This window comes from Schistocerca nitens, chromosome 4 (genome assembly GCF_023898315.1).
Source record: "Schistocerca nitens isolate TAMUIC-IGC-003100 chromosome 4, iqSchNite1.1, whole genome shotgun sequence".
NCBI classification, from domain to species: Eukaryota; Metazoa; Arthropoda; class Insecta; order Orthoptera; family Acrididae; genus Schistocerca; species Schistocerca nitens.
Window position 1 is genome coordinate 114,347,663 of NC_064617.1, and position 144,179 is coordinate 114,491,841.

Sequence of the window (144,179 nt, forward strand, 5' to 3'; positions counted from 1 at the left end):
AATACTTACAGCAAGCTTGGAGCCAGTTGAGATTTATTATTTGCTTACCTATGAACATTATAATAAAAATTTTACTCACCAAGCAGTGGTAGCGGAACACACATATAAAGATATTGAAATTCGCAAGCTTTTGGACCCAGTGGCTCCTTCTTTTGGCAGAAGTGTTGAAGGGGAAGGAAGATATGCAAGAAAAGGACTGATGAGGTGTAGGAAATGGAGAAAATTCGGAAAAGTTGCTGACCGCAAGTCAGAAGAGACTTACCAGATAGACTGAGAAAGAGATGTTGATAGTTGGGGACTGCTCCTGAGAGCTTAAAGATGGAAGAGACGGTAATATGCATAACAGATATTACTGACAAAACATAGTGCACAAGCTAATAAGAATGGAAAGCTTTGTATGGTATGTGGTAGAGTTGGGGCTAGGGAAAATAGACATGTCAGAAAATAAAAGATATACAAAATTAAAAGGGAATGTAGAAAGGAATAGTTACTGAGAAGAAATGCTGAGACTGAAGAAATTAATGTAAATTAAGACCAGGTGGGTAGTGAGAACCAAGAACATGTTGTAATGCCAGGTCTCACCTGCAGAGTTGTGAGAAAATGGTGTCTGGGGTAAGAATCCAGATGGCATGTTTGGTGAAACAGGCATAGAAGTGATGACTGACATGTTATAGAGCATGATGTGCAACAGGATATAGTGTGTTGCCAGCACACACCCCCTGCCTATGTCCCCATTCATCCTCACTGATAACGTGGTGGTAGTCATGCCAACATAAAAGCTCAAACAGTGCTTACATAACAGTTGGTATATGATGTGTCGTTTCACAGGTGGCTCTCCCTTCGATAATATATATTTTGTCAGTTACAGGGTTGGTATAAGTGGTGGTAGAAAGGTGTATAGGGGAAGTCTTATGGCAAGGATGGTCACAGAGCTAGGAGACATAGGGTAGGGGAATGGGTGCAGGATGAACATAGGGTCGGACAGGGGTGTTGCAGGGATTGGGAGGGTAATGAAAGGCTATACTAAGTGTGGTGGGCAAAATGTCAGACAGAATGAATCTCATTTCAGGGCATGATTTTAGAAAGTTGTAGCCTTGCAAAGTAGCTGATCAGTACATTCCTGACCTGTATATTACTGAGTGACAAGAGGTGTAGTGCTGAGTTATTTCTGAAGGGATCAGGATTTGATGTGATGGCCCAGGAAATCTGCTTGGGAACTAGGGTAATGAGGTAATGATGTCCAGTGACGGCTGAGGTGAGAATGGTGGTGTACTGCTGTAAAGAGTCTGCTTCTCAATTAATACGTTTCCCTTGATGCCAAGGCTGTATGGGAGGGAACGCTTGACGGGGAAGGCATAGAATCTGTCAAAAGAACTGTGTGTCTGACCCTCAGTGAGTATGAGGTCAGCATCAAGGAAAGTGGCATGGGATATGAATAGAACCATGTGAAACTTAATTGGGAGAAAGTATTTTGTTCATTTCCAAGCAAAAGTTGTTTTGAAATGTCTCATCTTCCAGTTTGCTCCTTATTGCTCTCAATATAACACCCCCTGACAAAGATTCTAAGAATTTTAACAGGTCAGCCTCACCATTGAGTCCATATGGCAAATATGTCATCACTGTATCTAAACCAAATGAGGGACTGAAGGCTCTGGATCCCAGGAAAGACCCCTCCAGGTGACCCATGAAAAGGGTGATATAGGAAGGAGCTATCCTGGTTCCTATGGCCATGCCCCTGATCTGTTTGTGTGTTTGCCCCATGAAGTAGATTAAAGTGAGCAGTAAGGATGTTATAGTTTTGAAATCAGATGGGCACTGATTGAGGAATGGTCAGCAGCAGGCAGACCACATACATGGGGATGTTGGTTATGAGGAAGGCGGGGAGGTGGCATCAATGGTGACAAAGTGTTTAGTGGGAGTGGGGCATGCACAGGTTACAGATGATGGAGGAAATGGAAGTCTTTGTACTATAGGTTGCAGTTGTTGATTAACTAAGGCAGAGAGATGTTTGGTAGGTGCTTTGGAGATGGCAACTATGAAACTGCCATGATGATTGAGTTTGTGGATTTTAGGAGGAAGGTAAAAGGTGGGGGTGTGTGATTTGGGTGGGGTAAGAAGTTCTATGAATTGAGATGCTAATCCTTGTGAGGGGCCTGAGGTTGTAGCGAGTGATTGCAGGTCACTTTGTATCACAGGGGTGGGATCTTGATAGCAGATGTTGTACGTAGATGTGTCAGACAGATGGCATAGACCCTTGCTTATATATCCCCGTTGGTCAAGTACCAGGTTGGTAGATCCCTTGTCCACCTCTGCTTCTTTTGCCATGCCCATCATCTTGTAACATTCTAAACCTTCCTCTCATGACATTGTGAATCCTATCACATACTATATTCAATTCTTTCAAAAATACACTTTTGCACTGTCAAAACTAAGGTCCCACATTCTTTTTCTTGAAACCTGCTTGTCCCTAGAAGTTACCCCCAAAGGCCTATCATTGAAAGTCCCTGTTTATTGATGTAATCCTACTCTACACCAGCCCCTTCTACAGTTTAAAATATAACAATCTCTTGCACTTACCCAGCTAATCTGTGACCTATGAGGTCTGTTCAAAAAATTCAAGAACATTTGTAATTTCGCACCAATAGTGTGTTGGAGCGAAATGTGATATGCATCCCTGCACGTACCTGTGTTTAATGTGTAACTACTGGAAGCTTAAATGTTGTATGTCTCCTATTTATTGTTCAATGCCTTGTTGAGTAGAACATTGTGTCACACACTTTGTGAATTTGGAGATGGTGAAGTTAGAGAAGCAATGTGTCTGCATTAAATTTTGTGCAAAGTCAAGAAAACCTTTGCAGAGACACATCATATGACACAGGAAGTCTACAGTGATGAGTGCCTAAGCTGTACTTGGTGTTATGAATGGTTCATATGATTTAAAAATGGCCGAAAGGAAGTTAAAGGTGACCCTCATTCAGGAATCCCTTTGACGTCTACCAACGATGCTCATGCCAGGAATGTAAACAAAATTGTGAGTGCCTATCGAAGACTGGTGGTCTGAAAGATAGCAGAAGAATGTGATATTTCAGTTGGATCATGTCATGAAATCCTGACACAGCATCTTGTAATGCATCATGTGGCTGCCAAGTTCATCCTATGGCTCATGAGTCACAACCAGAAAGACCTTAGCCTCATAATCTGTGAAGAGCTTTTGGATTGATCAAATGAGAATATCTTCCTTAAGAGAATCATAACTGCTCATGTGATATGGGTTTTCACAGTGTGTTGGGGGAGGTTCTCCAAGACCAAAGGAAGCTCATCAAGACAGTCAAATGTCAAAGCCATGCTGACAGTTTTCTTTGATTTTGAAGGAGTAGTTCATCAGGAATTCATACCACAGGGTTAAATTTTTAATTGATGGTACTATCGGGATGTGTTGTAATGCCTATGCGAAAATGTGAGAAGGAAACGGCCTGAAATGTGGCGAGACAATACATTGCTCTTGCATCACAATAACACATCAACTCATTCATCTCTGTTGGTGCATAACCATTGCATAAAAAACGAAATCATTGTGCTGCCTCATCCTCCATACTCTCCACACCTGCTCCCTGTGAACTATTTTTTACTTCCAAAGTTGATTTGCAATGATAGATGAAATAAAAGAAAATTCACAGATGGCACTTTGTGCCATTCAGCAAAAGTTGTACCAAGACTATTTCCAGAAGAGGTAATGATGTTGAGAGTAATTAAAAGATAAGCACGGAAAAAAATTGTGGACAAAGTTCAGGAATTTTTTGAACAGACCTCGTATATGCTTCATCTGCCAATTTTCACTCTGCCACACTTCTTTCATTCTACAAAATCCTGCAGTTATCTGCCCCTCATGTTTCCTTGGATGATATCATCTGCCAAGCCAACTTTAGACTGCAACAATAGGCCTCATAAAGCTATCCCACCTTCTCCTGAATTACCTCAATAGCAGTGTTTCCCTTCCTGTCCCTCTCCAGTTCCCTGAAAGCCACACCATCAACCACCACTCCTCTCCTACAAACCAAGCTTGGCCAGCCTCTACCACTGCCCCCCCCCCCCCCCCCCAGAGCATGATAACTCATGATCACAAGAACTAGTCACAACAGTACGGTGTTCTCTACATGTTATCTAAGGCACTCTCCCCTCCTGAATTATCTGTATTATCCAAGGGTCTCACTTTCACCACTAAACCTGTATTTAATCTTGCCTTGGTGAAGGACCTGCTTTCCTTCACATGTAATGTCAACTGCAAGCATCACTTTGCAATCCAGTCCCAAAATCTTTCCAACAGCAAATCTGACATTGAACCCTGCCTTGAACAGTTCCAACCATGATAAAAACTTGATCAGCCACTGCTACCTCAAAATCAAATCTTCCAAGCTCTCCAAGAACTCACAATATCCATCATTGCTTCAAAACTCTTCCTCAGGTCCATACAATAAGATACTAATGTGTCCTCTGCAGAGCTCGAGGCACTTTTTTCCCTGAAAAGCAATGACTCCCATCATTATCCTCCCTGTGGATAAGGTATCTACCACTGTAGTACTTGACTGACAGGCATATGTAAGTGAGAGTCTATGTCAGCTGTTTGACACAGCAGCTATGCACAGCAGCTGTCATCAAGATCCCATCTCTGTGATACAAACTGACCTACAGACCCTCCTTACAACCTTAGGCCCCTCATAAGGACTAACATTTCAGTCCATAGAACTTCTTATCCCACCCAAACCATGCAATTTGATGTTTGACACTCTTCCTTAGATCCACAAACCCAATCATCTTGGCAGTCCCATAATTGCTGGCTTCACAGCACCCACTGAACATACACCCTGCTTAGCTGATCAACACCGGCAACCTATAGTACAAAGACGTCCCTCCTGTTTAAAAGACATCGACCACTTCCTCCATCATCTGAAATACTGTGCCTGTCCCACTCCCACTACATGCTGTGCTTGTCACCGGTGAAGCCATTTCCCTATGGGGTGTGATTCTTACTATCATTTAACAAATCCCTGAAGTGATGTAGATGATGCTGAGATGATTAATTTTTTTGTAAGATACATGGGGCCACAAATTTCAGGAAATACCTCAAAAGAGGATGACAAATGTCGAACATGTGACATCACCAGATGACGTATGTCACCACATGTGCAGGAGTTGGGCTTATTGACCCTACCTTCACTGGTATGGGGCAGTGATACATTTCAGTCTGCAAGGGTACTCTGTTTTAGTTCTTGCATCATCTAGTGTGATACAGTAGTGCCCACGGTAGTGGTAATACAAGACTATAATGAATCAGTTTACATTTACAAAACCAGAATAGCTTAGTGGAGCAATGTGGTGCAACAGTTGGATTGACAAACCCAACAGCTGCATGTGTTATGAGATGCGTCATCTGGTGATGCCACAATGAAACAAAGCAACAATCACGACAGTGCAAAATGCCATCTTATCCAAGGCCGAAAAAGCTCAACAATTTCACAGCAACATGGAGTCAATTTTTTCCAACATTTGAGGAATAGTGCATAAGGAGTTTGTTTCATCTGGTCGGACTATCAATGGACATTTTACTGTGAGGTTTTGAGGCAACTGATCGAAAATGTTTGGTTCAAATGACCAGAGCTGTAAAAAAAGAAAGACTGGTTGGTGTGCTATGACAACACACCTGTGCACACCTCACTCATTGTGAAGGCATTCCTGGCAAAAGACAACATGGCAACTGTCCCGCACCCACGCCATTCACTAGACCTGGCCCCAAGTGACTTCTACCTGTTCCTGGAGATGAAAATCACATTGCAAGTGCAACATTTTAACTTGATCGAAGACATCGAAGTGGAATCGTGCTGAGTCTTGAATGCCCTTCACCCTGTGGATTTCAAGGAGTGCTTCCAAAAATGTGAACGACCCTGGGATCATTGCATACATGCCCAAGTTGACTACTTTGAAGATGATGGAAGACATTAGGATGTAAGTATAGTTTTCCGATTTTTTCAATGAAATTCTCATATATTTTGGGTAGCACCTTGTATATGTACATGACACTATCCTTTCTTTTGAAACTATTAGTTCCTTCCTTGGGGAAAATTGAAAAGGAAGGGCAGGTTACTCAAGACCCCAGCAAGAGAGGAAACCACCTGTTGTGGGCATAATAGGTGACAAAGATGGAGTGTTAGACTTTCCACACACAGGGCGACCTAAATGGAACCCATTGCCAACACATTTTGGTAACTTTGCTTTAATTTAAAAGGAAGAAGCAGTTTGCAAATACTAGCTTTGTATGGGAACTGGAAAAACATCCCATTTTATTCAACCCCATGCTATTGCACAAGGTATTTGACAGAAAAACTGTGGGTGTGAAATAGGAAAAGATTTGATATATCGTGTATGTAGTATACCGTACATATGTTGTTTAAAATAAAATTTCTGGTACATTAGTGAGAGCACATATATGAAAAAATATGTGTCATACCTGGAGTATTCTTTTGTGTGACTATCAGTCTCTGTCTTTCTGTAAAATTACATTGTCAATGGAAACGAGCAGTGAAAACAGCGGGAAAAAGACAGAGAAGCCACAACACAGTTGTGTTGACATACGAATAATTTAATGAGCACAAACCACCATCACCGCAATTCTGTATATATAAATCTCAAGACATTTGGGCTTTCAAAATGAAACTAATGCTGTGTTATTGCAGAAGAAATCAGCTGTGCCAAATCACTGTAGTACTGTTAAGGCATTCTGTAAAAAGCTATGAATTTCAAACCTGTCTGTTGCAGCTCCTTGGCTGCTATATATCACCTGCAGTTTACATTTCTTAGGATGTATGGCTGAGTCAGGAGTTTTCTTCATTTTCTCACTGGTGTGTAATAATAACAGAGAACTACATCTTATTTTGAGCTTGAATATGTGTTCAGCATATGTAACGAAACAAAAAATTGTTCCACTGTGGCAAACAATGCTCCATTTCCTCCACACTCATACATAGCAACTGCACTTTCTCATTTCAGAGTTGCACTGTGTGCGGAATGGGTTGCCAGCTAGTCAGCAACAAGTTGTTGACTTAGATTAATCACTCCTTGTGTGAATAGCCTTATGTCTCTTAGGAAGTAAGAAGTCAGCACTGTGGCAGCTTCATTCCAGAGATAACTACGATAGAGTGAGAAGTAAAGATGGGTCAGGGGGAACAGAAATGAAGTCAATAAATCAATAGGGTAATTAAGAACTACAACAACAGTAGATGGGAGGAGGCAGGGGGGAGCAGGAACTAATGAAAAAAAAAAAAAAAAAAAGTAGGATAGGAGAGCAAAGATGAAGTTGAAAGTGATGATGACAATGAATTTTCCTTTCAACATAAATATGTAAAAAAAAAAAAACATTACTTATGTGTAATTAAAGTACTTTTAAGCCCTAGAAACTATCATTGTTTTTCAGGTTCGAGTCCCATTGCAGCACAGTTACTAATCTAAGAGTAGGTTTCAGTTGTGTTTGCCACTTATAAAAAGAGGATGATTCATGGTGAATGTTATCTACATCTACAATCTGCAAACCACAGAGAGGAGCATGGCAGAGGGCACGTCCCATTGTACTAGTTATAAGGCTTTCTTCCTGTTGCATTCATGTATGGAGCAAGGGAAGAACAATGCCTCTGTGTGTGCAGTAATTTTTGTTCTCTTATCCTCACTTATGTGAGCGATATGTACGGGGTTTTAGTATATTCCTAGAGTCATCATTTAAATCTGGATCTTGAAACTTAGTTTCTGGCAGCTGAAGCCAGACTACAAGCAGCAGCACATGATGGGAGACGCAACTGAATAGGGGTAAGGAGGAGGCTGGTGGAAAGGGGGAGGGAGGGATAGCAGGGCAGGGGCGAGGGATGATGAAATGCTGCTAGTGGGAGCCTACACAATATCCTCATCCATCCCTACACACAATCACTGTTCCCAATCCCTTGTCTTGTGGCTCACATCTGTGTAATACACATAGATGTAAGGCCTGTCCCATACATCCTCCCAACACCACAAACATCACCTATTTCATCAAAGGCAGGGCTACCTGTGAAATCAGTTATGTGATCTACAAGCTAAGCTGAAAGTGCTGTGCTGCATTCTACGTGGGCATGATTGCCAACAAGCTGTCTGTCTGCATGAATGAGCACGAGCACCAACAAACTGTGTGCAAAAAACAACTGGACCACCTATTGCTGAGCACGCTGCTGGACATGACATTCTTCATCTTAATGTCTGCTTCACAGCCTGTACCATCAGGATCCTTACTGCAACTATCTGATTGCCTTGATCCAAAGCTTTCAGTATGTCACATGATAAAAGTAAGAGTTAGGCTTCACATGATCAATGTTTTCGGACTCCCTGCTGGCTGGCATTGAGAAGGTCATTCTGTTCAAGATACCTCATTATGAAACTTCCTGGCAGATTAAAACTGTGTGCCGGACTGAGACTCGAACTCGGGACCTTTGCCTTTTGTGGGCAAGTGCTCTACCAACTGAGCTACCCAAGCATGACTCACGCCCCGTCCTCTCAGCTTTACTTCTGCCAGTACCTTGTCTCCTACCTTCCAAACTTTACAGAAGCTCTCCTGTGAACCTTGCAGAACTAGCACTCCTGAAAGAAAGGATATTGCGGAGACATGGCTTAGCCACAGCCTGGGGGATGTTTCCAGAATGAGATTTTCACTCTGCAGCGGAGTGTGCGCTGATACGAAACTTCCTGGCAGATTAAAACTGTGTGCCGGACCGAGACTCAAACTCGGGACCTTTGCCTTTCGCGGGCAAGTGCTCTACCAACTGAGCTACCCAAGCACAACTCACGCCCCGTCCTCACAGCTTTACTTCTGCCAGTGCTTTGTCTCCTACCTTCCAAACTTTACAGAAGCTCTCCTGCGAACCTTGCAGAACTAGCACACCTGAAAGAAGGGATACTGCGGAGTTTGGAACGTAGGAGACGAGGTGCTGGCAGAAGTAAAGCTGTGAGGACGGGGCGTGAGTCGTGCTTGGGTAGCTCAGTTGGTAGAGCACTTGCCCGCGAAAGGCAAAGGTCCCGAGTTCGAGTCTCGGTCCGACACACAGTATCTGCCAGGAAGTTTCATATCAGCGCGCACTCCGCTGCAGAGTGAAAATCTCATTCTGGATACCTCATTATGTTTGAGCTCAGAATATGTTCTACGATACTACAACAAATTGGTGTCAAGGATATCTGATGGTAGTTTTGTGGATCACTTCTACTACCTTTCTTGTAGATTAGTGTGACCTGTGCTTTTTTCCAAGAACTGGGCACAGTTTTTTGTTTGAGGAATCTACGATAGAAGAGGGACTAGGTCAGCTGAAAATTCAGTATAGAATCTGACAGGGATTCCGTAGGGCCTGGGAACTTCCTTCAGTTTTAACAGTTTCAGCTGCTTCTCGGTAGTAATAGTCATGTCAGCTGACAGACAGCTCAGGTTTGATTGTTATTTACTTTTATATTCAGTCTTCCCTTAATATGCAAATTTCTCTAAGCTTTTGGTTGCGTGTCTGTATAGTCTTCTCCATTCTTTTCTCAATTTGCATTAAAGAAAATATTGCATTCTAGATCATATAAAATGTCTCAGATCCACTTGGTTTTAACAGCTGCATCCATACTCAGCAAACCACCGTGAGGTGCACAGCAGAGGGTACTTCCCATTGTACCAGTTATTAGGGCTTTTTCCTGTTTAAGTCACATATGGAGCATGGGAAGAATAACTTTAAATGGCTCCATGTATGTTTAACACTTTCGCTGCGGCATTGGTGCAGGCGCGCAACTCTCCAGTGCGACTCGGCAATGTGCGAGTGCGGGCCAGTAACACTCTGAAACGGCAGGTACCACTCGGAGCTGACGCTCCTAAGCACGCCTGAGCTACAGGCTGATGTCAAGACCTTGAGAGATCTGTAGGATCATGTTCTATACCGACTTAATGATGACACCTTATATGCATTACTTCAAATAAGCTTTGACTGTATTGTGGTCATGTTTTAAAGTCTTTTTGCTGTCTGACACCTTGTAGGGGTCACAGGCGTCATTCAAATGTCGTGATTTGTTGATGTTGTTCTTGTGGTCTTCAGTTCTGAGACTGGTTTGATGCAGCTCTCCATGCTACTCTATCCTGTGCAACCTTCTACATCTCCCAGTACTTACTGCAACCTACATCCTTCTGAATCTGATTAGTGTATTCATCTCTTGGTCTCACTCTAAGATTTTTACCCTCCACACTGCCATCCAATGCTAAATTTGTGATCCCTTGATGCCTCAGAACATGTCCTACCAACCGGTCCCTTCTTCTTGTCAAGTTGTGCCACAAACTCCTCTTTCCCCAATTCTATTCAATACCTCCTCATTAGTTATGTGATCTACCCATCTAATCTTCAGCATTCTTTTGTAGCACCACATTTCAAAAGTTTCTATTCTCTTCTTGTCCAAACTATTTATCGTCCATGTTTCACTTCCATACATGGTGCCACTCCATACAAATACTTTCAGAAACGACTTCCTGACACTTGAATCTATACTCGATGTTAACAAATTTCTCTTCTTCAGAAACGCTTTCCTTGCCATTGCGAGTCTACATTTTATATCCTCTCTAGTTCCACCATCATCAGTTATTTTGCTCCCCAAATAGCAAAAATCCTTTACTACTTCAAGTGTCTCATTTCCTAATCTAATTCCCTCAGCATCACATGACTTAATTCGACTGCATTCCATTATCCTCGTTTTCCTTTTGTTGATGTTCATCTTATATCTTCCTTTCAAGGCACTGTCCATTCCGTTCAACTGCTCTTCCAAGTCCTTTGATGTCTCTGACAGAATTACAATGTCATCGGCGAACTTCAAAGTTTTTATTTCTTCTCCATGGATTTTAATACCTACTCCAAATTTTTCTTTTGTTTTGTTTACTGCTTGCTCAATGTACAGATTGAATAACATCGGGGAGATGCTACAACCCTGTCTGACTCCCATCCCAACCGCTGCTTCCCTTTCGTGCCCCTCGCCTCTTATAACTGCCATCTGGTCTCTGTACAAATTGTAAATAGCCTTTCGCTCCCTGTATTTTACCCCCGCCACCTTTAGAATTTGAAAGAGAATATTCCAGTCAACATTGTCAAAAGCTTTTTCTAAGTCTACAAATGCTAGAAAAGTAGGTTTGGCTTTCCTTAATCTATTTTCTAAGATAAGTCATAGGGTCAGTATTGCCTCACATGTTCCAACATTTCTACGGAATCCAAACTGATCTTCCCCGAGGTCGGCTTCTACCAGTTTTTCCATTCGTCTGTAAAGAATTCACATTAGTATTTTGCAGCTGTGACTTATTAAACTGATAGTTCGGTAATTTTCACATCTGTCAACACCTGCTTTCTTTGGGATTGGAATTATTATATTCTTCTTGAAGTCTGAGGGTATTTCACCTGTCTCATACATCTTGCTCACCAGATGGTAGAGTTTTGTCAGGACTGGCTCTCCCAAGGCTGTCAGTAGTTCCAATGGAATGTTGTCTACTTCCGGGGCCTTGTTTCGACTCAAGTCTTTCAGTGCTCTGTCAAACTCTTCATGCAGTATCATATCTCCCATTTCATCTTTATCTACAACCTCTTTCATTTCCATAATATTGTCCTCAAGTATATCGCCCTTGTATAGACTCTCTATATACTCCTTCCACCTTTCTGCTTTCCCTTCTTTGCTTAGAACTGGGTTTCCATCTGAGCTCTTGATATTCATACAAGTGGCCCTCCTTCCTCCAAAGGTAGGCAGTATCTATCTTACCCCTAGTGATATAAGCCTCTACATCCTTACATTTGTCCTCTAGCCACCCCTGCTTAGCCATTTTGCACTTCCTGTCGATCTCATTTTTGAGACGTTTGTATTCCTTTTTGCCTGCCTCATTTACTGCATTTTTATATTTTCTCCTTTCATCAATTAAATCCAATATTTCTTCTGTTACCCAAGGATTTCTACTAGCGCTCGTCTTTTTACTTACTTGATCCTCTGCTGCCTTCACTACTTCATCCTTCAGAGCTAACCATTCTTCTTCAACTGTATTTCTTTCCCCCATTCCTGTCAATTGTTCCCTTATGCTCTCACTGAAACTCTGTACAACCTCTGGTTTATTGATAACATAACAAGAAATACAGCTCAAACAAGCAACAAATCCACTGCATTCAGGAAAAATTTGCATTCCAAAATGCAAATTCTTAAGAAGGAAAAAAGGAAACTGGATTCATTTGAAATTATATTTACTTCAAATGCGCATTTTTAAGATTGACTTTGATAGACGTCGTCAATTTAGTAGCATGTTTCCTCCTGGTATGAGAGAATTACCTGTCTACATTTATCGTAGACGCCCAGGGGACACCCGGATGTGTAGAAATTAGTAAGCCAAACAACCCCTACGTGGAGGCTTCCCTCATGTCCCCCATCACTTCAATTGCGTTGCTATTAAAACAAATTTAGCACAACAAATTCTTTCGCAAAAAACTGAAGTGAATGCTTTACAACGCAACAATAAATAAGTCGACGTAACACAAAAGAAAACCTCATTTTCTGAGTACTCGTGAAAAAAAGTTCTAACCTTTCACGTCATAAAAAGAAACCATGCAATGTCAAAAGAAAGAAAAGTTGTCTTTGATAATCGGAATTTCCCCGATATTATCACGTTTTTGCTACTTATGCAAAATTATACAGCAGTATCCAGGTTTGTCTGGGCAGGTTGTACACTCGTATGGTGTATAATTGCGCTTGCCTTGTTCCGCACACTTCTTACACTGCTTCCTCATAACTTGCTTCTTCCCTGCAGTAGCTTCCCGCTTTTGCACAACGTGTGTTTGTTTGTGATGTTTCTTGCTCACATTTTGTGGAACGTCCATTGGTGGAAGGAAGCCCTTTTTAATGTTTATTCTATAATCGTACAACTTCATTTTATTTCCTGAGTATTTGTTGTACAGATATAGAGAATTGAAAACTAGCATGTCAATGACACGAAAGAGTAGTTTTTTCGGCCAGCGGATAGTCTTTCGTTCACATAAATAATACGATAACATCTGATCTTATTTATCAGCCCCAGACGTAAGTGAAGAATTCAAACATTTATTTTTATACCGACAATGAACTTTCTCATAACGACAAACTACAACAGAAAGCCACGGACGAAACATTGACGCTGGACAGGCGACGGACAGTGGTCAACCTCTCCAGCCACACCTTGAGCGAAGCAACCACAGCAATTCTGGCCAAGGGGATGAATTTCGCAGTCGCACCTAAGCGAGTTCCAAAAGAAGATATCATAGAATCCGTAGAGGCTTCGGTACGTCATCTGCCACAGGCCGAGGCGGAGAAGATCTGGCAGGAAACGGTCAGAGTTCTGAATAAAGCAAAGCCACCGAAGCAAAACATCAACACTGAGGAATACCATGCCATCAAGGAACTCAGGGACAACCCCCACTTAGTAGTGGTACAGGCAGATAAGGGCAACGCCACTGTAGTCTTGGACACAACTGATTACAACAAACGAATGGAAGATATTCTCGCAGAACCTATCTACAAGAAACTTCAGGGAGATCCGACGGCCAAGGTAATCAAAACGACGCAGGCACTGCTCAAGCACTCTAGAATCAACTTCGACAAGGCCAGAAGATTCATCCCGCAAGTGACACAGGCACCAAGGATATATGGTGTACCGAAGGTACACAAAACCGACTTCCCCTTAAGGCCCATAGTAAACAGTATAAATTCGCCGACCTACTACCTAGCGAAAGAACTGGCACCTAGGCTCCGACACCTAGTGCATCAAACCGAGTCCTACGTTAAGGATTCCACTCACTTCGTGTCTCTCCTAAAGGAAATGCGTGTTACGGACCAAGATCTGATGGTTAGTTTCGACGTCAAATCCCTATTCACGAATGTCCCAGTGTCAGATACTGTGAACATCCTAGAAGAACGCGTGGCACCTGATATATGTGAGCTTGTGCGCCACTGTCTGACGACCACCTATTTCAAGTGGAGAGGTCAATTTTATGAACAAACTGACGGTGTAGCTATGGGCTCACCCCTATCGCCTATCGCAGCAGAAATTTTCATGGAGGCATTTGAGAAAACAGCTCTCCAGTCCGCACCATTACGTCCAAATTGTTGGCTTCGCTATGTCGATGATACTTTCGTCATCTGGCCCCACGGAGAAGAGGAGTTACAGAACTTCCACAAGCACCTTAACCAACAGCATAGGAAAATTCAGTTTACAATGGAAACAGAGAAGAATGGGGTGCTGCCTTTTCTCGACGTGGAAGTTTATCGAAAACCTGATGGTAAAGTTGGCCACGAAGTGTACAGGAAACCAACCAATACGGACAGGTACCTTCACGCCTCCTCCCACCATCACCCCACGCAGAAGAAGTCCGCCCTGCACACGCTAACGAAGAGAGCGTACAGGATAAGCGACGAAGAACATCTGAAGACAGAACTTGAACGCCTCAGGTCCATCTTCGGAACTAATGGCTAAGGGAAGCAGATGATAGACAGCACCATGTCAACAAGGGAGAATACTAATAGGGAAGAGAAGAAGGAGGCACAGAGCATTGCGGTGTTACCATATGTACAAGGGGTCACCGAACGTATTGGCAAAATTCTACGAAAAGCCGACATCAAACCAATTTTCCGAAGCAGAAACAAAATATCAGACATGCTCGGTTCTACCAAGGATGCAGTTGACAAACTACACACAGCTGGCGTGTATGAAATTGGTTGTGCGTGTGGATTAGTCTACATAGGTGAGACGGGACGTCCGATTAGCACAAGCCTCTCGGAACATGAAAGATATATCCGCCTGAAACAACACACTAAGTCAGCAGTGGCGGAACACCGAGACGAGTGCGGGAAACCAATATTTTTTCAAGAAGCCCGCGTCCTGGCGAAACAGCCTCTCACTTTCAAAAGAAAGATTAGAGAGGCGATAGAAATAGCCAAAAGACCCGCCAACATGAATAGAGAGGACGGGTATAAGCTTCCGAGGTCTTGGCTGCCTGCAATAGCAGGGCTACGGAGCGGCGGCAGAGCCGTGGCGGCCCATGCAGACACGCGGAGAGCCGCAGTAGTGGTCGCGAGTACACAAAGCAATGGCACGCCGCAGCCGGCTTCTGGACAGCATGGAAACAGTGTGACGTCACAGCCATCACCTGTTCGCTATTCGTCCGTCTCCTCCAATGGGGTGGACTAATATAAAGACCAATAGAAAACAGCTATTTCAGCCAATGACAGATAATAAAGGAAACACCAATAAAGCATACCTTTCACCCCTCCTCCTCCTCCTTTTACAGCCAATCAAGTAACGACACGGTTTTCTCGTGCAGCTATTTAAGGAACCAAGCGTGTTCATTTAGCAGTTGACGTAAGGCCCTGATGAAGGCTAGCTGCAACGCTGGCCGAAACGTTGGCGCATTTTAAATTATGACGATGCGGTCTGATACCCTGAAGAATTTTATTGAAGAAGACAACGGCCGCGGAAGCCCACGCTTACATTTAACCAACCTGTATGGGCAGGAAATCCACGGAAACATCAAGAAGTTAGAAGCACTGCGTTTAAAAAGATGTAAACTGCTGAATGCCCTTGCTTTTTTGAAGAGATGCAGAGACACGAGTGTTGTGCCGTATTCTTTGCGGTTGACGTCTCACATAAACACGAACAAGGCGAGGAATATCTGTGTTAAAGCCAGTAAAGCATTGCTACGGGAAAGGATCCGCCACATCCGCATAAGTCTCGATGCTCATAACAGGTATTTGTGTGATCTGCACCTATTTCTGGCCGGAAAACTTCAGATGGAAGACTGGGATAAAGTCGACAGGTTAACCTTTCAGCAAGCATCAAGGACTGGCAATAGTATTACTAACCGCCAGATGAGAAAGTACGACAAACTACAACAGAAAGCCACGGACGAAACATTGACGCTGGACAGGCGACGGACAGTTGTCAACCTCTCCAGCCACACCTTGAGCGAAGCAACCACAGCAATTCTGGCCAAGGGGATGAATTTCGCAGTCGCACCTAAGCGAGTTCCAAAAGAAGATATCATAGAATCCGTAGAGGCTTCGGTACGTCATCTGCCACAGGCCGAGGCGGAGAAGATCCGGCAGGAAACGGTCAGAGTTCTGAATAAAGCAAAGCCACCGAAGCAAAACATCAACGCTGAGGAATACCATGCCATCAAGGAACTCAGGGACAACCCCCACTTAGTAGTGGTACAGGCAGATAAGGGCAACGCCACTGTAGTCTTGGACACAACTGATTACAACAAACGAATGGAAGATATTCTCGCAGAACCTATCTACAAGAAACTTCAGGGAGATCCGACGGCCAAGGTAATCAAAACGACGCAGGCACTGCTCAAGCACTCTAGAATCAACTTCGACAAGGCCAGAAGATTCATCCCGCAAGTGACACAGGCACCAAGGATATATGGTGTACCGAAGGTACACAAAACCGACTTCCCCTTAAGGCCCATAGTAAACAGTATAAATTCGCCGACCTACTACCTAGCGAAAGAACTGGCACCTAGGCTCCGACACCTAGTGCATCAAACCGAGTCCTACGTTAAGGATTCCACTCACTTCGTGTCTCTCCTAAAGGAAATGCGTGTTACGGACCAAGATCTGATGGTTAGTTTCGACGTCAAATCCCTATTCACGAATGTCCCAGTGTCAGATACTGTGAACATCCTAGAAGAACGCGTGGCACCTGATATATGTGAGCTTGTGCGCCACTGTCTGACGACCACCTATTTCAAGTGGAGAGGTCAATTTTATGAACAAACTGACGGTGTAGCTATGGGCTCACCCCTATCGCCTATCGCAGCAGAAATTTTCATGGAGGCATTTGAGAAAACAGCTCTCCAGTCCGCACCATTACGTCCAAATTGTTGGCTTCGCTATGTCGATGATACTTTCGTCATCTGGCCCCACGGAGAAGAGGAGTTACAGAACTTCCACAAGCACCTTAACCAACAGCATAGGAAAATTCAGTTTACAATGGAAACAGAGAAGAATGGGGTGCTGCCTTTTCTCGACGTGGAAGTTTATCGAAAACCTGATGGTAAAGTTGGCCACGAAGTGTACAGGAAACCAACCAATACGGACAGGTACCTTCACGCCTCCTCCCACCATCACCCCACGCAGAAGAAGTCCGCCCTGCACACGCTAACGAAGAGAGCGTACAGGATAAGCGACGAAGAACATCTGAAGACAGAACTTGAACGCCTCAGGTCCATCTTCGGAACTAATGGCTAAGGGAAGCAGATGATAGACAGCACCATGTCGACAAGGGAGAATACTAATAGGGAAGAGAAGAAGGAGGCACAGAGCATTGCAGTGTTACCATATGTACAAGGGGTCACCGAACGTATTGGCAAAATTCTACGAAAAGCCGACATCAAACCAATTTTCCGAAGCAGAAACAAAATATCAGACATGCTCGGTTCTACCAAGGATGCAGTTGACAAACTACACACAGCTGGCGTGTATGAAATTGGTTGTGCGTGTGGATTAGTCTACATAGGTGAGACGGGACGTCCGATTAGCACAAGCCTCTCGGAACATGAAAGATATATCCGCCTGAAACAACACACGAAGTCAGCAGTGGCAGAACACCGAGACGAGTGCGGGAAACCAATATTTTTTCAAGAAGCCCGCGTCCTGGCGAAACAGCCTCTCACTTTCAAAAGAAAGATTAGAGAGGCGATAGAAATAGCCAAAAGACCCGCCAACATGAATAGAGAGGACGGGTATAAGCTTCCGAGGTCTTGGCTGCCTGCAATAGCAGGGCTACGGAGCGGCGGCAGAGCCGTGGCGGCCCATGCAGACACGCGGAGAGCCGCAGTAGTGGTCGCGAGTACACAAAGCAATGGCACGCCGCAGCCGGCTTCTGGACAGCATGGAAACAGTATGACGTCACAGCCATCACCTGTTCGCTATTCGTCCGTCTCAACCAATGGGGTGGACTAATATAAAGACCAATAGAAAACAGCTATTTCAGCCAATGACAGATAATAAAGGAAACACCAATAAAGCATACCTTTCACCCCTCCTCCTCCTCCTTTTACAGCCAATCAAGTAACGACACGGTTTTCTCGTGCAGCTATTTAAGGAACCAAGCGTGTTCATTTAGCAGTTAACGTAACGCCCTGATGAAGGCTAGCTGCAACGCTGGCCGAAACGTTGGCGCATTTTAAATTATGACGATGCGGTCTGATACCCTGAAGAATTTTATTGAAGAAGACAACGGCCGCGGAAGCCTACGCTTACATTTCTCATAAGCTATTGACATCTTGTCCTAAATTGCTTGTTTTTTACTTTCGCGCAGAGCAGTGGCCATTGCACTGTACAGGCAAAGGTTTCGTGAATATTTGCTGGCACGCATCTGTCACTTGCTCCATAACACTTAGATGTTCTGTGAAAATGTAGGAAACCTCTCATCGATCCACTCATTTTCCAATCATAACTTCATTAGAATACCGCGCAATTGTCTCTCCTCTCCCAAGTTTTGCCAATACAATGTCTTCGGGGTTATATTTCCAATTTAATTTCAGAGTACCTGTGGAAAGTGTTTTTAGGTTCAACAGAGTTGTAGCTAAATGAAAAGTTATAATAATTGTCCAAGTAAATGTGATGACCAACATGCAGTTTTCTGCCATCAAATGCAAAACGACCTTTTCAGCGTGACCTTTTCTCCCCATATCTCCACTACTTCCCGTGCACACAGTGCACTTATTTATGAAACCATCTGGATTGTTGAGCATGTACATCTTAATGCCATATTTATTACGTTTCCTTTTTATGTATTCATCGTTCGTTTCGTCAACTACGAGCTGCAACACTTCGTCTGTTACCAATAATCTAAAGAAATCCATAGGAGAATTGCCAGCAGGATGAATTTGCAAAACTTCTTCCTTCGTAAATGGGTGATACTGCATATTATGTGGTTCTTTATGCCAGGACTCACCTGGATTATCTCCGTGTGACAGGTTGGGCTCTTTTTCGTCATCGATTTCCACACAATCGTCGTGATCCGTATCGACAGATTCGGAACTGTCACGAAACAGATTCGAAGGCTGTGCTTCCGTGCTATCATCACTCTGCAATTCTTCTGCAGGCTCTAAATGACAATCTCTGTGGTATGCCTCGTCCCCACTGCACAGAAAGTCACTGCCGTCTAGTACACTACGTAACTGTTCCTCTGTCAATTTAACACCTTTTCTGCTCCTTTTCACATTGGAAGGCCCAGGTGTTGGTTCGTTAGCCGCCATTACGAACAATATACGTTCAATAACTGACCACACAAGACGAAAGTTTACACACTTTGATGACAGTGAGTGCGGACGCTTATAAGCATCAGCTGCACTGGCTCATGGCTTGTTGTGACGCTTATAAGCGTCAGCCACAGCGAAAGTGTTAAACTAATCTTGTCCATGCAAGCACTCTATACATTCAATATTCCATGTCAGTTCTATCTGGTACAAGTCCCATACACTTAAGCAATTTCCTAGGATGCTTCTCTTTCTTGCCAGGAAACGCCGTAAATATATGGCTACAAGAAGACAGCAATTTCCTAGGGTGCTTCACACTATAATGTTTCTTGCCAGGAAACACCTTAGATGTACGGCTACAAGTATAGCGGTTTTTGTGCCCTTTACTTCAAGTACGAGTATGACATTAATGTATATCTGATCTAGTGACTTATGGATTTGTCAAGGTCCTTATTATTTTAGCCCTTAATTGAGTAATATTAATCTCTGAAAATGATTGAAGCAACAGATTTGTAAATGGACAGAATAAAATGGTCTGAATACCAACTAATTTCCAGCTAACCAGATAAGATTATATGAAAGATGGCACTTTTTAAGTTTAATTAAATATTTTCTTTTATTCAGTGATGCTGTTGTTACTGAATGAATGTAATTATAACAAAATCCTCGATAATGAACACATACTGATAATACAGGGAAAATTGGGTGCTATTGGGTTTATTTAGCACTAAGGCTCACAGCTTGTCTAATTTATATCCCCCCTCCCGTATTCTATGGTCTCTCTGTACATCATAGCATAGTAATGATTACATCTTGATAAACACACGGTATCAGAGAAATGAATTTAGTGGTTCCCTGGTCCCAGCGCACAATCTGCTACTGCTGATTTACCCATGTTGCCCAGATGGCAAATGTTTTCGTATTCCTTAAGACAGATGTTAATGCCTCTTTTTTGTAGTTCCTTAACACACTTGATTAACACTTTTGCCGCGACTGACGCTTATAAGCGTCACAACAAGCCATGAGCCAGTGTGGCTCATGCTCACTGTCGGATTACTCAGTCTAGTTGCAGCGTCTAAGCTAGCATCAAAACGTGTAAACTTTTTTTTTTGTGTGGTCAGTTATCAAATGTATATTGTTCGTAATGGCGGCTAATGAACCAACATCTGGACCTTCCAATGTGAAAAGGAGCAGAAAAAGTGTTAAACTGACAGAGGAACAGTTACTTAGTGTACTAGACGGCAGTGACTTTCTGTGCACTGGGGACGAGGTATACCACAGATTGTCATTTAGAGCCTGCAGAAGAATTGCAGAGTGATGATAGCATGGAAGCACAGCCTTCGAATCTGTTTCGTGACAGTTCCGAATCTGATGATACAGATCATGACGATTGTGTGGAAATCGACGACGAAAAAGAGCCCGACCTGTCACACGGAGATGATCCAGGTGAGTCCTGGCATAAAGAACCACATAATATGCAGTATCACCCATTTACGAAGGAAGAAGTTTTGCAAATTCATCCTGCTGGCAATTCTCTTATGGATTTCTTCAGATTATTGGTAACAGACGAAGTGTTGCAACTCGTAGTTGACGAAATGAACGATAATGCAGTCAACATAATGCCGAGCTAAAATACAAAAGAGGGATCTAGGATCTGTAAATGGGAACTTCTAAGTATAGGCAAATTACTAGTTTTCCTGGGTGTTTCGTTACATATGGGTAACGTTAAATATCCGCGATGACAAGACTACTGGAAGAAAGAACTGCTGTTTGAGAATAGAGGAATAGCAATGAGTATAAGCAGAGACCAGTATTTAATCATATTACGCTCTCTGCATTTTGCAAAAAATACACTTCCAGGAAACCCGAAACCAGACGACCGTTCATATAAGATATGACCTGTATTGGATTATTTTAACATGAGAATGTCTCAATTGTATTACCCAGGAAGAGATTTATCAATAGATGAATCAATGATTCTTAGGAGTGGAAGACTGTCATTTAGACAATACATAAAAAGCAAACGTAATAAATACGGCATTAAGGTATACATGGAATTCAAATTTTTCCTGAATGCAGTGGATTTGTTGCTTGTTTGAATTGTATTTTTTGTTACATTATCAAGAAATCACGAACATTTGAATTACGCCTGTGACCCCTACAGACTTTAAAACATGACCACAATACAGTCGAAGCTTATTTGAAGTAATGCAACTAAGGTGTCATCATTAAGTAGGTATAGAACATGATCCTACAGATCTCACAAGGTCTTGACATCAGCCTGTAGCTCAGGCGTGCTTAGAAGCATCGGCTACGAGTGGTACCTGCCGTTTTGGAGTGTTACCGGCCCGCACTCAAGCGTTACTGGCCCGCAATTGCACGCTGCCCGGCCGCACTGGAGAGTTGCGTGCCTGCACTGATGCCGCAGCGGAAGTGTTAATGTGCAAGGGATTTTACATACTCCTGCTGTTGCAAGCAGCAGGCATAGGTCCTTGTGCTGATATGATCTGTGACAGTTTTTATGAATTGGAGGCAAACATTCCCTCTAATTAATTCTTTTTCATTAGAAGCTCCAAGGCTTTTAGAGCGTAATGCCCTATTTATCTCTTTCTAGAGTATCCATTTCATCCGAGTAGTTCTTAACACTGCCGTCCAGTGACACCACAGTGGTGTCGTGCACGAAATAGCGGTCAACGGCCAGGGACACCACAGGGGTGTCGTGTGCATAGTATCGCTCAGTTGCCGGCGTCACCACACTGGTGTCATGAGCATAGTATCGCACAGTGGCCGGTGACAGCAGTTTAGTATCTTTTTCATTCTGTTGGTGTTTTGTTTAGCTAACAATAAGTTTTTGTTTTTATAAGTACTTGTGCACTTTCATCATGGCAGACAAAAGAGACGATACGATTATTTATGATGAATGCGCGGACGTCTTGTCTGACATTCCGGACGACTTGGCCGATTCGTAAGAAGACATTGTATATAAAAAAAATGAAAGTGAAGCAGAATCGCTGGAAGATAGTGAAATACATCCAAGAAGAATTCGGCGAATGCTACTGTTGCCAACCGATTCGGATGAATCAGACGAAGAAAACATGCTATGATTTACTGAGGACCAATAAGAGAGTTGAAGGATCTCCGTGTCCACATATATTTCCCAAAGATACACAGAGTGTCATGGATATCGTAGAATTATATATTGGGAACAATTTATTTGAATACATTAGCAACGAAACCAACAAGTATAACAATCAAAATTGCAACAGAAGGAAACTAGATAAAAGAAATGCCAGATCTGTCGACGTTACGGGACCCGAACTTAGAAAATGGTTTGGACTTGCTATCCTTATGGCAATTGTAAAAAACGATTGATGATTACTGGTCAACGAATATGTTGATAGACACACTGATGTTTCACAAAACGATGTTCTGCAACTGATTCAGACAAATGCTATAATTTTTACATTTTTCAGACATCAACAATAAACCAGATTATGCCAACCGACTTTTCAAAGTGCCATTCGTAATAGATTATTTTTCCAAAAAGTTTAAAGAAACATTTAATCTAAGTCAAAACATCTCAATTGATGAAGGAATGATACCGTGGCGTGCACAGTTAAATTTTAACGTTTACAATCCGTCGAAAATTACGAAATATGGCATACTCATTCGAATGTTGTGAGATTCGATTACGGGATTCATTTCCTCATTCAAGATATATTCCAGCACTGGTCAACCTTTAGCAAAAACAGTGATGGAAATATTGACACCTTATGGAAAGTGGCATCATCTCTACATGGATAATTATTATAACAGTGTAGAACTTGCAGAGAAGTTACTTGAAAAGAAAATTCAAGTTTGTGGAACGATACGGCAAATTAGAGGATTTCCGGAAAAATTAAAGCGCACAGAAGTCAATGTGTTTAAAGCTTGTCATCAATGGAAAGGTGACAAGCGGCCAGCAACAAGCCAAGTAATCCAAATTAGTGCTGCCGGCGCCAAGCGAATAAATTTTTACGAGACGTGCAGACAGCAAAGTGTTAAATGCCCATCCTCCAAGTACTGTGGTTCATAGTCTTTTAGTCTGGTCCACTGATGTTTTGATTATTCATCTTTTGGGCTTGGCTGTTTTATAAGCACCTGTAAACCCAAAAATGAGGAAATATAGAAATTCTAAGAGCTTTTTAAGAGTAAAGGATTGAAATTAGACGAACTACAGGACCTGAGTGCTAAATAAAACAAACAGTGCTAACTATTCCCTGTTAAAAGTTCCATATCACACGTCGGCACACCTCTGCAATCTTAGGTAGCAGTTTGATGATGTCATTAACCAACCTTTGCATAGATACGTATAAACAGTTCAGCTCGCTGGGCTTGTTGGAGACTAAGTGCTTTCTGCGTCATTATTGCCTCTGATGAGGTCTCCAGCATTGGACCACGGCCTTATCCCCATAAAACAAATATTGCCAATAACTCAAAAACTGGCCATGAAAGCCTGCATTGTATGATTGCTTCTACATCTGTCGATGACTCTCCATTCCTGCATCCTCTCTACTAAGAAATCCTTAATCCAGTCACAACTTTCACTTCATACACCATAGCTTGTACTTTTGATAATAAGCGTAGGTGTGATACTGAGTTAAATGCTTTTCGGAAAATGAGAATTACTGCATTTGCCACAGTGGATTGATCTGTTGCTTTCAGAAAATCATGTGAGAAATATGTGAGTTGGGTTTCACATGACCCATGTTTTCAGGATCCATGCTCGGTTGCATGGAGGTGGTCATTCTGTTCTGAGATCGTTACATTTCAGAATAAGTTCTAAGATCCTACAACAGACAGATGTTAAGGATACTGGACAGTAGTTTTGTATATCACAGCTGCTACCCTTCTTGTAGATGGATATCACCTGGACTTTTTTCCAAATACTGGGCATTGCTTTTTGTTTGTTGTTGTTGTTGGTGGTGGGGGGTGGGGGTGGGGGGAGGTTGTGTGTGTATCTATGACAGATTGTAGTTAAAAGAGAAGCTAACTTGGCTGCAAATTTGGTTTAAAATATGACGGATTCCATCAGTCTCCTGCTTTGTTCATTTGTAGGAGTTTCAGCTGTTTTGCAAAGCCACTGATTCTAATATCTACATCACTCATCTTTGCAGTGGTGTAACTATTAAATTGGGACAATATCCATGGATTATCCTTTGTAAACAAACATTTGAGAACATGAGTGCAGCATTTCTACTTTTGCTTTGCTACCCTCAATTTCAGTTCCTGTCTTGTCCATGAAATGTCTGGGGACCAAGTTTGCTGCAAACATCCTGGCCTCTTGTGTGATTTTTCTGGATCACTATTCCAACCCTCATACAATAAGATACCTGCAGCAGTTATTGCAAACAGTTCATTGAAAACACTTTGAACGTTATCATTTGGGCTCCATTAAAGCCATCTCGTCAGACGGCACTTAGAAGATGATGAGACCTTAGTCAGACAGATCACTCAGTGGATGTGACAGCTGTCCCAAGAATTACTTGCTGCAGGCTTTCAAGACATTGTCAAACAATTGGATCAGTCTGACATTAACGTCCTAGTACACACACTAGAGAAAAATTCTTATCTACCAGAAGTGTGCCTTGTAATGTTGAAAGTCTTATGAAGATCTCTCAATTGGTAAAAAGAGTGTCTCAGTGTTCACATCTCTGTGAGGGGACCTCCAAGTGGGAGGAGACCGTGAGAAAAAGACTGAAAAACCAGCAAATGGGTAACATTCTACGAGTCTGAGTACAGAATGTTTGGTCTGATTGTGTTATGGAAGCCACCAAATCTGGAAATAGATATGCAAATGCTTGATTTTGATAATAATGTGAATCAATTGAGTGCAATAGAAAGACTATAAGGAATTCTGGTCATATGAATATATGTAACTACAGCAGCAGAAAATGTTATAACAGGAGCACAATTTGTTATGGATAGGAAGATACAGCAGAGTGTATTACTATGAACAATCAGTAATAGGATAATGCATATCAGCACTGACAGCAAACCAACACCAATACAAGACAGTTCACACCCACATGCTGACATTACAACCAGAAGACAAAGAGGTAGAGTATAAGGATACTGAATGAGTAACTCTATACCTAAAGGAAAATTAAAGTCTAATAATCATGGGGGATTATAACATTAGAGTTAGGGAAAGAAGAGAATAATATAAGCTTGTTATTACAAAAGGAGAAGTGAGTTCTACAATAAAGGTGACCTAACAAAAATTAATAATACTGTTCACTAATCACAAGTGGTGGTGGTATACATGGAAAAAGCATGGACACACCAGAAGTTACTGACTGGATTGAATCATAACAAGAGCTTCTAAATTCAAATACTGGGTTATATGTAAGAGTGGTGATGAAAACTAGAGATCTGCTAGATGACAATCAGTTTGACTTCAGAAAAAGGTAAGGGGCCACAGAAGCACTTATAATGTTGAACTTGATAAGACAGACAGAAATCAAGTCACTTTTATAGGATTAGCCAGCTTAGAAAAAAATGATACAAGACATTCGAAATTTTTGTGACAATAGTTTAAAGCTATAGGGAAAGGTGGGTAATGCACAATAGTACAAGAACCAAGAGAGAACAACAAGAATGTAAGACCAGGAGAGGAGTACTCTGATTTAAAAAAAAAACCACCTGCAACTTGAGGCTCATTCCATTAATGGAATTATCAATCAGTATCAAACCAGACATTCTTTGATCCCCAGTACATATAAAAACATTTCCCTCTGTTCTTTCATTTATTCCTATCCGTTGCTCAGATAACAAAGAAACAACTTTTCCTTTACTTACAAAACTGCTTTTAATTTTTTCCTTGTGTGTTATCTAGAATATTATACAATTAATTTAATAATTTTCTAACTGCTGCCAGTCACTTGTAGCAACAAATCTCTTATAAAATTATTGTAGCTTGCAGTACATCCTAAGATTTATTTGTTTATTCTTTATCTATCCATTGATTGATTAATTTTATTGCAATAGTGGTGAGAGTTTTTGCTTTAGTAATTATATGGACCATGAAGCAAACTAGACGAATCCCTAGCAAACATCAGTTGGGTGAGATGTAGCTTGAGTACCACACACACTTGAAGCCAAAGTGGCATGGTGTTACACTGCTAAGATATATTAAATGTGATATATGCAAAATGCTCGACTGAGAAAGTGCTTAGGACAGTAGTCATGAGGTGGTCTATTAGTGAATAATAATTTATACTGTGAATGTTCAAAATCCAAGGCAGACTCATGTCAGCCAACAGAGGGCACTCGAGCTATGAGAGTCAATGTACTTTGGTTGAATCCAGAATTAATGTCGCACAGTCACCAGGATAAACTATGAGTGAAGTTCAGAATCTGTGTTTCTGTAAATAATACGAATGCCAAACACTAACAAAATTTTCAGGTAAATCACAAAGCCTATCTTCTGCAGAGATCAGTGAAAGCTTAGACAAAAATTCTAATGCTAGTGGCACATACAAAGAGAGGTGTGTGTGCGTGCTGTGTTCTGAGCATTAAAAATTTACTTTGATAGCACTTCTGCCTTTAGACTGTTGTGTTTACTATAACCACTTTCCTTTGGTGTATTTCGCCCTTGGACTGAAAATGTCCCGCTCACAGTAATGGACACCAATGACAGCACTTATTAAAAAATACAGTATCGGCACAGTCAATTATGCGATACTAAATTTTCAATAACGATACTGTTTTATTTAATAGCTGTCGTTCTGTGGAAACAGATTCATATGGATCCCTGTGATGCCAATACCTGAATAACCAATATCTTGTGCAATTAAAGCCAAGTTAATTGCCTTTGATTTCAAAATTTGAGGGAGAAGAGCAAAATACAAGGAAAATGAATTGTGATTTCATCTGTTGCTCTAAATGAATATTTTCCCCACCTCTTTTTCAAGGACTTACAGTACCCAAATGAAGTTCACACCATATCAACAATGCAATGGTCATAATTTCCTTTTTTTTTAATAAAAAGTTCCACTGATACATTTTTTTTACACAAATTAATGGCAAAAATACATTTTATTAAAATTACAAATCATTTGAAAAGGGGAAGCAATAAACAGAAGTCACAAGTTAATGCAGGAGTCTTTTTAAAAATCTAAGTACCAATTAAGCCAGTTATAATGTTTCTGTTGAAACACAGTCAGCAAGTCAGCCACAGACTGACAAGATATTAATTTTTACTAAATTCATATATTTAGTCAACTTAAATTGCACATTTCTTGATCACTACACATTTATTTTTGAAATGCACTAACTTATAACATTACAGTGAAGCTTTAGATTTAATGGACATAATTTATCAGTTTCAAGTGAAAAACAATATTTTTGAATTGAAATCTTCATTACATTCCATTAAAAACAGTGCACAATTTTGTTGGCAACCCTGCACATGTGTATCTTGTGTAATGGAAGCACAATGTGCGTCCTAAATAATAAACAATGCCATGAGTAGTAAAGCTTATTGCAGGTTCTCAGTACAAATAAATCACACAAACAGCACAGTTAAACATTTACCATTTACACATTCCAGCTCATAAATAATTCCACGGGTACACACATGCAGCAATATGTCAACTTCTCAATAATAAATTAATAAAACAATTTCGAATTTCATCGTGCATTTTATAGTAAGACACCTATAAGTCTTCAATGCATAAACAATTTATTTTACACCTGATCAAACAAAATATATATAAATCAATGATGTATTTGTAGATATACATCACACATTCCATGTAAAAACGCATAAGAAAATTACAGCACAACTCAGCCATACATTTCTTTTTAGAAAATAAAAAATGTATTGCATAACATTCTGCATAAAGCACACCGGAAGGTTCTCAACAAAGATACAGCTTCAAGATCATAGTGTTTATATACAGTAAATCCTTCCCCGGGACAACCAAGAAAGGTTATTTGCACAATAAATTAAGAACATATCACAAACTATATGAGATTACACTAATAACATAAATAAAGCACAATAATCACTAATACCTCATAGCTAAAGTATTGCAATGTAATGTATCCCACAACCCAGTTGTGAAGATAGTACGTAGACTTTGATGTAATTACCTAAAATACTAACACAAACCAAAATATTGCATAGCTGTATGCACACCAACAGCACAACCAACTAGTGGGTCATTAAAACATCTAATTAAAAATGGGAAGATTTCATCATCTGCTCCAATGGGCCTTATTAATGTACCAGCAGCAATGCAGCTTGTAACAATTGATGAAAATAGATGCTGATGATTTCCTTAATAGTTGTTCGCTCACAAGACTAGACCTTTTTAAGAATATCTGCATATTAATTACGTTTAACAAGACCTGTAATAAACAACAGGACTTTCTTGACTGAATGAAATTAGTTCACTGACAATTTAATCCTAAGCATTTCAGTAACATGTGATCTCAAATATTCCAAATATAAACTGGCTGACACATGAAATATTTTTCCTTCTGTTAAAAAGTTTCAAACAACCCATCATTGAGGAAATCACTACAAATGAAAATAAATATGACAAAAAATTAACAATTTGAGCTATAAACAATTTCCTCATGGCCTGTTGCTTGAAATGGCTTATTTTAGACAGTATTAACTGAATTCCTGAATGTGAAAATTTCAGATGATGACAACTGTCTGATGATGGTATCTGTTATACACCTTGTAAAAGATGATTGAAGGGGAATGGTCTGAAAAGTTTGAAAGATTCAAGGGACTCTGCAGATACAACAACAGTGTGATTATGACAACCCCAATATACTTCTTAAACATAACATTACAATACTTGAGAACAGTATACTGGTTTACCTCAAAGATAGTAATGTTGGCCATTACTGAGATCACTTTTCTGAAATATACAACAAAAAATTAATTCTAAATTTTAACTGCATATATGAAATTGTGTCAGAAATTAAGTCCAAAGCTGCTCAGAATAATAAATAACAATTAGTCCGATAAATAACACTCTGAAGGAAAAAAAACACTTTAAATAAATATATTACCAAATCATAAATAAATACTATTTTGTATAATCTTATAACAGTACTGAATAAAATAAAGTTATGTTTGTCAAAAATTTACAGCAATGGTGTTTTGATAGACCTAGAAACAGAAGTGCGCATTCACAAACATATCTGTAAGTTTTGTTCATCAAATAGTGTGCTACAAATTATGCGCGTGGAACTGGCTTAAGATGTTTTTCTCACAGTTGGAATGTACATACAAAGGAAATATTTCTGGAGTTCAAATCTATGACAAACTGGTGAATTACTGAATGGCTTATATCTCCAAAACTGCTGCAAAAGCTTTTAGGTACACTTCTGTGAGGGACATAATAAAAAGATAGTACTATTGGCCCAAACCAGGAGACAGATGCACAGTAACACAAACAAACTTTAGCTGCACAACATATTGCATTCCACAATACCTATCCCCAGTCACAACTTAGCCCTTACAGAAGTGCTTATCCAAGCTTAGCATACATCTAAGCCAGCCTTCTGTTCCAGATGTAGCCTGCTACCCACAAATGGGAGCTAATAAACAGTTCTCTGCAGCTTACTTGGACATTCTTATGAATGCCATGCTGAACCAAAGTGAGGCTTGTGGAATTTCAATCCATCCCTATACTTAATGTTTTTCTAAGAAGTAAAAATAATAAATTTTTGTGTAGCTGGGGGAAACAAATGACTACATCATCTACTGAGAATAGTATTGATGTGTGGCTGCTATACTGATCTAACATTACACCTACAGTTAATGAATTAATTTGCTTTTTTCTGCTTAAAAAAGCCAGGAACAAAATGGAAACATCTTTTAATTACACAACTGCCCTCTCCTAACACTTAAAGAACTTGGTAGTACAGGAATATAAAATGAAGTGGGGCTGTCAGCACTAACGACAAATGCCAAGAATCTCAAACAGCGTGGCCACTGCATTAAAAACAAAACCATATTAATCATACAAGTTTTAATAATTACAGCTATGACAAAGAACAAGCTGAAGTCACATTTTAAATGCACTTTTAATTTGATGGATACTGACTAGTTTGGAACTTTTGTCTTTATCTTCAAACTGACAGCTTTCATAATGAGGAATGTGTAAATGTTAAATTAGTTTTTGAAACGCCATGAAGCATCTTACAATCAGCTGAAAACTGTGGCTTCAAGAGATTTAAAATATCACTATTTACATGTTTGCATATAAAATCTATAGGCACATCCTCGTCACAAAGGAAAGAATTGATGGATCACTTGGGTGACATATTGCATTAAATAAAATGCAGCATAATATACATGGCAAGATATTTTTATAGTCTTCTACAGCTGTAGTGCAAACATTCCCACTTCAAATTTGCACACAACCCCATTACAGCTCTTTTCCCTACTCTTTGGTTGCACGAAAGCCACAAAAAAAGCATAGCTGTAAATTGACACTGCATAAATATTACAGAAATACTAACCAACCAATTTTTTTTTTTAAAAAAAGAATGTCATTTTGCTAATACTTTCCCATTTATACTGCACAGTACAGCATTAGTTCATGTTGTACACCAATGAAACCACAACACCAGCAACCTATGCACCAGGAACAATGTGTTTCATGATTTGCTTACAGCCACCTTGCTGCTTTGATTCTTGCAGCATCATGAATAACAAAACAAATGTACAACGTGAACTGATTTATGCTCATCAATGAAACTGGTGAACAAAGAAATAAAATGCTGATGACCTCTTCTTTTACATAAGCACCGAAGAATTAAAGAAGTACTGGTTACTTGTTACAACATTTGCGTATTACATATTTCGGTGATTGATACTGTCCATTAATATTATTGAGTCATGTCAGGAATTAATTAAATCCTAATTTTCTTCTACAGCACCACAATGATTAGCTGTTCAGCTCTCATTCATTTCTGGAAAAAATTAAAGAAAATACTTACAAAACAGTAAAAAATATGAAAACACTAGAATATTACATGAAAGAATGGGACAGAACTACTGGCCAGTACTTCTGTAGAAAGCAAATTTTCACTACTGCCAATACACACACAGAAAAGTATGAAAGAACAAACAGCTTTAGTTGAAAAACTGGATTTTTATTTTATTTATCCTCCACTGACGTGTTTCGCCTTATGCAAGGCATCTTCACATTTGCTGGCAAAATATGGTGTTAAGCACATAGGACATCACGTGTACACATACCCCAGCAGGAAACCATCATGGACAGAATTTGAGAAACATTGTGCAGTGTCTGATACAGAAGATGTTAAATACATGGCAAACCACACCCAAAGCACATGAAAGCCGCAGCATGTAGCTGCTCTCGTCAATTAAAAAGGCCTCGTGCAGTGTTCTTGTCAGATATGTGGTGCTGTCCACAGGCAGTAAGACAGGTTTAAACCTACATATAATGGAAAATCCAGGTTGGAACAATAACAACATTGAAAAGGATAGTTACTACTCACCATATAGTTCAGATGCTGAGTTGCAGATGGGCACAACTAAAAGACTGTCAAATAAAGCTTTTGGCCAAATAGTCCTTCATCAGAATAGACAACACACGCATGCATGTGCGCAAACGCAACACTCACTCACTCTCTCTCTCTCTCTCTCTCTCTCTCTCTCTCTCTCTCTCTCTCTCTCTCTCTCTCTCACACACACACACACACACACACACACACACGAGCACAGTCTCCGGCCATGTCAGTCAGAGACTATGGTCTCGTGTGTGTGTGTGTGTGTGTGTGTGTGTGTGTGTGTGTGTGTGTGTGTGTTTTCTAATGATGGTTCGTTGGTTTGGAGTGAAAGTGACTAAATTGCATGGTCATCAGTCCCTACATCTACATCCATACTCCACAAGCCACCTGACGGTGTGTGGCGGAGGGTACCTTGAGTACCTCTTTCGGTTCTCCCTTCTATTCCAGTCTTGTATTGTTCGTGGAAAGGAGGATTGTCAGTATGCCTCTGTGTGGGCTCTAATCTCTCTGATTTTATCCTTATGGTCTCTTAGCGAGATATACGTAGGAGGGAGCAATATACTGCTTGTCTCTTCGGTGAAGGTATGTTGTCGAAACTTTAACAAAAGCCTGTACCGAGCTACTGAGCGTCTCTTCTGCAGAGTCTTCCACTGGAGTTTATCTATCATCTCTGTAATGCTTTCGCGATTACTAAATGATCCTGTAACGAAGCGCGCTGCTCTCCGTTGGATCTTCTCTATCTCTTTTATCAACCCTATCTGGTACGGATCCCACACTGCTGAGCAGTATTCAAGCAGTGGGCGAACAAGAGTACTGTAACCTACTTCCTTTGTTTTCAGATTGCATTTCCTTAGGATTCTTCCAATGAATTTCAGTCTGGCATCTGCTTTACCAACGACCAACTTTATATCATTCTATTTTAAATCACTCCTAATGCGTACTCCCAGATAACTTATTGAATTAACCGCTTCCAGTTGCTGACCTGCTATTTTGTAGCTAAATGATAAGGGATCTATCTTACTATGTATTCGCAGCACATTACACTTGTCTAAATTGAGATTCAATTGCCATTCCCTGCACCATGCGTCAATTCGTTGCAAATCCTCCTGCATTTTAGTACAATTTTCCATTGTTACAGCCTCTCGATACACCACAGCATCACCTGCAAAAAGCCTCAGTGATCTTCCGATGTCATCCACAAGGTCATTTATGTATATTGTGAATAGCAACGGTCCTATGACACTCCCCTGCGGCACACCTGAAATCACTCTTACTTCGGAAGACTTCTCTCCATTGAGAATGACATGCTGCGTTCTGTTATCTAGGAACTCTTCAATCCAATCACACAATTGGTCTGATAGTCCATATGCTCTTACTTTGTTCATTAAACGACTGTGGGCAACTGTATCAAACGCCTTGCGGAAGTCAAGAAACACGGCATCTACCTGGGAACCCGTGTCTATGGCCCTCTGAGTCTCGTGGACGAATAACGCAAACTGGGTTTCACACGACCGTCTTTTTCGAAACCCATGGTGATTCCTACAGAGTAGATTTCTAGTCTCCAGAAAAGACATTGTACTCTAACATAATACGTGTTACAAAATTCTACAACTGATCGACGTTAGAGATATAGGTCTATAGTTCTGCACATCTGTTCGACGTACCCTCTTGAAAACGGGAATGACCTGTGCCCTTTTCCAATCCTCTGGAACACTACGCTCTTCTAGAGACCTACGGTACACCGCTGCAAGAAGGAGGGCAAGTTCCTTCGCGTACTCTGTGTAAAATCGAACTGGTATCCCAGCAAGTCCAGCAGCCTTTCCTGTTTTGAGCGATTTTAATTGTTTCTCTATCCCTCTGTCGTCTATTTGTATATCTACCATTTTGTCATCTGTACGACAATCATCCGTTAAGTGGCAAACCAGTAGTGGTTATCACAGGAAGGAGGCGAAAGACAAAGCCTGGAACTCCTAAGTGTAACTAAAATAATAAAAAAACACAGAAAAAAAACCCAGAAAAAGACAGCACAGACAAGTCATTAAAGGATCATTCATGACAAGGCATTAAAACCAAGAACCACGTCAGTCCTCTTGGAAGATAGCTGTGGCAGTGATGTGGCTCTGTTGCTGTTCCCGTGTAGTGATTTGCGAAGATTGAGGGGGGGGGGGGGGGGGGGGGCACTTAGCAGCGATTAAGTAGTGTGTCGGACTGAGACTCTAATTTGGGACCTTTGCCTTTCGCGGGCAAGTGGTCTACGAACTGAGCTACCCAAGCACGACCCGTCCTCACAGCTTCAATTCTGCCAGTACCTCGTCACCTACCTTCCAAACTTCACAGTTTTAATCTTCCAGGAAGTTTCATATCAGCGAACACTCCACTGCAGAGTGAAAAGCTCTTTCTAGTGATTACGTACTTCATAAAGAAAGGTATGAAAGCGAAGAACATTCATGTCGATTTCCAGGCTACACTGGGGGACTTTGCTCCTTCATATTCAACTGTTGGCAAGTGGACAAATGACAAATGGTTGGGAGAGCTTAGATGATGATCTGCACAGTGGTAGGCCAAGCTGTGTCACTACTCCAGAAATCATTGCAAAAGTGCCCAAAATAGTCACAGAGGAGTGCCGATTAAAAAGTGCGTCAAATTGCTCATGCTTGCCAGATGTCATCTGAAAGCGTATATCACAGTTTAACTGAAGAATTAGAAATGAAACAGGCCAGGAGGAAACTCAATTTCACGATGGGATCAAGGCACTGGAACATCGCTGGACCAAGTGCATTAATCTATAAGAAGACTATATTGGAAAATAAAGTTTCAGTGATGCAAGTTATTTCTTTATTCCATTCCGAGAATGTTTCAACCACCCTTGTATTGATGTGGAAAGGGTAGAGGCCAGGCTCTGCCACCAAGCAAGGGCTGCCAAGGGTCCTTGAGGGGGTCGGGGGCAGCAGGGGAGGGATGCCCCACCAACCTCTCAGGCGGTCAATGACGCCAAAAAGCCTTACCTTGAAGGGATGAATAGCAACCACCTTTGTGGGCAAAACCTATCAGCAGATCAGCCACTTTGGCATTGTCTGCTAGCATCAGAGGGCCTGCTTGGCCAAAAGCTTTGTCTGGCAGTCTTCTAGTTGTGCCTATCTGCGACTCAGCATCTCCACTATAAGGTGAGTCGCAACTGTCCCTTTTCAATATTCTCATTATTCAAGCCTACATAGATGTACCACATAGTAAATATGTAGGAGGTGCAGTTCCTCACGCTACCGGCTGTGTAATGGCAGCACTGAAATTTCTGTTTCCTGGAGAGAAGTACTGGCTCTCAAAATTTTATAAATATTACATAAAGATATCTGGCATGAAATAGCTATTAAAAAAAATAAACCTTTTCTGTTGATAGCAAATATTAAAAACTTATGACTACCGAAGGCATACATCAGTATCATTCAGCATAATTTGACAAGCCATTTACAGTTTAATTATATGTCATTATTACAGTTTCACTTTAGACAACATGATATTGCAATGGAAGATAATTTAATGTAGAAACAGCAACATTTCATTCATCATTCAAATAAATACTTTTAATAATACATCTGTAAAATTAGTCTGACACAACAGAAATTATATTATGTGCATTTCAAATCAGGTTATCATCATATTAATGTGCAAATGATTTATGACCTCTAACTGTGCTCTTGTTGTTGTGGTCTTCAGTCCTGAGATTGGTTTGATGCAGCTCTCCATGCTACTCTATCCTGTGCAAGCTGCTTCATCTCCCAGTACGTACTGCAGCCTACATCCTTCTGAATCTGCTTAGTGTATTCATCTCTTGGTCTCCCTCTACGATTTTTACCCTCCACGCTGCCCTCCAGTACTAAATTTGTGATCCCTTGATGCCTCAAAACATGTCCTACCAACCGATCCCTTCTTCTAGTCAAGTTGTGCCACAAGCTCCTCTTCTCCACAATTCTATTCAATACCTTCTCATTAGTTATGTGATCTACCCATCTAATCTTCAGCATTCTTCTGTAGCACCACATTTTGAAAGCTTCTATTCTCTTCTTGTCCAAACTATTTATCGTACATGTTTCACTTCCATAGATGGCTACACTCCATACAAATACTTTCAGAAATGACTTCCTGAAATTTAAATCTATACTCGATGTTAACAAATTTCTCTTCTTCAGAAACGCTTTCCTTGCCATTGCCAGTCTACATTTTATATTCTCTCTACTTCGACCGTCATCAGTTATTTTTCTCCCCAAATAGCAAAACTCATTTACTACTTTAAGCGTCTCATTTCCTAATCTAATTCCCTCAGCATCACCTGACTTAATTTGACTACACTCCATTATCCTCATTTTGCTTTTGTTGATGTTCATCTTATACCCTCCTTTCAAGACACTGTCCATTCCGTTCAACTGCTCTTCCAAGTCCTTTGCTGTCTCTGACAGAATTACAATGTCATCAGCAAACCTCAAGGTTTCAATTTCTTCTCCATGGATTTTAATACCTACTCCAAACTTTTCTTTTGTTTCCTTTATTGCTTGCTGTGCTCTTACCAGCTATCTATCTGGTGAATGGCCATTGCCAAGAACTTTGGCCAAGACCACAGAGCTGACCATCCAGTGGTAGAACAAGCTGTTTAATACAACATACTCAATTACAATACTGCTTCATAGCCTGTGCCATATGGGTGCTCCTTCTCAACAACAGCTTAACTTAACTATGTATCTGGGAGTTGTCCTTGCAACACATCTTTTGTTCCCATAACCTTCAGGGCCCCGGTTGCAACTAGCTCTCTGCTCCACACTCACCTCAACCCTCCCAAAGGAAATTAACTTCACTCACCCTGCAACCACAGCATTTCCCCTGCAGTCTCGCCTTCCTCTGTTTTGTTAACCCTTCCCAACTCACTCCTCAGAGTCATTACCACGACTGATGCCCATGTTGCATTCCAATTCTGAGCATCTACTGCCTTTCTCACCCACATTCCAATCTCTCATACTTTTTGCCCCCACCCAGCCACCCTTCTTCAACCCACTCTCTCCTCCTCGACTCCTTTTTTCTTTCTGGCAAAACTGTGTTGGCAAAACTGTGTTGCCAGCACAGTATATTTAGCCAACACAATATAGTGAAGTGTGTGAGTGTGTGTGTCGTATGGGCGCGTACGTGTGCATTGAAAATGGTAGTTTTCAGGTCATCCTAAATTTTCAGTCTTGTCTATTTGTCTTTCGAGAACTCAACACCTCAACTAATTGACGAGTTGTTACCTTTGCTTCTAATTTATGTAGTGACACTCAAGAGTCTCATTAGGAAATTAACAATGTCTCAGAGCACCAAATATTATGCACTTACTGCAGTATGTTTGTAAGCATAAAATCAAAATGCTTAACACTTTATATTAACCTGCAATGATTACTATGTACATGATGCACACCATTTTACTGACCACTTTAAAACATCTGATTTTGTGTTATCAAAGTTGTTTTTTAAGGTCTAACTGCATCGATATATCCGTCTCTGTTAGGCAGGTCTGCGGTTTACATAATGTGTTCCACATCAAGAAATGATGTCCTGGGACTTCTGAGTGAGTAAAAGTTTCTGTGACTTCTGAGTGAAGAAAAGTTTCCACCTCAGACAGATGCTGCTCTGCTGAACAAGAGAGAAGGTGGTAGGGATGGGGAGAGGGAGGGGGAAGGGGATGATGACAGGATTGGGCAGGTGGCAAAGGAGGGAAAGAACAGAATGTCAAATACTCACCTCTGTAGCCACCAGCCATAACTGCTTTCTTCTTGCGCATCTCATCGTCATTAATGAGTCTTGTAAGTGGTGAACCCTGTACAACACCGCCTCCTCGAATAGCAGCTGGGTTACCACTAAGATGTGTATGATGCTGACCAGCACGAATTGGTTTTGCTGTAATAATGGAAATATTCTATATTACGATACATGAATAAAAAATTAATAAGTTCTACAGTGAATTTAAATGCTTTCAAAAGAACCACTGTTCAGGATTAATTAATCTGAAAATAAATTTCCTCATATTTCTTATAAATACAAGTAGTTATACTGCTACAGGCACATTCCTTTAATGTGAGTCTATTGATATAACAATGTTCTTAGTATTTTACTTATTCTTCAAAATGAACAAATACATAAAGAATCCAGCGCACTACAGAAGATGCAAGTGTTTGTGTTTTGTGGAACATATTCATATTTTCGTTCTTAAACACCGAACACCATTTACTTTGTTTTTAATGCACTCCAATGAGTTGCTCATACAGCACAACAAGGAGTATTAACTTTCCAAACACAAAGTTAAGGAAAGGCTTGATACAATCCATGAGTAAAGAAAGTAGATGGCATCGTATAATCCAAGCCTGTGCGGCATTTTCTACATCAGTATGTGAAAATATAAGATCTGATAAAATGACACGACAAATGAAAAATTAAGTAAGAAATCCGAGTGAGTGAAGCTGTCATGTGTGTTCCTAACACCAATGGAAACAGTCACAAGAAATCAATTATGATGTACATAATTTATCATTTAGCTTCCATTTTTATTTCCACCAGTTATGCATCAACTAAGTTATATGAACCTTCAAACGAGACATACCAATCTGGGCACTGGGTCCGCGTCTTGCCAAGTTCTTCTGACGAACGGCTTCCTTTATACGGTCAACCTCGTACTGGTACCTCTTGCGGTCCTTCATAGCACCTTCCTTAGCATCCTTCAGTGCAGATTCTAGTGCCTGCAAGTAATTAATTTATTAAGATTACTCCCACCAGCTACTAAGTGAAGCTGTAATGGCTGCATAGTCGTTCAAGTACACTGAGCAACAATACTTTATAACAAATAATTTTCTTCATGGATTTATAAAATTTGTGAAAACATTGTTTAGGTATACAGTCATTCAAACCCCATAAACGGAAAGCTGATGAGGAAAACAGACTGGATGACAGTCCCTGGAAAGAAACCTATCTATGAAATTTCTTACTGCAGATGACGATATGTTGTCCTAAATTTCACAAATATAAAATTTTTCTAAAAAAACAGCAGAAGAAGCAGAGGTCAGTCTTTGGCAACTGAAGCCGTTTTCATAATACTGTTACACTATCGTGTCATATAGTCTGAAACCAAAATATTTCGTTTAAAGTTAGCTGAAATTTAGTCATGTCAGAGGGTTTAAAATGAATAAAAAAAAACTATTTAATATGTTTGATGGTCTGTATCTCTATCAATATATATCAGTTAAGTGGTCAGAAATTACCTCAATTACTGAAGCTAATGAAACAGTCTTCTCTTCTAATCAATTAAAAAACATGAAATTAAGAAGTTCTAAACAAACTTCATTTACCTGCAGGACTGTATTTACTTAAAGTTATTCCATTACATAGAGCTTAAGGGAAGACAATGGACCAGTTACTTTGTAAATATGAGGAAGAGCCGCAATATTCCAAGGAACTACTTAACATGATGTGGCTAGCCGACTATCAGATGAATTAAAGCTAAATGACAGAACCACAATGTTGGCATTAATTTTATTCAACATAACATTTTCCCTTCATAAGGAACAAACAATATAAAAATTATCATTCAACTAAAAAGATTTTTTTCTTTCTTCAGCATTCTGCCTTTTAATTAATTTTCCAGTATTTTACAGTTTCTTCTCAAAGAAAATTGTGAGGTGCCCATTATATCTGTACACAGATTACACTTGGCTGAAAGAAGAAACAAAAGTTGTGTGAACTTGAGAAGAAACTAATAAACTGAAGAGGAGCTACACTTGGGACCCATTCTACCACAATACCTAATCGAAAGATACTAAAATGAATATACAGTACCTTAACTCTTTCCATAGTAGCACGTAGCCTCTTTTCCAATTTAGGAAGTTCACACCGCAGGTCAGCATTATCCCTCACAAGCTGCTTATGTACTTTTGTAAGTTGATCAAGATTGTTTTCAAGGAAACTGATCTTCTGTTTCTGTGCAAGTGAACCACCATCATCTTCATTGTCTTCAGCATTTGCAGACTACAGAGAAAAGAACAATATTTACTAGTCACAAAACACTAATATATGATAAATCACAGAAAGATTACATCATAGGGGCACACATAACCTGGTTCAAAATTACTAAGAAGATAGAGCAAAATGCCAGAAGATTATTTGAAGAAACCTGTCACTATGATAGCCAACTTCAAACAAATTCCTATACCACGAATCTGAATTATTTCATGAAAAAGCATATTCTAACTTTTTAACCATTTTTTTACACATGTACATAACAGCTGTAAGTATATATGCAAACATATTTTTGAAACTATCTCTCTAATTTTATACAAAATATTTGATCACAGAATTTTTAATTACTCATTGTTCTAGCACACAATGTGATGATGATGATGATGATGATAATAATAATAATAATAATAATAATAATAATAGAGCAAAAGAAAAAGTGTCTACAAATACACTAGTGCATTTTGGAACTAATTTTTCTGCAATATGTTCTGGGGACCTTTTCTGTTATCTTTCATTCCTTGTCTGAAGTTAATAATACAAATTGTCTTGGAATGTATTTAGTTTTCTATTTTTGTTTGTCAGAACACACAAGTATTTCCTTCTTATGTACAACTTGGCAGATTCTTTGCTAGGCACGCAATGCCTTTGCTTGAGCTATAATATGAAAATGGCTGATTTAATGTTTGGAGCAGCCATACGTAACATTTTTGAAATTCCCTCTCATTTGATTCTCCGATAAACTGTTTGGTGGGAGAAGAGGAGGATGAGTATAAAGCTTTTGCACTGACAGAGGAACACCCAAGCTTACATGAATTGTGAAAGATGAATTACATAGTATTAGATCAAACAAATAATGGTGCATAGTTAGATAACTATGACATTACATGTTTTCTTACAAGCTGAAATTTAGACATTAATTTTCTGAATCCTATTGTTATAGGCTTTTCTCATACGTACTTTGTTACCGTGACATGAAACAACTAGGATATTTACGCTATACAGCAGCAGGTACCTCAAAAACTAACAGCACCAAAAACTATACCTTATGAAGAGCAGATATATTTAATTTATGTGTGAACTGACAAATTAGATGGGATAGATATTTTGCATTGTTGATCAACATGGACTCATAAACCTTATATGCAATTACAAACAGAAACATACCCAATTTGATCAGTGCTTGTAAAACCTAAGAAATTTACACCTATAATGGTATTTAAATCTGACAGGAGTTCACCTGTGATGATAATTCTCAAACTGCAAGCTTCCTGAACTTCTCTTTTATCCTATGAGCCCAAAGATTTCTACAGTATAACCCCACTTTTATGTTCCAGGAATTAACATTTTCTCGCCGTTTACGACATTTTTTTATCACTCCTGTGCAGTTTCCTATGTCCACAATGTTAATGCGCACCCGATTTTGCTTCAAGAAATTCAAAATCATCCTGCGATTTACACTTCATGAAAAAATGTTTGTGGAGAAAAAACTGACATAAAATGACGATGGCATGATGTTTGTCATCAAGTAGTATTTACAAACATACATGATTAAGTTTCTTGACACCAGGGCACTCTACTCAGTGAATTTGACTGGTAAATTTGTAAAAGCTGGAACAAATCATGCCATATCTCCTGCCACTGCCGAGTGCTACTTGGCGTGGAGGCTGATGGGAGTAATTAGGTTTGGTCGAATAAAGATATTGTGACAAATCACAACCATTTCCAAACTGTCTCTACCGCATAAGTGCAGTTTTGTGATTGTTGTGATCTTCGTAACACCTTTGTCGAACCATATTTAGCACGTTTCATTGTTTGGTCATTTGTAGCGCTAGTTGACACCTTCACTCACTTTGTGCTGCTCAAACGTTTTTGGTTTAAAAACAGCACCAATTGTGTATTTTTTCATCCTGAGCAAAACACGTCAGAGAATCTATCCTCATTGTCAAGTGCAGTATTTAAGTATGTATTTTTTGTGATTTTACACAAACAATGTGCGTGATAATTTGCGTGTGTGGTTTTCTACATAACTGATGGGACACAGTTCCTGATAGCCTCAAAAGATGACTACAGTGCAAGTGATGCAGAACAACACATATGAATACACCACACAAAACACTTATGTAAATATTTGCACTTGACAATGAGAAAAAAATTCTCGAAATGTGTCATGCTAAGTATGAAAAAGTACATAACTGGTGCTGTGTTTCATTATTTCAATAATGAATGACAACTGCAGGCTTTCCAAAATGTCAATTAACATTATGAAATTAAATCCGACATTTCTGCTTCCCAGACAGTTATCAGTTCCAGTTACATCAATGGTTTTCATTCAATAAACCTTTATTAGATAAATGTACATAGGTGCAAAAATGCAAGGGGGTTATCTATACATAACTTTTACAGGTTAAAACATTTCCCACATTTTCCCCGCATCTTTTTTTTTTTTTGAAGTCCCTTGCAAAGTGTAAAAGTGGGGTTTAACTGTATTTTCGCTTGCTGTAAAATGATGAAAACTAATATCAAATAGCTGATACTGTAGCTAGTAACAGTTCCTGGTAATGCTTTGAGTAGCAGTGATTGTGGAATAATTGATGAATCATAGAACATTTCATTTGCACCACAAGTGATCACAAACATGAGACATATAAAGACACTTCATGGAACAGCAGACACACTTTCCCTGCTAGAGAAGGAGACATATAACACTAACAGTGGCTGGCAGAAAATCTGGTTAAAGGACTGTGTGAGAAAGTAAAACAGGACAATGAAAAATTCACCAATGAGAAGCACACGACCATTAAAGGTAAGATGTGGAAAGTCTAACAATATGGTATGTAGTTAATGCTACAGGACGCTAATTTATTATATACTTTGCGCACAACCGATAATCTATGCTTTCTTCTATACTTGAAAATTGCTTACTGTGATAGAAATATACCAAAGTGTATTCAGCTAGTATTTAGGTGCAGTGGTGTACAGAGTAATAAAAGGGCACAGTAGTTTGTATAAAGCTACCCAAGGAGCAGTACCCCTCCCATAGTTCTGAATTATCAGCATCAATCTGTAAGTAAGAAAGACTATTACAAGATAATTATGAGATTTTATTCCTTTATAACAGAACAAGTAGTTTATTCCCAAAGAACATAACAGCAAACTTAGCTTATAGAATCCCAGAATTCAGAAAATACATCTTTGTTAGGCTGTGTTATTCTATCAGCTTGCCGTTGCATAAAGTTAATATACTGTATTGGTGAACAGGAATGGTTATTTTTAATCACTAACAGGATCAGGACTGATTAAGTTAAAAATCTTAAATTTTTTTGGAGTATTATGAGAAGGGTAGATCACTGATCATTGTGCTTGGTCACAGAGTTTAATTCTTTGCGTGTTAGTGTCACTGTCTTTCTAATAAACTCAATAGAATGAAAAACCACTACAAGTTTCAAAGATTTTATTTTTAATTCAATGTCTAGTTTTGGGCTAAGACCCTTTTTTAAATCTACGTAATGAAGTCGAATGTGTAATGTATATTTTCTGACATCTTTGGAAATGCCATTTTTGACTTTGTTACATTGATTTAAAAATGCCTTCACCCGACACTAGTCATTGTATTAAAAATAAAATATCTGCAATTTGCACAGGTTTTTCATTCTACTGATAACAGAAGTTGCTGACTAAAGCTACTCCAGGATGCTGGAAGTTCACAAGTTTCTTATAACCTGTTCACATTCGCCACATTAAAACTTCTGTATGTTAAATGGAGACAATTACAACAGCACAGAACAAAACATGGCTGGCAAAAATATGAGGGTTGTCCATAAAGTAAATTGTGTTTCTATTTCTATCCGCGGCACTACTATAATTGCAGTTCCGAGTAAGCGCGGCAGTTAGTCTGACTCAAGGAGAAAACATGTATGTAAGTTTCAGATCGCTGCTGACTAGGTGTGCTTTGTAGTGCTTCTTTATAATGTCAGCCGTAATTGAAAATGCCGCCGTGTGTGAAATCAGATCTGCAATTCGTTTTCTAAACGCTAAGAAAGTTAAACCAATGGAAATTCATCAGCAAATCTGTGAGGTTTATGGACAAAACACTATGAGTGATTCAATGGTTAGAAGATGGGTCAGACTGATCTGTGGTTACTGACCAACCGATTCACTCAACTGAAGAGAAGATAAAGCACAACTGTAAGTTTACACTTAGTGCCCTTGCTATGGAAGTTCCGCAAATCTCACGATCATTAATTCATGAAATTGTTATTGCAAAACTGAACTTTCGAAAACTTGGCTCATGTTAGGTACCCAAAATTCTTACTGAACAACACAAAAAACAACAGATGAGCAGTGCACTTCAGTTTTTGACACGCTGCAATGAAGAAGGCAATGGTTTTCTTTCTTTGATATCACGGGGGATGAAACTTGGGTACTGTAAAACACCCCTGGGGAGGAAAAAACACCGTCAATCAATGGAATGGATGCACACTTCATCCCCAACAAAGGTTAAGCCTAAGAAAATCTTGACACCTCGAAAAGTGATGCGCACCGATTTTTTGGGACAGAAAAGGCATTTTGCTGATTGATTTCTTGCCACAAGGCCAAACAATCAATGCACATGGTTACTGCGAGACCATTAAGAAATTGCGTTGCACAATACAGAACAAGTGCCGAGGATTACTGTCAGAAGGTGGTGTTTTTTTCCATGATAATGCCCGTCCACACATGGTGAATGTGACCAAACAACTCTTATGGGAATTTCACTGGGACACATTTGATCATCCTCCATACAGCCCGGACCTTGCTCCTAGCAACTTTCATCTCTTCTTACACCTAAAATCTGTCCTTTGTGTTCAGCACTTCAATGATGATAACGAGCTGAAAGAACACGTTACCACATGGTTGAATACACAGGCGGCAACCTTCTATGAAGAAGGCATACAAAAACTTTGTGCCACGCTATGACAAGTGCCTACAAAATTTCGGAAGCACTGTAGAAAAGTAGTTTAACAGGTGTAGATTTTTGTACAATAAATCTTTTTTCTATATCTGTACATGTTTGTTTTATATAACCAAACAGAACTTACTTTGTGGACATATCTCGTAAATCAGAATAAATTATTTCTAGCAGGATAAAGAAAATGTGAACGATCCAGTAAATTTGAGTCAAGAAACCATACTTTTTGGTGAAACTGAAATAATGACATAAGTCATAAAATAAATTTTGTTTGGTTGTTTGTTTGAAGTACTATTACTATTCAATATTTATTGGGGAGAGGTAATTGCCACAGTCACACAAACATTATTTGCTATGAAATATTTGATTTTAAACAACAAAAAATCTATTTATCTAAAATCTGGTAACACTTCTAAATCTTACCTTCTTGATGCGAGCCTGCAAATCTTGCACAAACAACTTCCTCAGGTTATGCAATGTCTGCAGTTCCTTCGCTACAGTGTCCTCAAGACCTTTAAGATCTTTTCGAGCCTGCTCTCGCCGTTCATTCGTAAGACTGTAAATTTGAGAAAATCATTTAACTTGCAACAACTGCTAAGAAGATTATCTATACAACAGATTACTGCAAGGCACCACAGACAAGCAGATGAAATTTACACATTAAGTTGCTTAACAGTTTACTGTTTTATGACACTTCTTAGAATTAGGATTGTCACCGTCAAGCTATTGCAGTCACTGTTCTAATAGACTGAAAAAGACAAGTTTAATTCTCAAATAATTGTGATGATGAGACTGCTTCCCACATAATTAAATGCTACCTGCTATTACTCAAATACCTAACCATGGATAATGAAAAGGACAGATTGTTACTCGCCATACAGGGAAGGCAATGAGTCACACACAGACACAATGAGAAAGACTACTAAACATTTAAGCTTTCAGCAAATCGGCCTTCCTCTGACTTAGGCCACAGCAGCCTGAGACAGTGGCTGTGTGCGTGCACGCGCGCTAATTCTAAAGAAGGCCCTGTGGCCAAACTCTTAAATGTTTAGCAGTCATTTCATTGTGCATGTCTGCAATTCAATGCCTCCTCTATGTGGTGAGTAGGAGCCTATCCTTTTCATACTATTACTGTTATTCCGTCCTGTCCTTCCCACTGATTTAAACACAGGTAATCTGATTCATTAACTGCGTCCAAGCTGATTAAGAACAACATGAAACTTCCTGGCACATTAAAACTGTGTGCCGGACTGAGACTCAAACGGAGGACCTTTTCCTTTTGTGGCCAAGTGCTTTACCAGTTGAGCTACACAAGCACGACTTATGACCCGTCCTCACAGCCTTACTTCTGCCAGTACCTTGTCTTCTACCCTCCAGACTTCATAGAAGCTCTCCTACAACTTGCAAGACTGGCACTCCTGGAAGAAAGGATATTGTGGGGACATAGCCACAGTGCGGGGGTGTTCCCAGAATGAAATTTTCACTTTAATCTAACAAGAAGTTTCATATCAGTGCACACTCTGCTACAGAGTGAAAATTGCTTCCTGGAAGGACATGTTCTCAGTTACAGTGTCGTAACAATGATAGCCTAGAATGGTGAGGAAACTGTTGGTTTGTAAGAACTCATCAAGCTAAAAGTGGCCCCAAAAACCTGTCAAGCATTTTTACACATCTTTGAAACACATTTACATCCAATCAGATGAGCACAATTTTCACTACAAATATTCATAGAGAAAGAACAATAGACAGATTATGATTAAGGACAATTCACCAACACCAGGGGAACCAATCAAAACATATACAGAAAGAGATTTTAGGGAGCCAGTACAATGCTGTAAAACAAGCTGATCATAAAGAGTTGAGACATTCATATTTCTTAAAACACAGGGTTTTTCCTACTGACTGGTCATTTAGCATTAACAATAAATGAATGAAGAAAACATCCAAGGGTATATTACTAGCAGCAAAACAATGCAACAGAATTATTTAATGTTCCACACAATAAAGCAGAAGCAACATCAGCCAACAGTTACTGATTTGACTGATGAAGCTGTACCTAATCTACACCTGTACTCTGCAAACCCTAGTGAGGTGTACGGCAGAGGGTATGTCTCACTGTACCAATTATAAGGGTTTCTTCCTGTTCCATTCACATATGAAGTGTGGGAAGGATGATTGACTGAATGCCTCTGTGCATACAGTAATTATTCTAAGCTTATCCTCATGATCCCTATGGGAGCAATATGCAAGGAATACATTCCTGGAGCAATCATTTAAAGCCGGTTCTTATAACCTTTCTCGGGATAGTTTACATCTCTCTTCAAGGGTCTGCCAGTTAAGTTCCTTCAGTATATCTGTGACACTCTCCCACAGATCTGTATGTGTTATTTCTCATACAGTCATCAAAAGAAAATCAATGATACGTACATAAGTTCCTGCAGCTTTTGGCTCTTTTCAGTCTCTTCTTGTTTCAGTTTCTCGTAGTCCTGCTGCATCTGCTGGTGTGCTAAGGTGAACTTTTGGTTTAAGCTGTAAATGGAAAGAAGAAACTTAATTATGATGATCATATAATATTAGGTACAGATTTTTTTTTGAAATGCACTTTGGTAGTACTGTAATGATTTACTAATTTTGTTAGCATTCAATGAAAACACAAAAGCACTCTCTATAACACACAGCAGTAAAAAGCTAGTGGTACTATGGTAACATTTATGGTAACCTTTGATACCACTTTTACCTTTAACACAGTGACTCCCCCTCCCCCTCCCCCTCTTTGTTACAGTACATTTATGCAAATTTAACATAAGCCAAATATGATGATCTTATGTATTCACTTACTCCTTGAGTTCATTTATTTGTGACTGCTTTTCCATTATCTCGTCTCTCAATGTTCCAACCTGCTTCTGGTGAGCATCCCGCAGTTGGTCCATTTGAGCTTCAAGTGCAACCCTCATTTTGTTTGCTTGTTCTTTTTCTTCTGCCTTCTCCTTGCTCGATACTGCATGCATTTGCTCTGTAATTCAATACATAAACGGATAAGTACATATGATGCCAGGGAAAATATTCTGAACTCAAGGGGCCTAAAAAGTCCAGTTTTTAGCAACTTACCAGCTGCTTTCATTTTTGCACATTCCTCTCTCAATGCATCAACTTCTTCTTCAAGAGTGCGCTTCTTATTTTCAGCTTCCTGCATCGACTCCTGCAGTGTCTTCATCCTCGCTTCATGTTGAGAAATAAGCAGACGACATTCTGCCAGGTCTTTCTCGTATTCTGTTATCTGTTGCGGGGAATAGAAATAATGCAGATTAACCCCATAACATACATACTATTGGAAACTTTTACACTTTATCCACAAATATTCTATACTGTTGCAACTTATGAGTACACACAACAAACCAACCATGCTCTGATATTGAGCTTACATTTAACACGGTCAGGTCTTTCTACCTCTGTTAAATTTTAGTTTCACTTTATCCAACAACCCTTGTGGTATCATTGTCGTCGCCGTCATCATCTTTCTTGGCTGTTTTGATTTTGTAATTTAGTCATCTTCCAACGTCTGTTACTGATGCCTCTCTCTGACACACACACACACACACACACACACACACACACACACACACACACACACACACAAAGTTCTAATATTTTTATTACAGTCTGTTATGTCTTTACAATGATAACTTGTTTCATTCATATTCTGAATATGTTAGTGTCCACTATAATTGCAAAACAACCCATCAATCTTATTACTGTGCACAACCTCTGTAAGTCACTACAACGGATCAAGATGTTGAGAAATGAACAAAATCATTTATCATTGTAAAGACAAATGCAACAATAGACTGTAATAAAAGAACAGAGTAATAATTGAATTGGCACATATTTTTATCCAATTCACAAGTCAAGCTTTTGTATTTGTGTTAAGTAAATACTATTTCCAAGTGCTACACGAGTTTCCATTTACTTATTTTTGCCATTCCACTCACTGAACCTCAATGAATTTAAAGTAAATTCCCATAACCAGTCTGTTCCCACTGCATTTTTAGATGATAAAACTACAGCTGAATGCTTGGCTCTCATTTTTTTGTTTAATGTTACCATTCCAAACCGCTGTTATTGTGGTAGATGATTCACATGTTCCAATCTCAAAACAAATTTTCACAGCTAAAAAAAAGTTAATTGAGAGAAAATTGTATACTGACTCAAATACCAAGCAATTGTCACATACTCTCCTCATTTCTTGCATAATGCCCATAAGTACTGAAAAACTTCAATTTGAATTTCAAAAATTTCCTGGCAATTTTGTGTGTTTAAACTATTCAACAGAATAAATCAGGTCAGCTGCAAAAAGCCTTAGACCAATATGATGTTTGGATGTAGCATAATTTTATCATGCAATACCTTACCTTTTTGTTACAATCCATCTGATAGGTTTCTAGTCCTTGACAGCGCTGAACCAGATTTTTAACTTCAGATTTCATTTTCGAAATATACAATCGTGCAACAGTAAATTCCTCTTCTAACTTGCCATTGCTGTCTGCAGACACCTAAAAACGTATATTATGACACAGTTAATCACTTGACACAGATACCAGAGTGAATATGAAATTAAATAAAACACTGATAGACAAGATGATTCTACACTTTTACACAATGGCCCATCTCATAAGAGTAAAAACAGGTTTCACTACCTGAACCTTGGTGACCTTAGTTTACTTGTTTCTCTGATCACGACACATGCCTAAATTTGTACAACTTAATAATAAATTAAGAAGCAGTTGGCTGCTTAACACATTGTATACAACTAGGTGGAAAGTTTACTTTGCAACGCAGATCAATATTAGATCAATGCACTTGTCAAGTACATCTACAGTTGACACAACCTCTTCATTGAACTCAAACACTTTCCAGCAACAATTTCTTTGGAGGAAAGGATAAGTGGAAGCAGGAATACATCACACCTGAAAAGCAAGGTAGATGAACCAAAATTCCATACTCAAAACCTGTTTTCCAATTTCAACATAGGTTTGCAAGCAGGTGCACTGTTTGTATAAATGAGGAATTTTTTCCTCCTCCTATTTTCTAATCCAGTACTGTTTTAATCTTTGCGTGTAACCAACAAGAAGCACGCCTTTTGCACCCTATGACGTGCTGACCATAAACTTTTCAATAGACAATATTAACAAAGGAAGGTGAAGTTAAGACTATGTTTCATTTCTTCTGGCATGAGGAAATAGAATCAGATCTCAAACACAACAACAAATCAACACGAGTTGTTGAATGCTATTTGTAACAATCCAAACACTGCTGAAAAATTCATTTTTGCATTTGCTTTCAGTCTACATTCAACAAATGTGGCACCCGCACCCACCAAAGCCTTCCTGTAATTAATTCTTCAAGTAAAGTATACTATACTCTCTCTCTCTCTCTCTCTCTCTTAATATTCCTATTGTGATAGCTATTTCGCACAATATAACTGTGATTCACACAATACCATATTGCGTATCTCATCGGTGTTTTCAAGTGTTGTTACAGTTTGGTGTGCTCTTTGTGTGGAACATATTCAAGAAATTTACAAGCACATTTGACTTAGGTTGTACATTTGTTAACTGTAGCATTTGAGAAACAAGACTTCTTACAAACTGTAAAAAATAAATTACAACGGCATCAATGTTCTTTCTGTGCCTGACAGGGAATTTGAACCTTGTCTTTTTATTGATGCACAAAATGCACTAAGTACTCAAAGAATATCTACCCAAAAACTTTTCAGTCCCTGCAAGCAGTGAGGGTTGAATACAATAAAGGAGGGAAAATAACAAGAAAAAGGTGAATTTTTAGAACTAGTGTTCTTTATTCCGTCAAATATATTTACCACCACTGATGGAGGGTGTCCACAACTGTTTCACTCATTTATCACTGGCTAATGGCCTTGGGGCTGAATCCAGTCGTGTAAGCAAAGGCATTTTTGATCAACTAGATCCGCCATTTAATAAAATGGTTTATGAAAGGCTCCTACATTTCCTTTTTAAATATTTTGAACCTGTTTAACGATTATTAACTGTGTTTTTATTATTGTCTATTAAACTAATGGTGTGCATTTAGGTGCTCAGCCAACTCGTCATTCCCATTTTATTACAACAACTTGACTTAACACCAGAAAGTAAACCAGTAATCAATCACATATACAAAACATGAAAAATCATTGTTACTATTCGCAAGGTTTTTTTCCTTTATATTCCTCTATTATTTTCAATTTCCAACACTTTTCAAACCCATTGTTATTACTAATTATCTATTTTGTTTCCCTCATTTTATTATTCATTTCTAACCACCTTTCATCACCCTTCTTTTCAGTTTTTTCCTATTTTTCTCTGTCACATCAAGCTTCTTGTTTTTTCCTCACATGTATTTCTGGTCAATTTTTCTCACTTTTGCATATCCCAAACCACACTCTTTAAATTATAAGACCTCAGAAACAAAATTTAACATAACTAAATTCCATCTATACCTGCCAGCTCACTACAGTAATATAGTTTTCTTTCTGTGTAACACTGCTATTACTGTGGACAATGTGAAGCCTCATAAAGGCAAGTGTCCACGAACTGGGTTAGTATGTTACAGTTCTTGTTTGTGTGCCCATCTGCCATTTAACAACTTCGATACAAGCGAGTGACAGAGGCTTCAATGATAAAGTACCACCACCGGCCGGAACATGTCATAAGTGTGAAGCCCATAGCCCAAATTACCAGCTATGCAAATTGGACATGATAGTGTTGTATACACAGGGGGCCACCTCTCATCATGCCAGGTCCTGGATGCCTACGATGATGGATGCAATCTGGCAACGTTTGTTCTCCTCTGAGCCCCCTACACACTAATATGTCCATCATAAAGCTGTATAAATACATCCATCATAATGCTCTACACACAATCTGTATTGAAAACATGGCACAGTGCAACTCTTGTACCCAGTTCTGTCACTGCACCACTGGCTTCATGTCTTGCCTATGATGCCTCTTCAAGGGAAGCCACACCAATGATCACTTTGTTGACAAAGCCTTGATGGTCCATATGTTCTGGCACTGTCTGTCTTTAGTACTACTCTTGTTGCAAACAATCGTATTTCCTGACACAAGGTACATAAAAAGGCCTGAAGATCCTGGACAGGTGAGCAAACCATATACCTAGCTGTATGGGGCCACTGGGATCCTGCACAGTGTTGAGTACAGTCATCCAGAATCCATCAATTCCATACCTGCCCAACACTTGTGGGATCCCCATCAACGGAAGCAGCAATGTCGCAGAATCATAGTTTGCCACCTTGATAGGCCACAATCCTGCTGCTGTCTAATTTTGATAATATGCTTGTAGCCTCCTCTCCTTCCTACATAATGCCTATCACAACATCTAACAACCAACCTACAACAGCAACAAAAATGATCAATTTTTGAAAATGATCAATTTTTGAAAATGTAAAATGTAATTGGATAGACAAAAAATCTACTCATCAACGAGTGACAGGAGAACACACATATAAAAACACATTGAAATTTGCAAGCTTTTGGAGCTGATGGCTCCTCCTCCTGGCAGAAGAAAAAGGGCTGAAGGGAAAGGACTTGGCAAGGTTTATGCTTGGGGAGTGTTTGGAAAAGTCACGAAGAACCACAAATTGAGGGAGACTTACCGTCCAGTTCTGCGTGACTTTTCCGATTTCTAAACTTCACCAAGTCCTTTTTCTTCAGCCCTCTTCCTTCTGCCATAAGAAGGAGCCACTGGCTCCAAAAGCTTGCAAATTTCAATACCTTTTCATAGGGGTGTTCTCCTTCTGCCACTTGGTGAGTGTATCCCGCAAGATTAAAATTTTAATTTTGATTGAGAAACTCACTACTTAACCTTTGCTTATATATAGAATAATGATGCTGTCACTCTTATGTACTTTGTGAGATGTGTTGCTGTGGTCTTCAGTCCTGAGACTGGTTTGATGCAGCTCTCCATGCTACTCTATCCTGTGCAAGCTTCTTCATCTCCCAGTACCTACTGCAACCTACATCCTTCTGAATCTGCTTAGTGTATTCATCTCTTGGTCTCCCTATACGATTTTTACCCTCCACGCTGCCCTCCAATACTAAATTTGTGATCCCTTAATGCCTCAAAACATGTCCTACCAACCGATCCCTTCTTCTAGTCAAGTTGTGCCACAAACTTCTCTTCTCCCCAATCCTATTCAATACCTCCTCATTAGTTACGTGATCTACCCACCTTATCTTCAGCATTCTTCTGTAGCACCACAATTCGAAAGCTTCTATTCTCTTCTTATCCAAACTAGTTATCGTCCATGTTTCACTTCCATACATGGCTACACTCCATACAAATACTTTCAGAAACGACTTCCTGACATTTAAATCTATACTCGACGTTAACAAATTTCTCTTCTTCAGAAACGATTTCCTTGCCATTGCCAGTCTACATTTTATATCCTCTCTACTTCGACCATCATCAGTTATTTTACTCCCTAAATAGCAAAACTCCTTTACTACTTTAAGTGTCTCATTTCCTAATCTAATTCCCTCAGTATCACCCAATTTAATTTGACTACATTCCATTATCCTCGTTTTGCATTTGTTGATGTTCATCTTATATCCTCCTTTCAAGACACTGTCCATTCCGTTCAACTGCTCTTCCAAGTCCTTTGCTGTCTCTGACAGAATTACAATGTCATCGGCGAACCTCAAAGTTTTTACTTCTTCTCCATGAATTTTAATACCTACTCCGAATTTTTCTTTTGTTTCCTTTACTGCTTGCTCAATATACAGATTGAATAACATCGGGGAGAGGCTACAACCCTGTCTCACTCCTTTCCCAACCACTGCTTCCCTTTCGTGCCCCTCGACTCTTATAACTGCCATCTGGTTTCTGTACAAATTGTAAATAGCCTTTCGCTCCCTGTATTTTACCCCTGCCACCTTCAGAATTTGAAAGAGAGTATTCCAGTTAACATTGTCAAAAGCTTTCTCTAAGTCTACAAATGCTAGAAACGTAGGTTTGCCTTTCCTTAATCTTTCTTCTAAGATAAGTCGTAAGGTTAGTATTGCCTCACGTGTTCCAACATTTCTACGGAATCCAAACTGATCTTCCCCGAGGTCGGCTTCTACCAGTTTTTCCATTCGTCTGTAAAGAATTCACATTAGTATTTTGCAGCTGTGACTTATTAAACTGATAGTTCGGTAATTTTCACATCTGTCAACACCTGCTTTCTTTGGGATTGGAATTATTATATTCTTCTTGAAGTCTGAGGGTATTTCGCCTGTCTCATACATCTTGCTCACCAGATGGTAGAGTTTTGTCATGACTGGCTCTCCCAAGGCCATCAGTAGATCTAATGGAATGTTGTCTACTCCCGGGCCCTTGTTTCGACTCAGGTCTTTCAGTGCTCTGTCAAACTCTTCACGCAGTATCTTATCTCCCATTTCGTCTTCATCTACATCCTCTTCCATTTCCATAACATTGTCCTCAAGCACATCGCCCTTGTATAAACCCTCTATATACTCCTTCCACCTTTCTGCCTTCCCTTCTTTGCTTAGAACTGGGTTGCCATCTGAGTTCTTGATATTCATACAAGTGGTTCTCTTCTCTCCAAAGGTCTCTTTAATTTTCCTGTAGGCAGTATCTATCTTACCCCTAGTGAGACAAGCCTCTACATCCTTACATTTGTCCTCTAGCCACCCCTGCTTAGCCATTTTGCACTTCCTGTCGATCTCATTTTTGAGACGTTTGTATTCCTTTTTGCCTGCTTCATTTACTGCATTTTTATATTTTCTCCTTTCATCAATTAAATTCAATATTTCTTCTGTTACCCAAGGATTTCTATTAGCCCTCGTCTTTTTACCTACTTGATCCTCTGCTGCCTTCACTACTTCATCCCTCAGAGCTACCCATTCTTCTTCTACTGTATTTCTTTCGCCCATTCCTGTCAATTGTTCCCTTATGCTCTCCCTGAAACTCTCTACAACCTCTGGTTCTTTCAGTTTATCCAGGTCCCATCTCCTTAAATTCCCACCTTTTTGCAGTTTCTTCAGTTTCAATCTGCAGTTCATAACCAAGAGATTGTGGTCAGAATCCACATCTGCCCCTGGAAATGTCTTACAATTTAAAACCTGGTTCCTTAATCTCTGTCTTACCATTATATAATCTATCTGATACCTCTTAGTATCTCCAGGATTCTTCCAGGTATACAACCTTCTTTTATTATTCTTGAACCAAGTGTTAGCTATGATTAAGTCATGCTCCGTGCAAAATTCTACAAGGCGGCTTCCTCTTTCATTTCTTCCCCGCAATCCATATTCACCTACTACGTTTCCTTCTCTCCCTTTTCCTACTGACGAATTCCAGTCACCCATGACTATTAAATTTTCGTCTCCCTTCACTACCTGAATAATTTCTTTGATCTGGTCATACATTTCATCTATTGCTGATGTGCTGAAATGTTAATCATTTGCATATCCAAGAATTCAGTACACATCATGCCAAGCTGACACTTGTTGCACGTAGCCTTCATGGCATTGCAAATTTCATTGCCAGCAGTGTATAAGCAACATCGGTGTGCTACTTTAATACCCTTTGCAGAACAAACAAGTCAATGTGGGTGCATACGTTACATTAAGATGTCTTAATACAGGTAGATTCTACAAGAAAAAAGTAGCATGGATGTGGAAGACAGATGGTGAAAGCAAATATACTTTCACTATCTCAAGTCCTACAGGAATCAAATAACATAAGAAAATGGAGAAGAATACTCCAAACAGCAAACTGCTACTTTTAATCACTTCTAACTGCAGCAGTTCAAGAATAATTATGTTAGAATATGGAGAAGTCTTTTAGCATCCAAAGATCAGCACCACCCAAGTTTGTTGCTTTGCTTTTTTTATTTACTTTTTAGAGACAATATCCCAGTGAAATATTTTTGAGCTTCGATGTACCGGCTACGTAAATTAGCTACTCCAGTTTCATATTACCTCACCTTTCAACAGCTGGTATAAAGAAAACTTTAAAACCCAGCCAATCCACTTCTGTAACGAAATTATGTATCGTATAATCTTACATGAATAATGCTCGAACCCATATTATTTATCATCTTAGTACTGGAAGAATATCTGCCAGTTATGTATGCATCATTAGGAAATGGTAGTTACAGAGAGACAGAATGGCTGACCAATACTTATCTTCACAAGGTGAATTTCCTCGTACTACTGATAAACACACTAACCACTGAATGTGTGTTAACTGCACTGCCTTTTATACATGGATAAATACCACTTAACTGGCTGAGAGAATAACTGTCTTCCTTTGGGACACTCAGTACCTAGTTGCTCAGCATGCTCTACAGCACAAGTCAAGTGACCCAAGTGCTTGCTGCACCAAGTAGATTGTTTAGTTCCTCCCACCTAAGTAATTTCCATTAACTCTTGAGCACTTAAGTAGTTTTCATGAACTCTTGGGACTGGAACTTCCAAACAACCTCACATCCTGCCACCCTCCTGAATGCCTCCTTCAACATACCTCATCCCTTTTGGCCGATTTTCTTATTTACTCAGTATTCTACTGTTACATTTCTTCTTTTTAATCTCCGTGTGTACACATCACACTCTGTGGTTTATCCCCACCTCCTTTTCTGGTTTTCTTGTACTTCTTAGCAGCACTGTTCACACGACTCTTACTATGATGTCTTCCACTTTGTCTACAGTTCCCCTTGTTCTCAGTACTGGTGGGACCCCTCTCAATATTGAGTCTAAGTGGCCCGCCTCTCACTTCCAACCTTCCCTAACAAATTCCTCTTTCCTAATAGTTCCAGAAGACAATACTTTTGTAAAAAAGTATTTGTATGTCTCAATAGACAGTAATTACAATCTCACACCTTAAGGTAAATATTAGCTGAATTGTTTCCTCATGATTTAAAATTTTTCTCAAGTGAATTTTACTTTTTACATCATGAACTAGAAGTGCTTAACAATATAATACTAAATTCACCAACTTTAAAACAAACCTTCATATCATTATCACCTCCAATAGCAACACCAATTTCTCCTAGATCTTTCAACAGGTTGGTGAGCATTTCTGTTATGCGTTTCCTTTGGTGAGAGGACATATCTTTCAGTTGCTGGAGTTCTGATGATGTTGAGTTCAGCGCAGACTGAAAAAGAAATTATTTCAAATAGCAAGTGGTATTTTGTTACTGTATGTAGAGCATTGTACATTTCATAGTATATGTGTAATGAATTATGATAAAAATAAAATAGAAAGAAACATTCCACATGGGAAAAATATATTAAAAACAGAGATTCCACGACTTACCAAACGGGAAAGCGCTGGTAGATAGGCACAATAAAAAACACACAAACACACACACAAAATTTCGAGCTTTCGCAAGCCCCGGTTGCTTCGTCAGAAAAGAGGGAAGGCGAGGGAAAGATGAAAGGATATGGGTTTTAAGGGAGAGGGTAAGGAGTCATTCCAATCCCGGGAGCGGAAAGACTTACCTTAGGGGGAAAAAGGGACAGGTATACACTCGCGCACACACACACACACACCTATCCATCCACACATATACAGACACAAGCAGACATATTTAAATATGTGTGTGTGTGTGTGTGTGTGTGTGTGTGTGTGTGTGTGTGTGCGCGCGCGCGCGCTCGCGAGTGTATACCTGTCCTTTTTTTCCCCCTAAGGTAAGTCTTTCCGCTCCCGGCATTGGAATGACTCCTTACCCTCTCCCTTAAAACCCACATCCTTTCATCTTTTCCTCTCCTTCCCTCTTTCCTGACGAAGCAACCGGGGGTTGCGAAAGCTCGAAATTTTGTGTGAGTGTTTGTGTGTTTTTTATTGTGCCTATCTACCAGCACTTTCCCGTTTGGTAAGTCATGGAATCTCTGAAGTATGATAATATATATATATATATATATATATATATATATATATATATATATATATATATATATCACACACAGAGGTGCCCCTGCTCCAATACAATAACCAATCACTGCAAAAATGATTATGACTTGTTCTGACTGTTGCTTCAAGTAACTTTAAAGGTAATCCACGATATGTCTAACCTTGAAACAGAAATAACAGCCACCAAACTAATCATAACGTTGCTGTTTCTGTGTATAAATAAAGCTGTAAGTAGTAGATAACACAGAATTTTTCTGCTATACGCAACACTACAAAGGCAGTTATGTACTATAATTAAGGATAAAGTATATGTGCGGAAGTATGGTTTTGAATAACTATTCCTGAAATATGTGCATGTTCGTGATCTTTTGTCAGAATCTAACAGCTATTTACAGTCCATTTGAGGTACACCACAATATAAATGAGTGATTAACAATCAATCTATCTGACTGCATGAAATTTAAACATTCGTGGTTTAAGATGAAACTTAAGAAACGTAATTCTTATAGTTCTGCTGCTATTGCATTTTTAATGTCACTGTACCAGTAAGGGCAATGTACTAGAAGGCACTATTATGAAAATGGAAGAGGACATAGATGAAGAGGAAATGGGAGATATGATATTGCGTAAAGAGTTTGACAGAGCACTGAAACACCTAAGTCGAAACAAGGCCCTGGGAGTAGACTACTGATAGCTTTGGGAGAGCCAGCCATAACAAAACTCTACCATCAGGAGAGCAAGATGTATGAGACAGGGGAAATGCCCTCAGACTTCAAGAACAATATAATAATTCCAAGCCCAAAGAAAGTAAGTGTTGACAGCTGCAAAGATTACTGAACTATCAGTTTAATAAGTCCTGGTTGGGAAGGTAGTGAGACAGGGTTGTAGCCTCTCCCCAATGTTATTAAATCTGTATATTGAACAAGCAGTAAAGGAAACAAAAGAAAAGTTTGGAGTAGGTATTAAAATCCATTGAGAAGAAATAAAAACTTTGAGGTTCGCCGATGACATTGTAATTCTGCCAGAGACAGCAAAGGACTTGGAAGAGCAGTTGGATGAAATGGACAGTGTCTTGAAAGGAGGGTGTAAGATGAACATCAACAAAAGCAAAACGAGGATAATGGAATGTAGTCGAATTAAGTCAGGTGATGCTGAGGGAATTAGATTAGGAAATGAGATGCTTAAAGTAGTAAATGAGTTTTGCTATTTGGGGAGAAAAATAACTGATGACGGTCGAAGTAGAGAGAATATAAAATGTAGACTGGCAATGGCAAGGAAAGCGCTTCTGAAGAAGAAAAATTTGTTAACATCGAGTATAGATTTAAATGTCAGGAAGTCGTTTCTGAAAGTATTTGTATGGAGTGTAGCCGTCTATGGAAGTGAAACATGTACGATAAATAGTTTGGACAAGAAGAGAATAGAAGCTTTCAAAATGTGGTGCGACAGAAGAATGCTGAAGATTAGATGGGCAGATCACATAACTAATGAGGAGGTATTGAATAGAATTGGGGAGAAGAGGAGTTTGTGGCACAACTTGACTAGAAGAAGGGATTGGTTGGTAGGACGTTCTGAGGCATCAAAGGATCACCAAATTAGTATTGGAGGGCAGTGTGGAGGGTAAAACTCGTAGAGGGAGACAAAGAGATGAATACACTAAGCAGATTCAGAAGGATGTAGGCTGCAGTACGTACTGGGAGATGAAGAAGCTTGCACAGGATAGAGTAGCATGGAGAGCTTCATCAAACCAGTCTCAGGACTGAAGACCACAACAACAGCAATAGATGTGTACTGAATTGCTACAACCGAAGGCCCTTTACTGTGACTTCATAGTGGCCGCTAGCTCAAAAATACTGTGCCCAGAGGTAAGTTATTATTCCAAACTGGGATCCTCTGCCCCAATGCCAGCTGGATTGGGCTCAAAGGAACAAAGTTCTATAAGAGCCTGCAGTCTCAATTTTGAGAGAGAATGAAAGATGAGTAAAAAACAAAAAAATTACAAGAATGAATGACAAGGGGCGGGCCACTGTCAGATCAATAGCAGGGCCGCATGTGGTCTGCAGTCTGCGCAACTTTGGTCTAGAACACAAATAATCTATTTACCTGATTATAAGATGAGGTTTTTCCCAAATTTGTCATTCGAAAAACACAGGTTTTTTCTTATATTTACAGACGAGACTACTTCTGCTGAGGTAAATGTTTTTACAATGTTTAACAGATTAATACATGAGACGCCTTACATTTACAGATGTAGTTTTGGCCATAGAGCTTTTGTACAAATTTATTTTGAAGAGTTCAGAAGGGTAATGTTTAGCAAATAGTGCTTTCGTTTGAATAGGATCGAGTTTTCCCGATACGCAGAAGTGTTTGATACAGTATCGATCTTGCTAGATCAATCATGTGACATTTGACTTGTGGTGCTAGTGCAACTGATAGATACATCAGGAACTACAGTAATCTAATTTATTTTAATAATAATAAACAATTGCTTTAACTCCTCATGTGGAGCATAGGGCTGCAGCAAAGCATCACCATCTTTTTCTATCTTCTACTAGTATTTTCACTTCCTCCCATCTATTCCTTGCCTTTGAGCTTCTGCTTCAACTGATTGTCTCCACATAATTCTAGGTCTGCTTCATCTCTACTTAAAAATCTGACAATTTTGTGATGCACACAAGGAAATGTGCATTAAATTCTATCAACTCACAACCTTTTGTTGTTATTTGAATAGGTTTGCAAAAGGACCTCTTATACATATATGGATACCGCATACATATATTTATGCTGATTTTAATGTAACTGTAGCATTCAAAGGTGAAAGCCTTGTCCTTCAAACATCATTACACTATTCTGAACCAAAGACAGTATTTTACTTGGTTATGAGAAACTAATGCTTTACGAAGTGTGTTGCAAATGAAAATTCAGTAGCTGTTCACATATTAGCATACTGGAGGAAAATGTTATCAGCCTTTAATCATCTTTAGAACAATACACTGGCATTCAGATGAAACTAGAAGGAAAAGTAATACAGAATCAAAAGTTCAAACAAACAAAACAAATCTCATTAAACTGACTGCAATTATCACAAGAATAAATTATTAATGGAACAACGCATTGTGGAGACAGTACCAACAAATGGCACTTGATCGTGGGATGAGCAAAAGAAGTTCGAGAATTGGACTGAATCATGATAACTCTCTTTTATTTATGTATCACCTGCTTTAGTTTCATATGACCTGCACCCTAAAGGATATAGCCATCCATGTTTCACTGTTGCTTAAGCACAGCACTATGGAAGGCTTGGAAGGAGTGGGGGGTGGGGGTGGGGAGACAGGGTCACAAACATAGCTGAAACTGAGTGTTGAGAGGGGACTGGTGAGCAGGCAGCAAATTTCACATTGCTGCCAACCAGAGGAATCTATACTGTGTACTTTGGCTTTTTTGAATATCTACCACAGTTTGCCTGAATACATTTGTAGTCAGAATTGAACTGACTTCAAAATATGACAAATTTTCAACAATAGTATATATTTCTGCAGGATATGCTAAACATCACGATTCGTGCAGCAATACTGCCGACGGCAATGATGTGTTATTATGAAAATGATAGGGGGTGTGTCAGCTGCTGGTTCTACACAGCCAATGAGAGAGCGGCAGGCAGACGATATATTTTTATAGCGAAAGACACTGTAACATTCTCTCATCAGTATAGAAGCAAAATAAACTATGTGTTAAAAAGAATCACAACATATGCAGAAGACTTATTAATAAAAGTAGTTGCTTTCTTAGAAGAGAGAGAATTTCAAGACCGCTATTGTTAGTTCTATACACAGTTCTACTGGTGTAACTGAACTTAGGTAACATAGACGTTTAGTTTTTCCAGTAACTATAAAATTTTACCATGAGTGAGAAGTGTGGGCTCTGTTGTAGATTTGTGAGTAGTGGGGTACGGTGTGGGGTTTGTTCAAAGTATTTTCATTGGGAGGAATGTAGTGGGGGAGCCAGTGTGCATTCTAGCGAGATCCTCTCCTGGGAATGCAGAATCTGTAATAGAAGTAAGGAGCGAAAGATTTGTGCCCTTCAGGTGCAGTTACAATAAACAAAGGAGGAGGGTGAAGGATGCTGGGGAATGGGAACTGGCAGCTGGCAAAAAGGCAGTGAGGATGAGGAGGTATTCAGACAGTTGTACTTTGTGTATACGCAATAGATCTGACCAACTGTCAGAGTTGAGTGGAGAGGAGCCTGCTGTAGCTGTAGATGTAGAAAACATGCAGCAGACCTCAGCAGTTAGGAGGCCTAAGTCAGTTGCAGAATCTAACAGAAAGAAGAAGGTTCTGCTGCTAGGTAGTTTGCACGGTAGAGGTGTGGGCCAGCAGTTGCAGGAAGTGTTGGGGAGTGAGTACCAGGTCACCAGCACTGTGAAGCCTAGTGCATGTTTGGCTCATGTGACTGACAACATAGGAGAGTTACGTAAGAAGTTTGCGGAGGAGGATCGGGTAGTGATAGTGGGTGGAGCAAAAAATAGTCTTGAGAGGGACGGGGAATATGATGTAGGTGGTGACCTGGTAAAGATAGCCACTCAAACTGGTGGCACTAATGTGCATTTTGTGCAACTGTTTCAGCATCATGATCGACCTCATCTTAATGCAGCTGTTAGGCGCGTTCATATTGGTCTGGAGAAGGCACTGATGGCAGCGGGCATGGGTCACATTGCAGTGGTGCCAGTTGAGCCTATCAGTAGATCGGGTTTCAATGGGCAAGACCTGCACCTCAACAGGTATGGGAAGGGGAGGCTGGCAAAGCTTATAGGTGACAGTGTAGTGAGTGGTGGTGGGATCACTCAGAGAAAAATTCCTGTAGTAGTTGATGTTAGAGCTGCACCTTTTTTAGATTAAAGTCAGCTGATAGGTATACCTGCTTAAACGAAGTCCCTCTAACTAAGGAATCACCTTCAGAGGACATCATGTTTCCAAGTAGAGAAGGAATTAGCATATTTCATCACAATATAAGAGGTATTACAGATAAAGTTAGTGAACTGCTTATAGATTATTGGTATTTCGGAGCACCACTTAAATAATTTGACAATTCAGAGGCTTCCTTTATCAGGATACAGATTAGCTGGCTGGAGTTCCTTACGGAATGGGGTAGTGTCCATGTATGTAAAACACAGTATTCCATTTGAGTTCATAGATGTATCACGGCACTGCACTGAACAGATATTTGAATGTTGTGCAGGGGCAGTTGAATTGAGTGAAACTGAACTTCTTATTGTTGTTGTCTCTAGGTCCTCTAGCTCTGACTTCAGAGCATTTCTGCTCAAGCTAGAGAGGGTTCTTTATTCACATTATTGGAAATACCAGAAATTAGTTGTATGCGGTGACTTCAATTTTAATTTTGTTTATGATCGTGCAAGGAAAAGGATGTTGGTAGATCTCCTAAATTCATATGATCTGATGTAGACTGTATTTTTTTCAACTAGGGTGCAGGGGTACAGCAGCACAGCCATAGACAATATTTTTATTCATTCTTCATAACTAGATGGGCATTCTGTTAGTAAAAGAATGAACAGCCTTTCAGACCATGATGCACAAATTTTAACACTAAAAGACTTTTGTACTCAAACAAATGTCACATATAATTACAAATTACATAGCAAAGTTAATCCAACAGCAATAGGGAGTTTTATAAACCTCGTCAAGGAACAAGAGTGGCAGGATGTTTATAGTGCCGATAACATAGATGAGAAATTTAATGCTTTCCTTAACACATTTCTCTTGCTCTTTGAGAGTTGCTTTCCACTAGAACGTTCTGAACGGGGTACTAGCAGTAAAAAGCAGCCTGAGTGGCTGACTAGTGGGATAAGGATATCATATAAAACAAAGAGGGAATTATATCAAAATGTTAGTAGTCACAATCAAGCTACAGTGCCCATTACAAACAGTACTGCAAGGTGCTTAAAAATGTTATTAGGAAGACAAAGAGTATGTGGCACACAAATAGAATAGCTAACTGACAGGATAAAATTAAAACCACATGGTCAGTTACGAAGGAAGTGTCTGGTCAGCAGCACAAGGTCGACGATATAAAGTCAGTTCGTAGTAAAAATATTTCTGTTACTGATAAATCAGATATATGTGCAGTATTTAACAATCATTTTCTGAGCATAGCTGGCGAATTAAATAAAAATTTAGGTTCTACAGGGAATCAAATAACACTCTTGGCAAATGCCTTTCCGAAATTGTTGTCTGAAATACTCCTCTGTGATACAGACAAGGGGGAGACAGAGTCAATAACTAAATCACTGAAGACTAAGGACTCCCATGTATATGAGGGAGTGTATAGCAGAATATTAAAGTGCTGTGCAGCACATGTTAGCCCTGTGTTTAGCCATATTTATAATTTCTCCTTTAGGAATGGTCAGTTTCCTGAATGATTAAAGTACTCAGTAGTAAAGCCCATTTATAAAAAGGGAGGGATAATGTAGACAATTTTAGACCTATTTCCATGCCATCAGTGTTTGCTAAAGTTATTGAAAAGGCTGTGTATGTAAGAATAATTGATCATTTTATATCACACAATTTGCCATCAAACATACAGTTCGCCTTTAGAAGTCGTTTAACAACTGAAAATGCTATTACCTCTTCTCTGTGAGGTATTGGACAGGTTAAACAAAAAGTTTCCAAAGCTAGGCACATTTTTTGATTTAACTAATGAGTTTGATTGTGTTGTTCACAAAATATTGCTCCAGAAGTTGGACCATTGCGGAATACTGGGAGTAGCTCACAAATGGTTAACCTCTTACTTTTGCAACAGACAACAAAAGGTCATTATTCACAATGTTGAGCATGGCTGTGATGTGGGGTCTGAGTGGGGTAAAGTCAAATAGAGGTGCCCCAGGGATCAGTGCTGGAACCACCACTGTTCCTTATTTTTATAAATGATATACCCTCTAGTATTACGGATAACTCCAAAATATTACTATTTGCTGATGACACTAGTATGTTGTGTGCAATACTGGGTCAGTTTCAAATAGTGCAGTTCATGACCTAAGGTCATGGCTTGTAGAAAATAAACTAAAGCTAAATCACAAGAAGACTCACTTTTTACAGTTTCTAACACGCAATTCAACAAAACCCAACATTTTAAATTCACAGAATGGGCATATGATTAGTGAAACTGTACAGTTCAAATTTCTATGTGTTTAGATAGTTAGTAAACTGCTGTGAAAGCCCACGTTCAGGATCTTGTTCAGAGACTTAATGCTGCCATTTTAACTATTCAAACAGTATCTGAAGTAAGTGACCATTCTACACAAAAATTAGTCCACTTTACTTATTTTCATTCGCTTATGTTGTACGGTATTGTATTTTGGGGTAACTCTTCCCATTCTAAAAGGATAGTTTTGGCTTAGAAACGAGCAGTTTGGGAAATAAGTAGTGTAACTTCGCAAACCTCTCATCGACCCCTTTTCAAACGTCTGGGTATTTTGACATTGGCATATATACCAATGTCAAAATACCCAGACTTGTGAACACACACACACACACACACACACACACACACACACATTTTACTGTCATTTCTTGTTAACAATATCAGCTTATTCCGAAGAATAAGCAGCTTTCACTCAGTTAATATGCGGCAAAAATCAAACCTGCATTTGGAATTGATGTAAACAATTTGATTTTGTTTATTTTATTTCTCCTTGTATTATCAAAACTTAGACAAGCAATACATCGCATATGTTTAGAATAGGTGTAATGGTAACGTTTTAGGCACATACCTAACATCAATAAAAGTTTGTAGTTTTGATTAGCCAGAATATGTTAAAAAATGAATTTTTCTCAAGGAGCCTCTTCAAAAATGGGGGTCTTATATTCAGGATTATCTTACACTCGGATAAATACAGTAAATATAGATTGTAGCAATAAAAACGAATTTCAATTTCTAAAAAAAATATTAGCCATATAGATTGTTTATCAAATGCATCTCAATTTGCGAAGTTATAAGATCATGTCAACATGCCAGACTTCTCAATGTAGGAAGCACTGCATTGTAATAATAGTAATAATAATAATAATAATAATAATAATAAATAATGAATGATTGTTTGCAATCCAAAAAGATACCCAAATTTAATACTGACAAAGCACTTTAACTTTTTCCACAAAATAATCGTCGGTGTATCTGCAACTCTCTAACCATCCTTTTGAACATGGAGAGATTAGAGTACTTGAACGATAATCCTAACTACGTTTTTATATCAATCAATGGAATTTGGGAAAGGAGGTGAAGTTTACCTGTTTCTGCATAAGTTCTTCTGTAAGGCTTTCATATTCCTTGTTTTTCGTTTCCACTTCTTGCGACTTTTGGTCATAATTAACTGCTAATTCTTCCAGAGCTTGAAGGACTTCTTTCACTTCTTCCTTTGCACTCTCATTCTCCTGCTGGATCCGATTCATCTCTTGCTGGAGCAGTTCATAATCTCTCCTAGTTGATGCAATAAGCTGTAATGAATAAAGATATATTTGTCATGGCAATGCTATTACAAACAATGCAATGTTACTTGTTCATTTAGAGCAAATTTCAAACAATTACTGCAAATATTTGCCTCAAGATTTGTAGATATCACACTTCAGTTAACTTTCTTTAAAGTGTGGCAAACTAGAAAAGTAGTGGAGGTGGATTTCTTTATAATACCACAAAATCAACATTTAACAGCTTAGTTCAGTTTCTTGTGGTGTGAAACAGTGTTCTCTACGATAACAATGGAATTCCACATATATTCCTTATTTACATGACACCGCTAAAAATGAATGTGGTACATAGCATGGTATTTAAAACAAAAATACATTTGTTAGTCACCAATGTTTGAGAGATTTCTAAATGCAGATCTACTGGACATATGTAGATTCACTTCAGCTGATTTATAATGACATGGATACTCCATGCCAATCTTGTTGCAAGTCTCCACACTACTGAAAACGGCAGTTGTGCAATTTTTTGGAAATGCTTCACAGATGTGTAAGCATGGATGCAATTGTTTTTGAACACCCAATGAAATCCCCTCCTTAGTTCTGTTTAAGCAACATTACAGTTGGGATGTTTTGTGTTCTTCAAGATAATATATGTGGCATTAGTTAAAGTTTTAATTACCATCTTGAGAAAAAAGTTATATAGTTAATTCTCCTTTTGTTTGCAGGTACAAGTCTGCAGGTCTCGTGAAAACTGAAATTCCCACACCACAGTAACATAACACACAAGAGGGGCAGCCATTTAATAAAGTGGAGTGTCGTAACCCCATTTTTTGCATCTGAGGGGGAAAGATGCAGCAACAATTGATACTGAGACCGACGAACTGTACAGTAACAACACATTATTGTACCCAGGATTAATGAGGACACCACAGCTGTTTTAGTAAATATCACTGAAGAAAATATTCCAGCTAGCTTTATTTTTTGAGAACTATTAATTTTACCATAATTAGTTTTGGGCATAAGTGTAGCGAGGCATTCTTGTGCAAATTAGAAAAGGATATATTAAATCTAGGATGGAATGTAACAATATTATGAAAACGATAGTTGCTACTCACCATATAGCAGAGATGCTGAGTCACAGATAGGCATGACAAACAGACTGTCACAGAATAAGCTTTAGGCCAATAAGGTCTTTGTCAAAAGTGGCTGCAACTTAACTTGTATGCCATATAAATGGTTGCACAGGCAGCCCTGCTTTAATGGGATAGGTGATGTTTGTGACCTGACTGGAGTAGGTGGGTGTGGGAGGATGTATGGGACAGGTCTTGCATCAAGTTCTATTACAGGGATACGAGCCATGAGGTAAGGGGTTGGGAGCAGGGGTTGTGTAGGGATGGATGAGTGTATTGTGTAGGTTCGTTGGCCAGCAGAATACAACTGTGGGAGAGGTGGGAAGGATAGTGGGCAGGACAGTTTTCATTTCAGAGCATGACGAGAGATGATCAAAATCCTGGCAGAGAATGTAATTCAGATGCTTACGAGAGGAATGGTCCTCTACGGCCAGACGGTGAGAGTTTGGGAGGTAATGGGTGACTGGAAACATAAGGCATGAGAGATTTGTTTTTGACGAGGTTGGGAGGATAATTACGGTCTGTAAAGGCCTCAGCAAGACCCTCGGTATATTTCGAAAGGGACTGCTCGTTGCAGAGGATGAGACAACCACGGGAGGCTAGGCTGTGTGGAAGGGACTTCTTGATATGCTGCTGCTGCTGCTTACATCTATTACTTTCCCCTCTTTGGGGAAGTGTGAGGGGGAGTTTGTAGCCTTTCGGCTTTTACTCCCCTGTGAACGTGTGTGTGTGATTTTTCTATAGTTTTTTGGTGTCTGTGACTTGTGATGTTTGTTTTGAGTGAGTCTGGTACTTGCCTGAGGTAGGCGAAGAGATTTGTGTTATATGGGAAGGAACTGGATTAGGGATTGGGATTTTCTCTTCGACTTAATCGTCGAAGATCGTCATAGGGCGCTTATGCTTATCGCGGGACATGTCATACCGACCTAGGGAGTGGATGAGCACGTTACCGGATCTGGAAGAACCCTCATAGAAGGCCCTTGCCAGATCCTGGAAACGCTCTCTCAGGAGTGGGATTTCGGCTGTGGCGTGCAAGTCGTCCGTGGGGAATCCATAAGGTAGACGCAGCGCCCTTCTGAGGGTGCGGTTCTGCAGCCTCTGGAGTTTGTCCAGGTGCTGCTTTGCCGCGTATCCCCAGACAGGGCACGCATACTCCATTACCGTCCTGATCAGGGCCTGGTATAGATTTACTGCTACTGGGCAAGGAAGGGAGCTGGTTGTGTTCAGGATAGGGTATAGGATGGACATTCTGGCGCAGACCTTCCTGTGGACCTCGTCTATGTGGGGTTTCCACATAAGACGAGAGTCCAAGGTTACGCCAAGGTACTTGGCGGTTCTGCGCCAGGGGAGTTGGATTCCATTTAGGTGAAGGTGGAGGGGGGGACGTTGAGGAGGTTCGCGCCTTCCGAGCCTGCGGGTAATCAGCATTGCCTGCGTCTTCTCAGAGTTGATGGTGATGCGCCAGCGACGGGCCCATGTTTCCATGTCATCTAAAACCTTTTGTAGCCTACGGATGACCAGGTCCTTGTTCGTGTTTCTCGTGTAGAAGGCTGTATCGTCGGCGTACTGTGCAGTGTGCACCAGGGGGGCCGTTGGTGTGTCCGCAGTGTACAAACTGTACAATACGGGCCCCAGGACCGATCCCTGTGGCACCCCAGCACGAATACGCCTTCTGGTGGAGGTGGCAGTTTCTACTTTGACGGAGAAAGTCCTATTCGTGAGATAGCTCTTGATCAGCTGAACTATGCTCCCGGGAAACCCTTGTGTATACAACTTGTAGAGTAGCCCTCTATGCCATACTAAATCAAAGGCTTTGGTTACGTCTAGTAGCACTATCCCACAGTAGCCTCTGTGGTTGAAGCCCTCTGTGGCTGCTTCAACCATTCTCATGACCTGTTGTGGGGCAGAGTGGTTCTGCCGGAACCCAAATTGGAAATCCGGCAGAATTTGCTCTCTGGTAATATGTTCTTGTATGGGTCTTAGTAGGAGGCGCTCATAGATCTTGCTGAGAGTTGGCAAGAGGCTAATCGACCTGTAGTGCTGCGGGAATAGAGGGTCTTTCCCTGGTTTGTGTATCGCGACCACTTCTGCATGTTTCCAGCAAGCTGGGAAAACACGGGATCGAGTAATCTCGTTGAGGACGTTCGCGATGTGTGTGATTGCTGTAGGTGGGAGATTTTTGACTAACTGATTAGTGACACTGTTGTGCCCTGGTGCCCTTGTGCCCTTTTTGTAGGGAGGGACCTGATTACTCTTGCCACGTCCTCGGGGGCAAAAAGTATGGGTTCGTCCTCTGGGTCCTCCTCGGCATTGAGGAAGACAGTCAGTTGACGACTGACTACCTCTTCATGCTCTTCATCCTGGGGTTCAGCCGCTTGGAACTGCTTCTCTAAGGAGTCGGCGAGGGCGTTGGCCTTTCCAGCATGGCTGTAGACCAGTCCGCACTCGCCATGCAGTGGCGGCATCCTAGCGTGTCGTTTTGTAAACTGTTTGGTCGCTTGCCATAGTGTATGATCGTCTACTTTAAGAGCCGTGAGGCGGTTTTGCCATTGCTGGTTTCTGTGCTCATTGAGCGCAACCTTCAGTTCTCTCTGTAGACGATTGAGCAGCCTCTTGGTGGCCTGATTTCTGGTAATCTTCCACTCTTTTGCCACTCTGTTCTTATGTCGAATTTGAGCTAGCAAGTGTTCCGGGAGCTGTATTTGTGGCGGTGGGCCATCCCTTTGTGGAGGGGTGGCTTCTTCCGCTGCCTGCAAGATGGTGCCTGTTAAGTCTTGTAGCGCTTGTTCTACTGTTTCGGCAGTAGGTGGCGGAGCGCGAGCGATATCAGAGGCGACAGTTTCCTGGTATCGCTCCCAGTCTGTACGTTTGTACGACGTCTGGTACCGTGGGAGTGCTACCCATTCTCCCACATCGAGCTCCAGAATCACTGGGTTGTGGTCGGAGGACATTCTGTTGATTGTCCTTGCGGCCACAAACCCTGCGATCCTCCTAGTGAGAGCTATGTCTAACACGTCGGGCCTGCCTCCATTTTTTGGAAAATGTGTGGGCTCGACTGGACCCCATGTTTCGAAGTGGTGGGTGCGCGCTAGTTGTTGCAGTTTGGCGCCTGCTCTGGAGGTTACTCTAGAATTCCAATCAGGATGTTTGGCATTGAAGTCTCCCCCAATTATGAGTTTGCCTTCAATTTGCCCTAGAGCAGCTATGTCTCCCTCATCTAACTGGTCATGTGGGGGTCGGTAGACTGCAACAATTGTTAGGGGTCCAGTGGCAGTGGTTACTTCCACCGCCACTGCTTCGATTTTGTTGGTAGCTGGTAAGAATACCTGGTGGTGGTGGTGGATCCCTCTTTTTACATATATGGCCACTCCTCCGCCTTGGGTTGGCCTGTCTTTGCGGTAGGTAACGTAGTTGGGAACTGTCGCTTTTATTCCCGGTTTTAGGTGGGTTTCTCCCATCATGCATATGTCGATGGAGAACTCCTTCATGAGTTCTCTGAACTCGACCGCTTGATTAACAATGCCGTCTGCGTTAAAGACGCACATTGTCAGGCCTTGAATATTCGGTCGTCTACTCCTGATGGGGTTTTGGTGCTACTGAGGAAGTCGCAGAGGGGAGCGACTGCTGGACTGTTGCCTGAAGGGCGACGAGGATCTGTGTGTTCTGCTTCTGGGCTTCCCTGAATTCCTTCATCATTTCCATGACGAGGTTCATGGTCTTCATCATTTCCATGACGAGGTTCATGGTCTGCACCATTACGCCTAACAACTGATCCATGGGGGGGGAGTGTGTGTGGGGTTCCCTAGAGCTTCCTTCGTCATGGTGGACCTGGTCGTTGTTGCTGTGTGTTTCCCGGTGTTGTTCTCGTGATAGTGTCTGGTGTTGTGATGATTGGGCCATGCTTTCGTGGTTCCTCGAAGGAGAAACCACTTCCGCATAAGTCGCCCTCAGTGTGTCCGGCCTTGGTTTGACCCAGGCCTTGTCTGTGTGTGTTGTCGTGTTTTGTTTTCTTGTGTGTCTGGGTGGGTTTATTGTGTTTTGCTTATGTGTGTGGGGGGCGGCCTTTGCGCCCTTTGCCTGTTGTGTGTGTCTTTTGTGGACCTCACAACCTTGGTAGCCCGCTGTGTGGTTTTTGCCACACAGCGCGCACCTTATTTGTGGGTCCGTGTGCTTGAGTGTGCATGTCCTGGTGTCGTGGGCCTCGGCGCACTTCCTGCACCTTACTGGCATGGTGCAGTAGGCGGCGATATGGTTCAGGCCCTGGCACCTGAAGCACTGCACCGTCTTGTTCTTACGGCGCAGCGGTTCAGTGGTGACAGGCACAGCCAGAACCATCTTTATCTCCGTTTTGTTCTGGGGGATGTCCGGGAGTGTGGCCTGGTATAGTGGCCACTTGCTGTCGATGTTGCCCATCTGCTGGACCGCCTTGACGACGTACCCCTGGGCAGTCAAGTCTGTTTTGATTGCCTGGGGGGACACTCGCCTTGGGAGGTCTCTTATCACTATGTTCCTGTTCCGTGTTTTAGTTGTGGGGAATGTGTAGTGTGGTATGTTTTTGTTTGTAAAAAGTGTTTTGACTGTTGTGTAGTTTTCAAGTGTGTTGATATGGAACGGGTGGCAGCTATTTAAGTGGAGGTACACCAGCAATACCTCCACACCACCTGCTGCTGCTGCTGCTGCTATGCCTATCTGCGACTCAGCATCTCTGCTATATGGTGAAATGGATAGATCTACTCACCACATAGCAGAGATGTCAGGTCGCAGACAGGCACAGCAAGAAGACTACTTAACATGTAAGCTTTTGGCAAAACACACACACACACACACACACACACACACACACACACACACACACACCAAAAATCACCATCTCAGACTGCCAAGATCATGTGTGTATGAGCTGCATCTGCGTGCGCGTGTTTTATCCGTTTCAGAAGAAGGTCTTCTGGCCAAAAGCTTCCGTGTTTAGTAGTCGTTTTGCTGGGCCTACTTGCAACTCAACATCTCCACATATGGTGATGAAATTGTCATTATGCCACCCTGGAAAATCTGTTGTTTGTACAAATTTCACGCTGTTATGATCATGAGGAAAGGTTTTCATTTGTGCCTTACAGTCTTACAATACTATATTGTAATTAATAAACAAAATCCTTTACTCAAGAATGTAATGCTGTGAAGTTTGTACAAGAAATCCTCACTGCCATATCACAATGGGATCAGGCTCAAAACTAGTTACAGCAAAATAAATTATTTCTCGAAATGTGTGCCTGGTTGCAGTTTTATTTTCAGTGATATTTACAAAAGCACAACTTAATGGTTAGTGTTGCACGCAATTACAGTGACAAAGAACAAAGAGTCAGATCATCCCAGAGAAGGAAGTGAAGACCAGTCATAGATCAGTTTTCAACATTTTACATGGTATTTCAAACATGACAAATGTATTTGGCCACCTGGTTCCACATCACCTCACATCCATCCAAAAACCCCACCAAACTGAAGTACCAGCTGAAATGTTACAGCTGTTCCAGACTAATCTGGACAACTTCTTTTCCACATAAGTACCACGGACAAGTGCTTCAAATACCATTATGATCCCAAGACAAAGGAGCAAAGCAAGCAGTGGGAATGTGAACTCGCCATCTAAGAAACACCTCAATACTATCAGAGAAAGTGATAATGAATGTTTTTGGGGGGCTATCATACTGCGGCACTAACAGATTGTGCTCATAAGGGTGGCAAATTGTTGGAGGAGCATATGACAACCTCCCAACATAGTACTTTTGTTCCACGAAAATACCCCACTTTATTCTGCACAGGATGCAGACATACATTTTGCTTCTCAGAGCTAACAAATTTTGTCTCATCCCCAAGACTCTCAAGACATGACACCCAGCCACCATCTTCCTCTTTCCTCAGATGAAGGAACCATTATGTGGCAGGCAGAATATTTCCTCAATAGCCAGGATGAAGACTTACACAAACAATTTCTCCACCAAAGCAACCATCACTGGCAAAAATGTGTTGGACTGAAGGGTGAATACGTAGGGGACTAACAGTCATCAAATTTCAATGCTGCCAATTCATTTTTTCAAGGTGACATAAAATTTATCACTATCCCTCAAACATTTCTGGCAGCTTTTGATTTCCATGAGTCAATACTTGAATGCAAATTCTAAAGTCCATTGATTAGTGGTCACAACTGTGAGAGCAAGTTTCAATTTTGCCACTTTAATGTAATATACTTTTAGTGTAATTTCTCTTTGACTTGCATACTGACACAATTTCTCAAATGGCATAATGGTTAGCGATGTTAATAGCAGGTAGTCTGCTTTAACCTAGGGCATTTGAAAATGGGATTTATGTTGACATGATGGGAATTATACAAATTTTTAAAGTATCTATAATAATTACTTGTGTGTGTGTGTGTGTGTGTTTTAACAATTACACACAATTATTGATTTATATGACACAACTGACAAGAAAACCTCTCTCAGAGTAATAATGGCAAGAAAGTATAGTATCACCATTTTGCAGGCAGTCCAACAAAGGGTGATTACGTGGGAGGGTGAAGGGCGGGGGGAGGGGGTAGAATTCCCCAATTTCTGAGTTCAAAAAACACTTTTCTGGGGTGAAAATAAACTATACCTCAGGTGAAAGCACATTTTTTGTCATGTTTAGTGACAACATAATTTATCTCGGATCTGTAAAACTTACAAATGCTTTGAATGTAAAGGTTTTATACACCAGTGTAGAACTTCTCTGCACTTTAGGAAACAAAACCCCGCAAAAAACATGTTTTTGAAAGATCTCTGATGTGTGGCAATACTTACACTGCGTATTTCCTTTTTATGAAAGTGTAAATACAAACTTCGGTAAATACAGCATGGTAGCTTCCGATGAACTGAGATTGAGACTGCACTGCGCAGTGAGGTTTTGTCAACCAATCGTAGCCCATGTCATGTGGTCTAGCCAGCAAATGGCAAGCCGATATTCAAAGCTTAGGACATGTGATGCCATCAGCCAAGCAACATCACTGTTAAGTAATGTGACTCAAAAACAGGAAAAGTTCATGGTTTAAATTAATATACCAAGTGTGTAGTTAAGCATGGTCCTAAGAAACTAGCTTAAAGTGCAGCAGCTGAATATTTCTGACAAGCATGACCATAAATAATTTCACTGCTGTGCACCAAACATTTCATGCATTACCTGGCTGAATACACGTTGTGTGTAGTACTTTGATTTTTCCATACAAAAGCCCATTACATGTGAAACTGCTCACGAACTCACCTCGCCCTTTTTTTGAAGGATAATTATACCTTTTTGCCATCATTACTGCGTAATTTGTAATATATGAAAGAACTGAAATAAATATGAATAACCAAACTTGAAGTTTGGTCTTTTTTAGCACGTTATCATTTACGATATATCAAACACAAATGTGCCAGAAAATGTTAAACAATGGCTCAAACAGGTGATTTTGTCGGCCCGAAATTTTTCTGAGTGGCTGGCCCACAAAGTGTTGGATTTCGAAAGGGTGTCAAATACTCTATGATTTAAGAAATTCATTGCACATTCTCGCACGAAACATAATTCATCTAGTATAAAAGGAAATATGCTTTGAAAATAACGTTCTCAAACCAACATTCACAATATTTTCCCATGGTCTGTTACAAATGTAAAATGTTCTGACGTAATGCTTATTGAAAGCAGTTTATTGTTACACAATACTGCATAGTCTTTGCACTTAATGCCTTTGACACATTTTACTGTTGGCAGACGCTTGTGTTTGGATTGTGTATTGTGGTTGTAAATGGTGCAATTTCAATGCAAAAAAGTTTTATTTTTGTGTTATTCTCATGTTTATAGTTTAGTGCTGCAGTATTATTCTGCAGTAGTAGGCAAAGTAAAATTCTTTGTTAGAGTATCAGTTCTTACTAGACAAATTAAAAAAAAAAATGAACTGAAAACTGAAACAATGAAAAATTCTTTAATTGTAAAAAAAAATTCCAGGGTATTTCATGGATGAAAAAACTGCCTTGTTTTCCATGATTTCCTGGTTGTTAAGGGGTGTATAAACCCTGCAACAGATACCTTGAAGAACTGTAGATACCTCGGAATGTGGAGATTTTGGGAGAACAACATGAACTCATCAGCTAAACAGATTCAACTGCACTCCTCAAATAGGCATAATGATACAAAAAAAGGGTTTTTTTTTGGGGGGGGGGGATGCCAAGGAAGTGATAACAGATCAATGGACATACATTTTACTGAATAGGCTTACAAACAGCAACTAAAATGCTTGCTTTTATCTCAAGTAATCTATGTAGTAAGGCTCCACATTCTGGAACCTATATGACCTGAAAGAAACTAAAGAAAATTGCAGACCTAGTATGATTTCAATCAAAAAATGAGAGAAATTTTCAACTGCTAATGTCACTGGCCACAGGTATCCCTTTGACTGCAATCATTCTGAAGAAAGATTGCATTAAAGCAATTAACTGAAAATGTTACCTCCTCTTGTTCAAGCATCTGATCCTTTAACTTCTCTACAAGCTGACTCTGCTGGTTGATCTCTTCATCTTTTTCATCAAGTTGCTGGTACAGTTTCTCACGTTCCTCTTCCAATTTTTGCCTCTCTTCATTTGACAGGGATCCAATCATCACACCTCCACCTGGAGTTGCTGGCACCGGGCCCAAAACATCATCTTTTTTAACCTCTATTGACTGAGTGATAGGTGTTGCAGCGTCCAGAGGTTCCTAGAAAGAGACATTTTTTATACTAAATGTTCCAATGCAGAGTACTTTCATTTCTATACATCATCCCTTACTACCATTTAACTGTGTGTAAACAAAAGCAATAGCTTGATAAATGCAATACAACTGAATTTTATATAATTCACAAAATTCGTGTATATAAATAGAGCCTTATAGTTTTAAATATAAATAATGTGAATGTAGCAAAACAAAGTAAAATATTGTAGGAAATTAAAGTTAACTTCATTATGAAGAATCAATTGAACATGACTAAAAATGTGTTCTGAAACCAAATGCTGCATGAAAATAATTGCATTTTTCCCACGTGGAATGTTTCCCTCCATTATATTAATATCATTAATTTGATGGATGTGTGTGTGTGTGTGTGTGTGTGTGTGTGTGTGTGTGTGTGTGTGTGTGTGTGTGCGCGCGCGCGAGTGTGTACCAGTCCTTTTTTCCCCCTAAGGTAAGTCTTTCCGCTCCTGGGATTGGAATGACTCCTTACCCTCTCCCTTAAAACCCACATCCTTTCGTCTTTCCCTCTCCTTCCCTCTTTCCTGATGAGGCAATAGTTTGTTGCGAAAGCTTGAATTTTGTGTGTATGTTTGTGTGTCTATCGACCTGCCAGCGCTTTCGTTTGGTAAGCCACATCATCTTTTTTTTAGATGTATTTTTCCCACGTGGAATGTTTCCCTCTATTATATTAATTGCATTCTTTGTCATATCAAGTGCTTAAAGTGTATTACGGACGGACACCACATTGTGAAACAAGGTTAATAGATGGTAACAATCATCTACTGTCAGTTATCTGTGTTCACCATAACACTCAACTGAAACTCTGCTCCTCCAACCATATTACAACCCACTGAAATATCAACCCTAACCTCCATTTGGAACTGAAAAGCAAAATATATATGCTGCATAAATCTGTGTGCCTCACAGAGCACTCGAAGACGTAAGTCAAACAAAGACATCTGGAGTAAGCAACATTGTCGGAATTATTAATATCCTTGGGAGAACATAACATGGCAAAACTATCCCACCCGATATATGAGACAAGAGTAATAACCTCTGACATCAACAGGAATATGATAATTCCTGTTTCAATGATTGCACATGCTGACAGGCGTGAACACAACAGAATCACCAGTTTACTAAGTAATGACTGCAAAATACTGACACAAATTATTTACAGGAGATGAAAGGACTGCTAAAAGCTGACCTCAGGACATTCAGTTCAGGCTCCAAAGAAAAGAAAGAAAAGAAGGAACATGAGAGAGAAATCTGATTCTATGACTTATCTTACAAGATAGACTGAAGAAAGGAAAATCTACATTTTAGATTTAAAGATTTTTTAAAAAATTTTTATTTTGACCACAATACACATGGGAATTTTTAAGGTGGCAGGACTAACATGCAGGCAGTGAAGGGTTTTCTATGACATGTAGTGAGACCAGACAACAGTTATAACAATGACATCAAACGGAAGATGTAGTTGAAAAGGGAATGAGACAGCTCTGTGAGTGTTATTTAATCTGTACATTAAGCAAGAAGTAAAGGAAACCAAACAGAAATTTGGGAAAGAGCTTAAGAGTTAAGGGTGAAGAAACAAACACCCTGAGATTTACCTATGACATTTAAAGTCCATCAGAAGAGCCAAAGATGAGAAAGATTACTTGAACGGAATTGGTAGTGTCTTGAAATGAGATGGTAATACAAATATCAACTAAACTGAAACAAGGGTAACTCAATGTACTCAAACAGAATCTGGTGATGTTAAGAAAATTAGATTGGAAAATAGATGCTGAAAGTTATAAACTAATAATGACTGAAGGTCTACAAAAGAATGCTGAAGATTAGATCGGTAAACAGATAATTAATGAAGATGTGCTTGTCCTGGGGAGAAAAGAAATTTATAACATACATGGAGTAAAAGAAGGAGATAGTTGAAAGGACAGATCCTGAGCACCATGGAATTGTCAATGAAGACACTTGCAAAGAATAGAGCAGCATCAAAGCAGACTTCAGACAGACCACAATAACAAATATGTTGTTGTTGTTGTTGTGGTCTTCAGTCCTGAGACTGGTTTGATGCAGCTCTCCATGCTACTCTATCCTGTGCAAGCTTCTTCATCTCCCAGTACGTACTGCAACCTACATCCTTCTGAACTTGCTTAGTGTATTCATCTCTTGGTCTCCCTCTACAATTTTTAACCTCCACACTGCCCTCCAATACTAAATTGGTGATCCCTTGTTGCCTCAACACATGTCCTACCAACTGATCTCTTCTTCTAGTCAAGTTGTGCCACAAACTTCTCTTCTCCCAAAACCTATTCAATACTTCCTCATTAGTTACGTGATTCTACCCATCTAATCTTCAGCATTCTTCTGTAGCACCACATTTCAAAAGCTTCTATTCTCTTCTTGTCCAAACTATTTATCGTCCATGTTTCACTTCCATACATGGCTACACTCCATACAAATACTTTCAGAAACTACTTCCTGACACTTAAATCTATACTCGATGGTAACAAATTTCTCTTCTTCAGAAACGCTTTCCTTGCCATTGCCAGTCTACATTTTACATCCTCTCTACTTTGACCATCATCAGTTATTTTTCTCCCCAAATAGCAAAATTCCTTTACTACTTTGAGTGTCTCATTTCCTAATCTAATTCCCTCGGCATCACTCGACTTAATTCGACTACATTCCATTATCCTCGTTTTGCTCTGCTAACAAAACATTTGTTTTGCTTTGCTAACAAATATAATTTCTCCAAATCATGAACCCCAAAATACTCAGCTGCTGCTAACACAAAGCTTCATACCTGACTATTTTCATATTATTTTCCTCAATAACAATAACAATTTCATAACAGCTTTGGGGCAATACGTAGCTCTGACCTCTTCGAATTTCTGCAAATTGCAAATTGGGAATGAAGAAGGTCTGATATCCTGATATTCTGCTGCTGTCAAACACTGCCACTATCATCATAACATTTGTGAGTGAGAATGGCACTTTGATGCCTAGGTATTAATGAAAGCAATGAACTGAGAAAACATCACTATCAATATTTATTATTTCACTATGCTTGCAACCTGTACCGTAAATGATTTCCTGTCTAACATAGTAACATTTACATAACAACTATCATGTATGCATGCATGTTTAAACTCTATTCAGTTCCTATAAATTTACAGTAATTTATACTACTTTAAAGACATATTTCCCCATATATCAGTAACAGAACCAAGTGAGGTGAAGGCATTTATATTACAAAAAATTTAGTATCTCTCTCCCAAATCTCTTTTTTTCCCCTTCCCTCCATGTACCTATTAATCACCAAGTATTAAGTGAGTTGGTGTGAAAACAGCGTTACAGACTCTGCAATATTATTACATACTTCCAATCAGAGACAGACCACTCATATTATACAAGTCTGATCATCAGAACTACTCTTAATATATAAAAACTAAAGAACAATTGGAAATAACTGACTTATACAGCTCATAATATTGATCATCTAAACAAAAATTTCATTTCTTTGTAAAGCAGCAAAAATTATGTTTTTTCTCTTTGATTTGCCTAAACAAGGATATCCTTCTTACAACTGTAACACACGACCCATTTTCTTCTCATCACACTACGAAAGAGAGAGGGTAGTGCCACTGATATTCACAATGATCATTTTGCTTCTTATTCTGCTGGTACTATTTATTGCCACACAGGAATCAAAAACCACCATTCAAAGTTTCATAAATGTTTGTGAGTAGCTATAAATTTGTTGCTGTTATCAGAGACAGGAGCCTTTTCCCCCTACATAATTTATTCAACCTAACTAGTGAAACTAAATAGAGTCTGTTTAAGGTCCAAGTGTTATCTGTGATGAGGTAAAATGTGACAACAGCATTTATATAACTATTTAAAACAAAGGGACGTGTTAAATTCAATAAGAAGTATTTCTATGGCTACCATGAAAAATTATAGTAACCTTTTGGTATAATACAAAGAAAACAGAAATACAATGGAGCCAACTCTCGGTAGAGAAAATTTAATACGAAAAAGAAATAAAAGCACTTCTGAACCCCATATAAAAGTAGTCTGATGTGACAATGGTAGACGAGTTGGAATTCAGTTATTAGGACTATAAAAAACAAATTTTACATACTTTTCAATACGTGAGACCGAGTTACAGAAGATGTCTCAATCACTTAAATAAAACCACTGCTAGCAGCACACAAGAAAACACAAGGAAAAAATCCACTATGCATTAATGCTCCATTACCTGCAAGTTCACCTGCTCATCTACGTTAACCGTTTCTCCAGAGCGCCACCTGCTGAGCTCCAATTCTAGTTTTTCCAGTTTCCCTTTCAGCCGTGCCACTTTCTCCTTCTCCTTCTCGTAGCGTCGCTTCCATTCCTCAGCAGTTAACTCTTCATTCACACATACCACATTCTTTATAGTCTTTGCTCTAAAATAGTAATGGAAGAAAATCAGTAACTTAGTTGTACCTTAATTTAAAATCATTCTGTGACATTTGTATGCATCTTGGAATTGCCAGATGAATTTCTTTGCAAAAATACTTTCCTCAGAGTTGTAGTCCCAACAAATTATATCTCCATTTTCAGTTGTTTGAAACAATTCAGAAAAGTGAAATACATAATGATTTCCCCTTCATTGGAGACCACAGCTTCTGACATGTCTGAGCAACAAGTTATGGTTGGAATATTACAACATATATGTGGTCATACGTGTTGGGGCAAGGTCCATGCCTGCCACAGCACTATTTTGGCTGTCCTTAGCATGGCATCATGTATGAAAGTGTGTCCACTGTGCATTCTGTTTCACCTTTGCACTTGATAATGACAATAACTCAGACTGTGATAGTGCGAAATAAATGACTAACGAAAACTTACATTCCAATGGTGAAATGGTGGAAAATTCATTAAAAAAGGTCATATTTTCAATCTATTAGTTCTCAATAACACAGCTCTTGTAGCTTTAGAGCCTTAACCCTAATTTCCTATCACTCCACAGAGGCCCATTTACACACTTTTCCTCGTTATGGTTTTTCATTCATACAGTATACTTTCAAAATTATTTCTCCACCCTCATTTCCAAACTAATTTTCCTATGCACACCCAAATACTTACTTCCGACAACACATTTGTAGCTTGATTCTAATATTTTACACAAAAAATTGAAATTCTCAACAATACTTGAAAACCAGTTGTTGAATGAAAAAAGTATGAAAAACCACTGGAAACTTCTCTACAACTGAATGCCTATTTTATTAACAGCAAAAATAACTATGGCGTAAAATCTAACACAAAATAAATAACATATTTAAAAACAAAGATGATGTGACTTACCATACGAAAGCGCTGGCAGGTCGATAGAAACACAAACAAACACATACATACACACAAAATTCTAGCTTTCGCAACCAATGGTTGCTTCGTCAGGAAAGAGGGAAGGAGAGGGAAAGACGAAAGGATGTGGGTTTTAAGGGAGAGGGTAAGGAGTCATTCCAATCCCGGGAGCGGAAAGAATTACCTTAGGGGGAAAAAAGGACAGGTATACACTCGCACACACACACATATCCATCCGCACATACACAGACACAAGCAAAAATTTGTAAAGGCAAACTATGTATAATAATGTGTGTGTCCATAATATACTAACTTAGCGGTCTAATGATCTTCAGTCAATTCCAGTCATTATATGATAAACAGCTCACCAATGAAGAAGTGTAAATAAATTTTTATTTTTTTTATTGATGTGTTAGTGTGCTAGTAATTAATTATGTAAAATCAGCTATAGTTCTTCTCATAGAACAGAAAACACAGGATGATGTAAATTAATTTAAAATATTTTTTTATGTTCAGATGATACTACTACTTCGTATAGCCAATATAGCTTCATAACTTAAGTAGCATCACATGGCTTAAACTAGCGTACTTGAAAAACAGACAAAGCAGAAAACCTCAAAATGTCTCTTAACAAATACACGGATGCGACACACAAAGAAAATTACAGTATACATAGTTAAATCACTGTGCTTTGAGAGGTCAATACTATTTGGACTAATGCATTAATGACATACTGGCACCTGAATATGGTGCTATGCTGCTCAAATACAATGGACCACACCATTTTTTGTGATGAAAGTAACAAAGGGAAAAATTATCGAATGCTATACAATTTGCAAAACGTAACCAAATGCGCAGTAATATAATGAAGTTTACAGTTACATCAAACTTTGTTCATCTGCACTACCTATTATTTACAGAACAATTATATGGTTCTGTTACACTTTTACTTCCTGGTTGCCTCATATCTGACTCAGAATTTAATAATGCCTGTTTCCCAAAATACTGATGCCTCAGATTTCTGAACCTTGTGTTTTGTTTTTCTATTGATTCTCAAGATGCTATGTAGTCTTACTGAATAAAACTTTTCTTCTATGCAGTATTCTGACCTCATTTCCTGTATACATATACAGGCAGTATGCGTCACATTTCTCACACACTTCTGAACTTTTTAAATGCGAGAGAGACCTATAAACTCCCTCCAACTATTGTTTCTTATCTGTTGTCTTTAACATTTGTATCAGCAAATCAAACTTCCTTGGGTGTACTGATACATGAATACTGTTCTCCCTTCCTTTCACTCTCAGCTCTATGTGGCTCCATATTCCTCTCCTATACTTCCAGCCAGCCTTGACTGAATATGCAAAGCCCTCCACCCCGAAGCTCCTGTCAATTTCATTTTCATGTGAGTATTCCAGTTCCTAGTGAGGGCCAATAATCTTTAACTGTCCAGTTTATAACAGTTCTCACTTAGACGAGAGTAACGCAACAGCATGTTCTCAATGAGACTTCATACGACATTAGTTTTGTAATCTATTCCACACAACATATTTCTCCCAAGACTTCAGTTTATTAAAACTACATCATTTGTACACCAATCAATAATTACTTATTTCAGATCCTTCAACAGCCTATGAGCCAGAATAAGATAAAAGAATGGTCTGTAAATCAGCTACACAATTATATCCTCTGAAATGAAGTCAGATTTTCATTGCTCTTTCAGGTAACTCCATCCAGCTGTAGTGCACTTTAGTCTCTACATTCAGCATTTCTTATACTATTCTTATACTCCCAGAATTAACATTTTCCCGCTGTTTACGATGTTTTTGATTGCTCCTGTCCAATTTCCTATGTCGACAATGTTAATTCACACCTTATTTCGTGTTAATATATTTACAAATTTCCCATGATTTATGTTTTATGAGAAAATGTTCATGGATAAAAGACTGGCATAATTGACAAAAAATGACACTAGCATGGTGTTTGCCATTAAGTCATGTTTACAAACGTTACATGGTTAAATTTCTTGACACCAGGGCACTCCATTCAGCAGATTTGAGCCAGTAAATGGTTAAAAGTTGGAACAATTCACGTCGTATCTTTTGCCGCTGCCAAGTTCTACTCGGCAAGGTGGCTGATGGGAGTAACTAGGTTTGTTTGAATAAAGATATCGTGACTATTCACAACCAATTCCAAACGGTGTCTACTGCACATGTGTAGCTTTGCAACTGTTGTGATATTCATAACACCTTTTGTTGAACCACATTTAGCGTGTTTTGTTGTTTGGCCACTAGTTGACACGTTCGCTGATTCTGCATTACTCAAATGTTTTTGGTTTAAACATAGCACCAGTTACAAATTTTTCATGCTTAGCAAGACATGTTTTGAGAATTTATTCTCACTGCCAAATTCAATATTTATGTACGTATGTGTTGAGATATTTCACAAACCAATGATGTGAGTTATAGTTTGCATACATGTGGTTTTTACACGACTGAGGAGGCACAGTACATGATAACCTCAAAAAGATGACAGCGGAAGAGACGCACAACAACACATATGCAAACACCATACACAAAAATAATTACATAAATATTTGCACTTGACAACTAGAAAAAAATTCTCTGAACACATCTTGCTGAGCATGACAAAATACATAACTTGTGCAGTGTTTCATTATCTAAATAATGAATGACAGCGGCAGGACATCCAAAAACATTGATTATGATGTATGAAATTAAGTCAAACATTTCTACTTCCCAGGCAGTTACCAGTTCCAGTTACACCAGCAGTTTTTATTAGATAATCAACCTTTATTAGACAACAAACAAGTCACTGACAAGTATTTTGATGCCTATTATGTACATATATCATACATAAAGAGTGAAAAATGCAGAGGGGGGGATCATGTATGTAACTTTTATTGCTTAAAATGTTATTTCCCACATTTTACACTTTCTAGCATATTACACCACTTTTTTAAAATCCCTTCAAATCCGTAAATGTGGGGTTTCACTGTAACTTGTTCTATTTTTATTGTGTTTCAATATTAGAATTTTAATTCATAGCTACTGCACAGATACAAATATCAATATGTTATTAGACTGTTTATCTGGTTCAGTTATAGGAAACAAGAAGGTAGCAAATGGGATAGGTATCTTACCCCTGATGTATCTCATATTTTTAGAGTACTTTCACTTTCATTGTTTAAATGTAACTACATTTTCAGTTTTCTCATTAGTAATACTGGAACACCATTACACTGATTTGTACCTTTCACAAACCATTTCCCTCTTACTGATTAACAACTGAATGAGAGCTAAAGTTTAAAAAATATAAACACACCATGAAAAAATATCTGACTATAAAAACAGAATTCATAATGGTGACATCTTCAAAAGAAGTAAGCAAAATAGAATTGTTAATGAATTCACATAAAAGGCACTCCAACCTACCTCTTTCCAAATTCAAGTGTTGATTTAGTTTCTGCTTCATTGAATGAAGCTGGGGAACAACATATTATAATGGTGGTCCTCGCATTGCCACCTAATGATTCCTGTAGAATCCTTGTCAGTTTGGAATCTCTGTATGGAATGTGGGTTTTGTTGCCATCAGCAAGTGCAGATATGACATTACCAAGTGCTGAAAGAGATTTGTTTATATTTTTTGCTTCATCTAAAACTGTTCCTTCAGCACCAGTTTTGCTGACCTGTTAAAAAATAAATTTAAAAATACAACAGTTCTACAAGCTTTTTCTTAAGCATTGCGTCATTCTTTAATTACAAGATAATAGGGAATTACAGACCTTCTCACTGCCAGCCAGATCTACCAGGTACAATTTTCCAGAGAGTTTCTTTTGGTTCTCTAGGTTTTCTTGTTTCACATTTATTAGGAATACACTGTGTGAACGGGAACTATGTTCATTCATATCTATAACAAAAATATAGCACAATTAAATGATAGCTGCATAAACTGACAAATACTGCATAGTTCTGGTAAGGATCCCAATAGATACGAAGAGCATCCGAATAGATACAAAGAGCTACGAACAAAACTCCACACAAATTAAACATTTAAATACTTCTGGATTGCTGTAAAAAATTTTCAGGGGCCCAATACACAGTTTTTTTACTCAATCTGGAAATGAAGTGCTAAGCAACTTTATTTATTTCAATTGGTGAAAGAAGGTCCAGCAATCATCCACTATTGTGTTTATTGCAGCAGATCTGCATTTTGGTCACTGAGTAACTATTCTCAAATGCAACAACAGAAAATAATCCAAGATGGAATGAAACAATTCTTTTTGTCGTGCCTATCGCAACTCAGCATCTCCGCTATATGGTGAGTAGCGACTTTCCTTCTCTGGTATTCTCAAATGCAACAGATAAAAGCTAAATTTCAGTCACTATATGACATAGTTACTCTTTGACTATGAATGTCCAGAGTTCTTAGCTCTTCTAATCCCTTGACATGTATAGTCCAGGAAGGACTATGACAAATAACAGCTAAAATGAGTTAACTTGATATGGTGAACTGAAGATGGTCACTTAGTAACTGAACTCCCGACTGCTACAATAAACCACAAGTTGCAACTGACTGCTGTATCTTCTTTCACCAATTGACAAAATTTGCATATACTATTTTATTTCCTGGCCAGACAGGCCATAACCAATTAGAGCTGAATTTCAGTATTTCCTGGCACTCTTCAATTACGTTGTGACAATGACTTCCACAACAGCTTGTTTTTGAAGAAATAAAAGTCAAGTCACATAATAAATGTATCACAAAATTGTTTATATGCTTTAGTCAATAAATGTGTGACAGTAAATAAGATATTTACTTTGTTGTCCCTAACTATCTGAAAAACTAAAGCTTCAGGAAAGAATTAGTATATTATAAAGCCACTGGGATTATTGTGTTTTCCACAAAGATCTTGCTATTTATTTAGAGATTATATATGTCAAAATTTAAAGTTCTAGCCATTTAAAAAACAAGTCTTCCTAGGGACACAATATTCACAGATCATGCACTGACAGGAGTTACCTTGAATTAATGTCAGTAAAATTACTTTCATTAAACAAACAAATTATCCAGATTAAGATATAACAGTTCATGATTAAGAAAACTAAATATGTAGTACTGTGTGCTGCATGATCGTGACAATACCAATAAGACAAGTTGTGATTTATTAAGTTTTGCCTATACAATATTCTTTTGGTAATTAGAACACAAATTTCATTAATTAATAAGTATTATGACTGCTTACTTGTGACTGCAATGTGCCTGTTAGCTTTGCCTTCTTCTATTACTTCAAATACTTCCTCTGGGCTTGAAACAAATCGTTCAGTTGCTCCTTTCACAAATGGTACCCTGTTCTTGTCTTCGTGGACGCTGAGGTTTACTTTGGAGACTAATGACAGAAAAAAATCATGCAAGTTATTACAAACTGAGTTGCAAGAAACTTATCTATATTTCTTATGTTGAATGAACACAAAATGTTGAATTTACTGAAGCCTTCAAACAAAAAGCCCTAAAAATACAATCAAGAATGTTTTAAAGAAATTATCTGATGTTAATAAATGATTAAAAGAAACCTGCAGATACTACCCAACTATGATACTATTGCATCTGGCCTTCTGTGGTCATCATCAGAAACATGTAGGTGACATTACAATAAACAATTACAGTGATGAATAATGAAAATGCACCACACTGTGAATGATTTCAAGACAATTTGCCTGTTATCATTGCCTCCTCCTATTACTTCAAATACTTTCACTAACAAGTGGTTTGGCATGTCCTCATGGAATATCACGATAAAAACAAACAATTAGGTGACAAAAACACTCTCTCTTAGTAACTCAATCTTCGGAATCTATTCACTATCATCTGCCTACTCACAACCAACCATGCAGCGGAAGTTATGATAAGTCTTCGGGGGCAGTGTGTCAACATCGTGGTTTCTCAGCACTAAATTTTGTAACACGTCAAAACAGAAACAACTTGAATGTTCCGAAAAAATGTACTTTAATACAACAGACTCACATAAATGATTGAAGAAGATTCAGTCAGTTAATAGTGAAGTGAATAAGCAAGCAAAATGGATCTTACACATTCGCAAGCTCTAAAACAAAGTAATTGTGCGACGGATGAACTACATCTCATTCTTCTGGATGTAAGAAATAAATTTCAATGTACAAAATCCAATATATCACAGATATCGAATCAACACTCTCAGTTCATTTATGAATGTGAGACAAAGCCAATGAAGGGGCAAACAACTGACATTAGCAGTAACTTAAAACTGGCTCATGAATCTTGGCTCCAGACAGGATATCTGTCCTTCACAGGCACCACAATACCAACTGAACAGCCTAAGTTTTCTCCACAGACTGACCCTAAGCTTCAACTTGCCACTAGTTCCTCCTCATATCTTCCAAACTCAATCAGCTGAACAGTTTTGAGTCGTATACATCTTAGAAATTACTGTTGTAAATGCACTGATATCGTAAATTATGCCCTAACAATGTATCCGAATTCAAATGTTTAGAACAAAATCACGTACTTTCATTCTGGAATGTTTATATTCATTTCACTGTTAGCTAACAGGCAGAAACAAAAAGTTCATACTTTTATTGTTTTTAATACATAAGTTACACAATCTGTAATGATTCCATGTGTCCATAAGATGTTGACATGAACTGTTGTTAGTGAAACACAAAAGAACATTGGTAAAATTAAAGAAACAGGCAAAAAAATAGCCTGAAAATATTTTAACTACTTATGACAGATTTTGTTCAAGTACACATGTCTAGTACATGTATTTTTTGTCTAGCAGTTGTGTTGTGTAGCACCTAATTAATGGGAAAGAATCTTGCCCTTCCGCACACTGGCAATCCATCTTTATTACTGCATAGATTTTAAACCACCAGCTAATGAAGTGCTGCTCTTTCACGGAATGAGACTCTTCGTTTTTCCTATGTCTCTATATTACATCCTGAATATTATATTTATTTTTAACATTTTTAGAATGCATAAAGTTATCACAATCACATGGTTCAAACTAATTTGTCAAGTGTAATGTGCAGTTCAAGTAATTAATTATTATGTTTTAACAAGATGCTACAATTTGTTTCTTATTAACAAAAATATGTCACACACAGTTTCTTCAAAACTAATAACAATCTTTGTTAAGGTTGGAAACATTAGAATGTACAGAGGTATTCTGTTAGATTTTTCAATTTGTGATAGCTATAACAATAAAGGTACAGCAAAAATGGCCGTTTCATTTATCATGGCTAAATAACAAAAGAAATACATTACTCAGCATACAAGGAACTTTTTATAAGATGCTTGTACCAAGCACAGAAAAATGAGTGTCAAAAAAGAAAGATGAAAATGAAACATTTCCACAGGCAAAAATAGAAACTCACCATCTAATAAGTCCCTTATTTTGTCCATGTAAATTTCAAAGTATGAAACTTTGATGTGGAATTCCAGGTTTTCTTCCATAGCGTAAATGTGATTGAATATATCATTAACTATTCTAGGTATTATACCCTGCTTCACCGGGTCACCAATAACACCTTCCATCGTGTGCGTTTTGCCAGAAGAAGTCTGACCATAGGCAAATATCGTTCCATTGAAGCCAGAGAGTACATCTGCAAATAAACACACACAGTTTTGAAGATATTTGCTTGTTTAGTTTAAGGGCACAAAACACTCAGTTTTGAAGTAATTAATAATATTATTTATATTGCAAGCTGTACTGAATTTAGCTGTTCAAATACCAACTACATAAAAGCAAATCCCTGCATCTTGTAACATTAAATACAAAGAGTAATTTTTTTAAAAAAAATTGCATTAAAAAAACTAATTTTAATGGACTTTACACACAAAATATTTAACTCAGCTTTAAACTGAAAATATGTAAATGTAAAATTAAAAACATAGTAATAAAACAGAACATGGGCTTAACTTATTTTGACTGGTCATGAATTGTGAGCCAAGTAGAATAAAGAAACAGAAAACACATACCAACCCGGTTGCTTACATACTTAGCCCTTGTCAGCTGAATTGTCACCTTCTTTGTTTGTTGTTGACGTGTCTTACAGCCATACGCTGTTGTCTCAGACTGTGCCACATGAACTCAGTATAGCACAAAATGTGCTCACAGGAATGTGTCAGTTTTAATGATCCTAAGTTTGTTGAAATTTTTTGCAATGGCCAGAGGAAGATATCAGTGATATAGATCAAGAAAGAGCCAGAAAAGTTGACTTTAAAATAGCCAGTGATCGCATTTCTGCTAGCAGAGCGTCATTCAAAAGAACAACTTCAGGACAATTGTGATAGGTTTCTCTGTTTCTTCAATAAAATACTTGAAGTGTTAGTTAAAATCAAATGTGTTCTCTGTAGTGATAAAATTGTACATCCCAGCAGTACATGTAACTTTTGCAGACCCGAGGACAGTTCTTATGAGCAACTTTAAACTCTAGAATTTAGTTTTATGTGAAAATTTACTTGTGACCGACATAGTATACCTTTCCACAATGTAAAATTCAATTCCATAACAGTTCGTTGATGTGTTCTATTTAAAAACTGCACAACATGGATGATTGTGTTTGATAAAAAGTAAATTCCTGCTGGCTTAATTTATCACAACAAGACCAACAAGGAGTATTTAAACAACACTTAACTAATTCTAAACGTTATTTAACTAAACCAAAAATTTCATATGATTTGTGCCTTAAATCTCTGTTTAAACATACAGGTCCCAGAGACCCCACAGGGTAGTATACATTACAGGAAAGTCACATCTAGAGTTAACTCTACCTGATTATATACTGAACTTGTAATGTATCATAACATTTCAGCGGCTGCTGTGGAAGCATCTTAAGAAGAGGAACAGAAAACAAACACAAATCATAGACCAATGTTTTCAATAACAAATTTAGGCAGTGAAGAATTCTCTCACACCGGCATTCTTGCCTTTATGCAACATTGTACTTACAGAGCAAATTTTCAATAAAATTGTAACAATACTGCTTACTGTATTCAAAGTATTGACTACAACAACAAATGCAGCCATGCATGTGTGTCCAGTTGTAATGCTAGCAGCTCATTGTTATTACAGCCAAGAGAGCATGTTTTGACACCTGACTGTGCCAAGATGAACCAGCTTTACACATTGCTACATTATACAACAAGAATGAAAGACCCCCACTTGGCACATGTGATATAAAACTAGAGACAAATATTTATTGCTCACAGTCGTGAAATCCCCTGACAGAGCAGACACGAAAGAGAGAGTTTATTTATTGTTACCAGGAAAAAGTATTAAGTATGAAGTCAATACTGGAATCAGAATGCAAGATAACCCAGGTGAAGGTACAAGACCAAGAAGCACTCTAAATACCATGTCTACAAATTGCTGAAACCTTGTAGCAGCAAGGAGACGTAGTTTCAAAAAAGTTACATTTTATTATGTGCTATGGACAATTAAGGAGATACACTAAATTGAAGTAGAATATATTCAGGTGGATTATACAATATTTGGCTTAAAATTTTATGCCCTGCATTCACAGAGTATCATATACAATTCCCACCATGTACTTTAGGAGAGTATTGACATTACTACACATTTCGCCTCTTGAAGATAAGTACTACCAGCAATTCTCTCTCATTCTATAGCAATTTCTCACGACTATGGCACATGCAAATCTACAAAGATTACCAGCTTTCTGATCCTAATGTTGCTGTTAGAATGCTTAGTAGTAGTAATTTTGTAACAACAGACAACTGCGTATTTTCTTTACTATTAGATGTGGTGGTGGTGTTGTTGTGGTCTTCAGTCCAGAGACTGGTTTGATGCATCTCTCCACGCTACTCTATCCTGTGCAAGCTCCTTCATCACCCAGTACCTACTGCAACCTACATCCTTCTGAATCTGCTTAGTGTACTCATCTCTTGGTCTCCCTCTACGATTTTTACCCTCCACGCTGCCCTCCAATGCTAAATTTGTGATCCCTTGATGCCTCAGGACATGTCCTACCAACCGATCCCTTCTTCTAGTCAAGTTGTGCCACAAACTTCTCTTCTCCCCAATCATATTCAGTACCTCCTCATTAGTTACGTGATCTACCCACCTAATCTTCAACATTCTTCTGTAGCACCACATTTCGAAAGCTTCTATTCTCTTCTTGTCCAAACTATTTATTGTCCATGTTTTACTTCCATACATGGCTACACTCCATACAAATACTTTCAGAAACGACTTCCCGACACTTAAATCTATACTCGATGTTAACAAATTTCTCTTCTTCAGAAATGCTTACCTTGCCACTGCCAGTCTACATTTTATATTCTCTCTACTTCGACCGTCATCAGTTATTTGGCTCCCCGAATAGCAAAACTCATTTACTACTTTAAGCGTCTCATTTCCTAATCTAATTCCCTCAGCATCACCTGACTTAATTCAACTACATTCCATTATCCTCGTTTTGCTTTTGTTGATGTTCATTTTATATCCTCCTTTCAAGACACTGTCCATTCTGTTCAGCTGCTCTTCCAGGTCCTTTGCTGTCTCTGACAGAATTACAATGTCATCGGCGAACTGCAAAGTTTTTATTTCTTCTCCATAGATTGTAATTCCTACTCCGCGAATTTTTCTTTTGTTTCTTTTACGGCTTGCTCAATATACAGATTTAATAACATCGGGGAGAGGCTACAACCCTGTCTCACACCTTTCCCAACCACTGCTTCCCTTTCATGCTCCTCGACTCTTATAACTGCCATCTGCTTTCTGTACAAATTGTAAATAGCCTTTTGCTCCCTGTATTTTACCCCTGTCACCTTCAGAATTTGAAAGAGAGTATTCCAGTCAACATTGTCAAAAGCTTTCTCTAAGTCTACAAATGTCAGAAACGTAGGTTTGCCTTTCCTTAATCTATTTTCTAAGATAAGTCGTAGGGTCAGTATTTCCTCACGTGTTTCAACATTTCTACGGAATCCAAACTGATCTTTCCCGAGGTCGGCTTCTATCAGTTTTTCCATTCATCTGTAAGGAATTCGTGTTAGTATTTTGCAGCCATGGCTTATTAATCCGATAGTTCGGTAATTTTCTCATCTGTCAACACCTGCTTTCTTTGGGATTGGAATTATTATATTATTCTTGATGTCTGAGGGTATTTTGCCTGTCTCATACACATTGCTCACCAAATGGTACAGTTTTGTCAGGGCTGGCTCTCCCAAGGCTATAAGTAGTTCTAATGGAATGTTGTCTACTCCTGGGGCCTTGCTTCGACTCATGTCTTTCAGTGCTCTGTCAAACTCTTCTCGCAGTATCATATCTCCCATTCCATCTTCATCTACATCCTCTTCCATTTCCATAACATCGTCCTCAAGAACATCGCCCTTGTATAACCCCTCTATATACTCCTTTCACCTTTCTGCTTTCCCTTCTTTGCCTAGAACTGGGTTTCCACCTGAGCTCTTGATATTCACACAAGTGGTTCTCTTTTCTCCAAAGGTCTCTCTAATTTTCCTGTAGGCAGTATCTACTTTACCCCTAGTGATAAATGCCTCTACATCCTTACATTTGTCCTCTAGCCATCCCTGCTTAGCCATTTTGCACAGCCTGTCGATCTCATTTTTGAGACGTTTGTATTTCTTTTTGCCTGCTCATTTACTGCATTTTTGTATTTTCTCCTTTCATCAATTAAATTCAGTATCTCTTCTGTTACCCAAGGATTTCTACTAGCCCTCGTCTTTTTACCTACTTGATCCTCTGCTGCCTTCACTATTTCATCTCTCTTAGCTACCCATTCTTCTTCTACTGTATTTCTTTCCCCCGTTCTTGTCAATCGTTCCCTAATGCTCTCCTTGAAACACTCTAAAACCTCTGGTTCTGTCAGTTTATTCAGGTCCCATCTCTTTAAATTCCCACCTTTTTGCAATTTCTTCCGTTTTAATCTATGTTTCATAACCAATAGATTGTGGTCAGAGTCCACATCTGCCCCTGTAAATGTCTTACAATTTAAAACCTGGTTCCCAAATTTCTGTCTTACCAATATATATTCTATCTGATACCTTCCAGTATCTCCAGGATTCTGCCATGTATAGAACCTTCTTTTATTATTCTAGAACCAAGTGTTAGCTATGATTAAGTTATGCTCTGTGCAAAATTTTACCAGATGGCTTCTTCTTTCATTCCTTACTCCCATTCCATATTCACCTACTACGTTTCCTTCTCTTCCTTTTCCTACTGTCGAGTTCCAGTCACCCATGACTATTAAATTTTCGTCTCCCTTCACTACCTGAATAATTTCTTTTATCTCATCATACATTTCATAATCTCTTCATCATCTGCGGAGCTAGTCGACATATAAACTTTTACTACTGTCGTAGGCATGGGCTTCGTATCTGTCTTGGCCACAATAATGCATCCACAACGCTGTTTGTAGTAGCTTACCTGCATTCCTATTTTTTTTTTATTCATTATTAAACCTACTCCTACATTAACCATATTTGATTTTGTATTTATAACCCTGTATTTAGGTGAATATGGATTGGGGGTAAGAAATGAAAGAGGAAGCCGTCTGGTAGAATTTTGCGCAGAGCACAACTTAAATCATAGCTAACACTTGGTTCAAGAATCATGAAAGAAGGTTGTTTACATCGAAGAATCCTGGAGATACTAGTAGGTATCAGATAGATTTAATAATGGTAAGACAGAGATTTAGGAACCAGGTTTTAAATTGTAAGACATTTCCAGGGGCAGATGTGGATTCTGACCACAATCTATTGGATATGAACTGCAGATTAAAACTGAAGAAACTGCAAAAAGGTGGGAATTTAAGGAGGTGGGACCTGGATAAACTGAATAAACCAGAGGTTGTAGAGAGTTTCAGGGAGAGCATAAGGGAACAATTGACAGGAATGGGGGACAGAAACACAGTAGAAGAAGAATGGGTAGCTCTCAGGGATGAAGTAGTGAAGGCAGCAGAGGATCAAGTAGGTAAAAAGACGAGGGCTAGTAGAAATCCTTGGGTAACAGAAAAAATATTGAATTTAATTGATGAAAGGAGAAAATTAAAAATGCAGTAAATGAAGCAGACAAAGAGGAATACAAACGCCTGATAAATGAGATCGACAGGAAGTGCAAAATGGCTAAGCAGGAATGGCTAGAGGACAAATGTAAGGATGTAGAGGCTTATCTCACTAGGGGTAAGATAGATACTGCCTACAGGAAAATTAAAGATACCTTTGGAGAAAAGAGAACCACTTGTGTGAATATCAAGAGCTCAGATTGAAACCCAGTTCTAAGCAAAGAAGGGAAAGCAGAAAGGTGAAAGGAGTATATAGAGGGTCTATACAAGGGCGATGTTCTTGAGGACAATGTTACGGAAATGGAAGAGGATGTAGATGATGATGAAATGGGAGATACGATACTGCGTGAAGAGTTTGACAGAGCACTGTAAGACCCGAGTCAAAACAAGACCCCGGGAGTAGACAACATTCCATTAGAACTACTGATGGCCTTGGGAGAGCCAGTTATGACAAAACTCTACCATCTGGTGAGCAAGATGTATGAGACAGGCGAAATACCCACAGACTTCAAGAAGAATGTAATAATTCCAATCCCAAAGAAAGCAGGTGTTGACAGATGTGAAAATTACCAAATTATCAGTTTATTAAATCACAGCTGCAAAATACTAATGCGAATTCTTTACAGACGAATGGAAAAACTGGTAGAAGCAGACCTCAGGAAGATCAGTTTGGATTCCGTAGAAATGTTGGAACACGTGAGGAAATACCGACCCTACGACTTATCTTAGAAAATAGATTAAGGAAAGGCAAACCTACGTTTCTAGCATTTGTAGACTTAGAAAAAACTTTTGACAATGTTGACTGGAATACTCTCTTCAAATTCTGAAGGTGGCAGGGGTAAATTACTGGGAGCGAAAGGCTATTTACAATTTGTACAGAAACAAGTTGGCAGTTGAGTCGAGGGGTATGAAAGAGAAGCAGTGGTTGGGAAGGGAGTGAGACAGGGTTGTAGCCTCTCCCCGATGTTATTCAATCTGTATATTGAGCAAGCAATAAAGGAAACAAAAGAAAAGTTTGGAGTAGGAATTAAAATCCATGGAGAAGAAATAAAAACTTTGAGGTTCGCCGATGACGTAATTCTGTCAGAGACAGCAAAGGACCTGGAAGAACAGTTGAACGGAATGGACAGTGTCTTGAAAGGAGGATGTAAGATGAACATCAACAAAAGAAAAACAAGGATAACGGAATGTAGTCGAATTAAACCAGGTGATGCTGCGGGAATTAGATTATGAAATGAGACGCTTAAAGTAGTAAATGAGTATTGCTATTTGGGGAGCAAAATAACTGATCATGGTCGAAGTAGAGAGGATATAAAATGTAGACTGGCAATGGCAAGGAAAGCATTTCTGAAGAAGAGAAATTTGTTAACACCGAGTATAGATTTAAGTGTCCGCAAGTTGTTTCTGAAAGTATTTGTATGGAGTGTAGCCATGTATGGAAGTGAAACATGGATGATAACTAGTTTGGATAAGAAGAGAATAGAAGCTTTCAAAACGTGGTGCAACAGAAGAATGCTGAAGATTAGATGGGCAGATCACATAACTAATGAGGAGGTATTGAATAGAATTGGGGAGGAGTTTGTGGCACAACTTGACAAGAAGAAGGGACTGGTTGGTAGGACATGTTCTGAGACATCAAGGGATCACAAATTTAGCATTGGAGAGCAGCGTGGAGGGTTAAAATCATAGAGGGAGACCAAGAGATGAATACACTAAGCAGATTCAGAAGGATGTAGGTTGCAGTAAGTACTGGGAGATGAAGAAGCTTGCACAGGAAAGAATAGCATGGAGAGCTGCATCAAACCAGTCTCAGGACTGAAGACCACAACAACAACAACAACAACAACCCTGTATTCAACTGACCAGAAGTCTTGTTCCTCCTGCCACCGAACTTCACTAATTCCCACTATATCTAACTTTAACTTAACCATTTCCCTTTTTAATTTTTCTAACCTACCTGCCCGATTAAGGGATCTGACATTCCATGCTCCGTCCTGTAGAACGCCAGTTTTCTTTCTCCTGATAACAATGTCCTCTTGAATAGTCCCTGCCTGGAGATCTGAATGGGGGACTATTAGAGGTAACAATTTCTAATTTTCTTCTAAGGCTCTCTCACATATGATAGAATTGCTTGAGCAGCACAATGTGAAGCAGAAACCACGTCAAGCTGTAGTACATATTCTTCCACAGTGCAAAATACCCCCCTAGGATTTACAGAAACATGTAGCTTTGGATGAATCCACCTTGCGCGAAGCTCTGTATTACTAACACCCATGTTTAACACAAATCTTAGTTCTTTTATAAAAACTACTAGTGACCCAGCCTGACTTCGCCCGTGTAGTAGCAAGTACCAGTGGCCAGACGACCACTGCATAGAGTAATGAATACACTTTACAGAATGATGTTAAGTAACTGGATATCATCACTTCCATATTACTTATGGGATGCAAGCAATGTACAGCATGAAAGCTGTCTGGAGGCATGAATTTTTCATGTTCCATACTATCAGACACTGGCTGAGGTGGCCAAAAAAAGTCACGTATGTTTAGCTCGTGATACCGCATTCCTCTAGTGAAGTTCTGTACACTTTTCAAGACTGGTTGCTGCAATTCTTTTTTACGGACGCTTTATGGCAGACTTCTCTGGCGTGCAATGCAAAAAATCATGCCTGTATTGAGACAGTACACCCCAGAAATGCCTAAAACAACTACGACAACAGATGCAGCCATGCATGTGTGTCCAGTTGTAATGCTAGCAGCTCATTGATGTTACAGCCAAGAGAGCATGTTTTGACACCTGACCGTGCCAAAATGAACAAGCTTTGTGGCTATGTTAATACATGCCAACACCTTTCATGCATGATGGTTGGCAGAGCTTTAAGTATGAGAAATCCTGACTGCAGGTCAGACAGCCAGAGACATATGCCGTGTGGTGGGAGAAACCTGACCGTTTGAATAAACTAAGGAAGGTGGCTGCCACGGCCAGTTAGTACTGAATAAAGAAAATATGAAATAAAGAGAAATTCTAAATAAAAACTAAACCAAATCAGTGACAGAAGACTGCCACACAGCTTTAATGACAGAAATTAGAAGAGTCTGTGATTGAAAATGTACACTCACAACAAGTTATTAAATGTTAAACATTATGAATATAAACTAACTTTAATAACTCACTATCACCTTAAGCAATTCACATGAATGTAGTGTCAATGGATAGGTCCCGGTATGTACTAACTGTTCTCATAGATTGTCTGTGAGTATTACATATTTCAAATTACAGCCCAGAAAGTATATTCCATGCATGAAAAAGTGAATCTCCGTAAGTAATACATGAAATAGTGAAAGTAGCAGTAGCATTAATAAATAACGGTATTTAGAGATGTATGACTAATTAGTTTCATTGTTCAATATCTATTAGTGATTTAACGATGCAAAACAGCGCCCACATGAACAAAAACACTGCGAGAAAACCATTATAGCTACATGAAAACTATGAGCAGCACTGAAAATCTGATGAAATTTATGTCCACATTTGTGTGTGTGTGTGTAAAATTCAGAAGGAGGTCTTTTGGCCAAAAGATTACTTGTTTAGCAGTCTTTTATTGTGTCTGTCTGTGACTCATCTCCACTATATGGCGAGCAATCCACACACACACACACACACACACACACACACACACACACACACACACACACACACAGAGAGAGAGAGAGAGAGAGAGAGAGAGAGAGAGAGAGATAGGTACTTTTATGAACACTTTTGATACTCAGAAATGTGAGAGGTTGACTCATGCCAGGGCGATGGTATAAGTAATGGCACCAATTTTCACACAGGACGGTCTTAGATTTTGGCAGTCAGTGGGAGTGGAGTTCGTGAACGGATAGGATGTATGTGTGACTAGAAGTCATCTCGTGTGTGCTCTCAGGAATATTTTCTAAGTATTTGGTCATGCACTTGTAAAAAAATGTGTGTGCGACAATCACAAGGAACTGAGGTATCTTTCGCTGGCATGGACTTAGAAAACTTCGTGTCACATGAACTGGCTGTCTGAAACTTCTAATATTTCATGCATTTTGATTGTAAAGACTTTGAAACATTTTTTAGCATGAGGACTCTGAATAATTTTGAGTTAGAGAACAGTCTAAACTTCTATGAACTGTTTTGCAGTTAACTTTGATGGTGAACGGCAACTGAAATATCGTTAGTTCGTGATAATAGAAGATCAACTTAGAAGTGTGCTGAAGCACTTTAATTTTCATGGCTTTTCGAAAGGTTAAGCGAACTTGTGATGCTGGCTGGTCGACTTATTTAGGTTCTCACACTGACAAATATTACATTAATAATAATCTTATTGGGAAAAGTGTGAAAGGATATTTTACTTGTTTTTTTTCTGCAATAATCTCAGTTTAGCCTATTAAAATATAAATCAGCGTGAAAAGTGAACATAATTTCACTGCAAATTCCTTCCTGCATATTTATTAAACTTGCGACCAATTTCATTTCGGGTTAATGCAATGGACACATTGGTTGGCCCCTGAACAATGACACAGCGAATAATTTGAAGTCCAATCACATACTGGCAACCCTTTGAAGAGTGTTTTCCTTGCTTTATTTAACACACTGATGCATGTGGAGGTTCATGAATCTATCTCTGGTGGAAGCAATGGTGGCTAACTTCACCATTTTTTGGACAGCAAGCAGCAAGAAGTGCAGTGTGAACATTGCACCATCATTTAACATTTCCCAAATATTAGCCAATTATCCCGCATGTTGCTCTTGTCCAGAGCCATTTATCAGCAGCAAATTTGAACAGTACTGTTGCAACACCTTGGCATGATTCAAGGAAGGAAGAAAGCTGGAAGTTTATCAAGTCATCTGCTGTGCTGCTAAAAGAATGTACTGTATGTAATGGAAGCAAAGTTACTCAAGTAGTTTTTCAGAAAACTTTTCACATGAAGCATAAAAAAATAAACCACTACATATTCTGAATTCTGAGGGTGTTTCAATATCCAATTGTTCTCATAAAGTTGCAGAGAAATTAATGGTTAAAACTATGTGATTATTTCACATTGAAAGTCTTACTTTGCGGCCTGATGAGGTGGTTATCTTTTAGTTATTAGTCATATTTATTATGATACTCAAAATTGAGCAACTCACTGCCCACTGCTTGAAAAATTTGTAGTGAATGTAAAGTGCAAATTTTGATTCCTAATCTGAGGGAAGCAGAAACTGGCAGTCTGAAACTATCGTCATTTGTCAAAATAGGTATCTTCACATCTCTGAAAAGCAATGCTAGGTTAAGAGCAGTGTAAAAAAAGTGACTCAACCAAGATTTGATCCCACAACTTATCAGTTTCCAGCAACACACACTACTACAAGTCCACCACACCAGATCGAATTCGATTCCTCTTGCTGCATTCTCAAGGCAATGCTGCCCTCTCGAGTTACAGCAACTATTCGCTACAAGGTAATGGCGTTGTTTTCACAATCACGACTGGTCTGTATCCTTTAAACTAATAATCTATGGAAGGATAAGTAACAGGCTGAGCAAATGTTTCACTTAACTGTAACTGTCATAACCATAGTTCAATAACTCTTGTTCTATCTTTATGACTATTCCTACAAAATTTCTATATCAGCAAAATGAAACCCAGCGTTCAGCAATTTCTACGTATGTGATACTGTCCGACAGATAAATTTGGCAGCTACCAAAAAGCAAATACTTCGGGAGTCCAGATGGAAAGATAGTAAAAGCAACCTCCAACATACCTGTAACAATTGATTTTGCAGCTTCATTGTAGACTTTTTCCTGTGTTGCATTTGGCTTGAATACCTTGTCAAACAGGAAAACCTTACTCTGTAAAGAGAGAAATAAAAATTATATTTTCTATGTGGAACGAACTCTACGCTTCCCTCACAAATATTTAATGACAATTTATCTACAACACAAATAAAAATCATTCTGTATATGTTACTCAAATTCTTTTAAGATGAAAGAAAAGGAACACAAATGAATGTGTGCACTTTAAGTTTATATTTTTGAGCCTCTCATTTTTTTGACACTTGGAGCTGAAATGATAAATAGGGAAAAGTATACACACATGACACTAACGTTGTCCAGCCTCCCTATTACATTCCACATACCACTTAAAATATCTCCTCTTTTCTATTTTAACTTTCAATGGAAGGAAATTAACATTATGAAGATCACTTCTGACTTCGTGATCTCATTTTAATGAATAATGGGAAAAACTGAGTTCAACAATAAAAGAAGGGACTGATTCAGCTAATGTATAACTGGATAACACTGATAAAGATACGAAAGATAACAGCTTCTAACGCCAAGACGTTTATTTCAAAATATGTCTACATCAGTAAAAATCCTTTCTCAGTAATCTAAGGCTTTATGACAGGCAGATTGCTCTGATACAAGTCATCTCACTAACTTCACTACTAATAACTTGAACTTCCCACAACTATGTGGTTAAAAGCTTCTTTTTATCATAGTGATCTGACCAAAACTTAATTACATCACAATTAAATATAAGGAAATCACAGCATTTCCTGGTTGGTCATGGCCTGTTTTCTGTCAAAGCTTAAATTGCCCCAACATACAAGATCTATGTTGTCTAAATGCTCACCCTCACCTTCTATAGAAGTCTGTCATCAACCACTTCACAATTTGTTTACTGGGTACTACAACATACTTAAGCTGAGCCTAAGATTTACATCAACATGAGTGGCCTTGTCACATTTTATCCAGAAACCACTACATATTGTAGTTTTGTAACTGACAAAATAATGAACTACTTTTATCACAGAATGAGAAGTGGTGATCCAACAAATACACCTACCTGACTTTTGTGAAACACATTAACACAACTTCATTCACTACTCTTTTGCATCTCATTTTTCTGTGCAATCCTCTTGCCACAGATGTCAATAAGTACTGATCATATTCACTGTACATTATTTCCCAAAATTTTTGAGAAGGTTAAAGTACTCTACAGTTTACACCTGTTTATTAATAGGTTACTTGGCCACATACAGTTTGGGTGTCAAAAGAGTTGCTCTACTAAGGTTGCTACTGGTACAGTCACCCAGCAAAAAACAAATTCTTAACTGGAAAAATGTCGGCAATGGTGATAATCTGGGACTTTTTGAAACCATTTGACACTGTCAATCATAATATTGTATTAGAGAAATTAAGTTTCAAGGTATAAAAGGTTCATCTCTTGTCTAGTTTGATTAGACTGAGGACGTAGAAAGTTACACCAGGATTTTCAAGTATTACAAACAAGGATGTAACATCTGCATAAGGAGCAACCACAATGAGCAGTTCAAGGGCTTGATCATGGGCTAGTTACTGCTGTTGCTCTATGTTGTGATCCACCATTTTATTTGAATCAGAAGTCAGAATTAGTCCTTTTAGTATTTGATAAAAGAAGTATTGTCAGGCCACGCATTAAAGTGTCAACAGGGAATACAGTGAATGATATTTTTGTTACAGATAGCTGATTTTACACAATTGGAGTGGTCTTAACTACTGGGAAAAAAAGGATATCCCACCTCCCATTAATGCAGTGTAACTATCAGAATAATAAAGAGGATACAAAATTCCAAGTTCTTTAGTGTACACATGGAAAAAAGTGTGTGTGTGTGTGTGTGTGTGTGTGTGTGTGTGTGTGAGAGAGAGAGAGAGAGAGAGAGAGAGAGAGAGAGAGAGAGAGAGAGTAGGGAAAAATGATGTATTAAACATGCTGAAAAATTTACGTTCAGCTACTTTTGGCATAACATTAGATTAGTCCACAACCTCATAGCATTTTTGTTTTGAAAGTTGGTATTCCGGTTCCTAGGGGTTTATTTATCAATTGTCATTTTTTATTTGTGGTTCACTGTTGCTATTTGAGTTTACATATTGCCATTTGGGGATAGGGAGTGGAGCTGTGGATGCTAGGAAATGGAGTACCAAGTCAAGAAATCTCAACATTTCCGACATATTCTTCTGTTTGAATTCAATAGAGGGGTGACAGCAGCAGGGGCAGCAAGAAGCATTTGCGCGGTGTATAGGGATAACGCCACTGGACAGAGTACAGCAAGAAAATGCTTCTCTCATTTTACGGAGGATATTTTTGGCATTATTGACTCTTCATGTTCAGGAAGACATTTGGGGTTTGATTAAGATCATTTAAAAGCATTCATCCACAGTGATCGACATCAGCATGCTCGGGAACTGGCAAATGTGATGAACTGTGATCATTCCACCAACATGTGATATTTCTATGAATGTTCAAAAATAGGGTGTATGGTTACTGCACGCTCTAAGCAAAAATCACATGCATCTCTGCTAGCTCATCACCAACTGGCTCATGAACAACACTGACAGTTCCTATCCTGTATCATTATTGGTGATGAGAAATGGTGCTTTAAGCTAACATAAGGAGAAGAAAGGAGTGGTTGAACCAAAACAAAGCCATACACTCTGCACAAAGACCCGTGTGCACCCACAAATGGCAATATTATGCATCTGGTGGAAAAATGATTGTGTGGTGTACTATGAATTGCTTCCCCAAGGTATAACCATCACTGCTGATATTTATTGCCAACAAATGAGACATCTTGCAGATGAAATCTAAGAACAATGACCATGAAGACTGTGCGATGTTATGCTACTTTACAATAATGCCCAACCGCATTCTGCTAGACTGACAAAAAACAACATACAGGAGTTGGGCTGGGAAGTCATTCCACATCCACCTTGTTCGCCTGATCTTGCGCCCTCAGATTTTCACCTTCCTGCACTCTCTATCAAACAATCTTCAAGGAACTTACTTTCTGGATGAAAATGCACTCCGAACATATCTCGACTAGTTCCGTGCCTCAAAACCGTGTGATTTCTGCAGTTGCCGAGTCAAAAAGTTACCCTAGTGTTGGCAGACTGTTTTAAACAGTGAAGGAGAATATATTATTGATGACTTAAGTCTCTGAGTTAATTAAACTTTCAGAAAAACCCATTAACTGACAACTTGGGAGATCTTTATATCAGTAAATTAACCATTTTGTGTATTTTCACTCACTGGTTCCTGAGAAGACACTGTGGGGTGATACCTCACACATAGGTAAAAAGTATTAAATTCAAACAATAAAGTAACTAGAATTTTATGCTGGGTTCATACACATCTTGCAGGCATCTGTTTTAGCATCTGGTAACATAGTCCACAGTATCACAGAACATTGATTCACTGATGAACTTTGTTGTAACAACAGATTACTATCTGTTAATAATACAGCAATTCACAAATTACATTCCAGAAGGAAAAACTATTTACACTTCCCTCTAACAAAACCAAACTTAGGCAAAGAAAGGAATAAAGTATAAAGCTACTTTTAGCTATAGTCTTTGTAGAACACATATACTTACCCAAAACATTCGCATATTTGTTCTATATATTATAATTCAGTTGCTTATTTCATCTTAGTTCAGACAATCATGACAAGGAATTTCAACAATGGTAGAGTATCTAATGACAAAGAGCTGCACAGAAATAATACAGGAGTCTGTGAAAAACTTATGCACATTATTTTGAACTTCTTTAGATTTAAATAAAGTTTTTAGTCACCCCAAGTGCCTCTCTTCTACAAACACACCTAATGGGAGCAATGGCATCAACACCTCAATTGTACACAAAATACAGGAGATTTCATGTCTTCTCAATGTTAGAGTTACTTAGTTTCATTTTCCCTAATACTATTCTTACAAGCCTGTTCCATTTCATATAACTTTGCAAACATTACGCCTAGATATTTAATTGATGAGACTATGTAAAGCAGCACACCACTAATACTGTATTCGAGCATTACAGGATTGTTTTTCACAATGATCTATGTTATTTCTCAACATTTAAGAGCAAGTTGTCATCCATTACACCAAACAGAAATTCTCTCAAAGTCTTCCTGTATCCTGCTACAATCGCTCAACAAAGACATTTGAGCGTACACTACAGCGCCATCAGCAATCACAGGCTGCTGCTCATCCTATCCATCAAAATATTTACGTATACAGAGAACATGGGTGGTCCTCAAGCACTTCCCTGGGACACTCCTGATCAACACTCGCCATCGAAGATAACAAACTGGGTTCTACTACTTGAGAAGTCTTAGAGCCATTCACATACATCAGTCCCGTATCTTCACCACTATACCATCCTAGCTTTGAACACTGCACTATGTCCACCTTCTCTCTGTATATGTGCAGCATACATTAGGGAGCTATTGGTATTATTCAGAAAAGTAGCAGGCCTTCTTCTATAACGAAAAAATCAATGTCATATTCTTGACATGTAATAACAATGAAGGTTCATTTTATTTGCTTTTTATGAGCCTATCCACAATTACAGTAAAGTGTTCCATTCGACAAGAAACCCTCAAATGAAGTGAATGTCTGATTAGTTTCTTTGGGAACTTCACATACAATTGGCCCGTGCCCACCTCTGTCAAATTTTAATCAAACCAGAATACAATAAAATAACAATACAATAACATAATAATAGGAAGCAACTAACCTGTGCAAAATTTGAGCTAAACATATTAAATATGTATGGTTTTAAGAGGCTTTCAGTTGGATGCTGCCAAATGAGCCGTATGGGGGTTTCGGCAAAACTTTAAGATGGCTTAGCATTTAAACCTACAGTAAACTAATGGTGATATTTGCATCTGATAATACCATTTTGGGTTTAACACAATGTTAAAATTACAATGCTGTGCTGTGCTGGGCATGACAACATATCCTGTAGAATATTACTAACACTTTCTGAGAAAATTACTTGAAACAAATTGTCCGAAAACACACAAACGATATATCAGATCTAATGACAACCAATAAGGGCACAGATATTGAAACTTGTATCAGTATCCCTGAGGCAGCTGTAGCAACAATGATAAAGTATGAAGGGTCACTAAAAACTGCAAAGATTTACATCTTCAGTAAGATAGACTAAGAAGGAATCACTTCATACAACACAATCAGCCACTCAAAACATCTACATCTGGGTAGGACCATCTAGAGGAACTCTTTCTCAAGTTTAAAAGAACAGTTCACAATAGGAGAATGGCAGGCACACTCTATGGGATATGGGCTCAAGAAACTTCTAGAGAAACAGCAACTTCTGCACTATGGGTGTAAAATGAAGCAGAGAGATATGGCAGAAGGATGATGAAAAAGATGCACATTGTTGTCTCAAGGACAATGTATGAAGCCAACAATGAACACTGTAGCAGAATCTTATCAAAAAATCTCTCTCAAAATACAAAGAAATTCTGATCATGTGTAAAGGCAGACGGTTGTACCAAAGTTAGTGTCCAGACGCTCCTGGGTGATAGTGGATTCGAAGTTTGAAGCAGCCAAGCAAAAGCAGAAACACTGAACATTTTCAGACAGTCCTTTCAATAAGGAAAATACAGAAGTACCACACAGTTTAATCCAACACCACTGAAAAGGCGAATGATATAGTAATTGTCAGTGGTGTTGAGAAACAGCTAAGCCCAGTGGTTGGAAGTACGCACAAGTCACACTTGTCTATAAGAAAGGGAGCAGAAGTGATCCACAAAACTACCACCCAGTCTCATTGACATCCACCTGTTTTAGAATCCTACAAAATATTCTGGGTTCAAACATAATGAGATATCTTAATCAGCAAGACCACATCCATGCCAACCAGCAAGGATATCATAAACCCAACTCTTCCATTTCTCATATGACATCTTCTAAGTTCTGTATCAAGTATGAACGCAATATTTCTTTACTTCCAAAAAAGCATTTGACTCAGGCCATCTTTTATTAACAAAAGCATGCTTATATAGGTTATCAAACCGACTTTGTGACTGGTCTGAAGATTTCTTGGTGGGCAGGACACACATTATGTAGCATGGACAGTCCTCGACAGAAGTAATAGTAGCTTCCAGGATGTCCCAGTGAAATGTACTGGAACCCTTGTTTAATTTGCATACTGACCTGGCAGACGAGAAACAACATGCTTTTTGCAGATGATGCAGTTATCTATAATGAAGTACTATGAGAAGAAAGTAGCACGTATATCCAGTCAGACCTTATGAAGTTATCGAAATGGTGTGCAGACTGGCAAAAATGTACAGAAATGTAAAACAGTGCAATTCACAAAATGAAAAATAAAAGTAATATCATATGATTACAATATCAATGAGTCACAACTGGAATCAGTCACCTGACACAAATTACTGGGTGTGAGGGTATGAAATGGAATAATGACATAGGCTCAATTGATTGTAATGTAGATGCCAGACTTCAGTTCATTGGCAAAATACTAGAAATATGTCATTCCACAAAATAGGCTGCTTAAAAAAACTCTAGTGTGTTTCACTAACAGAAATGCTGATAAACCCGAAGCGACACACACTTTAAGATAGACGCAAACTATCCCATGGAAGCCAACTTCCGAAGTTTCAAGATGTGGCTTAAGTGAGGAATCTAGGAATATACTGCAGCCCAATACGTATTGTTCCCGTAGATACAATGAAAACAAGATTAGAATAATTATAGTGTGCAGAGTGGCATTTGTCACTAGTCCCAAACTACATGTGTGATTGGAGCAGGAGGAAATTCAAACAGTCCGCACAGTGTGTATGTAGATGCAGTATTTCCAAGTTCTGTTTTCTAAACTTTGTTCAGAGCTTCTCCACAACAAATAGTACTTATGTAGTACAAAAATGCCTGCTCTTTCCAGTGTAAAAAAGCAAAACAAAATAGTGATAATATTCAGCAATGTGATATCAAATACATTTACAACGATTTATCTGATCAGATGACATTCACCCACTGTTGTTTGTCCCATCTGTATGCTGAAGACACCATTTTCATTACTTAATGAATGATTTTAAGACAGCTGTGCTAGGCTACCACGAATGTTTGCTGCATACACTTAACCCCAACTGTTTTGGAGGATATAGCTTCCTGTAAATATGTATTCACCTGTGATGGTATTTGGGTTGCTGTTTTGTTCTTTCTGGGTACAACCTGTTTCAAAGCTCCTCTGTCTTGATCGGAAACCACTTTTGGCTACTTTTGTGGCTAGCATGTTACGTTCTTCCAGTCGGACACAGGTAGTCATTACTATCAACACACAATATCTCCTAGAACCAATATGCATGCTTTTTCACAACTGTGGATCTGACAAAATGGACCCAACAATAATGACTCTTGCAATCTGAGAGAGTTGTAATTAAATTGCAACATCGTAATACATTCCATAACTAGTCTCTGTCATAGCTAATAAAAACCTATTGTGTGCATATTCTCACCAACAAAGTTGTACATTTGAATACTAAAGAGTCAGAGAACATTATAGGTTTCGTTTGAGAACTGTTACTGCACAGTCAACATTAATAGACCAGTCCTTGCACAACTGACCTAATAACGCTGAAGTGCAGCAGTGGATGGCTACTCATCATAAGTGTTAGTCAATATAACAATATCGACATAAACACACAAAAAATACGCTAGCAAGTATTGCAGGGTATTCTTTAATTCAGTTCAACAACAATGTAGAGGCTGAAGCAACTGGGATGTTTCCCGCTACCGAATTAACCAGAAAGTTCGATTGGTATGTGTAGAATATTTTATGGAGACACTCTGGTAACTTAAAGAATAGTTGTTGGAAGGAGACTACCTTCTTCCCAAAAGCTATTGGGAAAATTTGGATGCCTGTATTTCATGTACAAGGTGCAGAAAATTAATGATCCTGACAGCATATTTTATGGAGAGAACAAGATAGGAGAAATTAGTATATATACTGAGGCATAAAGTCCAGCTGTCGTCCATTCCCTCTTCCTACTCCATATGTAGCACAAAATGAAAGGCTATGTTTAAAATACTGTAATTGAGTATAGTTTGAATAAAATAACTTTGTGACTGACAAATTGCAGAGCATGGGGCAGTGTTGCAGGAGCAAACAGTCACACTCATGGAGTTGACGGAAGATCCACAACAGCTGCAGTGGGCTTGGCACAGCTACTTTGTGCACCTACCCCAACCAATCATGTAACACGATTTCATATACTTCTCTATGGCAACACATTATTGTTGCAGCTCTAGAGAAGACTACTGTTTTACCTGAAGGCATCTGCGCTTCGCAATTTTGCTGGCAACAGCACTGTCAGGGACCTTAATTTGCCAACTCTACCAAAGACATGACTCAACTGTCAACCACAGTGGGTAAGTGGAATTCAAGAAATAACTACTATTGGCTGGCAGCTGGCCCCTATTACTCAAATGACTGAAACATCAATTACAAAGGTATTTTATTTTGAGCAGACCTCCCTATTCTACAATATAAAAGCTTAAAGTGCATCTGTGTCTATGCAGATTGACTACATTGACACAGTGGTTGGGAAGAAAAATTACTCTGGACGAATAGGATTTATGATTTGATCTGCAGGCAACATACTTCAGCTTACTGATTGCTTTGTCAAGTGGCCACAAGAAGAAAGGATGCAGCAAAAATGACATTACTACTTTTGTGATTTAACTGAAATGCACATTTTCTTCATGAGAGATAGGACATGGTCACTTACACTTAGCTGCATTTTTCTTATCATAGCTGGAAACAAGCTTACATATACCATCAATGTCACAATGCATCTTTGTGTTTCTGGTGTAGAAAACTTCTCACACGTGTATGCTATCAATGAAGTTATCTGAGGAAAGCTTCACTACCATATCATCTTGGTATTTACTATGCCACTCATCTTTAGTTTTGACTGGAAACATACGAAGGAATAAACAATGTGTTATGACGACATTGTTTTTGTAAGTTAAGACACTTCTGGGTTGCAGGTTTCGCATAAATCATTAGTGAACTTAAGCAAGGTCATAGTTGAATGAAGATGTGAGTACTAGAGGGTATTGAACTATGAGACTGAAATACAATTACATAATCTTATAGGCAAAACTGATGTCACTGATTCAAACAACATAGGAGAAGCTGTTCCTGGCATCAGACTTTGTGACAGCATTATTGGAACTGGCATAGCACAACCGAAGGACCAGTTTCTGAGGTGTATCCAGTGCGATGTCTTAACTTTTTGTTAATCTTCAGCTTTTTTTTTTCTTTTACAAGTACAGGTTTTAGCTGAACAGCTTCTTTGTGGGATGTTTCAACCTGCATTTTTTTTGTTCTTGTGTGGTGAATTGCTTAGCTGAGGTTCACCGTTATTTAGGGTTTTCTGATTTGGCCTCACTTTAGCTGAATGTAGAAGGCCACATGTTTACTGCCATGTGAGTGTTCTCTGCGTTTCAGTGTTCATTTTTATTTTATAGTGTGGGTGTAATATTGTTATCTTAAAGCAGATGAAACTTTCAGCAGTGTACTGCATGTTTATTTTCCTACTTGTCTTTGCTAGCAGAGGATAAGGTGTTGAAGCTTTCCTCAGTTAACTTCATTGTTAGTAAATGCATCCAAAAAGGTTTCTACAATGGAAATGCAAATAAGCATTGTGATTTTGCTGGTATCTGTAAGACTGTTTCCAGTTATCATAAGAAAAGCACAGCTAAGAGTAAGAGATTAAGTCCTACATCTCATGAAGAAAATTTGCATTGAAGTTAATTCACCAAAGCAGTAATGTGATTTTTACTGTATTCTGTCCTCTTGTGGCCACCTGACAAAGGTATCAATGAGCAGCAATATACTGCCTGCAAATCAAATCTTAAATTCTATTTGTCTAGAGCAACTGTTGTCCCCCAGCACTCTGACAATGTAGTCATTTAGTTCTGCATGCAACACCTTATTTGATTTAAACTATTCTAGTTCAATAGCAAAGGCCATGAAAACAATTACAGTATTAAAATATTAAGGCACTCTCAGAAACAAACAAACAATACTTTAGTGAACAACTGCTTTTACCCTACTGTTCCACGCGATTACCAATAAAAATATCTTGCTCTATAAACTTTCAATTTGCTTAACAGCCCAGATGAGAAGCAAATGTAAATATAAGCATAAGATTCAATGTGGTTTCCATTACACAATAAACAGAGCTAGGTTGGGCAAAGGTTTAAAGCTCTGGAACTCCATTATAGAGGAGCTACGTTCAATTTTCCTTTAGCCATCAAGCTTTACTTCTTCATGGTTTCCTAAACTGATTAAGGTGAAAAACAAGATTGTTCCTTTGAAAAGTAACCAATTTCCATCCTAATACCATGATATCCATACTTGTGCTCCTTCTCTAAGGATCTTGTCACAAATGGAATATCAAACCCTAACATAATTTCCTTTATTATTCCACAGACTGGTCAATGGAGTGTGAAGTTTTCCTGTATTTCTTGAGATCTACATAACTTCGCACAAAAACTTTTTTTTCAAACTACGATAACACACTGCTTCAATGAACAGAGGAAGTTAGTCTTCACCCATTAGCATCTAGGCCTACTCAGCTTACTGTATTATAACTGACAAGCATTATACAGCCCATAAAAAATAGTTATATTGGCAATGGTAGCACAGAGTAACAAAGTTGTTGTTGATTAACATGGAAGTTTTACAAACAAAAACCTTCATAATATGCTAAAATGCACGTTTCTGAATTTTCTCCAAAATAATTCATGCCATAATGAAAGGGTTATTGGTTGGTTTTAAATTGTTTGTTGCTACTATGCTGAAACACAGTCCAACACACAAGCTCAATTAGCTCAGTCCTACAGTGCACTGCATGAATTGCTGAAGTGAACAACAGAAATCTTTAAAAAATCCTATCAATACTATTTACAGAAATCAGTCCCACTCTGGTATGCCACTTTGAAGTCAATATTTTTAATCTTCACTTGTAAACAAACGTAATCAGTACCTGTGGTAACGATTAGGAGGATGAAGACAAATGTAACTGAAGAAAGGAGATTTTTAAAATTCTAGAGCGACAATTCAAGCAACAAAAACACATAAAAACAACCAATAGCACAAAGAAGAATATAAAGAACGTGCTTTAGCGCACAATTTGGTCTTAGATTAAAGATATACATTATACTAGGTACTGCAAACTAATATTGGACTATAATACAGTTTCACGGTTAGTGCCTTCATCTGCACTAGTTGCTCGACGATTTTACAGCACTAGCATCTGCAATTGCTTGAGTGAAATGTAAATGAAATTACGCTGTCGCCAGACGACCATAATCAGTTTAAAGGACATGACAATACTTTTATCACAAAACATTGTGTACAATAACACGTTGCGGCAACAAAACGTCAGTGGCAATGGAAGTTGCAGGAGAAAGCACTGACCTGAGGTTAGGCCTCTAAAGCTATACTCTCGTGCTGGCTGTGTTCGTACTAAAATACGTTAGGAAACAGTAAATAATGTCTCGATATACATTACAGACATTTAAAATACAGAACTGGCGGGCTACCGTTTTAAGGACAGCGTTACGATGAAAACTTGTCCAAGTTTCAGTAAATTCACGCCCTTCGACACTAATTGTGATGAAATACTAAAGAATCGCATCTGCGGAATCAATACTGATTATATCAAAACTTACAGCTGCAAAAGAATATCTAAAGCTCAAATTTATTAAACATTTTCTTGATGTACTGGAAATAAGAACCAGAAAGTCGAGTATGACAGAATTCTAGAAAATGTATAAGAGTTCTGCACACCCCTGTCACGCACTGACAATTCGAACTCGGCAAAAAACCGCAAACAAAAACGTTCAGTACTCAACAGCTAGATGACTAACCACCTTTCAGTGCCTTAATGCTATAGTGATGAAGCAGACAATGCACTGCCAACATCAATCAAACACGACTCACCTATTCATGAAACAGTCAACACACTGCAAATCTTTTTCTCACTCATGCACGACGAAGCGGTCAGTTTCCAATCTAAACAGCCATATATTACACACATGGTTTAGAAAACTAGAAAGTATACGTATTTGTACTTACCCCTATCGATATGCAATTATCCTCCGATCCAGAAGGAAATTTGCAAATGAATTTAGATCCAGCTCTCTCCTCTGAATCATTCAAGGGCCTAAATCGGCAGACGACTTTTATGCTGTCTTCTGCCGCAATTTCTCGTTCAGGCCGTTGGTCGGTTGACATTGTGAATTTTCGTCGATAAAAACTTTATAGTGTTATATTTGAAAGCTGGAACTTAAAACCGTGCATAAATTACACCGAAAACTACTTGTAAATCTCCATGTAAGTAATTGACAACCTAACCCAAGATGGCTTCCATTTTCTGTACGCAGCGGTCCTCCGCACTGTGTGAACAGCTGACTGTATAAACTACGCTAAGCAGTCGCATTAAAACCGAAAATATTTACAATTTATAAAAATAAAACAAACAACACATCTGGTAAACTTGCAACGATTGCCGACTACCACTACTTCGCTGCCAACTGAGCGATTCTTGCAAAAATTCTCCTAAAACGAAAACAGTCCACACCACACTACCGCAACGTCCGTACAGGCCGATGGGAAATGTGCGCTGTGACGTCATCCCCAAGACGGCCATGCGCGGGAGCTATTGATCTTTGGAGCGTCATCCGTGATTCCAGTAAGGACTGTTGCCAATTTACAGGTCAAGATAGAAATGCGGAATTGACAACAATATATTTGTTAGCAATTCTCTAGCGTTGTACACACAATTTGATGATCTTTCACAATTTACTTTCTTTGCCGTTGCAAAAGGCAGCGTTTGTCCAGAATTGGCTAGCAAAGGGAAAAATTGTTTTTTTTTCTGATTAACTGACAGTTAACGAATTACGCTCATAGCTCAATTGCACATCTCCCGTATTTTAAAGTTTCCTGCAGAAATAATTATATTTTAGCTGGAAATACGCTACAGATACTAAAACCATCAGTCTGGTGAAATTTCTCACTCGAAAACGGTCGCAAAATGCGTAGGACACCAACGAAGCTGATATAGAAGTTACTGTCTAGTAATAAAAAATATATATGTATACCGTGTACACAAACTGACCTTATTATCAATAGTACTGCTTCTCACTGCAACGACAAACATTTATTTTTCGTTAGCAGTACTGTTTTAGAAAACAACAATTATCTAACAGTTGCCACCTGAAGTACAGTACAATATATTATTTTTAACCATATGTAAATTAAGAGGATATCTGAAGCAAGGTTAATAACCTTATTATCTGGAAGAGAAGTGATTTGTTTGTGTCGTTTGCAACAAATTTTCTCTCGTCTGTAACGATGGATTACAAAGTACTCAGCGTGAATTCGCAATGGTTCAGGGCACTTAACAAAACAGCAACCGGTACTTGCTCTATGATGTCTGAACCACGCTGTGTACAGACTGATTCGTAGGTCATTCCCTAGTTTTAATTAATTGTAATATGGTACTCAAACTCTGAGATTAGACATTTTGAAACATGCAGTTTTATTTGACATTTCCATTCTTTCTTTGCAGTTCAGTTATGGTACGTAAGCAAAGTACGCAAGAGAGATCCAGTTTATAAGCCAGCGATATGGTTTGAGAACCTCCGGTAAAACATGATACAACGTTGGAGTGTTATGGTCTAACGTCTTGTCAACGATAGGTTCTTTGCCAGCTCGTAAAGGATAATTATGAGCAAAATATTGGTCAAGACTTTTTTGAGGCACGATCCTGGCGTTCACCTTAACGGATTTAGGAGAACATCGGAAAACCTTGATTAAGGATGGCCTGACGGTGATTTGAAACGATTTAACGTCTGTTCTATGGCGAGATTATTAGAACAGAAGCTCGGGTTGGGGAAGGACGTGTTTTTAAGCCAGTTCTTTCTCAGCATGAGTCCATTATCTTAATCACCGTATCACCTCGGGCGGTCAAAAGTGGAAATGGTGCAGGGCTAAACAAGGAACGCGTGCAATAATGGACGCCAAGAGGTTTTTAATTGTCACTCTTAAGTTCTTACGAGGCGCCGACACATACGCCTCCTCTTCTTACGGTGCGGCCTCTGTAGGACCACAGGTAGCGCCTAGCCCCTTCATGAATTGCGTTTTCTTCTTCTTCTCCTCCCAGAACTTCTTCATCCTTTCTCTGCTTCTCCCCGCTCTTATTCCGATATAATTCAGCACCGTCTGCCCCACAGGTGAATATCCTTTCCCCGCTTCCTCCAACGCCGTTGATCTCTGACATATTGGTTGGTGCGTACTTGATTCTCCAGTTTTCCTTTCGTCTTACGTTGACAACCAATTCTGACCAATCCTTTCCGATTTCCACAATCCACTTGGTTCCTGACTTTTCTCTGGACCTACCTGTTGTGTTCCATAATCTCTTGGACATTTTATCCATATTTATCCTGATCACATACCTTGCAAATCGAGCATCTTTCAATCTGATTTTTCTCGGATTGTCCTCATACTACTATACAGCTCTTCCGTAGGTCTTCACATTCATCTCACACAACCTCTTTTGGAGCCCAGTATCTTCCTTAGTAATTTTCTCTTATTTCTCTAATTGTATTGCTCCTTGCTTTGCAAGTGATACCGTTTTCAGCCCATGTAGTGTGATGTTCCACATCTTTCTCTGTAGTGTCTGATCTTTGTGCTGTAGGTAAATCATTTTTGCCCCATACATCTCTGGCCATACAGAAGACTGACATTTTCTTCATCATTTCTATTTTTCCTTCATTGCATCTGTTTCTTCCTGTTACACATTGGTTCAAATGGCTCTGAGCACTATGGGACTCAACTGCTGTGGTTATAAGTCCCCTAGAACTTAGAACTACTTAAACCTAACTAACCTAAGGACAGCACACAACACCCAGCCATCACGAGGCAGAGAAAATCCCTGACCCCGCCGGGAATCGAACCCGGGGCCCCGGGCGTGGGAAGCGAGAACGCTACCGCACGACCACGAGATGCGGGCTGTTACACATTCTCCGAAGTATTTAAATTTGTCCGTCTTTTCCACGGTGCATTCTGGTGTTACCCAACCGGAAGTGGTATTCAGTGTTATTGTCTTTTTGCAAGCGAACCTGAGTCCCATCCTACTGGTTGGCCGTCTTTCGTAAGTTGCCAAGTTGTTTGTCGCGTCTTCTTTCGTCTCACTTACTACGGCTGTTTCGTTCACATGGCACATGCAGTCCACTTGGGCCCTATTATATTTTTTGATCCCCTCACGCTTCTACATACACACGGGTTGTACAAAAATAACGAAACCACGCAAGAAATGGACGCTTGAACATAAATGCAGATGCTAACCAAACCTGCAGGTTGCGCTGATGTATTTGACCACGAGAGGCACCTGTGCAGTGTTCTCAATAAGTTAGATCTTATTTACTTACAACAGTGGTCTCTTAGGTATGAAAAGCTACGAAAACTTGGGCCCAAAGCTATCCGCAATACGGCCAAGTAACTAACAGAGTAGAATTTTAAACCTTAAAGAACAATAACTTCCTCCAAATTATAATACGTCACCAACTGGTGCAGAAGCTGATCATACAAGGAGGCAGCAAACAAAATTCAGGTATCAGTTACGACTTAAAGTAAAAATCTCAATCAAAAATCAATCTCTCTCTATCTCTTCAAAGACATACACTACTGGCCATTAAAATTGCTACACCAAGAAGAAATGCAGATGATAAACGGGTATTCTTTGGACAAATATATTATACTAGAACTGACATGTGATTACATTTTCACGCAATTTGGGTGCATAGATCCTCAGAAATCAGTAGCCAGAACAACCACCACTGGCCGTAATAACGGCCTTGATACGCCTGGGCATTGAGTCAAACAGAGCTTGGATGGCGTGTACAGGTACAGCTACCCATGCAGCTTCCACACGATACCACAGTTCATCAAGAGTAGTGACTGGCGTATTGTGACGAGCCAGTTGCTCGGCCACCACTTACCAGACGTTTTCAGTTGGTGAGAGATCAGGAGAATGTCCTGGCCAGGGCAGCAGTCGAACATTTTCTGTATCCAGAAAGGTCCGTACAGGACCTGCAACATGCGGTCGTGCATTATCCTGCTGAAATGTAAGGTTTCGCAGGGATCGAATGAAGGATAGAGCCACGGGTCGTAACACATCTGAAATGTAACGTCCACTGTTCAAAGTGCCGTCAATGCGAACAAGAGGTGACCGAGACGTGTAACCAATGGCACTCCATACCATCACGCCGGGTGATACGCCAGTATGGCGATGACGAATACACGCTTCCAATGTGCGTTCACCGCGATGTCGCCAAACACGGATGTGACCATCATGATGCTGTAAACAGAACCTGGATTCATCTGAAAAAAAATGACGTTTTGCCATTCGTGCACCCTGGTTCGTCGTCGAGTACACCATCGCAGGCGCTCCTGTCTGTAATGCCGCGTCAAGGGTAACCGCAGCCATGGTCTCCGAGCTGATAGTCCATGCTGCTGCAAATGTCGTCGAACTGTTCGTGCAGATGGTTGTTGTCTTGCAAACGTCCCCATCTGTTGACTCAGGGATCGAGACGTGGCTGCACGATCCGTTACAGCCATGCGGATATGATCTCTGTCATCTCGACTGCTAGTGATATGAGACCATTGGGATCCAGCACGGCGTTCCGTATTACCTTCCTGAACCCACCGATTCCATATTCTGCCAACAGTCATTGGATCTCGACTAATGCGAGCAGCAATGTCGCGATACGATAAACCGCAATCGCGATAGGCTACAATCCGACCTTTATCAAAGTCGGAAACATGATGGTACGCATTTCTCCGCCTTACACGAGGCATCACAACAGCGTTTCACCAGGCAACGCCGGTCAACTGCTGTTTGTGTATGAGAAATCGGTTGGAAACATTCCCCATGTCAGCACGTTGTAGGTGTTGCCACCGGCGCCAACCTTGTGTGTGCCGGCCGCGGTGGTCTCGCGGTTCTAGGCGCGCAGTCCGGAACCGTGCGACTGCTACGGTCGCAGGTTCGAATCCTGCCTCGGGCATGGATGTGTGTGATGTCCTTAGGTTAGTTAGGTTTAATTAGTTCTAAGTTCTAGGGGACTTATGACCACAGCAGTTGAGTCCCATAGTGCTCAGAGCCATTTGCCAACCTTGTGTGATACCGAGCGAGGTGGCGCAGTGGTTAGCACACTGGACTCGCATTCGGGAGGACGACGGTTCAATCCCGGCTCCGGCCATCCTGATTTAGATTTCCCGTGATTTCCCTAAATCGCTTCAGGCAAATGCTGGGATGGTTCCTTAGAAAGGGAACGGCCGATTTCCTTCCCCATCCTTCCCTAATCCGAGCTTGTGCTCCGTCTCTAATGACCTCGTTGTCGACGGGACGTTAAACAGTAATCTCCCCCCCCCCCCCCCCACCACCACCACAACCTTGTGTGAATGCTCTGAAAAACTAATCATTTGCGTATCACAGCATCTTCTTCCTGTCCGTTAAATTTCGCGTCTGTATCACGTCATCTTCGTGGTGTAGCAATTTTAATGGCCAGTAGTGTATATAAGTGTTCATATTATTAAGATGAAAGTCATTTTACACCATCAATCATTTACGGGACATAATCGAGGGGTGAGATCGATCATAAAATCCTGCAGAGGCAGTACTTTCGCAATTATGGAGGGATATAGAGGGCAGCATTGCTCGATATTTCTGCAGGGGACTTCCAGTCGCTTGTTGAATCCATGCGACTCCGAGTTTTTGCAATAAACGGGCATCATGAGGCCCGATACGATGTGATGAGGGATCCCATGACTTTCGTCACATCATGTACGTTCCAAGTGCGAAATATGGCGGGGGTTCGGTGATGATTTTGGCAGCCATATCGTGATTTTCCATGAGCCCCATCGATACTCTGAATAATCGCATTACCGCCAGGGATTATGTGATCATTTCGGTCGATCAGATCCATCTCATGGTACATTATTTGTTCCCCAGTGGTGATGCTGTGTCCCAAGAGAACAAGCCGTGTTCACAGAACTCGCTTCGTTCAGGACTGGTTTTGTGAGCACGAGGATGAATTGTTGCGTCAACCTTGGCCACTACAATCACCAAAAATCATAATTATTGAACCTTTGCGGTCTCCCTTGAGGCGTAGGGTGAGTAATCGTTGTCCACCTCTACCACCGTTACCTGAACTTGTCGTTATTTTGCGGGAAGAATGGGCTAAGATTCTCTTGAAAACCACACAGGATCTGTGGCTTTCGACACCGTTCCTCACAAGCGTCTTATAACCAAACTGCGTGCCTACGGAATATCGCCTCAGCTGTGCGACTGGATTCGTCATTTCCTGTCAGAAAGGTCACAGTTCGTAGTGGTGGTGGTTAGTGTTTAACGTCCCGTCGACAACGAGGTCATTAGAGACGGAGCGCAAGCTCGGGTTAGGGAAGGATTGGGAAGGAAATCGGCCGTGCCATTTCAAAGGAACCATCCCGGCATTTGCCTGAAACGATTTAGGGAAATCACGGAAAACCTAAATCAGGATGGCCGGAGACGGGATTGAACCGTCGTCCTCCCGAATGCGAGTCCAGTGTGCTAACCACTGCGCCACCTCGCTCGGTCACAGTTCGTAGTAATAGACGGAAAGTCATCGAGTAAAACAGAACTAATCCGGCATTCCCAAGGAAGTGTTATAGGCCCTCTATTGTTCCTGACCTACATTAACGACATAGGAGACAATCTGAGTAGCCGTCTTAGATTGTTTGCAGATAATGCTGTCATTTACCGTCTTGTAAAGTCATCAGATGATCAAAACGACTTGCAAAATGATTTAGATAAGATATCTGTATGGTGCGAAAAGTGGCAATTGACCCTGAATAAGGAAAAGTGTGAAGTTATTCACATGAGTACTAAAAGTAAGCAGCTAAATTTCGATTACGCGGTAAGTCACAATTCTGAAGACTGTAAATTCAACTAAATACTTAGGGATTACAATTACAAGTAACCTAAATTGGAACGATCACATAGATAATACTGTGGGAAGAGCAAATCAAAGACTGCGATTCATTGGCAGAACACTTCAGAAGGTGCAACAGGTCTACTAAAGAGACTGCTTACACCACGCTTGTCCGCCCTATTCTGGAGTATTGCTGTGCGGTGTGGGATCCGCGTCGGGTGGGACTGACGGATGACATCGAAAAAGTACAAAGAAGGGCAGCTCGTTTTGTATTATCGCGAAATAGGGGAGGTAGTGTCACAGACATGATACGTGAACTGGAGTGGCAATCATTAAAACAAAGGCGTATATCGTTGCGACGGGATCTTCTCATGAAATTTCAATCACCAGTTTTCTCCTCCGATTGCCAAAACATTCTGTTGACACCCAACTACATAGGGAGAAATGATCATCACGATAAAATAAGGCAAATCAGGGCTCGCACATACAAAATTATTGTGAATACAAGAGTAATCACATAGATGTAGATGTAGATATATTTATCGATTTCGAGATGACTGGAAGCTGTTTTGAACGCAACAGTCCTCTTCTACCGTATTAGGCATGACAATATGTTATGTTTTTGGTGTTTCTGTTTTTTCGTCCATCCCCATGTACACCTGTAACCTATAAACGGCTATGAAGTGCGCGGCAAAGGGTACTTTCTATTGCATCTCTCCACGATCCTTTGCGTGTGGATTGCAGGAAAAATTGGTGCTTAAACGTCTCACCTAGCGCTATACTCGGCGTAGTCTTTCTTGTCTTCGGGGTGACAATGGGAGAGATACACAGGGAGCTGTAGCATATTGCTACATTCATCTCTTAAAACTACTTGTGAAATTTTGTATTCGCTGAATACGTGGTGTCTATTTTAAGTCGTATGCCAGTTCAGGTTTCTCTGCATCTTCGTGACGTTATGAAATGGATAAAACAAACCTGTAACGTTTCGTGCTGCCCATCGTACGACATGTTCAATAATCTCTGTTAGTCCCGTTTGGTACGGGTCCCACACACTTGAGCGATATTCCAGGATTGTTGGTCACACGAGTGTTTTGTAAGCAATCTCCTTTGGAGACGGACTGTATTTTCCGAGCATACTATATAACAATTGAAGTGTGCCATTTCTATTAGATACGACTGAGCCTGTGTTATCGTTCCATTTCGTATCCCTACAAACTTTTATGTTTAGTATTGCTATTTGATGACTTGGTTGATTCCAGTTGCAACTCATTGATATTGTAGTCACAGGATACTATGTTTTTTGTATTGTGAAGAGCAAAAGTTTTGTGTTTTCTTCGAACAACTGGGCACAGTTTTTTGTTGCAGGGATCTATGGTATATTTGGGTTTACCGTCCCGTCGACATCGAGGTCATTAGAGTACGGTATGCTAGGTTGAAAGAGGCAGTAAATCAGCCGCATATGCTGCATAGATTCTAGCATAGATTCCATTGGAACCAAGAGCTTTGTTCAGTTCTAGCGATTTCAGTTGTTTCTCAACGCCACTGGCACTAATATCTATGTCACTGGTCTTCACAGTGGTGCAATAAGTATACTGAGACAGTACCTCTGTGTCTACATTTGAAAATGTAGTTTAGCATTTCTGTTTCTGCTTTCGTATCCTCAATTTCAGTTCCTGTGTCACCAACAGGTGTTTGGATGCTAACTTTGTTGCTACTGTGAGCGTTTACGAATGATCAGAATTTCTTTGGATTTTGTGGGAGATCTTTCGATAATATGCTGCTATTTAGTTATTGAAGGCTTCACTTATTGCCCTTTTGACAGCCAAGTTTTGTTTCGCTTGTTGTTGTTGTTGTGGTCTTCAGTCCTGAGACTGGTTTGATGCAGCTCTCCATGCTACTCTATCCTGTGCAAGCTTTTTCATCTCCCAGTACCTACTGCAACCTACATCCTTCTGAATCTGCTTAGTGTATTCATCTCTTGGTCTCCCTCTACGATTTTTACCCTCCACGCTGCCCTCCAATACTAAATTGGTGATCCCTTCTTCTGGTCAAGTTGTGCCACAAACTTCTCCCCAATCCTATTCAATACTTCCTCATTAGGTATGTGATCTACCCATCTAATCTTCAGCATTCTTCTGTAGCACCACATTTCGAAAGCTTCTATTCTCTTCGTGTCCAAACTATTTATCGTCCATGTTTCACTTCCATACATGGCTACACTCCATACAAATGCTTTCAGAAATGACTTCCTGACACTTAAATCTATACTCGATGTTAACAAATTTCTCTTCTTCAGAAACGCTTTCCTTGCCATTGCCGGTCTACATTTTATATCCTCTCTACTTCGACCATCATCAGTTATTTTGCTCCCCAAATAGAAAAACTCCTTTACTACTTTAAGTGTCTCATTACCTAATCTAATTCCCTCAGCATCACCCGACTTCATTAGACTACATTCCATTATCCTTTTGTTGATGTTCATCTTATATCCTCCTTTCAAGACACTGTCCATTCCATTCAACTGCTCTTCCAAGTCCTTTGCTGTCTCTGACAGAAGGGTCCCTCCCATCACGGACCTTCTGCTAGTTACATATGCATCTAGTGATTTCTCGATTATTCTCCGTGCTTCTGTCGATAGGTAAATTATTTGAATTCCGTTTTGAGATGTGACATTACTGCCTCTTCATCCAGTTTACTGTATATGTCAATCTTTAAACTTGTTTTCGTTGCCCGTCGTACTTTGTTTGCAACAGTTGCCTCATGGTCACTTATACCAGTTCAAGCTGGACATTTTCAGAGACGTCAGGTTTATGTATTGCTATTAGATCCAATATACACTGTGTGATCAAAAGTATCCGGACACCCCCAAAAACATACATTTTTCATATTAGATGCAGTGTGCTGCCACGTACTGACAGGTACTCCATATCAACGACCTCGTGAGAGAGTAGAATGGGGCGCTCCGCGGAACTCGCAGGCTTCGAACGTGGCCAGGTGATTGGGTGTCACTTGTGTCATACGTCTGTACCCGAGATTTCCACACTCCTAAACATCCCTAGGTCCATTGTTTCTGATGTGATAGTGAAGTGGAAATTTGAAGGGACGCGTACAGCACAAAAGCGTACAGGCCGACCTCGTCTGTTGACTGACAGAGACCGCCGACAGTTGAAGAGCGTCGCAGTTAGTAGGCAGACATCTATACAGACAATCACACAGGAATTCCAAACCGCATCAGGATCCACTGCAAGTACTATGATAGTTAGGCGGGAGGTGAGAAAACTTGGATTCCATGGCCGAGTGGTTGGCCATAAGCCACACATCACGACGGTAAATGCCAAACGACGCATCGATTGGTGTAAGGAGCGTAAACGTTGGATGATTGAACGGTGGAAAAAATGTTGTGTGGAGTGACGAATCACGGTACACAATGTGGCGATTCAGTGGCAGGGTGTGGGTATGGCGAGCGCCCGGTGAACGTAATCTGCTAGCGTGTGTAGTGCCAACAGTAAAATTCGGAGGCGGAGGTGTTACGGAGTGGTCGTGTTTTTCATGGAGGGGGCTTCCACCCCTTGTTGTTTTGCGTGGCACTATGACAGCACAGGCCTACATTGATGTTTTAAGCACCTTCTTGCTTCCCACTGTTGAAGAGGCAATTCGGGGATGGCGATTGCACCTGTTCATAATGCACGATTTGTGGTGGAGTGGTTTCACGACAATAACATCCTTGCAATGGACTGGCCTGCACAGAGTCCTGACCTGAATGCTGTAGAGCACCTTTGGGATGTTTTGGAACGCCAACTTCGTGCCAGGCCTCACCGACCGACATCGATACCTGTCGCCAGTGCAGCACTCCGTGAAGAATGGGCTGCCATTCTTCAAGAAACCTTCTAGCATCTGATTGAGCGTATGCCTGCGAGAGTGGAAGATGTCATGAAGGCTAAGGGTGAGCCAACACCATATTGAATTCCAGCATTACCGATGGAGGGCGATCACGTAGTGTATATAGACGATTCACCCGTACCTGGAATCGAGAATTTCGATACTTTTTGCCTGCTATCGACACTGGTACTGGCGAGATGTCGGTCCCAGGGATTACAAGACTTTCGAGAAAGTTTTAATTTCAAGTATGAAATGGAATCACAAATGACAAAACAAATATTTTTTTCTTGTGATATTGTTACAAATTGACGACTTCCTGACTTTTTACTTGTGCAGTGAAACCTTTCTTCCTGGGACATTTTACGATTCTACGTCAACGAGAATTACCCTATACGTTTTAACGCGTTAGTTTGAGAGTATCAGAAGATATGACATAAATGGGCGTATCTTTTGAATGCATTAATTTAGAATATTAACCGTTTTACACCACCAAATGACTGTAGACCTTAGTATGTGACATAAATTTCAGCTTGATATGTCTACCCGTTTCTTACAAGGAAACTCCCTACCGCAGCCCCCCTCAGATTGAGTGGTAAATTGGCCCAGTGGATAACCCGTTAAAAACTGTACGCACTGAACGCAGAACATCCTTGAAAACATGAAAAGAAAGTAAAATAGAAACAGTGAACGTTCCAAGTTAAAGATGTGCAACATTGAGCGGATTGTAAGAATCCCGACGTCGTTGCTGTGTGGTCACGGTGCTGGATTGCAAAGCGCGAGATCCGATCCAAATTTTTTTCACAAATTTATGAACTTTCCGTCCGGTCATTGACGTGTGTGTTGTCCTTCTGTAGTCTTGGCAGTTGCCACACTATACATCGGTTAAAGAATATGATTCGTGTGGTATTAATATATTACCGTTGCAAGAAAATGTAATGAATAGTGAGAGCAGGCGAGATGCCGCATTATGAACTTTCCCTCGGGTCACTGACGTGTCTGTTCTGTTTCTGTAGTCTTGGCAGTTGTCATACTGCAAATCGGTTATATAATGTGATTCGTATGGTTAGAATATATTACCGTCGCAAGAAAATGTAATGAATGGTGAGAGCAGGCGAGATTGTGCATAGATCTCTTACAGAAATGTAAACAACAAATAAACGGGTGTGAACTATGTTACAACGAAGGAATTCAAGAGTCAAAACTTCCAAATCGGAATTCAAGAGTCATAACATGTGGTAATTGTGTAGACCAAATAGGTACGTACGTCTCGAGGTCCCTCCCATACACCTCACTGTTGCAAACTGAAACGGTACGGTAGTTTCCGCTCCATAAGCAGCAGTTTTCGCTGCTCGCTCGCACCGGGAAATACAAACAGAGGCGGCTCCGCAGCCACTTTTATTGCACAACGCGACCAGCCGCGGGTGCAACACAACCCATGTGGACGGGTGGAAAGAAATGTGTCAGGCATCATAATACGTATTTATATGTGTCGTGTATTATGCATTTCTTGTACGTGAATGTGAATCTGCACATGAACTTTCCTAATCCTCCTCACACCTTTCCACAAAGCGTGGCCAAATCTTAGTTGGCAAGTAGTTCTGTGGTACAGTAGTGCCAACCTTACTCCTGGTTAGGGGATCAGAGAGACAGCACAGGCAGGGCAAAGTCAAAGACGTTCCAGTGTCACAAGATGTGGGGTGGAGAGGCTGGTCACGGCCAAGTGGTTCGACCATCCCCTCCACCGGGGCCCAGGAAGACCTCTGGGTGCCCGTGACATTCTGGGAGTGTTACAAAAGACGGGTAAGTGAGCAGGCGTGCCCTCAGTGTGTCTGTCTCGATCTTCACTCGTGGAGGAGAGGTAGCTATTTGAATATTTGCATTAATTCTTTTATTTCCAGCTTCAGATTATGTAAGGAAATGAATGTTCTCGTTTAACTTCGGAAATTTGACCACCTTGTGTTAATGGCCGGCCGGGGTGGCCGAGAGTTTCTAGGCGCTACAGTCTGGAACCGCGCGACCGCTACGGTCGCAGGTTCGAATCCTGCCTCGGGCATGGACGTGTGTGATGTCCTTAGGTTAGTTAGGTTTAAGTAGTTCTAAGTTCCAGGGGACTGATGACCTCAGAAGTTAAGTCCCATAGTGCTCAGAGCCATTTGAACCATTTTTGTTAATGTATCTGGTCCCCAGTTTGTCCCTTATCCTCCTCATATAGTCGATGTCCCATGTAAAATATTGGGAGACTTTGGTGGTATACATTTGGCCAACGCAATTCCGTCTTGCCCGTAGAAATGTGCGTGCTGATTAGTATATAATATACCCGAGCTATAAGTTGTAAAACTGTAATATCTGTAAACTGGATCAATTGCTGCAATCGCTGTAAAATCGAGTGATAATGTTTAAAATAAATAGGTAATCAATTGTCATAAATCTTTAACATACCCTAAAAGTCACAAAGGAGTCAAGTTAAAGGAATTCATTTAAAATAAAAGATATAGAATGCAGGGACCCACACATCAGCGTGTGATTCCTCCAGCCCCTTGCCCAGTACCGTACAGAAAGGGCACGCTCTCTAGGTAGCGCTCCCCTCCCCAGTTATCCGTTGCGCAATTTTCATTCAGGGCTTGACGATATCAACTTTCATCTGGCGTCCCTAGGCAAGGAGATTTCATCTACATCTACATCTACATCTACATTTATACTCCGCAAGCCACTCAACGGTGTGTGGCGAAGGGCACTTTACGTGCCACTATCATTACCTCCCTTTCCTGTTCCAGTCGCGTATGGTTCGCGGGAAGAACGACTGTCTGAAAGCCTCCGTGCGCGCTCTAATCTCTCTAATTTTACATTCGTGATCTCCTCGGGAGGTATAAGTAGGGGGAAGCAATATATTCGATACCTCATCCAGAAACGCACCCTCTCGAAACCTGGCGAGCAAGCTACACCGCGATGCAGAGCGCCTCTCTTGCAGAGTCTGCCACTTGAGTTTATTAAACATCTCCGTAACGCTATCACGGTTACCAAATAACCCTGTGACGAAACGCGCCGCTCTTCTTTGGATCTTCTCTACCTCCTCCGTCAACCCGATCTGGTACGGATCCCACACTGATGAGCAATACTCAAGTATAGGTCGAACGAGTGTTTTGTAAGCCACCTCCTTTGTTGATGGACTACATTTTCTAAGCACTCTCCCAATGAATCTCAACCTGGTACCCGCCTTACCAACAATTAATTTTATATGATCATTCCACTTCAAATCGTTCCGCACGCATACTCCCAGATATTTTACAGAAGTAACTGCTACCAGTGTTTGTTCCGCTATCATATAATCATACAATAAAGGATCCTTCTTTCTATGTATTCGCAATACATTACATTTGTCTATGTTAAGGGACAATTGCCACTCCCTGCACCAAGTGCCTATCCGCTGCAGATCTTCCTGCATTTCGCTACAATTTTCTAATGCTGCAACTTCTCTGTATACTACAGCATCATCCGCGAAAAGCCGCATGGAACTTCCGACACTATCTACTAGGTCATTTATATATATTGTGAAAAGCAATGGTCCCATAACACTCCCCTGTGGCACGCCAGAGGTTACTTTAACGTCTGTAGACGTCTCTCCATTGATAACAACATGCTGTGTTCTGTTTGCTAAAAACTCTTCAATCCAGCCACACAGCTGGTCTGATATTCCGTAGGCTCTTACTTTGTTCATCAGGCGACAGTGCGGAACTGTATCGAATGCCTTCCGGAAGTCAAGGAAGATAGCATCTACCTGGGAGCCTGTATCTAATATTTTCTGGGTCTCATGAACAAATAAAGCGAGTTGGGTCTCACACGATCGCTGTTTCCGGAATCCATGTTGATTCCTACATAGTAGTTTCTGGGTTTCCAAAAACGACATGATACTCGAGCAAAAAACATGTTCTAAAATTCTACAACAGATCGACGTCAGAGATATAGGTCTATAGTTTTGCGCATCTGCTCGACGACCCTTCTTGAAGACTGGGACTACCTGTGCTCTTTTCCAATCATTTAGAACCCTCCGTTCCTCTAGAGACTTGCGGTAGACGGCTGTTAGAAGTGGGGCAAGTTCTTTCGCGTACTCTGTGTAGAATCGAATTGGTATTCCGTCAGGTCCAGTGGACTTTCCTCTGTTGAGTGATTCCAGTTGCTTTTCTATTCCTTGGACACTTATTTCGATGTCGGCCATTTTTTCGTTTGTGCGAGGATTTAGAGAAGGAAGGTTTGAAGGTAATCTTTCAAAACAAATGTTACACCACGACACACATACAAATTTGAATGCAGAACAGACGCTTCAACGACCGGACGAACAGTTCATAATTTTGTGTAAAAAAACAGAAACAGAAACAACAACATGTGGCCACAAGCTGCGACATTGTCGCGAGAGAACAGTGACCCGTATATGTAATAAGTTCCTTTAATTTACGTCTATGGTCACAAACATTTTGTTAATAGATTACCGGTTTCGGTTTTTAATGAACATCATCAGATCTGTTATTATGAATTTATGAAACAGATCTGATGATGGTCATTAAAGACCGAGACCGGTAATCTGTTAACAAAAATTTGTGACCATAGACGTAAATGAAAGGAAGCTTAAACAACATGGGGCACGAAGTAGATTTGAACACAGATCTTCCCATTCATAGTCTAACACTCTGACCACATAACTACCAAACGGTTGCTATTCAGCTTCTCTCGATGTTGCGTGTCTTGAGCTTGGACCGTTCTCTGTTTCTATTTTGCTTCTTTTTTCCACAGTTCAGTACATCTTCTTCCAGGTTTCATGCTTGATCTGTGTTCTGTGTTTGACGGGCTATCCACTGCGCCATCTTGCCACTAAATCTGAGGGGGTGGAATGGGGAGTTTCCCTTGCTAGACAAAATCGGTCTTAACAGACGGACAGACGGACAGTCTGATAACAAATGATAAAAACTTTTTTTCGTGTTATGTAATTATAAATTAACAGTTTTACGATTTTTTCCCGGGGTTGCAACGTGAAACCTCGCTTCTTGCCAAATTTCGCGACTGTAGGTCCACGGGAGATACACTGTAGTTTTTAATGAGTGAGTCTGCGAGAGTCAAAATATTTGACATAAATGGCCGTACTTTTGATCGGATTGACTTAGAAGCTTCACTTTTCTTGTATCTTCTTAGTATATGCCATGAATTTCAACTTGATACGTCTGTCCGTTTTTGAGGAAAAGGATTCCTAAAAAAGACGGACAACAAAGTGATCGTATAAGGGTTCTTTTTTTCCGACTGGGGTTCAGGAGTCTAAAAATGACGACTTTGTTTTCGCGAAACCTTGTAGGATACGTTTGCAGAACCTGTGTTCGAGGAAGATTGTGTGATCGTTTCAGATGGTTCAAATGGCTCTGAGCACTATGGGACTTAACATCTGAGGTCATCAGTCCCCTAGAACTTAGAACTACTTAAACGTAACTAACCTAAGGACATCACACACATCAATGCCCGAGGCAGGATTCGAACCTGCGACCGTAGCAGTCGCGCTGTTCCGGACTGAAGCGCCTAGAACCGCACGGTCACCGCAGCCGGCATGTGATCATTCTACTGCCACTATCGTTCATCGTGTGTTTCGATCATAAAAGAAGATAGAGCCACGACTGCGTGGGCTTTCCGACCGTGGCGTTTCTGGTACCGGTACCGTGGGACTTCCGAACAACCAATTTTTCACCGTGGGTTTTCCGACCAGAGTCTCCACCACTATTGATGCACGCCAGTCGTTGAACAGCGGATGTGCTGTCACCGTCAGTCATGTAGTGCCTCGCCGATGGCCTTCGCTTCTCTACGGTTTTGAATTCTGATCACTGAGACTAATGGTAATAGGAGGGTTGGAACTTTGATAGTGGCAACTATTTATTTACAGCTCGCACAGAATAGATACGTGTTTCAAAGTTTTACTGACCATCAAAGTAGTCACCAACACTGTGTGTAACCCGTTTCCAGCGATGTGGAAGTCGTAGGATACTCTTAGCAGTGTCAGTTGTGATGACAGTTCGAGCGGCGCGGTCTATTGCCCGACGAATTTGTAGCAGTTCTGAAGCGAATGCTGTGAAGTTTCCTTCAGTTTAGAAATCGAGTTGAACTTACGAGGGCTTAAGTCAGGGGAATGCAGTAGGTGGTATAGCACTTAGCAGCCCCATCAGCCAAATAAATCAGTAACAGCTTGCACTGTACGTGCTTGAGCACTGTCCTGCAAAATGCAGGTCAGGTCCTGCAGAAAGTGTCATCACTTCTGTCTCTAAGCTTGTCGTAGGTTGTGTTCCAAAAATGAACAGCATGGAGACAGAATTGATGACACTTTCTGAAAAATGAACAGCATGGAGACAGAAGTGAGGACACTTTCTGCAGGACCTGACAATCATTTTGCAGGACAGTGCTCAAGCATGTTCAGTGCAAGCTGTTACTGATTTATTTGGCTGATGGGGCTGCTAAGTGCTATACCACCTACTGCACTCCCCTGACTTAAGCTCTCGTAAGTTCAACTCGATTTCTAAACTGAAGGAAACAATTCACAGCATTCGCTTCAGAACTGCTACAAATTCGTCGGGCAATAGACCGCGCCGCTCGAACAGTCAACACAACTGGCACTGCTAAGAGATTCCTACGACTTCCAAATCGCTGGCAACGGGTTATACACAGTGTTGGTGACACTCTGAAGGTCAGTAAAACTTTGACACACGTATCTATTTTGTACGAGCTGTAAATAAACAGTTGCCACTATTAAGGTTCCAACCCTCGTAATTACAACAACGACATGGCAGCCGTGTGTTCTCAAGGATGGTCATCGGTAACAGCTGCACTGAAACTCTGGTGAGTACACTGATCGGCCAAAACTTCATGACCACCTGCTCAACAGCTTGTTTGTCCGTCTCTGGAACGAAATGCATCGCTGATTCTGCGTAACGGGGGTCCGACAGTTTGCTGATAGCTTTTTGGAGGTGTGTGGCATTATATGTCCACGCACAGACCATGTGATTCGTGTAGCGACCAAGATGGGTTCCATAAGATGTACATTAGACGAATTTAGTCGCCGAGACATTAATGTTAGTTCGCTGTCATCATCATCAGTTATCTGCTATATTAGCAGGTCCTTTGCCTCTCCATTTTCTGCGATCCATTGCTTCCTTCTTAAGGCTGCTGTATGTTGTACCGTCCATCATGTCATCCAGTATCTGGAATCTCTTCCTTCCTCGCTTCCTTTTCCCTTCTACAGAACCTTCTAAAACTGTTTTTATCAGTCCGTCATTGTTTCTTAATATACGCCCAATCCAATTTCTTTTTCTTCTCTTTATTACATCTAGTAACTGTCTTTTCTCTCCCAGTCTTCTCAGTACCTCTTTATTTTTTTACTCTGTCCATCCAACTTATTCTTTCCATCTTCCGCCATGTCCAGATCTCAAAAGCCTCGTAGTCCATGTTTCAGCGCCATATAGAAGAACACTCCATACAAGACATTTTATGAGTCTCTTTCTGAGTTCTCTGTCCAGACCGCTGCAGAAGATTCTCCTTTTCTTATAAAACGCCTCTTTTGCCATTGCTATCCTTGTTTTAATTTCTGTGGTGCACTTCCAGTCGGTGTCTATCCTGCTTCCAAGATACTTAAAATTTTGCACCTGTTCTAGTGTTTCTCCATTCAGCACAATTTTTATTTCCTTATTTCCTCCTATTGCCAATACTTTTGTTTTATTTGTGTTAATTTTCATTCCATATTTTTTCCCGTTAGTTGCAATGGTGTCCACCAAATCCTGTAATTCTTTTTCACCTGTGGCTAGGAGGACCATGTCATCAGCAAATCTCAAGCACCCTACTCTTCTTCCTCCAATTTCTACTCCTTTGTCATCTAATGAGCATTGGTCAATCATATTTTCCAAGTACAGGTTGAAAAGAGTAGGTGATAAACAGCATCCTTGTCTTACTCCTTTCCCTAGTCTGATCCAGTTTGTACTTTCTCCTCTCACTTTAACTGAAACTTCGCTGTAATGCTCCTCAAACCACTGTAGCACGGTTCTGGTTCCGAGACACGGACAGTTATCCTGCTGAAAGATGACATCGCCGTCGGGGAAGCTATCGAGCTTGAAATGATGCAGATGGTTTGCAGTCGTCAGCGTGTCTTCTATTACTACAATAGGTCCCATACAAGAGCAGGAGAATGCCTCCCATAACATAATACTGCGCCCACCAGCCTGCGTCCGTAACACGCTGCACGTTTCGAGCCGCCGTTCACCTCGATGACGGCGTTTGTGGAAACGACTATCGATCACTATGGATCAATTGGAATGAAAGTAAATCTAATCTAATCTAAACCTAGTGTTGCAAAAATGTGATTCACTTGAAGAGGCGCCACGTTTACACTGATCGACGGTCGAATCCCGATGATTCCACGCCCGTTGTAATCGTAGCTGACGATGACGTTGGGTCAACATGTGGACATGTAGGGTAGTCTGTTGGGGAGCTCCATGTTCAACAGTGTACGATGAACGGCGTGCTCTGAAACGCTTGTGCATTCACCAGCATTGTGCTCTTTCGGCAGAGATGTCACAGATCACCATCTTCCTACTTTACGGAGCACACTCTGTGAAGAATCGTGGGCGTCCGACCACATAGCATCTAGTGGTAGTTTAACTGTCCTACTACCTCTTTCCCAAGGTGCTCACGACAGAAGCACGTGACCATTCGACCAGCTTCGCCGTTTACGAGATACTCGTTCCAGGCGCTGCCCTTTGTCAAAGTTGCTTATCTCAATAGATTTCCCTACTTGCAGCACATTTCTTCCCTCGTGTCTGCTCCAACTATATACACTACTGGCCATTAAAACTGCTATACCAAGAAGAAATGCAGACGATAAACGGGTATTCATTGGACAAATATATTATACTAGAACTGACATGTGATTACATTTTCACGCAATTTGGGTGCATAGATCCTGAGTAATCAGTACCCAGAACAACCACCTCTGGCCGTAATAACGGCCTTGATACGCCTGGGCATTGAGTCAAACAGAGCTTGGATGGCGCGTACAGGTACAGCTGCCCATGCAGCTTCAACACGATACCACAGTTCATCAAGAGTAGTGACTGGCGTATTGTGACGAGCCAGTTGCTCGGCCACCATTGACCAGACGTTTTCAATTGGTGAGAGATCTGGAGAATGTGCTGGCCAGGCAGCAGTCGAACATTTACTGTATCGAGAAAGGCCCGTTCAGGACCTACAACATGCGGTCGTGCATTATCCTGCTGAAATGTATGGTTTCGCAGGGATCGAATGAAGGGTAGAGCCACGGGTCGTAACACATCTGAAATGTAACGTCCACTGTTCAAAGAACTGTCAATGCGAACAAGGGTGACCGAGACGTGTAACCAATGGCACCCCGTACCATCACGCCTGGTGATACGCCAGTATGGCGATGACGAATACACGCTTCCAATGTGTATTCACCGCGATGTCACCAAACACGGATGCGACCATCATGATGCTGTAAACAGAACCTGGATTCATCCGAAAACACGACGTGCACCCAGGTTCGTCGTTGAGTACACCATCGCAGGCGCTCCTGTCTGTGATGCAGAGTCAAGGGTAACCGCAGGCATGGTCTCCGGGCTGAAAGTCCATGCTGCTGCAAACGTCGTCAAACTGTTCGTGCAGATGGTTGTTGTCTTGCAAACGTCCCCTTCTGTTGACTCAGTGATCGAGACGTGGCTGCACGATCCGTTACAGCCATGCGGATAAGATGCCTGTCATCTCGACTGCTAGCGATACGAGGCCGTTGGGATCCATCACGGCGTTCCGAATTACCCTCCTGAACCCACCGATTCCATATTCTGCTAACAGTCATTGGATCTCGACCAACGCGAGCAGCAAAATCGCGATACGATAAGCCGCAATCGCGATAGGCTACAATCCGACCTTTATCAAATTCTGAAACGTGATGGTACGCGTTTCTCCTCCTTACACGAGGCATCGCAACAACGTTTCACCAGGCAACGCCGGTCAACTGCTGTTGTGTATGAGAAATCGTTTGGAAACTTTCCTGATGTCAGCACGTTGTAGGTGTCGCCACCGGCGCCAACGTAGTGTGAATGCTCTGAAAAGCTAATCATTTGCATATCACAGCATCTTCTTCCTGTCGGTTAAATTTCGCGTCTGTAGCACGCCATCTTCGTGGTGTAGCAATTTTAACGGGCATTAGTGCAGTTTTGGCTTATCAGTGTATACGAATTGGTCGTGTGTGAATTCCGAACGGAGGAAGTACCGAGATTGTTTAAACATTTCAAATGGCAGAATCATGGTTGAACAGCAACACTCTTACCACCTGACGACGAAGCACATGTGCAGATTACGAAACGATTGCATATCTGCTGGAAAAACAACCCACGATGAAAAGACTGTGCCTGTTTTCCAGATTTTGAAACAGGAATTTCGAGATCTGAAAGATATATATTTCGTCGCAAGTATGTCAGATTATGAGAACCCTAAGACTGTACTGTGTATAGTAAGAAAGGAAATTACTGGGGCGACCCAGAGTCGCAACCCTGGCATTAGATCGGAGATTAAGCTAGCGAAGACATTTTGAAATTAACAGAAGGTAACAGTTTTTTGAAAACTAACGATGGATCTGCTCCTAACAGTAGAATCCTGGCGTTCGATTGTGAAGGAGCGGAGAAAATCCCGTGTGAAAATAGAACTATTCTTATGGACGGGATATCTGACAGTTGTTCAAAACATTTGAAACAATTGTAATCCATACATGTTGACATCGGAAGCACAGATGAAGAGAGGAACGTACTTCCTGTTTTGTTTGCTTTTTTCTCAGACAAAAGTTCACATACACCGGAAAGACCTTTTTTTTCTGGAATGAAAAATAAGATGTCTCGATGATTACGGAAATCTGCAGTGCTACACTTTGAAATGGCTACAATTAAAGCTATGAGACCTGTGTTTCTCGAAACATCCCTTCTCGGTTGCAATTTTAACTTCAACCTACAGCTGTGCAAGACGATACAAGAATGGAATCAACGGACGAATAAAGGGACAGAGAAGAGATCCGACTGTTGTAACGCATGTCTGCTGCAGTGCCATATATTCCACCAATCAGTGTTGACAAAGCGAGGATGGTACTAATGGAGGAAATGCAGAATGGAGAAAAGCTCATAAAATTCGCAGACTGTATGGTCAATCAACAGATGGGAAATCCTAGTACAACAGCTAGAATCTGGAATGCTTTTAACCAGTGGCACAAGACCATGGATGGTGTGAAAGGCTGGCATAAGAAACTAAACTCCCCAATAAATCAAAAACATTCTAAACGTAGAAAGCAAACTTTCTGATAATTAAGCTGCAGGAGGAAGCATTAAACGTTATATTTGAAGTTAAGAAAAATTCCATTGGTCTGTCTCTTCAAAAAAGAAGAACAAGTACACAGATCTTGACAAGAGGTCAAAAGACATTGTAAGAATATACAGCGTGCTCCAGGAGGAATGATCAGTATTGAGGGATATGACAGGAATGATCATTCGAGGTAAAAAAAAATCTATTGAAGATGAGCTCTAAAACGCATACCTTACCTATTACGAGACTTCATATTCGAGACTGTGAAACAAATATCTTCATCTGCAAGTTCTTCGCTTTCTTATTTTGGAAAGAGGTAGTATGACCAAACCAAGAAAGAATTGTCTAGTAAAAATGGGCTCTAAAATGCATACTTTAAGAACTATGAGCGCTTGTTCAGTAGAAGAGATGTGTTGCGCAGTAGCACAGGTATTTACAGCTCTTAAGGTACGCACTTTAGGGTCCATTTTTACTGGATATTTTTTTCTTGTTTCGGTCCATACTACCACCTCTCAAAATATGGAAAGCAAAGAGCTTGGAGTAGAAGAGTTTTGTTGCACAGTATCAGAGATGAAGAAGTCCTCATAGATTTCAAATGTACATGTTTACCAGACTTTTTTGCTTTGAATGATCGATCCTGTCACGTCCATGAACATTGACAGTTCATCCTGGGACACCCTGTATAACGACTCAGGGGATTTACAAGATGTTTAAAATCTCTGGTTTTGTTATAAAAATGAGTGAGAAATTAAGATTCATAAAATAACACAAGACGTTTAATTATCTGCTCCGGTAACGTAGAAATAAAAGAGGTAAAAAAGTAAATACATAAAAAAGCCTGGATAAAACGTGAAGAGCTGATCTTAAATTAAAAAAAAAAAACTCGTACGTCACAAAGTCCATGACACATAGAAGTTAGGTCGTGTACTGCGGCGCATGGATGTTCATTTTCCCCCCTCGGTCAACACGCTAACGGAATAAGACAGGAAGTCGATAATATCGGTACAAACTACCCTCAACCACGCTCTCTTCATTTCCTTGCAGAGTGTATATTTAGACGTAGCATCGACACGCAAGTAAAAGTCAGACAGTCCTATTAATTTATCGATGAAGTTGTTATCCTTGTTCTACGCTTTCAATGTACTATACGAGGTGTGACAATAAAGTAATGAGACTGATGTGAAAAAAATGTTGCTTACCGTTTTAGTCAAGTTTAGTGTTGTCTCCTTCAAAGTAGTTCCCTTCTGATTGCACACAATTTTTCCAGCGCTTCTGCCATTGATAGCAACATTACTGGAACTCATCTTCCGTAATATTCTCCAAGACCCTCGTCACAGCTTTTGGACATCTTGTGTTGTTTGAAAAAGATGTTCGTTGACTGCCGTTTTGACTCTTGGAAAGAGAAAAAAGTCGCATGGAGCGATATCTGGTGAATAAGGTGCCTGTGGTAGTACTGAAATTTGCTTTGAGGTTAAAAATTTCTGTACTGACAGAGCAGTATGGGATGGCGCATTATCGTGAAGCAAATGGAATCAAAGAAGCACACAAGCATGCATTTCACTTTTGACTTTGACATGTGAGCTTTTTTTGGTCTGGGTGATCCCTTTGCGCACCATTGCGAACTTTGGCGTTTAGTCTCTGGATCGTATTGAAAAAACCAACTTTCATCACAAGTGATATCACGACTCAACAATTCTGGATTGATTTCCGTTTGCTCTAACAGATCGGCTGCCACATTTTTCCGTGTTTCTCGCTGTTGTGGTGTGAGATTTTTGGGGACCATTTTTGCACAAATCTTTCACATACCAAGATCTTCAGTTATTATTAGACGAACCGTTTCTCGATTGATGTTCAGTTCTTCTGCAAACATTTTCATGGATAATCTTCGATCAGATCGCACGAGTTCACGCACCCTGGCCAAGTTGACATCTGTCCGTGAGTCTGATGGTCGTCTACTGCGGTCTTCATCTTCAACATTCGTTCTGTCTTCACTAAGCATTTTATGCCAACGAAAAACTTGAGCTCTTGATATAACCTCCTCTCCAAAAGCCTTACCGTAAGTTGTCGTCGCGTTTTCACCCAATTTAATGCAAAAAGAAATGGCATACCGTTGCGCAGTATTATGCGGTTCCATTTCGATGATGAGAGGCAGAAACACTTGTTAACTTATTACAGCACAACTCACGACTGAGCAGTTGCACCGATGTGCCGCTTGGACTAGAAGCAGCTTAGAGACCAAGGTCAAAGATATTGTGTCTATGCAAGCCTACAGGGTTGCCACATCTTGCAAAGAAAATCAGTCTCAATACTTTATTGCCGCACCTCGTATACTGAGGTGACAAAAAGTCACTGGATAGTGATATGCACATATGCAGATGGTGACAGTATCACGTACACAAGGTATAAAAGGGCAGAGCATGGGCGGAGCTATCATTTGTACTCAGCTGATTCATGTGAAAAGGTTTCAGACTTGATTGTGGGCGCAGGTCGGGAGATAACAGACTTCGAACGCAAATGGTAGTTGGAGCTAGTTGCACGGGACATTCTATTTCGGAAATCGTTAGGGAATTCAGTATTACGAGATCCACAGCACCAAGAGCCTTCCGAGAATACCACACTTCAGGCATTACCTCTCACTGCGGACAATGCAGTGGCCGGTGGCCTTCACTTAACGACCGAGAGCAGCGGCGTTTACGTAGAGTTGTCAGTGCTAACAGACAAGCAGTACTGCGTGAAACAATTGCAGAAATCAATGTGGGACGTACGACGAACGTATCCTTTAGGACAGTGTGGCGACATTTGGCGTTAATGGGCTATGGCAGCAGTGCCTCTGATAGCAGCGCCTCTCTTGGGCGCTCGACCATAACCTAGACAACTGGAAAACAGTGGTGTGGTCAGATGAGTGCAGAATTCAGCTGATAAGAGCTGATGGTAGGATTCGAGTGCGGCGCAGACTCCACGAAGCCATAGACCCAAGTTGTCAATAAAGCATTGCCCAAGCTGGTGGTGGATCCATAACGGTGCGGGCTGTGTTTTCAAGGAATGTACTGGGTCCACTAGTCCACTGAACCGATCATTGAATGGAAATGGTTATGTTCGGATACTGGGGGGCCATGTTCCCAAACAACAGTGGAATTTTTGTGGATGGCAAGGCGCCAGACCACAACTGTTCACGGCTGATTTGAGGAACATTCTGGGCAATTCGAGCCACTCAGACTTCCGACATGAATCCTGTCGAACATTAATGCATCATAATCGAGAGGTCAGTTCGTGCACAAAAGCTTGCACCGGCCACACTTTCGCAATTACGGACTGCTATAGAGGCAGCATGGCTCAATATTTCTGCAGAGGACTTTCAACGACTTGTTGAGTCGATGCCATGACGAGTTTACCAACACAACGCTGGGCAAATGGAGGTCTGACTCGGGATCCCATGAGCTTTGTCATCTCAGTGTATACAGTATGTGATCAATAGTATCTGGACAGGCCTATGCAACGCGCAGTTGAAAACTAGTCGTCATGATAGATGGGCCAGTACAAAAGGAGGCGGGAAGTATTGTGTTGGCACCACAGAAGCAGTAACTGTAGAATGAGTCGGTCAGGAGAGATCAGTTTTCTCGAACGTGAGCTAGTCTTTGGATGCCATCTAACAAAGCCATCACGACATTTCAGTTGTTCTAAAGCTGCATAAGTTGACTGTTGGTGATGTGGTTGTGAAATGGAAACTACGAGTGCCAAACTAAGACCATGCAGACGTCACGTACTGACAAGGGAAACTCCTCATCGCACACACCTCAGATTTAGTTATAATTTGGCGCAGTGGATAGGCCTTGAAAAACTGAACACAGATCAATCGAGAAAACAGGAAGAAGTTGTATGGAACTAAGAAAAAAATAAACAAAATATACAAACTGAGTAGTCCACGTGCAAGATAGGCAACATTCAGGAATGTCTGAGCTCAGGAGCGCCGTGGTTAGCGTGAGCAGCTGTGGAACGAGAGGTCCTTGGTTGAAGTCTTCCCTCGAGTGGTTTAATTTTTTTATTTTCAGACAATTATCAAAGTTCAGGCACTCACATATAAAGAACTTCGCTCTCCAAAATTCCAGGACATGTTCAGATTTGCTTGGACATATGCAGGATTTGACGGTCAACACACGGAAAAATCTGAAAACGTTAAAAACAAATGTTTTGACAGAGCACAGGGAAAACTGTGCGACTGTGAAACTGTTGCATTCATTTGTTGCAGTTTATGTGACAAACTCTTATGTTTTCATCACTTTTTTGGGAGTGATTATCACGTCCACAAGAAAACCTAAATCGGGCAAGGTAGAAGAATCTTTTTACCCATTCGCCAAGTGTACAACTTAGGTGGGTCGACAACATATTCCTGTCATGTGACGCACATGCCGTCACCAGTGTCGTATAGAATATGTCAGACGTGTGTTCCTGTGGAGGAATAGGTTGACCTATGACCTTGCGATCAAATGTTTTCGGTTCCCATTGGAGAGGCACGTCCTTTCGTCTACTAATCGCACGGTTTTGCGGCGCGGTCGCAAAACACGGACACTAAACTTATTACAGTGACCAGAGACGTCAATGAACGAACGGACATATCATAACTTTGCGAAAATAAAGAAAGTAAACTTTTCACTCGAGGGAAGACTTGAACCAAAGACCTCTCGTTCCGCAGCTGCTCACGCTAACCTCTTTTTTTTTCCGTTGCATCTGCTCGGGGCGGACGTCGTAAGACATCCGTTTATGTTCGTTGTTTATCGATTAACTCAGTTTTTTTTTTTTATTACAGAGGAAGCTAACCCTCTGACCGAACACGCTGAGCCACCGTGCCGGCGCCCTCGGGACCACGGCGCACCTGAGCACATACTATCCTTGATGTTGCCTGTCTTGCACATGGACTACTCAGTTTGTATATTTTGCTTATTTTTTCATAGTTCCACACAATATCTACCTGTTTTATCAACTGTGTTCAGTTTTTCAAGGCCTATCCACTGTGCCAACTTATAACTAAATCTGAGGGGGATGCGATGGGGAGGTTCCCTTGCGAGGTCAGCGACCGTCGAGCATTGCGGACGGTAGTTGTACAAAATCGCATGAAATCAGAGGAAGGAAGCACTCGTGAGTTAAAGTACTAGTAGCGGTCCAGCTAGCACATGTGCACGGGGAGTTAAGGCTAAATGTGGAAGGGATGTGAACACATTTTGCAGCACTGTGTAGGCTACTGCGTACAGTAGAGCAACGGTTCGGAGAAGATGATTGTCTGAATGATAATGACAATGCACCCTGTCATAAAGCAGCGTCTCTGAGGCAATGGTTTCGTCGACAATAACTTTTCTGAAATGGACTGACCTTGCAAGAGTCCCGACCTGAATCCAATGGAACATCTTTCGTATGAGTTAGAACATCGACTTGGCTCCGGCCCCAACGTCCGACATCAGTGCCTTCTCTGGTTTCGTGTCTTAAGAGAGCAGGACGTAAAAATTAAAACAATATCGATTTTTCAAAAGTATACCTATTTTGTACCGCACATCTTTCTAGTTTGAAGTGGAAAACATATACACTACTGGCCATTAAAATTGCTACACCAAGAAGAAATGCAGATGATAAACAGGTATTCATTGGACAAATATATTATACTAGAACTAACATGTGATTACATTTTCACGCAATTTGGGTGCATAGATACTGAGAAATCAGTACCCAGAACAACCACCTCTGGCCGTAATAACGGCCTTGATACGCCTGGGGAGTCAAACAGAGCTTGGATGGCGTGTACAGGTACAGCCGCCCATGCAGCTTCAACACGATACCACAGTTCATCGAGAGTAGTGACTGGCGTATTGTGACGAGCCAGTTGCTCGGCCACCATTGACCAGACGTTTTCAATTGGTGAGAGATCTGGAGAATGTGCTGGCCAGGGCAGCAGTCGAACATTTTCTGCATCCAGAAAGGCCCGTAGTGGACCTACAACATGTGATCGTGCATTATCCTGCTGAAATGTAGGGTTTCGCAGGGATCGAATGAAGGGTACAGCCACGGGTCGTAACACATCTGAAATGTAACGTCCACTGTTAAAAGTGCCGTCAATGCGAAAAAGAGGTGACCGAGACGTGTAACCAATGGAACCCCATACCATCACGCCAGGTGATACGTCAGTATGGCGATGACGAATACACGCTTCCAATGTGCTTTCACCGCGATGTCGCCAAACACGGATGCGACCATCATGATGCTATAAACAGAACCTGGTTTCATCCGAAAAAATGACGTTTTGCCATTCGTGCAACCAGGTTAGTCATTGAGTGCACAACCGCAGGCGCACCTATCTGTGATGCAGCGTCAAGGGTAACCACAGCCATGGTCTCCGAGCTGATAGTTCGTGCTGCTGTAAACGTCGTCAAACTGTTCGTGCGGATGGTTGTTGTCTTGCAAACGTTCCCGTCTGTTGGCTCAGGGATCGGGACGTGGCTGCACGATCCGTTACAGCCATGTGGATAAGATGCCTGTCATCTCGACTGCTAGTGATACGAGGCCGTTGGGATCCAGCACGGCGTTCCGTATTACCCTCCTGAAGCCACCGATTCCATATTCTGCTAACAGTCATTGGATCTCGACCAACGCGAGCAGCAATGTTACGGTACGATAAACCGCAATCGCGATAGGCTACAATCCGACCTTTATCAAAGTCGGAAACGTGATGGTACGCATTTCTCCTCCTTACACGAGGTATCACAACACCAATTCACCAGGCAATGCCGGTCAACTGCTGTTTGTGTATGAGAAATCGGTTGGAAACTTTCCTCATGCCAGCACGTTGTAGGTGACGTCACCGGCGCCAACGTTGTGTGAATGCTCTGAAAAGCTAATCATTTGCATATCACAGCATTTTCTTCCTGTCGGTTAAATTTCGAGTCTGTAGCACGTCATCTTCGTGGTGTAGCAATTTTAATGGGCAGAAGTTTATATTTGAGAGATTATAAGGCACGTTATTTGTTCTTAAGTGTACCAAGATAAAGCGCCGCAGCCATTTGCACAGCATTCTTCTGTCATACGTAAGTTTATTTCGCTCTGTAGAGTTCGAATGTTTATATTTGCACCAGAGACTTTCATACGTGAAACAAAGGACTATTAATATCGATACTTTCTCTGCTGCTATCGACATACATTGTTTTGATTTCTGATTTTGTTTGTTCGCTGTTTTGAAAGGCTTGCAGTGGGGTGGTGTGAATTTCGAAACGATTTATATTATGGCTTGGCAATAAGAAGGATCACAGGGGACTTCGAAAATATGAGGCAAGCAGTTTGGGCCTTATACTTCCACAAAACGTCCACAGACAATAACCCTATCCATAATTTGTGCCCAAAAGGAAGTGAATCATGGTGTGGCTACCAAAGATTAGTTGCTGGTGGTGAAGAATATCATCACAGGAATTCTCTACCAACTGCTGTAATGGAAGCCATAAAACTCATATTCAGGGACCTTGCAAATGAAAACTTATTCAAGAAATGTCTTCATGGCGGCACCCAAGACCGAAATGAAAGCTTAGCAATCATATACAACAGCTCACTTGACGAAAGATCTGTTCCTAAAGACTGGAAAGTAGCACGGGTCACACCAATATTCCAGAAAGGAAATAGGAGTAACCCATTGAATTACAGACTCATATTACTGACCTCAATTTGCAGTAGGATTTTGGAGCATATACTTTACTCGAACATTATGAATCACCTTGGAGAAAATGACTTATTGATACATAACCGACACGGATTCAGAATATATCGTTCTTGTACATCACAGCTAGCTCTTTATTTCCATCAGGTAACGAGTGCTGTCGACAAGGGATCTCAGATCGATTTCATATGCCTAGACTTCCAGAAGGCTTTTGAAACCGTTCCTCACAAGTGACTATTAATCAAATTGCGTGCATATGGAGTATCGTCTCAGTTGTGTGACTGGATTCGTGATTTCCTCTCAGAGAGGTCACAGTTCGTAGTGATAGACGGTAAATCATCGAGTAGAACAGAAGTGATATCTGGTGTTCCGCAAGGTAGTGTCATAGGCCCTCTGCTGTTACTTATTTACATAAATGACCTAGGTGATAATCTGAGATTTTTAGATTATATTTTTTGCAGATGACGCTGTAACTTACCGTCTAGTAAAATCATCAGACGATCAGTTCCAATTACAAAATGATCTAGAGAGAATTTCTATACGGCGCGAAAAGTGGCAATTGGCACTAAACAAAGAAAAGTGCGAGGTCATCCACATGGGTAATAAAAGAAATCAGATAAATTTTGGGTATACGATAAATCGCACAAATCTAAGGGCTGTCAATTCGACTAAATACCTAGGAATTATAATTACGATCAACTTAAATTGGAAAGACCACATAGATAATATTGTGGGGAAGACGAAACAAAGACTATGCTTTGTTGGCAGAAAACTTAGAAGATTCGACAAACCCACTAAAGAGAGCCTACATTACACTTGTCCGTCCTCTACTGGAATATTGCTGCGCCGTGTGGGATCCTTACCAGGTAGGATTGACGGAGGACATCGAAAAAGTGCACAGAAGGGCAGTCGTTTCGTGTTATCGCGGGATAGGGATGAGAGTGTCACTGATATGATACGCGAGTTGAGGTGGCAGTCACCAAAACAAAGGCGGTTCTCTTGCGGCGAGATCTATTTACGAAATTTCAATCACCAACTTTCTCTTCCGAATGCGAAAATATTTTGTTGACACTCACCTACGTAGGGAGAAATGATCATCATAATAAAACAAGAGAAATCAGAGCTCTAACGGAATCATTTAGGTTTTCCTTTTTCCCACGCGCCATACGAGAGTGGAATGGTAGAGAAGTAGTATGAAAATGGTCCGATGAACCCTCCACCAGGCACTTAAGTGTAAATTGCAGAGTAACCATGTAGATGTAGAACCAATGTGTGTTGGAAAGACTGCCAAAAACAATTTTTGTGGGAAGAAATTCACTTTCTATTGGTGTTTAAGACACAGTTTCATGTTTCAGTGACGGTGTCCAAAGCAGGAAATATGTTTTAGATAAAATGGGAATTAAGCCCGGAGTGAACTGCATCACAGCTTTGTATGCGATAGACAGAGAGCGTTTAGTAAAAACACATAAATCATTTTTGGAGGTAATAAAACTCAAGAAGAATGCATCATAGGAGTGTGAAAAGGAATAAAACTGATTTAGAAAATGAAAACGAACCTGCTTATAGTGCTGGACAGTTATAGAAGAATGGCAGAAACTTTAATGGCCATTTTCTGCAAAACACAAATTTCTGCACTTAGGTACTTGTAACGTCCAAAATAAATATCCTAGTACTTTCAAACTTGGCATGCTTATTAAAAACAAACTCCTTCATGCAAGCTCTAGA

General features: G+C 40.0%; 1 protein-coding gene across 1 annotated transcript; it reads right to left on the reverse strand.

Moving 5' to 3' along the window:
- Positions 1-27,343: 27,343 nt before the first annotated feature.
- Positions 27,344-113,129, reverse strand: LOC126251412 (kinesin heavy chain). Its single transcript, XM_049951823.1, has 19 exons — positions 112,617-113,129; positions 100,420-100,507; positions 88,978-89,205; positions 86,811-86,954; positions 85,350-85,474; positions 85,000-85,253; positions 80,457-80,643; positions 75,929-76,174; positions 66,111-66,317; positions 56,909-57,055; positions 49,275-49,415; positions 47,974-48,142; positions 47,704-47,878; positions 47,293-47,394; positions 45,289-45,421; positions 39,738-39,926; positions 38,509-38,644; positions 37,653-37,808; positions 27,344-31,328 (listed from the first exon to the last, which is right to left on the reverse strand). Exons 1-19 carry the CDS (start codon positions 112,773-112,775, stop codon positions 31,312-31,314), a joined length of 3,003 nt encoding a protein of 1,000 aa, XP_049807780.1. The 5' UTR covers positions 112,776-113,129; the 3' UTR covers positions 27,344-31,311.
- Between the last annotated feature and the right edge of the window lie 31,050 nt (positions 113,130-144,179).

Excerpts from the sequence above, each read along its gene's own strand:
- LOC126251412 (XM_049951823.1), bottom strand. The coding sequence starts at position 112,775 with ATGTCAACCGACCAACGGCCTGAACGAGAAATTGCGGCAGAAGACAGC. Across the intron at positions 89,206-100,419 it reads TGCAAAATCAATTGTTACAG|ATGTACTCTCTGGCTTCAAT; the intron begins GTATGTTGGAGG and ends GTTTATTTGCAG. Across the intron at positions 49,416-56,908 it reads GAGGTGATAATGATATGAAG|GTGTCTGCAGACAGCAATGG; the intron begins GTTTGTTTTAAA and ends ATACGTTTTTAG.